The sequence below is a fragment of the Gopherus evgoodei genome, chromosome 9 (assembly GCF_007399415.2).
Source record: "Gopherus evgoodei ecotype Sinaloan lineage chromosome 9, rGopEvg1_v1.p, whole genome shotgun sequence".
In the NCBI taxonomy this organism is placed as follows: Eukaryota; Metazoa; Chordata; order Testudines; family Testudinidae; genus Gopherus; species Gopherus evgoodei.
The window spans coordinates 103,929,389-104,073,567 of NC_044330.1; the positions used below are offsets into that span (position 1 = coordinate 103,929,389).

General features: G+C 43.4%; 2 protein-coding genes and 2 non-coding genes across 4 annotated transcripts; 3 read left to right on the top strand and 1 right to left on the bottom strand.

Moving 5' to 3' along the window:
• Positions 1 to 9,101: 9,101 nt before the first annotated feature.
• LOC115657582 (protein FAM122A-like) lies at positions 9,102 to 52,127 on the bottom strand. Its single transcript, XM_030575625.1, has 11 exons — positions 51,737 to 52,127; positions 34,836 to 34,914; positions 23,979 to 24,035; positions 19,488 to 19,531; positions 19,351 to 19,405; positions 18,706 to 18,798; positions 17,945 to 18,033; positions 16,689 to 16,752; position 15,227; positions 12,873 to 12,969; positions 9,102 to 11,194 (listed from the first exon to the last, which is right to left on the bottom strand). Exons 1-11 carry the CDS (start codon positions 51,850 to 51,852, stop codon positions 11,035 to 11,037), a joined length of 855 nt encoding a protein of 284 aa, XP_030431485.1. The 5' UTR covers positions 51,853 to 52,127; the 3' UTR covers positions 9,102 to 11,034.
• Positions 52,128 to 55,041: 2,914 nt separating this feature from the next.
• LOC115657304 (protein FAM122B-like) lies at positions 55,042 to 70,758 on the top strand. The gene is made up of 10 exons (XM_030574969.1): positions 55,042 to 55,482; positions 56,849 to 56,927; positions 58,924 to 58,980; positions 59,412 to 59,455; positions 59,536 to 59,590; positions 59,804 to 59,905; positions 61,259 to 61,347; positions 62,098 to 62,162; positions 66,983 to 67,079; positions 68,328 to 70,758. Exons 1-10 carry the CDS (start codon positions 55,367 to 55,369, stop codon positions 68,476 to 68,478), a joined length of 855 nt encoding a protein of 284 aa, XP_030430829.1. The 5' UTR covers positions 55,042 to 55,366; the 3' UTR covers positions 68,479 to 70,758.
• Positions 65,203 to 65,333, top strand: LOC115658165. Its single transcript, XR_004002198.1, has one exon. It is a non-coding gene; the product is annotated as a small nucleolar RNA U109 (small nucleolar RNA).
• LOC115658164 lies at positions 68,064 to 68,208 on the top strand. The gene has a single exon (XR_004002197.1). It is a non-coding gene; the product is annotated as a small nucleolar RNA U109 (small nucleolar RNA).
• Positions 70,759 to 144,179: the final 73,421 nt, after the last annotated feature.

A 144,179-nucleotide genomic window follows, 5' to 3' on the forward strand; every position in this document is an offset into this window, starting at 1 on the left:
AAATATAACTCTCTCACACACTTGTAAGTGAACAATCCTACTGGGTACTAAGTGATGAAATACCTTTATCAATGTCATCATCACTTAAAACCTGACAGGATTGTTAATTTACCATTGGCTATAAGATCTGGGTTAGGTACTTGTGTTTAATCTGGATCAGTGCTCTGGATCAGGAAATGACTGCAAGCCCCCATTTTCTCTAAAAGTGAGTAATAAAATGCGTATGCCTGCAATAGAGAAAGTAGGGATACAGTCAGACTTGAGGGACGATTTGGCCTTCAGGTAACAAAGGTTCCACCCTCAGTAAATCAAAATTCCACAGTTTGCCTATGGAACACTTAGAACACAACTTGTGATACTGGATCAGATTCCTGGGCCATCTCTAGAAATAGCTCATCCCTTGTGTTTCAGGAAAAAAACTCCCCACTTCCTCCATATACCAACCCCATGAATCTGTTTATTCAGTAAGAACATTTATTATGTACAGTGAACTACATAATAATAATAATAATAAATAAAACAAAAAGCTACCAGAAATCCCAAGAACATCAAAATGATGCTATCTTGACATTAGTTGCTGGCACAAGTCAGTATATGATTGTAGATATTTAGTAACAGCTCTCCAGAAACAAATGCAATTAATCTGAGTTGGTGGGTGAGAAGGCACACATTTTATAACAGCTGTTCACAACACACACACACATGCACACCCCCTACAGGTTCATAAAAAAAAAAAATCAACAGTTCTAGTATAGTTCAACAGTTCTTATCCTTGACTGTGCATTTTGAAATTAATTAGGAGAAAATATAAAAAAATGGAAGAGATGTACCCAAAACGCCAACTACTAACCATGCTGCATTGCCCATGTTAATGGCTTTCTACCTCCCAGTCACCCCGCCATTCAGGATGGTAACTGCTTAGTTTAGAACAGGGATCGGCAACCTTTGGCACGCAGGTCGCCAGGGTAAGCACCCATGCAGGCTAGGTCAGTTTGTTTACCTGCCGCGTCCACAGGTTCGGCCGATCGTGGCTCCCACTGGCCGTGGTTCGATGCTCTAGGCCACTGGGGGCTGCAGGAAGTGGCGAGGGCCAAGGGATGTGCTGGCCGCTGCTTCCCGCTGCCCCCATTGGCCTGAACCAGTGAACCAGTGGGAGCTGCAGTCAGTCAAACCTGCGGACATGGCAGGTAAACAAACTGGCCTGGCACCCCAGAGTGCTTACCTTGGTGTGCCACGTGCCAAGGTTGCCAATCCCTGGTTTAGAATTTGGTAACAGAAGTTTTGACATACCTAAAAAAGCTTTGAAATAATTGACTTACTTCCAGAAGTCCTCTCTTTCTAGGTTCCCAGCCATAACATCAGCTGCCTGGTATTCAGCAACAGGTAACAGCCATACACTAACCGTGCAAACACCAGCACATCATTCTTTGAAAAGTTATCACAGAACAGGTCCCAGGGAAAATGGCCTTCGCATGTAACATGTGTGAGCATCCTTCTGAAGGGAAAAACAAAGCCATCTCTTGCTCAGAAAGGTACTTAAAGGTCATATTTGTTTCCTTAACTAATCAAGAGTTAGTCTAGGGTGCAGTCTACTTTCTTCAGCTTGGTTTGTTTACCTATGCTTCAGTGCCCAGCTTTCTAACGAGGAATGCAGAGTGGCATCATTGTGAAGGCTGCAGTAGTTTTAAGCTGTAGTTTTATCTCTTTCATGCCAATTCCCTCCCCCTACTTTGAACCCTCTCCAGAAATACAGGCTTTAAAGAAGAACATCTATATATGGCCTTAATAATAAAACTTATCCACAAACAAAAACTGCTTAGTTGAAAGCATGTCTGGTGTCCAGCTAACACTCCACCACCACCACAAGCAGCAGCCCAGAAAACCCACATACCACACTGGCACAATCTAAAGACAAAAATGTAACAAGTCTGGAGATGAACGATTAAAGAATGCAGCCAGTTCTCCACTGTCATCTAAATGATCCTTTACCATTCACCAAGTTCACACCACGTATGCAACTGGGCCTTTGCTTTGTTTTGTAATGGAAGTGTGCTGCTGAGGTATACTGCTGACCTGAATATATTGCTTAGTAAGTGCACAGTAGACATTTAAAAGGAGCACAGTTTCCAGGGGGCATGGAAGGTATGTCAGTGTTCTGTATGTTCTAGTGTGAAATGTGGAATCAAGTATTTGTATGACTAGAAATGGGACAAATGATCTATCTGGGGTTATAAAATGTGTTGAGTATATGGTGGTGTAAGGCATGTGGCACTAGGCTTTCTGTGTATGTATTTAATGATACTTGTACACATGTTGTAACGTTAGGGTATGACATGGCTCCCTGGAATAGGAATGCCTGTATCATCTCCAAGGCTGCACACTCAGCGTCTCCAGGAAGCATGTTTGTTTGGTTCTCCAGAGTGAGCTGTTCAGACCCCATTAACTGAACTGAGCATCTGAACCACCGACCCAGTGTATAAAAGACCTCTTGTCCCAATCCAAGACAAATCAGCTGTACCACAAGGGAGAAAGGTTACGTTCTTAGGGTTTTTATGATGCATCATAAACAATGGAATTGCTGAACAGACATGGAGTTGAGGCATGTGGTAGAGAAGTCTGTGCCAAATGTGACTGTAGACAACACTGGCAGTGGATGCTGCACACTCTTTGGGGATTAGTAAAGAAAGCTTTTCTAGTTCTATATACAAACACATACAATGGGGGCACAGAGAAAATCCATCAGCAAGTCACAAGGATAGAAGATAGGACATGAACATGGATGCTGAAGTTGCGAATAGGTTAGCACTTGTGATGGAATAACTTTGGTCGAGAAGGGAAAGTATCAAGGGAATTGCATAGGAATTACTAGTCTGCCTTTTCTAAACGATTATACCCATTTCCTGAACAGAGCCCCTTGCTGCAAACTCAATATAAGAAACCGTAGTTAATGAAAACCATGACTTTAGAAGCACTATCGGGTACTGATGACCTCTTTCATATGGAAGGGAAAAGGTTAACCAAATAGCAGGACTGCTTTGCTATGCTACGATAATGGACCATAAATACAGAAATAGAAGTGACTGTCATTACTGAGTCACACTGCTCTTATGCTGAAGGAGGAAGGAGATAGAGGCAGAAGCACACAAGACCAGTGTTTCAGAATGCTGTTGCAGAAGAAATGTAATCAAAGAACAAGGCATCTTAAATGGTCAGTGTTTCCAGTTTTACACACAAGACTAGATAAAGAAGCAACAGAGAATTAACATACGTGGGTGCACTTTTCCACTCAGGGAGCTATAGATACAACCAGAGGCTTATCAGGCAAATTAAGACATCAGCAATGGGTGTCATTCAAGAAACAAGTAAACGCATCCTTTGGGAAGCCAAATTCTGCAGTGGAGTACTAGAATCTCAGATTCCATTCTCCCCAAACAAATTAACTCCTTCACCTCAGGAACTTGCCAATGGTCCACAGCACAACCTCCACTGCTGGCACTTGGAACCGTTCAGATGAAAGGATTCTCGTCTTAAAATAAATTACAATGGAAACTGCAGTGATGACAGTGTGTTAGAGCCTGGATGGGCTCAGTTGCCCATACTGGTGCATGGTTCAGGATACTATTTATCATGCAAAAAAGGCACACAGGCACTGGTATTGCCCAAGTATAGATGCTATGTGAGCAGTGCTTATGTAAAGTTACACCCAGGTGACAATTTCAGGATTAGTGTAATATTTTTCAAGTACCATAATGACACATTTCACTAACTTAAGCACTGAAAATTCAGACCGGTTCAGAGATCATAGATCAAAATATACATAGTTTTCATAATATGAGAGGCTGATTTATGTATATTGTGTGAAAAGACATCAAATCCACAAGGAGAGAGAGTAATAATTAATCAGGGCCTACATTACACAAATGGATTTTTTTTCAGCAAACTAAGTTTTGATTTAACAGCCTTAAGAGAGAGAAGCTTATATGACATCAACCAGGAAAATACTCAGCAACGTTTTATAGTACTATGAATCTTAAGACGTAAATGTTAGTTAATGAATCCTCATAACCTGGTTATGAGGCAGTTAAATATTATCCACATTTTATGGAGGCACAGAAGGGGATGCTAACTCAGGTGTGCCAGGCTCAAATCTCAGGAATTCCATGCTGCACAGAAGCAGGTGAGTCTAATAGGCCCCTTGATAGGCACAGGTGATTACTGTGGAGGTGGGATTTTTTTTAAGTGTACACAAAACATCAAGCACAATCAATCAATAATCCCCACATCACCTAGCTCGCAATTCATGCACAAAGTCATCCTCCTTAACCTTCCCATATTCTCTGATTCATTTACCACAAATACCTGTGGCCACAGAAAGCATAAGCCCCTCCCATCCTCACAAACTTTCCAATCATGGGTCTGCCTCTTCTGGTACTGGAGGTATTTGAGCTTATTTGCCTCATGATGTGAAATGGTGGCGGGGAAACTCACATGCGTTGGGGGCTACCTACCTGACCCAAAAATAATCTTGGCTGCCTGCAATTGTAACCCTGTCCTGTTGATGATTTTGCTGCCAGGGTATCTGTGTTCACCCACACACAAGCCTGTGCGTGGGCCCAATTCAATCAGGATTGGAGTAGGACAATGCTGCCATTCTCACCTCCATAGTCAGCATAAGGGGTTCTTGTAAATCAGATCTGCCTCTTGAGCACTCATTAGGCTTCAAGCTCAGTTACTGCATATCCAAAGCCATGAAATGATCTTTTCAGTTAGAGTAAATAGGAAAAAAATGCACTAACCTAGAAATTCATGCTGCCACCTGGTGACCAGAAAGGGATCTTCTGAAAACAGGACACGTTAAGGTAATTATGATTCCACTAGTGGATGCAGGGATACAAAACCAAGGAGCACGAAAAGCACATTTCAGGAATGACCACAGACAGAGTGTGAAGACAGAGTTGTAACAGAATAGGGGGCAGCTTCTGCCCTCATTTAAGTCAAGAGTAACTGACTTCATGGCAGCTGGTTTAGACTCAAATGCAGAGTTCATTTTTCAGAAATGTTGCAAACAATTACAAATCAAAGTACTGCATCATTCCAACAGTGATGCATCTATAGTTAAAGATATGGATGGAGGTAAGCAACAAAGGAGCACCTGCACAGTTGTTGAGTTGATCTTTTCACGAGTCTGGGGATCTCCTCACTTGTACAGAAACCATCATTTGTCCAAGGTGCATCTGGAAGCTGTGGAGGCACAGCTTTGCATGATCAGTCACAAAGGTGCAAGCTGATGTGTGTTCCAGGAACTGAAGACAGTTCCTTATTATGGTCCAAGAGCTCCCCTGAGTTACCCACACTGCACTTGACTAAGTTAGGAATCTGTCTAAGGGAAAGTGGGCCCTGGCTGTCAACAAGTCCGAAGACATGCCTATAAACTGTATCTTCTGTACAGGGGTAACGTGGATTTTTGACCCAACTTCTGGAACAGAGCAAGAGCTATCTGGATGGAAGATAGTGCTGCTTCATAGGAATGCCTTGGAGTACCAGTCATTGAGGTATGGGAAAACTAGAATTGCTTCTTGTCAGCGATAAGTAGCCACTACTGCCAGGATCTTTGAGAACACCCTTGGGGCCAATGAAAGACAGAAAGGAGGAACTCAGTATTGGAAATTATCTTGGCCTATAGTAAAGCATACAATATTTCCTGTGCAACGGATATATCATTATACAGAATAAGCATCTTGTAGGTTGAGGGCCAACAAAAAAAAAACTTTCTCCTTGATGTCCTGCGCATAACCACCACTGTGACAGTGTCCCCAGCAGTAGTGTCTGCAGCATCCAAGGACATTTGAAGAGCAGAGTTCTGGCCAATAATTGGCACTCAGAAGAGGGACTGGAACTGCTCTCTACGTTCCTGCACCAGATGTTTAATCAATATAGTAAATCTAACATGGTTTGTAAAACCATATTTGGCATGAAGGCTTGATAGTTCACAATCCTGAATTGTAAGATTGCTGACTAGTAGGACTTCCATCCAAAGAGATCCATCTTTTTTGGTCTTGTCATACTGAGTACACTTGCCACACAGTCTTAGCTGGATTCAGGAGCACCCTGTTAATGGGTAATGCCACCCTGGAGGGTGTCGCTGTCTGCAGAATATCCAACATTTTATGCTGCGAGTCCTTGACTTCTTCAAGTGCAATTTGAAGAGTGTCAGCTACCCTCTTTCTGAGGTCTTGAAATTGCCAAAAATGGTTAGCCATGGATGGTGGCAGAGGCATAATTAACTTGTCTGGAGACAAGGATAATATAGGTGTTTGAGGGGTGCCCTGGCCTCCTGTTTCTCAGATGTCTCTCATGTGAAGGGAGAGGGGGAGGCGGCTGGTTGGAGAAAATAGAACTGTTCAACTCTAGGCTCCCTATGATATGGTGCCATTGGGCTAGCGAATTGATAGGTGGCGCAGAGGTCCCAGTATGGCCACTGAGGAGAGGGGGGCATATGGGAAGTGAGGATAACAAGTAGGGTTGGTTCCACCACCCTTGTTCATGAGCATATCTTCCCTATGACTGTCAAAGAATGCATTCCTGAAAGGATATGTTGGGAGAATCCCGAACCTAATCAGAAGAGACCAACTGGAAGTCCTCATTCATCCTCCTCATATCATCCATTGCAGAAGCACTTGCCGAAAAGGGGGCGAGTCCTGTGGTACTGGAGGAAGTTGGCAATCTGAAGATCAGAGTCTCAATAACAAGAAATGCTTGGATACCCAGGAGGAGTTGGGAGGCTGGTTCGTCCATTACAGACAGATCCTTGGTGTAGCAGAATTCTTGTGGCACTGTGTAGGGGATCAGTACTGATGTGGGAGCCAAGGATGCAGCAGACGAAGCTAATATTACTGTAATGGGGGGCATACAGATGCAGGCACCAATGGTGTCTGGTACTGTTGTGTGCTTAGTAGAGCCCTTCAAATCTGCAGATATCCACTTTATATCCACAGACCATTTTGTGGGTCACAGATCAGAGGCGGATACAAATTCTGTATGTATGTAGAGTTCTCGTGTTTATGCTTGCCATCTTTGTCCTTGGTAGAAGGTACTGAAGCTCTGTTGGAGCTGTTAGTTTTGGAACTTTCTGCCCTGCCAGTACTGGAGAAGGAGTCATTTGACTCAACAGTACTGAGCCAAGAGGTTGAGGCTTCAGAGACCATAACTATCACAGGGGAGCGGAGCTTTTTCGGTGCTAGCTCCTTAGGGTGACTCTACATGCTCCTCTTTTTGGAGGCCTTCCCTTTCCTAGAGGAAGCCTGCTCCCAGGTTGAAGAGGTGCTGTATATGTTGATCTACGGGGGTCCTCCTGACCTGACTCAGAAGCTGGTCAAAGGAAGAATTCCATCATCAATAGTCATGAGTTTCATATTCCGGTTTTTCCTTGCTCTGGATTTGAGAGCCAGGCAGAAGTGGCACTTTTGGGAGACATGGTTCTCCCCCAAAGCAACTGACACACTTGGAGTGCCATTGCTAACAAGTATAACATCTAGGCAGGAGAAGGGCAGTGTTTAAACCTGGTGAGCCAGGCATGCCTGGCCAGGAAAATAAAGCTTGTGAGAGAACAAAAACAATCCTCTTACTACTTACCTCTAACTATAACTATCACTAAAACTATCACTAACAACTTACTACTTAATCCTAATGAACTATAGAAATGCAGAATAAAAGATAGCTGAGGCACACTCAAGGCGGACATATTAAGGCTCCATCTCAGGCAGAGGCTGAGAAGGAATTGAGGGCCGTTTGCCCACACTCTTATATAGTCTTGGTGTCCAATATGAGGAGACATAGGGAACATATGCAGGACAAACGGACACTAAAGAAAAATCTCTGATCAAGGCCTTAAGTAGTGCATGTGCACCTGAAGTAGGAGCACCCATAGGGACACGACTCAAAGAAGCAGCATATTGCTAAAACCAAAATTATTTTGTTGAAAGAACAGTGTCTAATTACAGTTTATCACTGGTCACAGACTCCCGAAAGTTGGAACTCCAGTGTCCGAATTCAGTTGGACCTGCAGAATACTGTAGTGCTGGGCCCAGATTATGAGTGGGAGAATTACGCTCTAGGATAAGTAAAGGCATGAGGCCTGACACCTGAGGGAGTGCATTCAGAGACCAGAAATAGGAGAGAGGTGAAGCTAGCCATATAATGATGACATTAGTCAACTCAAGCTTTAAAATTCACAACATTCATCAGTTTTGTTATTTACATGGATAATTAGTAAAAGGCAACTAACACTATACGGGTTAACATGACTATTAACCACTGACTGAAGCAGTGTATGTAAACACAATTATGTGGCCAATGCAAATCAGCACATGATCTGCTTATTCTCTGATTCTGCAGCCTAGTTGCATTCCAGATTTTAATCCTTCATTTAAAAGGGGGAAAATTCTCCTCTCAATGTTTCCAAGGTGTGTGCAGTTATCTGATAGCATGGACAATGAAGAATCCAAGCACCTCTTTCCTCACAACTGGAAGTGATTTCTCCTTTTGTACAAAGTGGGATGGAGGGGAGCACACAGAGAAGGGGAGATTTCTCTTTTCCTCAGTACCAAAAGTATTAACTGCTTTCTGAATGCCAAATCACAAAGACTTCCCCACTCCTTCCTGGGAGCCAAAAGCCCTAGTATCTTTTACCCAGCTGTTGAAACTTCTAGAATAAGCGATGCATTTTCAGGACAAACATCTCCAGCACACTGAACACGGATAATTCTGGGACAGCATCACATGCATTTTACTTAATATCTAAATAAGTACAAGGACGAGACTGTGCTTTTTTCATCTCTTCAAATCACTAGAATCTAGTTTGTTTTTAAATATACTTAATTCTGTCAAGAACTCCAGTCTGCTATGTGGGAACGTTGCAGACACTAGGATAAAGTGTTGCAGAATTTAGGTCCAGCTTGCCAAGAAAAGGATGAAACACTGATTGAAATAAGCACCTTCAGTTGAAGGCAACAAAAACTCATGCTCCCCTGCTGAAAGTAATAAAATATGGTTAAAATCCTGGACTAGTTAGTGCATGTTCCAGAAGAAAACAACAGCTGTACTTATTTTTTCAGTTCTCTTTATTGCACTTATTTGGAAAACCAGCATAAATATTTAATAGAGAAGAGACATGTTGACCCCCACACAATACAACTAACTGTATTACCTTTCTGTTCATAGCATCTTTTAAAAGGGTTGGCAATCAGATATTGAGGCCCATTCATGAAAATGAGATAAGCAAGATAAAAATTTATAATTTGCCCGTATCACAAAAGAATGCACAGTAAGTCTTTGGCATATGGCTGAGATTATAAAGTAAAGCATGCTGTATTAAAGCAAGCAAGCAGAGGTTATACACAATTTTCTCTGTCTGTCATTGGAAAGGGAAGCACAAGTCTCAGAACTTGATGAAAACTGATCTGTGGAGTAAGGAAGCTCAGCTGACAGCTGCAATAATGTAGATAAACAGGAGAATCAACAATAAGCCATGTTCACAGTGTTTGAGCTAAGCGTGAGACCACTACATAGATCCTATATCTCCATATTATACAGGAGAAATAAGTCCTTAGTCCTCACTCATCCCAGGATCTTCACGTTTTCTGTTTCCCTTGTATGCTGCTGCCCTGTCAAAGTTCTGCCTCTGTGAAACAGCATATGATAAGGTAGAGAACTACTACCATATCTCGTTTAGAAAAGGCTCACTACATTCAGTGCCCACCTTTAGCCCTGCATTAGTTTTACTGTTTGGGAAGGAAAAGTTTTGCTTTCACTATTAAGCTCTTGGAGACTGGCAGACGCTTGCTTCTGTCTTGGGAGGTCTTCAAGGTTTGCTATCATGGTGCTTCTGGACATACTAGCTTCTTTCAAATCCATTATAGGAATTCTCCAACATCTCTAAATTGATCGATTCCACACTTGTGATCAGTAATTTTTAACTTATGAACATCAGAAATCTCTTTACGCTATGATACTGAGGAAGTGGAGGCTGCTTCTACTGGGTTACTATTACTGTACAGAAGAGGTTAAAACATGGTATGCGGTCACGTAGCAGAGTTAAATGTTCAGTTGGATTATCACTTCAGTCTGGTACATAGTCACTCAAGGTCCCTCCCTTAAGGCTTACTTCCTCTCCAACTAAAAACAATTGTTAAGGCTCTACAGCCTCTAATTTTCTTATCTGAAGCATTTAATTAGGGAGGTTGCATTCATGCACTGTCCCAACACACTATTAAAGGTCCTTCTGTGGAAAAACAGTGCTAGGAGAATGCCTATCACTCTAGATAGTCACATAGGGGATACAAAGGAAGCTGGTGATTTTGGAAGCATTTTTCCCCAGGTTAAGTCTGTATTTAGTCACACCAGCAATTATGATTACAAATAAAATTGTAAACATATGGACAATTCATCCATTCTTGTTCTTTTCACCATCAGAACATAACATTGACTAACAGCCAAACAATTAGGACTTAGGCACCAATTATATTTTGATACCCACATTATCATTTTAAAAAACAGCAAATGAAATACCCAAAGCTTGTGGAGTAAAATTAATATTAAATAAACTGATCCGTTGATTAGCTTGTAAAAAAATGACAGAATCCGATAAAGGCCTATCTGTTACCTTGATCAGCACCATTACAAACTAATGACAACTGAAAAGATGTAGTTTTAAATGCCTTGTTTCCCCTTGTAGATAATATATGTATTTGCAATTTATTATGCCAATCAAGATCTATTGTAAGTCAAAACATGTATGCAGATATTCGCATATTAAAGAGAACGTTTGGAGTTTAAACACTAACTGTAGTAAATGTCATACAAATCACTATAAACTTCCTCAAGGAACTATTATGGAAGTTTTCTAGAAATAAAGACATTTCTGGAAGTTCCTATGAGGAACAGGATCAGATAAGAAACTCAGTCACACATTGTAGAATGTTGTCTTGTTGCTCTCCAGCTTGGCTGTTTACCCTTCAGCAGAGGAGTAATAAAGTCTCAATTTGTGGGTAATTTAGCTGAAAAATCTATGGGCTTAAATTGAGATCTGGAATTGGAAAGTGAGGCTGGAGAATCTCTGGTGGTGACAACTTCAGCTGGTGAACCACAGGAAGAGCCAGCACTGCTTTGATTGCCATCAAGAGTACCTGAAGTCAGACTGAAAAAAAGGAGAATGTAACAGAAGGATATGGAAAATACAAGAGCAACATTTTTTGGGCAAATGCATTAATTTAAATAAGCTTATTATTCACATCTTTACATATAGATGTGAAACAATAAGCTTTAAACACACACTTAACTGTCTTTTAAAGTGACCTAACTATAAACTCTAATTGAACCTGATTGCCACTAAATAGGGTTTCATGGGACTTACTGCAGCTTGAATTCCAGGAAGGAATTTTACATTTTAAATGACATTAAACAGGTCCTATGGAAAAATAACTGAAATACTGATTGCTTTAAGATATTAGGAACAGGTATATTGCTAATGCAAAGCAGTTTAATTTCCTCAAAGCAATCATCTGCATTTTAATTAACCAACATGAGATATTCTAATTCTTACTAAATTTCAGATGTTTAAAATTCTGGTTTTGATTAGCTATTAAGTCACTTTAAAAGCAAATATTAGTCATCTTCAAACAGTGTTATATAAAAATACAAAGAAGTCTATAATAATTTTGCTCTCCAGCCAAACCATAATATTTTATCAAGTAGTTAATTCATTCAGCTGACTCAAAGAATTGCTTATACATTAGAAATGGTCAGGCAGTGGAACATACATAAATAAAGAAATGACAAAGTTTGCAATGAATCATTCAGGAAACTCTATCATCATTTTTATCTTCTATTACAGGAATTCTCAAACTGGGTGCCCTGACAACACCACAACTGCCAGCAGGCTCCGTGGCAATGGCAACTTATACCTCACAATATGTGGTATTAGTAAGGCCCTACTTAACTTGCAATATTGCGGAAATTGCAGATTCCACTCTATAGGCTTCTACCGCAATTTTGACAGCTGGAACTCAGTCCCAGGCAGTCGACAGGGAGTCCCCTGGTGGCTGACAGCAAAAAATCATGGAAAAGTAATAATGGACTTTATTATTGTAAATAATATGGTCCATATTATTTTCTACAGCTTGTTCACAACTCAGCCACAATTTTTTGACAATCATCCCAAAATTCAAATAGGTGCTTAGGTATTAGGAAAAAAATGCATTACAACATATCTACTGATTACTTTTTTACAGTATATATCATAGCAAAATTATAACTATGTAGGGTTATTACTATTATTTCTTCTCTAAAAGAACATTCAAAACAAAAATCCTTCACTCTTTCCTTTAAACCAGATGTTCAGTATAATTTGCTGCATAGTTCATTTTCTGTACCTTAGTACAGTCACAGTTCATATGCAGAGAGATCAGACTAGCATTCACCATACGTAACTAAGAGCAAAAGTATAAAAAAAGTGACAATTTGCATTAATATGCAGAATTAAAAGGCAAATCTTAAGATCTGAAGCTATTTGCTCCAAAATAGCCATTATTGGGGGTCTAGTCTCAAAACCTGCTTAACTCCCATAAATGATAAGCATATCAATATGAGAACAGAAGTCATTTATCTGTTTTTGATGTTCTTAGATTATAGGCACTGGTACCCAAATATCCAGTTTGTTTGCAATACTTATCTGGATATACTGCAAAAATCCAAGGCTTATTATATATAACACTATTTGACTTCAAGCATGCTCACCCATGCCTGATGTCTAGAAAAAGAGACCGAAAACATTTGAGCAGTTTCTAATGAAAGTTACAAGGCACAGTAATGCTTACCATGCACCAAGATCTGTCAGATGTGAAACTTCAGGAGAAAGCATGTTAGTAGTTCCTTGAAAAAATCTCTTTGGCTCATCTTCAGTATCCATTTCACCTTTAACAAAACCATGCAATCAGATTCATATTATGCACTAACAGTTAAAATACAACTCTGTCCTGATTCAAAGGGATCATTAGCATAGCCACTTTAGATAAACTTCTATCTTGGATCCGATGCAAACGAACATATAGATTATGACACATTTATACACATTCTTAACATTCAGATGTTTTCCCCCTTCTCTAAAATACATATTAATTTGAATTTTCCAAATACACCTCAAGAATGGGTGGGACACAAGTGCTTTACTATGCCACAGAAAAGACAGGGGATCCGGAGAACTACAGGCCAGTCATCCTCACCTCAGTCCCTGGAAAAATCATGGAGCAGGTCCTCAGGGAATCAATTCTGATGCACTTGGAGGAGAGGAAAGTGATCAGGAATAGTCAGCATGGATTTATCGAGGGCAAGTCATGCCTGACTAACCTAATTGCCTTCTATGATGATATAACTGGCTCTGTGGATGAGGGGGAAAACGGTGACGTGTTATTCCTTGACTTCAGCAAAGCTTCTGATACGGTCCTCCCCACAGTATTCTTGCCAGCAGTTAAAGAAGTATGGGCTGGATGAATGGACTATAAGGTGGATAGAAAGTTGGCTAGATCATCGGGCTCAAGGGGTAGTGATCAATGGCTCCATGTCTACTTGGCAGCCGGTATTGAGTGGAGTGCCCCAAGGGTCGGTCCTGGGCCGGATTTGTTCAATATCTTTATTAATGATCTGGAGGATGGCGTGGACTGCACCATCAGCAAGTTTGCAGATGACACTAAACTGGAGGAGTGGTAGATACGCTGTAGGGCAGGGATAGCATACAGAGGGACCTAGACAAATTAGAGGATTGGGCCAAAAGAAATCTGATGAGATTCAAAAGGACAAGTGCTGTCCTAAGTGTAGAACTCTGAAGAATCCAATGCACTGCTACAGACTATGGACCAAATGTCTAGGCAGCAGTTCTGCAGAGAAGGACCTAGGGGTTACAGTGGACAGGAAGCTGGATATGAGTCGACAGTGTGCCCTTGTTGCCAAAAAGGCTAATGGCATTTTGGGCTGTATAAGTAGGGGCATTGCCAGCAGATCAAGGGACGGGATCATTTCCCTCTATTGACATTGGTGAGGTCTCATCTGGAATACTGTGTCCAGTTTTGGGTCCCACACTACAAGCAAGCTGTGGAAAAATTGGGAAGAGTCCAGCAGAGGACAACAAAATGTTTAAGGAGATGAAGCACATGACTTATGAGGAGGAGGTTGAGGGAACTGGGATTGTTCAGTCTGGAAAAGAACAAGGGGGGATTTGATAGCTGCTTTCAACTACCTGAAAGGGGGTTCCAAAGAGGATGGATCTAGACCAGGGGTAGGCAACCTATGGCACAAGTGCCGAAGGCAGCACACGAGCTGATTTTCAGTGGCACTCACGCTGCCCGGGTCCTGGCCACTGGTCCAGGGCGCTCTGCATTTTAATTAATTTTAAATGAAGCTTCTTAAACATTTTAAACACCTTATTTACTTTACACACAACAATAGTTAAGTTATATATGATAGACTTATAGAAAGAGCCCTTCTAAAAACATTAAAATGTATTATTGGCAGGCAAAACCTTAAATTAGAGGGAATAAATGAAGACTTGGCACAGCACTTCTGAAAGGTTGCCGACCCCTGATCTAGACTGTTCTCAGTGGTACCAGCAGGACTGACGCGAAGGGTTTGAGCGCCTTAGGTGCACGGCAATTTCGCCGCCCGGTGCGCTGGTCCTGCGGCTCCGGTGGAGCTGCCGCAGTCATGCCTGCGGGCAGTCCACCGGAGCCACGCGAGGAGCCGACTGTCCGCAGGCACGACTGCAGCAGCTCCACCGGAGCCGCGGAGCACCGGACTCTCTGCAGGCACCACTGCGGCAGCTCCACTGGAGCCTGCCTGCCGCCCCCTCCAGCAAAACAGCGCTCACCAATTATTCTGCCGCCCTAGGCGATTGCCTAGGTTGCCTAAATGGTAGCGCCGGCCCTGGGTACAATAACAGAACAAGGAGTAATGATCTCAAGTTGCAGTGAGGTAGATTAGGTGTATATTAGGAAAAACTTTTTCAGTAGGGGGGTTGTGAAGCTCTGGAATAGGTTACCTAGGCAGGTGGTGGAAACTCCTTCCTTAGAGGTTTTTAAGGTCAGGTTTGACAAAAGCCCTGGAGGGGATGATTTAGTTGAGGATTGGTTTGCTTTGAGCAGGGAGCTGGATTAGATGACCTCCTGAGGTCCCTTCCAACCCTGCTATTCTATGATATTAACTTAAATATAATGAAACACTATTTCAAAGAATATTAGTAAAGAGACACAGACAATGACAATTTGAAATGCTCAGTGGATTAAAAGTGTCCAACCCCATTAACAATTATTAATTTGAACATTTACCTACTACAGATACCGATATTAAAATATTTACCTACTTCTTAGTTTCATTAATTGAGTTAGCAAGCACTTTGAAAGTCAGTGAAAAAGCATCCTCCATTCAAACAGTCTTTAAGTTATTGTATTGAGATCCTCTCAACACCCCCAAAGTAATTTGTAAAACTCCCTCAATAACAATAATTTATTTTCTCATTGAAATCCATTTTGAAATATGCACAGTTCAAAGGGGCTGGGATAAATGAGAAGGGAACTTCTGCCAGCAGCAACTTTCAATTCACAGATTCTCTCAGAGAGAGAGAGAGAGAGATGCAGCTCAAGACTGTTTCAACAACAACCTGGCCCACCTTCCTTCCTTCTATGCAACAATACAGCTTGCTTATCAGTACTTTAAACATGACTTAACGTGCCAAAATGTTACTGTTATGGAAGTGAAGGGTGAGAAAGCTTTTAAAAACAGATACAATACGACTGTTGAAATGGAGGCTAAGAGAAGCAGGTGCAGGTGTACAGATTGAGCCACATCTTCCAAAACTTAAACAACTTCTAAATAAAACTACAAGATGAGGTGGCTATTGCTTTTTCTGGGCATCTGGATGTTGAATTTTGGAGGCCTGTATTGAACTAGAATGCAAAGGTTTGTATACCTATAAAAGGGCTCAAAAAAGAACTAGTAAGTTAATGAAGGAATAGATCCATCAACGGTTATTAGCCAGCATGTGCAGGGATGCAAAACCATGCTCTAAAGTTTCCCTAGGCCTCTGTCTGCCAGAAGTTGGGATATGGGGCGACAGGGAATGGATCACTTGATGATTACCTGTTCTGTTCATTCCCTCTGAAACACCTGGCACTGGTCACTGGCAGAAGACAGGATACTGGGCTAGATGGATCTTTGGTCTGACCCAGTCTGGCCATTCTTATGTTCAACCCCTGTATGGTTACCAAGAAAACTGTATGCTTGTGATCTTAACTCTACAGCATCTCTGTGCTTCAATTAGCTGGGACCTTTCTATAAATGAATGGAAGTGTACCAAGAATTCCTTAATTCCTTTATATTAGAGGTTCCATTGGTGCTTTACCAAATGTGTAATCTTGCATCAGTGGATAGGTAGTAGGACAGAGTGACCACTTTAAATTATAGATTTATTGAATAGTTAATTTTTCAACTATTGTACTTCAACAGCCCAAATGCCCAGCCATTCCTTTATAGCATACCTTTTGCTAAAACTCAATCGTTCCTAGCAAGTGTCAGTCCAAAAACAGGACTATCAAGAAAGCTATATGAACTATTTAAAAAGTTAAAATTAGAAACACATGCTGTACCTTTTCTTTCATTGACCCAAGAACACTTGGGCGAATGCAGTGAATAGGACTCTGACTTCTCCTGCTAAAAGAGTATAAACAATATATTGGTAAATTATAACTGGCATAAATAGCATAGAAAACAACTACAAGTGAGGAACAAGCACATTCAGGGCAAGTTGCTCTGTTTTAAGCGCAAAGTGCAACATAAAGGGAAGTAGACAATAAGACTGGATAGCCCTAACAAAAAATCTTTTTAAAAACAAACACACATACGACATGACTGACCTTAAAAATGTAACCGCACAACACTATACCAGAAAGCCGGGTTCACATACTGAAGTCTTCAAAAAGCATTCCCAACATTTCCTCTAATACAATCATCTATTATGATCACGCAAGTTTCTCTACAATGGTGCTGTCCTTTGTGAGGCTGAAGATTAGTAACAAGACTAGTTAGATTCACCATCTGTTTGCATTATGTTGCTGGAAAGAACACTGAGGGCCAAAATATTGTTCTGCATGGACTGGTGAAGACTGTGAATGACCCAGGAGTTTCAGGACAGAGAGAGCACCCTGGCCACTGGTCAAGTAACATTAAAAATGCCTAAGGTCCCTGCAGTAACAGTCATTTCTGTCAGAATACAAGGTCACTTAAAGCAACAGATTTGGCAATTAAGTCCCTTTTCACCTGCCCTCAGAACCACACCCTCCGCAGCCCAAACAGTGTCTTTCAGCACCTAGCCACCCACAAAAGTTATCCTATTTCTGGCAACATTACATTAAATTAAAGTGGAGAAAGAAGGTAATAATAAGCCTCTCTGACAGGCAACCTGTAACATCATGAGGCCACGATCTCTAATGGGTCCTATAGATGCTATTATAATTTAAAAACTTAATGTTTCCTCTTAATACGTTTTTGCTAATCTACACAGGCTGGTATTGTCCCAGTTTCAAACCTGGGAATTAATTCACCATCTTCTGATAGAAATTCATTCTACCCTGTATGTGATTATGTGCTAAACAAAAACCTATTGAAAAAATCGGATACAGGCTGCATTGTAACCCAGCTTCCTGATGTCGAGTATATATATTTTGGTACTTTATAAACTCTAGAATTTAAGTTGTATGGATTTACTATGTGAGTTGGAGATCTGAGTCACCAAAAACATAGTTTAGATTTACTATGTTTAAGTTAAGTCCTGATATTTCAGATGCCTCAAGTGAACAATCCCTATTAACAGTATGCAGAGTCAGTTTTACAGACTTGTACGTACTTTAAGAATCGTCTTGTTGGACTGGGGCTAGCGCTTGGAGGTAATCCACTGCTACTCACCAAACTTTGCAAAGACGGTGAGAAACATTGCTGAAATCAAAATATATTGCAATATTTAAATATAAACATCATACACAAATATCAGCATTCCTACTGCAAAAAACTAATAAAAATTCTCGACATACAAAGAACTAGAGAGACTTGAGGAACACAACTAGGGCTTTAAGAGAATTTTACCATATTAAAACAAGCACCTCATCATTCATCTAAAATGACTACCTGATCTATTTGACTAGGAAGGTATCGCTTTTGGCTAAGTCTTGAAGAAACTTCTAGAACAATTTAGAGTGATTTCTTATGTATATACAGAGTGCATGCAAGTTGATAGTATTATATTTATCAGAATATGTATGTATCGCTTTACCTTGGAACAAACCAACTGAGTTAGCTTCTAAAAAAACTCCCTTTCCCCCAAAGAAAGGCAGACAAAGAATATGGCTTTTATTTATCACCAATATACCAACAATTTATCAATCAATATACCTACTTAGTATTGACATTTATGAGATATTCTGTAGATAAATTCATGAGTTGTACAGCTATTAGCTTGCCTTTTTAATATTTTAGTTCCCTGTCTGCAGTGAATGCCCATGCAGAAGTCAGGGATATGGGAAGTTTCATCCCTTGCTAATGTTAGTGCTAAACAAAAATCTAACTATCAGTACTCACGAAGGAAAGCTTCTATCACTTCATTTTTCTTACCTTCCCTATTCCTCTGGTGGGTGAAGGAGCTGGAGAAACTGGGACAAAGTCTATTTGCTTGGGAGAGGATGATTTCTCAAAATCATTGTCACTCTATAAGTATAACAGATCATGTAATTACAGCCAATTGCTTTAATGCAATATTTCATGGGCCAGGCTATATAATATTATACAAAGCATTACTTTGTTGTGGAATGGAACCACATGATGCAAGTCACCCTCACAAATGGCTACATGTAAGAATTTGTTACTATGACTATGTAGGAGACAAATTTCATACCTTTGAGGAAAAAAATATTAAACATTATGTGCTGATATTAAAGGATCTATAAAACAGAAAGATATAGACATGACTAGAACTACCTTTTGACACATCAGGAAAAAAAACTATGTCCCAATAGCTTTAGTGACAGCCATGTGTCATTGAGCCACTGGTGATTTCATACCTTATTAGTACAAAACTTGTTATAAGGCACCAATAAAAGTGTATTACTAGACAGAAACAATTTGATGTTAAACAGGAAGCCTAATCTGTTTGATTTTCCTCTAAAAGAAATTTAAGATACCATAGACAACAAAATGCAGCAATATGGGATGTTAGAACACTGAAGATAGAAACTCAAATCTAAAGCATAAACACATTACCAGGCTCAAGCTCTCCTCCCATGACTGGCTGATCTGCATTGCTGTTTGCACTTCCCTATAAAGAAGAAAAAAAATTAATCATCACTGGCCCAGAGACACAAGAGTTTAGGTATTCTCACTTGCACACTAACACTCACCGTTCATGTACTGCTTCTCTGTTCATCAAATCCATTCCTTCTTCCTAAAAAATAATAATATAATACAGAAACAGTTAAGAGTTGGTTTATAGAGCTTTCTTTTGCTAAAATGAGTCAGACAAACTCTTCCTCTTCAGGTCACAATTTGGATGGAGTCTCACCTCATTCCATACACCATTAGCATACTCAGTGAGTGTGCAACTTGTGCAGAACAGAGCATTTTACTGATGGTTAGTAAACGGTTCCACATTATTTAATTTTTTATTGTTTCTTCTACAAAACTAAGAAATTCTACAAAAAAAACTTGTTAAAATGTATTAAGATAGAAAAACAAAGCATTTTTTTTAAAGAAAAAGAAATTCCACACACAAAACTTATTCACTCCCTGTATGTATACATTACAATACTGTTTTTAAATACACAAGCATGTATCATTCCTCAGAATGCATTCAATGCATAGATTGGATGGTGTGCAGTATAGGGTGACCAGATGTGCCAATTTCAAAGGGACAGTCCCAATTTTTGGGTCTTTTCTTATATAGGCTCCTATCACCCCTCACCCCGTTCCAATTTTTCACATTTGCTGTCAGGTCACCCTAGTGCAGTGAAACATGGTAGGGATCCACTTATTGAACAGAGGAGGAATAAATATAGGTTAGATGATTCATCCACTGCTCACTGGCATCCCAGGCATTGAATGATGCAGTCTATGTAATTGAAGGCTATGAAGAAGCTTTTTGTTTTTTTTAAAAGGCATAAACGGACGCTAAGCATCTAATACCCATTAATGCCTTTGTCAATCTCCTCCTATAGTAACATGTTTTCAGGGAGTGCAGCTTTAACTCTGACATATCCTGATTTAACTTTTAACCTATTTTTAATGGAGTATTTATATGGATAATTATTATGACTATGCAACAATATAGGCCTCAAATTCCCAAAAATCAGAAAGCTAGCAAACAGTTACTATACTACCTTCTAGCGTGAAGTTTTAATAGAAATACAGTGTCAAATATGAAGTAACATATATTGTGCCTTCCCTGCACCTCCCTTCCATCCCATCTGTATGTACATATTAACATTAGTCCTTTACTATATTAAGAATCAAAGGAACTTTCCGATGACTTCTTGTCCTTGTTAAAGCTAGTAAATGAATACATTACACAATAAAAATGAAACAGGCTGTGCATTTCTTCAGAATTATTATGTGCCTCAAGTGTTTGAGGAGGCAGGAAGCTGGAGATCAAGTACCTTCAATCACTTGCAACATGTACCCTGGAAATATAATGCCTGGAGAGCTAAATTGCTTTTACAAAATAAGAAAAACAAAAGTCACAAGATTTACAAGCATTTGGAAATGTGTTTTCCAAAGTGAGACTTTAAAAGGCAGGCTATCATATGGGACAGCTTTAACTAAACATTTATTTTAACAGCTTAAATCCCTATAATAGAGTTTATACTATTAGAGGTTTCCTTCTGGGAATTTGCATTTTATGATTCTTCCTCTTCTTCCAAAAGAAAACCAAGATAACTGTTTTTTGTATTAAATCTAACTGTACTTTGAAACAGGCTTGTATTCAGAACAGAAGTGCATTCTTACTTCACCATTTTAATGAACTTACTGCATTAATAGATTTGGGGAAGGTATAGTAACCAGGGTTGGGTTTTTTGTTTTTGTTTGTTTTTTTAAACAAAAGTGGACAACTCAGCACCACCCATGTTTCACAAGAAGAAAGATTAGGTGGTACAGAAAGTGTGAAGGTGTGGGACTGTATACCATTATCCTGATATCCCTCAACTTCACATTAGTTTGTCAGCTTTGAGAGTCTCCAAGCTTAACATGCAGCAATCAGCAGCAACCTTCTTACCTTGTTGGATGCTGCACCCAACTGCTTCAGTGCTGAACATTGGTATATCTCCTGTCAGTTTCTCTGACCGATTAAATACAGCATGCCATGCTATACTACACTAAACTTTTAGGTTTGCCCGATCACGGAGACTGAGATTTGAACACCACAAACTCCACTGAACATCATTTTATGGTCATGCACAATTCAATTGGGAGGAAGGCAGGCGGTTTATCTGAGCCCCAGAAAAATGCCACTGACTCTAAGTTCTAGATTGCAAATGAGGCTGCAAGAGATAGAAAGCTGGTGGGCCCTATGTGGGGAGAAAGATGTCTGATGGCTAACCACTTTTATAAATGGGACAAAATCCTGATTTCAGTATAATATTTTAGGACACATTTTATATTTTCTGTAAATTTTTGTATCTCTGGAAACTGATTCAACCTGTGACTATTAAATGCACCTTGAAGTGACAGATTTTTGCTAAACACTCTTTACAGATCAGCTATTACTTCTGAGTGAAGATATCAATGATGATGAGTAGGATACACCAGCTCGTGTAAAGCCAATAAAGCAAGCTTTCTATGGGTATGTCTATACTATGGGATTATTCCGATTTTACATAAACCGGTTTTGTAAAACAGATTGTATAAAGTCGAGTGCACACGGCCACACTAAGCACACTAATTCGGTGGTGTGCGTCCATGTACCGAGGCTAGCATCGATTTCTGGAGCGTTGCACTGTGGGTAGCTTTCCTGTAGCTATCCCATAGTTTCCGCAGTCTCCCCAGCTCATTGGAATTCTGGGTTGAGATCCCAATGCATGATGGTGCAAAAACAGTGTCGCAGGTGATTCTGGGTAAATGTTGTCACTCAGTCCTTTTACAATCATTTCGTGCCCTTTTTCCCTGGATTGCCCTGGCAGATGCCATAGCATGGCAACCATGGATCCTTTTTTACCTTTTGTCACTGTCACCGTACGTGTACTGGATGCCGCTGAGAGAGGCGGTACTGCAGTGCTTACACAGGAGCATTCATTTGCCTTTGCAAGGTAGCAGAGATGGTTACCCTCCCTATTCCACTGTCTGCCATTGTAAATTGGCGATGAGATGACGGTTATCAATCATTTTGTACCGTTTGCAATTGGAAAGTGGCGATGACGGTTATCAATCATTTTGTACCGTCTGCTGCTGTCGTGGGTGCTCCTGGCTGACCTCGCTGAGGTCGGCCAGGGGCGCATGGACAAAAATGGGAATGACTCCCCGGGTCATTCCCTTCTTTATGTTTTGTCTAAAAATAGAGTCAGTCCTGCCTAGAACATGGGGCAAGTGTACTAGAGAGCCAGAGAGCACAGCCACTCCAGCTCACAGCCTCAGAGATCCTGCAGAAATGATGAGCTGCATGCCATTCTAGAGGGTGTCCCTGCAACAACCCCACCCATTGCTTCCCTCCTCCCACACCCCTCCTGGGCTACCGTGGCAGTGTCCCTCCATTTGTGTGATGAAGTAATAAAGAATGCAGGAATAAGAAACACTGACTTTTTAGCGAGATAAAATGAGGGGGCAGCAGCCTCCAGCTGCTATGATAGTCCTGGGAGTACAGATAACCAGCATTTTGCACCATCTGCCAGGAATGACAGGGATTCATTCCCATTTTTACCGAGGCCAGCCAGGAGCACTCAAGGGATGATGACGTGACAGTGACAGTCCCAATGGTTTTCCACCATTTTGTACCAGAAAGGAAAGGGAGGGGATGCTGCTGTTCAGCGCCGCAGCACCGCGTCTATCAGCAGCATGCAGTAGACATACGGTGACACTGAAAAATGGCAAGAAACGATTTTTTTCCCTTTTCTTTCAGAGTGGGCAAGGGGTGGTAAATTGATGAGATATATCCTGAACTACCCAGGACAATGTTTTTGACCCTACAGGCATTGGGAGCTCAGCCAAGAATGCAAATGCTTTTCAGAGACTGTGGGACAGCTGGAGTCCTCAGTCTCCTCTCCCCCCCTCCATGAGCATCCATTTGATTCTTTGGCTTTCCGTTACGCTTGTCACGCAGCACTGTGCTGAGTCCCTGCTGTGGCCTGTCTATCATAGCCTGGAGATTTTTTCAAATGCTTTGTTATTTCGTCTTCTGTAAGGGAGCTCTGATAGAACAGATTTGTCTCCTCATACAGCGATCAGATCCAGTATCTCCCGTGCGGTCCATGCTGGAGCTCTTTTTGGATTTGGGACTGCATCGCCACCCGTGCTGATCAGAGCTCCACGCTGGGCAAACAGGAAATAAAATTCAAAAGTTTGCGGGGCTTTTCCTGTCTACCTGGCCAGTGTATCCGAGTTCAGATTGCTTTCCAGAGAGGTCACAATGGTGCACTGTGGGATACCGCCCGGAGGCCAATACCGTCAATTTGCGGCCACACTAACCCTAATCCGACATGGCAATACCGATTTCAGCTCTACTCCTCTCGTCGGGGAGGAGTACAGAAACCGGTTTAAAGAGCCCTTTATATCGATATAAAGGGCCTTGTTGTGTGGACAGGTGCAGGGTTAAATCGGTTTAACGCTGCTAAATTCGGTATAAACGCGTAGTGCAGACCAGGCCAGAGTCTTGTTATTTACAAAACAGAACTAGAATCATCTCTTACCTGTTTGATTTGATGAAGGCGGCTGCTAGGAATACGTACAGGAGATGACGGAACCAACTGGAAAACAAACACGTTATAGCTGAAACATTTTTTAAAACTGCAAAATCAGGAAGTTTAGACACTACCTTTTTTCTAATATATTATTTCATTCTCAAAAAGATAAACAGCCACTTCAATATTACCAAAATAGCATCTAACACACTTTGCATATGTTAAATGCAATACATTTTGCATACAATTATAAATGTATATTAGTTTTATAAGTGAGAGCACTAGACTATTTCATTATGAAATTTCTCTGTATGCTTAGAAATGACTCCTAATTATTGTGTGCCAACTTCCATCCCACTTCAGTCTCACACTACTTAATACTCTCACCTTTCATGAACTGTACTGGCAATACCGGCCACCCGTTGTGGTTGCAACAACACAATAGGTAAGGAATAATAAGCACTTCCATCTTAAAGCTGTTGTAAGTTGCTCATAATGCTAAAAAGAAAAATCGATTGAGCAGGAGTTTTCCAGGGCTGGTCTCTGCCTGCAGATTAATATTTTTGACATGATAAAGATTCAGACATTAAAGTGTAAGGAGAGTAAAAACATTTCTCAAGCTCTTCTGCCCTCAATAGCTATACAGCTTAAAATGACAGAAAGTTAAAATACGGTAGTGAAATGGCCTCACTGAGTAGGAGTGCCTTTGAGCACACTGTTTCAGCATTTTCTCCCTTGCTGTTGCACAGAACACATAAAAGCAAATCCCATAAAATGATATCTATTAACAAGGAAAAATCTGAAGGATCAAATAAAAGCCAATCTGGCAGAGATATAAGCCACACTCCGGGGACTCTAACTAGATTCTTTAGTTTTATACTTAACTTGACTGCTAGTTTGATAAAAATGATAATTTATGAACTCCTAGGCATTGAACCAACAACTTACTGTAGTTCATCAAAGAAAGCAAAACTTTCATAATGATTCTCAGTATAGCCCATTCTCAAGTTGTGGGACAGGTCTTATTAAATCATTTTAGTGGAATTTCTTAATAGACCACTACATACTGCAATTAGTTACAAGCAAATTTACTTTGAATCAATTATTGAGTCCTTCTCTTTTTTCCCTTACCATTAACACAATTGAATAATTTGTGGTGCTCATGACCATCAGGGACCAGAAGCCTTAGGCATGAACCACACAGTTCTGCAAAGGACCTATTTTTCTTAAATAAAGATCAACCTTGCCAAGTTGTGTTGGGGCTTTGTAATGAGGATGAGTGTTACAGGGGTGAGAGCCTCATTCTTTAACTAGGCCTGGTCTACACTACGTGTTTATACCGATTTTAGCAGCGTTAAACCGATTTAACCCTGCACCCGTCCACACAACGAGGCCCTTTATATCGATATAAAAGGCTCCTTAAACCAGTTTCTGTACTCCTCCCCAATGACAGGAGTAGCGCTGAAATCAGTATTACCATATCAGATTAGGGTTAGTGTGGTCGCAAATTGACGGTATTGGCCTCCGGGCGGTATCCCACAGTGCACCACTGTGACCGCTCTGGAAAGCAATCTGAACTCGGATGCACTGGCCAGGTAGACAGGAAAAGCCCCGAGAAATTTTGAATTTCATTTCCTGTTTGCCCAGCATGGAGCTCTGATCAGCACGGGTGGCGATGTGGTCCCAAATCCAAAAAGAGCTCCAGCATGGACCGTACGGGAGATACTGGATCTGATCGCTGTATGGGGAGACAAATCTGTTCTATAAGAGCTCCGTTACAGAAGACGAAATGACAAAGCATTTGAAAAAAATCTCCAGGCTATGATACGGAGTCCACAGCACAGTGCTGTGTGACAAGCATAACGGAAAGCCAAAGAATCAAATGGACGCGCATGGAGGAAGGGAGGTGGGACTGAGGACTCCAGCTATCCCACAGTCCCTGCAGTCTCCGAAAAGCATTTGCATTCTTGGCTGAGTTCCTGATGCCTGTAGGTCAAACACATTGTCCAGGGTGGTTCAGGGTATATCTCGTCAATTTACTCCCCCTCCCCCTGCCGTGAAAGAAAAGGGAAAAAAATCGTTTCTTGCCATTTTTCAATGTCACTGTATGTCTACTGCATGCTGCTGGTAGACACGGTGCTGGGGCAATGAACAGCAGCACCTTCTCCCCTCCCTTCCCCGGTGGCAGACAGTACAGTGCAGTAAGACTGGTAGCCGTCCTCGTCATCAGCCTGTGAGTGCTCCTGGCTGGCCTCAGGTGAGGTCGGCCGGGGGTGCCTGGGTAAAAACAGGAATGGCTCCCGGTTATTCCCGGCAGATGCAACAGAACAGCTGGTAACCGTCCTCATCATAGCAACTGGGGGCTGAACTCCATGAGCCCCCCTCCTTTCATGTCTAAAGAAAAGATTCTGTACTGCCTATACTATCATAGCAGCTGAAGGCTGCCTCCCCATCATTTTATCTCACTAAAAAGTCAGTGTTTCTTATTCCTGCATTCTTTATTACTTCATCACACAAATGGGGGACCCTGCAACGGTAGCCCAGAAGGGTTGGGGGAGGAGGGAAGCAACAGGTGGGGTTGTTGCAGGGACACCCCCTAGAATGGCATGCAGCTCATCATTTTTGAGGGATCTGACATGGAGCGGCTGTGCTCTCTGGTTCTCTGATACACTGGTTCTCTAGTACACTTGCCCCATATTCTGGGCAGGACTGACTCTATTTTTAGACACAACATAGAGGAGGGAATGACCCGAGGAGTCATTCCCATTTTCGTCTTTGCACACCCGGCCAACCTCAGCGAAGGTCAGCCAGGAGCACCCATGACAGCAGCAGATGGTACAGAACGACTGATAACCGCCTCTGCTACCTTGCAAAGGCAAATGAATGCTGCTGTGTAGCACTGCAGTACCGCCTCTGTCAGCGGCATCCAGTACACAAACAGTGACAGTGACAAAAGGCAAAACGGGCTCCATGGTTGCCATGCTATGGCATCTGCCAGTGCAATCCAGGGAAAAAGGGCACGAAATGATTGTCTGCCGTTGCTTTCATGGAGGAAGGAATGAGTGACGACATTTACCCAGAATCACCCGCGACACTGTTTTTGCACCATCATGCACTGGGATCTCAACTCAGAATTCCAATGGGCGGGGGCGACTGTGGGAACTATGGGATAGCTACCCACAGTGCAACACTCCAGAAATCGAGGCTAGCCTCGGTACATGGACGCACACCACCAAATTATTGTGCTTTGTGTCGTTGGGTGCACTTGACTTTATACAATCTGTTTTACAAAACCGATTTATGTAAAATCGGAATAATCCTGTACTGTAGACGTACCCTAAGTATCTGTCATTCTTTCAGACTGCATGGAATCTGCCAGGTGAAAAGTAAAGGGAATCACATAGCATAAATTACATGCACTTTCTAGTCATTAAACTACACCCTGCAGATAGTAGGCTTCCTCAGTTTCACACGAAACATGCCCTAAGTTTTCTACAAGTCCAAAGCTACAGGATGCGGATCAGCATTCAATCACCAGCCAGCTGCATCTTACTTCCATTAGTGCCATGGAGAATGCAAATTGATCCTCTCAGAAAGACAAGGTAAGTGAGGTAATATCTTTTATTAGATCAACCTCTGTTGGTTGGACAGATGGGCTTTTGAGCCAGACACAACTCTTCTTCAGAGAGCCTCCTATTTTCCTTAGAGGTGGAAAAGTCACACAGACAATAGAACTTTTATGGTTTGTTTTATAAACTTGGACTGCCTACATGTGCTACTTGCTTGGGGAATGAGCATATTTAAGAGATGGTCTCTCAGGACAATAAGCTGAACACAAGACAAACAAAACAGCCTGCTTACAACTAGTCCTGGAAGCAGGATTCAATCAACAAAGAATTAAAGGAAGGTAGCATAATAAATGCCAATGAACATTTCCACAAATGCATTAATGATAATCTGGGTACAACTTGCAACTCGAAGCTCCTGGCTGGTGAAAGATGCAAAATCCTGCTACTCACCTAGAGCTTAGAACCACTGCTCAGTGCAACTGACTTCACAAATTATTGCCCAGCATCTAATTTTCATTTTCAAGTTAGCTGGTTAGAGAGTTCACAGAGAACAGTCTCCAGCTTCAACTGTCAACTCAAGACTCTGAACCACTGACTCTCAATCATATTTTAGTCCAGAGAACAGACCAGTGAGTTATGAGGAACTCCAAGGTGAGGTCTCCAGAGGTGGAGGAATCAGTTTCCCATTACAATCCTTTGGGTGAGTCTGAGAGGAATTAATAGATTCATGTCAGGCTGTCCTATTCACCCTGTGACCTTTTGATGTTCAGACAGCAGTAGAATCAAACACTAAAGCTGAATTCAAACACTGTGTAAACATCTTGGTCTTCTCTTTTCTGATGTATAGTGTTGGTTTACTTGTTTTATACATTGGCACTTAGAATTTATTTGGTTTGTTTTAAGAAAAAACTATTGGAAGAGTTTAATAATAAATAAGAGCTCTTTTTGGACTTCAGCACTACTGGATTTTCAAACAGCTACAACAGTGAAAGATTTTGTTCCATCTGCAGAGAGCCACAAGACAACAGCTCATCTATCAGACTTGGACCTTGATAAGTGAAATATATTTTTGTGACCTACCAACTTGAAACTCCATGTAGAAATGTAACTACTTACCCTTAAAAAGTTCCAACTGGTACAGAATACAGAAGACCATCTGCTGAGCAACATCGGATGCCACAAGCATATCGGTTCAGTGCTCTATTTCACTGTCTCCCTATTGACCACCCCACACTGCATTAAGAACTTGCAATTTATTATTTACAGTTAAAAATTATGAACAAACTCTGGTCCTAATAATCTGGACGAGCCTACTGAACATAACTCAGGGCTGTCGATGTAGTCATGGTTAGTATCTGGGAACTGCAGCCCAATGCCTGGTTCAAGAGTATGTTTCACCCCAAGAGAAACGATAGCTGGAGGTCTGAGAGCTGGAGGTGGGTACATGCAAAGAGATTAGGAGAAGTCACAGCGAGATGTAGTTATCACAGGTAGGAGGCTATCTCCACACCCACAGAGGTGGGGCTGGAATTTTGTATGGGAGCACCATTAAAGCATGAGAAACATTGATTATAATTCTAGACATAATCCAAACTTTTTCCTTAACGGCAGACTAATACAAACTAGGCAGACAGTGTTACTGACGGCACCTCAATCAGAAGGAACTTAAATCTTCTTAATATGCTAAAAGTGTTAATAGAGTATTAAAAACATGTTGCCTACATGATAAAAATTAAAATACAGTCACATTCTCAGACCCACTTTTCCCTCACGCAGTATCATAGCCAATGAGGTTAATCTGAGGCATTATTGCTAGTTAAACTAAAATTTAATTTGTATGAAAACTTGGATGAACTTTTCTGAATTCCAAAGGTTAATTTTATGAAAGGAAGAAGGTACTTTTTAAAAAATCATTAAACACTCCATTAAAGTTAATCCTCTTTAGTACTTTTTTAAAAAACATTTCCCCACACAATCTAAGACTATACCTACATCATCTACTATACTCAACCACTGCAATAAGCCACCATATGATGCAAGTTTCTACATTACTGGTTCTGCCATCAGAAAAGTGCATTAGTAGTCCTTTAATGCACACCCTGACTGGTTTATTAAACGAATATAGCTCCTTCATGTTACACTTCTTTTTCAAATCTTTTCAAAAACACAAGTTTTAAGGTTTTATGCAATGTCTACCGAAAAAGATTACTCCATAACAGAACAGTAAGACTGGTAGAAAAAAGGATGAGCACTATTCTTAATAACTTGCTTCTTTTCCTTTAAAGTATTCTGGATTAGTTGAGTCCCATCTTTATATACTTGAGATCCAATGACATTTCAGTAGCAACACTGATTAGCTACTGATCTGATTTTTGTCCTAGAAAAGGAGAGTTTAATCAGCAGTTTCTGGCCACCTACTGTCACCTGGGATCCTCTAGTAGGGACAGTTTAAAACTGCAATTGCCCCCTACTCCCTCCTTTTCATCTCCCATCTCTTTCTTTGCCAGCAATGATGCTTCTCTTGGGAGCTTTAAAATGTTAATTTTACTTAAAAACCAAACTGGTAGCCCTAAACCATATGCCAATTCAGCCTACTTCATATCAAAACAGCCTGACCCACTTAATCAGAGCTGTGTACCTTCAAAGCCACACTGTTTCTAAGAGCATGTCTACACTACAAACTTAAGTTGACAAAAGGTCCACATGCAGCCACTACACTAATTACTGTGTTTTTTCAGTTCAGTACTACCCTCCTTCTGTCAGTAGTACACATCCTCACCAGAAGTGCTTGCACCAACTAAAGAGGGGCACCATTAAGGTCTGAGAGCTGGGAGCTTGGCTGCCCAAGGTGATAGCCTGAGCTGTAAGCTGCAGCCTTTTTTGACAATTTCACTGCTGCCTCAGGCTCAGAGAGAGGGGTTCACAGCTGAAGCTCACAAGAAAGGCTGGTAGGCTCCTGCTGTGAAATTGAGCCCACCACTGGCCTCACAGCTAGGGCTGTCACCCCCAGCTGTCGGATGGGGACTCCAGCTGTGAGCTCCAGCCCCAACTGACAGCTGTGAGGGGCCAGCTGTGAGCCTGGTACTGGGCTCAATTTAAAAGCAGGGAGCAGCCTTTCTTGTCAGTTTCACAGCTCCAACTGTGCGCCCCAGGCTGCAGAACAGAGCTGTGAAATTGTCAAGAATGACAGCCAACAGCACACTGGTTGCCCGAATTACACTGACATAAGCACTATGCTTCTCGTGGAGATGGAGTTATTATGCTGATGTAGTAGGGCACTTATATCAGTGTGTGCAAGGCTGTAGTATAGACACTGACATACTTAGGTCAAGCTGCCTTACATTGAACTAACTCTGTAGCATAGACCAGGCCTAAGACGACGTCTACACAAGAAAAAAACTGGGAATAGCTATTCTGCACTGGTTTCTTAGGGCAGAAACACGTCTGGTGAAGACACTCTATGCCGACGGCAGAGCACTCTCCTGTCAGCATAATTACTCCACCTCTGCGAGAGGCGAAAGCTATGTCGGCAGGAGAGCATATCCTGCCAACATAGTGCTGATACGGATTGCGCTTAGGTCACTGTAACTTGCATTATTCAGGGGGGTGTCTTTCTCACACTCCAAGCGATGTAAATTACATCGATTCAAGCGGTAGTGTAGACCTGCCCTCAGTGCAAAATAAGAGTGTCGACATGGTAAAATGGTGCAGAATAGCTGTTTTCTCTAAATTCACACCTTAGCTAATTCCCTGAATAGACAAGTCCTAAAGTGAACAAGGAGTTGTTTTAGGGTTCCCAACTCGACCTTTTAAGTAAGATTAACACTTAGTCTATAAGGTGCCACAGAACTCTTTGCCGCTTTTACAGATCCAGACTAACACAGCTACCCCTCTGATACTTTAAGGTATCAGTTACTGACAAAAGGCAGGTTGAAGGAAAGAGGAAACTTTAGCGAATGGGATTTATAGATTTTAGATGCCCTTTAAACTAATATCTTTAAAATAAAGGGTAATATTAAAGATATATCTCCGCTGAAACAAATTAAACACTGGTAGTATGGATTGTTTTTCTTCTGATGAGCAGAATCAGCTGTACATTACTGACAGCTGCTGAATTGCCCTATACAGCCCAGTTAGCTGATCTGATGGGACTTGGAAAGAGCATATAATGTCATACTGTACACTCAAGTGTGCTCCACCATAAACTACAGAGACTGCATACATCTTAGCCAACTCCCACCATTTCTGAGCTAGATTCCACCCAATTCCTACTGTGCATGGCCAGACTAGTAGAGCATAATGAATGGGGGTGAGGCACTCCTAGTGTATGACACTCTGAAGGCATAAGGAAGGAAGTGAGATCCCCAGCAATACCAGATGTGCATGACTGGAGAGAGGACTCTTCAGCAGAGTTGGTGACCTGCTTTAGACCTCTTCTCTGGGTCATGAAGTAGCGCTATTGGCCTTAATAAGGAGTATGTTCTACCCTTTTTCTGCAAGGCCACATTGCTCCCAGCCAGGGAAATGGCCTCCCAAGCCAAAAAACAATTATGTATTTCCTTGCCTTTAGCAGTTCTTTCTGGCATCTTGCATATACTCTCAATTATCATCTCTCCCTTTTCTGGGAAATATCTGTCTATTGCTAAGTAAGCAGATACCTCATTCTCTGGAATATTTTTACTACTGCTGTTGGTATAGTGGTCCATTGCTATCAGTTACTTTTCTTCGCTCCCCAACCTTGTGTATATTGCCTGCTTCATCTTCATGTTTTGGGTCACTTGTGAGATCATCAGTACCCTTTTCTAAACTATTGCAGATCTTATTAAAAAAAAAAAGTAACAAAATAAAAAAGGTAACTTCTATGAAGTACATAAAATATCTTGAGTTCAGTTAATCTTCAGGACAGACTAGGGAACTAGATCACCCCACTTGCTCCTCTTTGGCTTTGTATCCAGGTCAACTGAAAAAGAACCTTAGTGTTTCAAAACTGTTTTTCTTAAAGGGCAACCTGCCCTCCTTGCTGACCACTGTTTAAGTGAATCTCTTCAATACCAAAGGAAACCCAAGTGAACTGCTGGAGAGGAAAGCAACTTATTTTTGGTCTGAAAGCAAGGATAGAAATTTCAGGCTTAAATTTAACTTCAAACAAATGCCCAAATAGAAGGACTTCTGACTAAATGTTTCCTCAACCATAATTAGAGTGCTACTGGCACTATATGATGTTTTGTTTCTTAAGCAGCAGGCACATTGCTTTTATGTTACACTCATCTGTTGAGGCCTTTAAATAAAGGATCTCAAAACTACTACAAAAACAAATGCCCTCCAAACCAGTTGTCTGGCCTAGTTCTGAAATGGAATTTTAACTTTTTGGGGGGTGAAGAGGCTGTATGGAAGGGGTGGACAGGAATTAAAAGCTATCTCTACTCAAAGTAACCCAAATAGCAACAAACAATCATCAAGTTAGCATATGTCTAAGCATCTTGTATACTGTATGTAAGGGTATGGCTACACTTACAGATGTACAGCGCTGGGAGTTACAGCTGTCTTCGTACAGCTGTGTAGGGAAAGCGCTGCAGTGTGGCCACATTTGCAGCATTTGCAGCGCTGTTGCGAGTGGTACATTGTGGGCAGCTATCCCAGCGTGCAAGTGGCTGCAACATGCTTTTCAAAAGAGGGGGGTGAGGTGGAGTGTGACAGGGAGCGTGGGGGAGACAGAGAGAGTGGATTTTTGGAGCTGACACTGTTGTCAGCTCCCTGCCTTGCAAGTTCTAAGGACTGGAAGATACACAGCACCTACCTTCAATCATTTTAAAAGTTTCGACCCCTTCCCCCACCCCTCTCTTATTCACTAAATGCAAATTATGCACTCCTAAATAGCCTTCAGACCACATAAGCAGCTACTCAACACAGACTCCCCCCTCCCCCTCCGCCGTGTGGCTTCTCTCCTCAAGCAAACAGCTGTGAACATTCCAAAGCAATTCCCCTGCCTGCCTCCGCTCGCTCGAGCAAACAGGAGCTGTGTTTGTTTTTTAGACAAGCAGCTCCGGGGTGCCCAGAGTTCAGCCACTCTCCCGGTTTGTTGTGAACAGGCATTCTGGGATACCTCCTAATACCCTGGAGGCCAATTACAGCGCTTTTGGTGGCCACACTTGACGAGCAGCACTGCATCACCAGCGCCGCACTCGTTATACCCCAAGCAGACCAGGTGTACAGCCAGCGCTGCAGCCCGGGAGTTGCAGCGCTGGATGTGCCTTGCAGGTGTGGACAGTTACTAAGTTGCAGTGCTGTAAACCCACCACCAGTGCTGCAACATGGCCTTAGAAAAAGATAAATTGACATTAACACAAGATACTCCATCCGTCCAGTATATTAGTTGTGTATTGTATACAATCAACATGTTACTGCACTTATGCCAGTTTCTTAAAGTTAGAAAACATTTTAAGAAAAATGTAACAGTTTTCGGTTAAATTTTATATTTTTTAAATCTAGGCAAAAATTCCTCTTGGTTAAAAAAAAATGAGAACTGTTTTTCCACCCTAGGCCCCCCAGAAATGCATCAATTTATGTATCTGTGGTTCTTTCAATATGATCAAGAAATCCTTTCTAAATATGCCTGCACTAACTCCATATTACTACTGGATCAGTCTAAACTACCTTTTGACCATAAATCAGACTACAATAATTTACTTAAAAGAAACAATATTTTAAAATAGAAGCTGCATCTTCTCTGGGTTCATAAATAAGTACTGCGCTAAATTTTGAGGCAGACATTTACTAACAAAGTCATTTAAGTTTACAAAAAATTGTTATAATGGAAATTTTTAAATTAAGATTGGATGATTTTCTAAGATATATGCTCTAGTTCAAACAGGCATTAATTCAGCGAAGTCCTATGGCCTATGTTTTACTGGAGTTCAGCTAAATTATCAAAACAGTTCTTTTTGGCTTATAATCTACGATGCAGTATAAATGTAAAGTCAGTGGATATTTAAAAACAAACATTCAAAACAGAGATTATTGAGACCTAGAAATAACTGACTGGTACTTCTGAATATACCAATTCTCTTTCTAAATTGGTCTTCTTATCCAATCTTAGATCATCTGCTTAAATAAGTTATGAACTAGGTTGCCTTCAGAATGACACAAATGTGTGTTCTAAAGCCAAATGATCTTTAAAAAGAATTTCACTACAGTTACAAAATATGTAGTGTTAATTTTCAATTTACACCCTTATCTTGAATCCTGTTTAGACTCAAATAACAAGTAGGCAACATGTTTGCACTAAACATTTTCTTACCAGACTATGACGATTCATCACTGTTGTACTGTTTCTGCGGGTTCGCAAAATGTTGGCCTGAAACACCTGTGAATTATCACTGTGAAAAGAAAGAGTGGTCAAATTCAAGAGCCATTTCCCTCCTTCACCTCCTACAAAAAATGCCTCAATATAAGCTATGTGTGTGCTTTCATCCTCTCTTAACCCAAAGTCAAAAACTCAAGTCTCTCTCCCCGAAACAAGTTCCAGCTACCCCACTTAATGACATTAATCATGCTTAGTCCTCACTAAAGTGGCTGCAAACTTTTTATGGAGATGTCTCTTCTATGGAAATGTATGAGTTTAGAGTGCAGCTCTCTATATGCAGTCCTCAGCACCAAACACAATTCATTCACTAGAATTTGAGAGTAAGCATAATCAACAGATGGACTGATGCAAGCCTCAATTCCAGTGGTATCAAAGACAAACCACACTGCAGGTCAGAAGTTTGTCACTGGGAGCACCTTATAAGTTACAACCCCTCTTCACCAAGGTGTTGATACAGCACTCAAAATGTTAAATTAAGCACCCAGAATATCCATTTAGAAAGTCCTAATTATTTTTTGAAGTGGTACCTTGGTAAAGATGAAGAGGAGGTTACTTACCTGTAACTGGAGGTTCTTTGATATGTGTGGTCCCCACCTGTATTTCATTGTGGGTTGTGTCTGCGCACCATGGGCCCAGAGCCAGACAATCTGAATGTAGTGTCCACTGGTCCACAAACGTGCCCTGGATCACATCATGCCTAAGGGGATAAAGAGAGGGGGAACTCTCCAGTTCCTTCCCTATTGTGAATCATAGGCAATCCAAAGCAGAGGAGAAGGAGGGCGAGTAGTGGAATACAGATAGGGATCTCATATCTCAAAGAACATCCAGTTACATATAAGAAACCTCTTCTTCTTCAAGTGATGGTCCCTACTGTTTTCCACTGTGGGTGATTAACAAGCAGTAAAGCCTTGTCTACACCACAAAGTTGCAGCGCTGGTGAGGGGGTTACAGCGCTGCAACTTAGGAGGTGTACACACCTGCAGGGCATTACCAGCGCTGCAACTCCCTATTTGCAGCGCTGGCCGTACACCCGGTCGAACCTCGGGTGTAGAGGATCCAGCGCTGGATCACCAGCGCTGGTCATCAGGTGTAGACACTCACCAGCGTTTTTGTTGACCTCCATGGAATAAGCAGGTATCCCAGCCTCTCTGGTAATCAAGCAAACTCCACTGCCCTGTGCTCACCTGACCCCTCCTTTAAATGGCCCAGGAAATTTAAAAATCCCCTTCCTGTTTGCTCAGCCAGGTGTGGAGTGCAATTAATCTATCAATCACTCAGCGACCATGCCTCCACGCACCAAACGAGCCCCAGCATGGACCAATGCAGAGCTGCAGGACCTCATTAGTGTGTGGGGAGAAGAGGCTGTGCAAACACAGCTGCGCTCCAGAAGGAGAAATTATGATATGTATGGTCAGATATCGCAGTCCTTGATGAGAAGGGGCCATGAACGGGACGCCTTGCAGTGCAGAGTAAAAATTAAGGAGCTGAGGAGTGCGTACTGCAAAGCCCGTGAGGGAAATCGCTGCTGAGGAGCTGCCCCCACAACCTGCAGGTTTTACAAGGAGCTGGATGCCATACTTGGGTGTGACCCCACCGCGAATCCTAGGAGCATGATGGAGAGTTCAGAGCAGGGAGAAGTGGGGGATGGTGTAGAGGACGGAGACAGTGAGGCTACTCGCGTGGAGGGAGACACCCCGGAGTCCCAGGACACATGCAGCCAGGATCTCTTCTCCAGCCCGGAGGAGGCTAGCCAGTCGCAGCAGCTGGAAGCTGACGGTGAGGAGGAAGCTGAGGATCGTGCTCGTGGTAAGTAGATTTCAATGTTTTGGGAGAGGAGGATTTTGGTTATGGCTGTCTGCATGCATGCCTAAACGTGGAATAGCCCATTGATTTGATCTATTCTTCCCCGTGGTTTGCTCTGGTGTCCCCCGAACTCCCTCTCCAAGCAGGTATCCTTCCCCGCGGTTTGCTCTGGTGTTCCCGACCCCCCCTCCAAGCAGGCATCCAGCCCCGCGGTGTGCTGCCGTGTTCCCGACCCCCCCTCCAAGCAGGCATCCAGCCCCGCGGTGTGCTGCCGTGTTCCCCACCCCCCCTCCAAGCAGGCATCCAGCCCCGCGGTGTGCTGCCATGTTCCCCAGCCACCCTCCAAGCAGGTATCCAGCCCCGCGGTTTGCTCTGGTGTTCCCCGAACCCCCCTCCAAGCAAGTATCCTTCCCCGCGGTTTGCTCTGGTGTCCCGTCCCCCCCCCAAGCAGGCATCCAGCCCCGCGGTGTGCTGCCGTGTTCCCCAGCCACCCTCCCAGCACGGAGGCAGCCACGCGGTGTGCAGGCATCCAGCACCGCATTTGCACCACCACCACCCCCCCCCAGTATCAGGACGGGTTGAAAGCGGACCAAAAAAAAGCCCCAACCCCCCAAGCACCTAGCTCACCACCTTCCTGTTCACTACTGTCCCTTCTTCAGGACACCAGCTACCCCCTGTAAACCATTGCTGATAAACCCCAGCGACCCAGTGGTCAATTCCCACTCCCAAGGGGTAATTTTTGCTAAAAACACTCACCCCATTGCTCGCCATGACTTAGCTTGCTTGCCCTCTCTGTGTTATGTGAGGTATGTGAGAAGGATGCTACCTAAAGTCTCAAAAGTCCTTCAAAATTTGATAATAAACAATGATGCCTCTCTGTATTACATGTTTCTATCTCTCTGTTTTCTAGGGACCTTGACTACTGCAGCTGTATCACCACCCTCACGGAGGTTGCAGAACTTGAGACGCAATCCTAGGAAATCAAAAGAGGAATTGATCAAGTCTGTTCTGAGCCACTACAACAGGGAAAGTAGGAAGACAGAGGAATGGAGAAGCAGTGTACAGGAGTGGAGAAAGACTGTACATGAATGGAGGCAAACAGAAAGCAGGAGAAAGGAATTGTGTAGGCAAACAGAAAGCAGGAGAAAGGAATTGTCTGCCAAAAAAACAACAAAGCAGATGATAAGCCTCCTGTCTCGCCAAACTGAGTCTTTCTCTTGTAGCCATGCAGACAAATATGTACCGTGCTAACCCACAGCCCTCCCAAAGCCCTCTTCCTTGTCACCCTGTATATTCACAAAACAACTTTCTCCAGCAGCCAGTTCCTTATTATCCCTAGCTGTCCCCAACACCTATAAGATCACCTACTAGCCCTGATAACTATAATTCTTACCCTGTTCACTCCACCCCCATCATTCTGCAGCATAGTAATGCTGAAGTGCAACAGACAGTGAATATTGATCAAAATAGGACATAGTAAAACCTGTAAATGTACTGTCAACCACCCCTACCCCCTTGCATGTTTTGTACTGTATGTTGAATAAAGTTTTTTTTTTCTATTTCTTTCACTACGTTTTATTGCTGCTGGAAGTGGTAAATAATACACAATGAGGTAGAGCAAAGCACATCAAATGCATCAAACATTACTGCTGGCTCTCAGCATCAAATTGCTCCCTTAAAGCATCCCTAATCCTTGAAGCCCTTTCCTGGGCCTCCCTATTAGCCCTGCTCTCTGGCTGAGCAAACTCATTCTCCAGGCGTCTAACCTCGGAGGTCCATTCCTCACTGAATCTTTCACCCTTCCCTTCACAAATATTATGGAGGGTGCAGCACGCGGACATAACAGTGGTGATGCTGCTTTCCATCAAATCTAGCTTCCCATAAAGATACCTCCAGCGAGCTTTCAAACGGCCAAAAGCACACTCCACAATCATTCTGCACCGGCTCAGCCTGTTGTTGAACCGGTCCTTGCTCCTGTCAAGCTTCCCTGTATATGGTTTCATGAGCCATGGCATTAAGGGGTAGCGGGGTCTCCAAGGATCACAGTGGGCATTTCCACGTCCCCTACTGTGATCTTGCGGTCTGGGAAAAAAGTCCCGGCCCTCAGCCTCCTGAACAGGGCACTGTTCCGAAATATGCGTGCATCGTGCACCTTTCCAGGCCATCCTGAGTAAATGTCAGTGAAACGTCCACGGTGATCCACAAGCGCTTGCAGAACCACGGAGAAATAACCCTTGCGATTAACATACTCTGATGCCAGGTGGGGTGGTGACAGAATAGGAATATGAGTCCCATCTATTGCCCCTCCACAGTTAGGGAACCCCATTTCTGCAAAGCCATCTACAATGTCCTGCACATTCCCAAGACACACGGTTCTTCTTAGCAGGGTGCGATTAATGGCCCTGCAAACTTGCATCAGCACCATTCCAACGGTAGACTTCCCCACTCCAAACTGGTTCGCCACCGATCTGAAGCAGTCTGGAGTTGCCAGCTTCCAGATTGCAATAGCCACCCATTTCTCCACTGGCAGGGCAGCTCTAAATCTCGTGTCCCTGCGCCGCAGGGTAGGGGTGAGCTCAGCACACAGTGCCATGAAAGTGCTTTTCTCATCCGAAAGTTCTGCAGCCACTGCTCGTCATCCCAGGATTGCAGGACGATTTGATCCCACCACTGAGTGCTGGTTTCCCAAGCCCAAACGCGCCGGTCCAGGGAGCTGAGCACGTCTGTTACTGCCACAAGCAATGTACTGTCTTCACAGTGAGGCAATTCAGCATCATCGTCTGATTCACTGTCACTCTCACTATCACTCACTTTTTGCAGCTGAAGGAATAGCTCCACTGCCAAGCGCGATGTGCTGGCAACATTCATCAATAAGGTTGTCAGTTGCTGAGGATCCATTTTTTAAAAAATTCGCAGAAAAAGCGCTGTACAGTCACAATGCTGCCACACTGCTCCGCATGTGTAACAAAGCACCGCTGGGCGTTGGAAAAGGAACAGGAAGCGGAAAGACAATCACACTTCCTTCCCCTTCCCACAAGCCACAGCGCTGATATGGGACGAGGTGCTCTGTGGGATAGCCGCCCACAATGCACCACTCCCAACAGCGCTGCAGCATGGCCACATCTAACATCACTTGCAGCGCTGGTTGCTGTAAGTGTGGCCACTCTGCAGCACTGGCCCTATACAGCTGTACTAACACAGCTGTAACAACCAGCGCTGCAAAATTGCAGATGCAGACATACCCTAAATAAGAAGGAGAAGGGTGCAAGGATGTAGACCACGGGTTCTCAAATATTTTTTTGCTGGACCCCCCTCCCCCCCCACTTTGAAAATATTGCAGTCAAAGGCATTGAAGCCTTTCAAAAACCGTAAAGTAGGGTGACCATATTTCAAGTTCTCAAATAGAGGACACTGCTGGAGGGAGGCAGAACTGGAGGAGGGGGGGAAACAGCAATATCATACTCCGCCATCCTTACTTCTACGCTGCTGCTGTGGTGGTGCTGCCTTTGGAGCTGGGCGCCCGGCCAGCAGTCACTACTCTCTGGCCACCCAGCTCTGAAGGCAGTGCCTCTGCCAGCAGCTGTGCAGAAGTAAAGGTGACAACACCATACCATCTCGTGACCCCTCCACAATAGCCTGGAGACCCCTTTTTGGGTCAGGAACCCCAGTTTGAGAAACACTGATGTAGACATTAGGGCTGAGCAAAGGAGTCATCAGCAGAGGAGTCCTGGACTAAGACCACAGTATGTCTCACAAAGGTGGTGAATGGAGCCCCATCTGGCTGCTTTACAAAAAGGGATACCTCCAGAAGCAATGCCATAGTTGCTGCTTGTGCTCTCATGGAATGAACTCTTATTCCATGGGGAGTGGGGAAGGTTCAATAGTTGATAACAGAATAGAATGTAGATAGAGATCCATTTGGACATCCTCTGAGTGGAGATTGCTTGTCCCGATTCTTTCGGTTATAGTGATGAATAGTTTCTGGGACTTCCGGATTGGGCTTGTTTTGTGTTTGTAAAAGGTCAAGGCCCACTAGACATCAAGGGCATGGAGTCTCTGTTCCTTTAAGGAAGCATGCAGTTTAGGGAAGAACACAGGTACGTGGATTGATAGGTTCAATGAAATTCAAAAACAATTCTGGGTTGAATGTGGTGTATAAATATAATAAAACCTTATCTTTATGGAACACAGTGTCAACAGGATCCACCATCATCATTCCAAGCTCATCAATCCTTCTGGCTAAGGTGATGCTGTCATAAACAGATAGCTAAGGGTTAATGTCTCTTTCACCTGAAGCACCTGACCAATCAGGAAACCGGATTTTTTCAACTTTGGGTGGAGGGAATTTTGTGTCTGAGGTCTTTGTCTGTCTGCCTGCTTTCTCTGAGCTTTGGAGAAGTAGTTTCTGCTTTCTAATCTTCTGTTTCTAAGTGTAAGGCCAAAGAGATCAGATAGTAAGTTATATGGTTTCTTTTCTTTGGTATTTGCATGAATATAAGTGCTGGAGTGCTTTGATTTGTATTCTTTTTGAATAAGGCTGTTTATTCATATTTCTTTTAAGCAATTAACCCTGTATTTGTCACCTTAATACAGAGAGACCATTTTTATGTATTTTTCTTTCTTTTTAAAACCTGTTAAAGTTTTCTTTACTGGGAAATTTCAGGGAAATTGAGTCTGTACTCACCAGGGAATTGGTGGGAGGAAGAAATCAGGGGGAGATCTGTGTGTGTTGGATTTGCTAGCCTGATTTTGCATTCCCTCTGGGTGAAGAGGAAAGTGCTATTGTTTCCAGGACTGGGAACGGAGAGGGGGAGTCACTCTGTTTGGATTCACAGAGCTTGTGTCTGTGTATCTCTTCAGGAGCACCTGGAGGGGGGAAGGGAAAAAGGATTATTTCCCTTTGTTATGAGACTCAAGGGATTTGGGTCTTGGGGTCCCCAGGGAAGGTTTTTTCAGGGGGACCACAGTGCCCCAAAACACTCTAATTTTTTTGGTGGTGGCAGCAAGTACCAGGTCCAAGCTGGTAACTAAGCTTGGAGGTTTTCATGCTAACCCCCATATTTTGGACGCTAAGGTCCAAATCTGGGATTAGAGTTATGATAGATGGCTACAAGGAATGCAACCTTCATGAAGAGAAGGGACATGGAGCAGGAAGATAGGGGCTCAAAAGTGTGGCCTTGTGAGTCCTGAGCAAACAAGATTCAAGTCCCACTGAGGAATAGGCTTCTGAACAGATGAAAAGGTTCTGATGACGCCTTTCCAAAATCTGGTGGTCAGAGGGTGAGTGAAGACAGAGTAACCTTGCGAAGGAAGATGATATATATTAATCACTGCCAGGAGGACTCAGGAGGAGCTAATCAATAGGCCCGATGCCCTTAGAGAAAGCATACAGACTAAAATGAGAGGAATATCTGCATTTTCTGGAAGAACATTCCTTTGATGTGCCCAAGAAGAAAAACATTTCCATTAAGGCCAGGTCTACACTAGAGACCTATATCGGTATAACCATATCGCTCAGGGGCGTGAAAAATTCACACCACAATGATGTAGTTATACCTACCTAACCCCCCCTTGTGTAAACAGCCCTATATTGACAAGAGAGCTTCTCTCACTGACATAATCTACCTCCCCAAGAGGCAGTAGCAAACTACGTCAAGAGGAGAAGCTCTCCAGTTGGCATAGAAGTATCTGCACTAAAGTGCTGTATGCAAAGACAAACCAAGTAAAACTGCCTACTGGACTCCTTCCTACTATTAGAAAGTATGTCTCATACAGCTGTGAAACATGAGCATTCTAAGGAGGATCATCCAAAAAACAAGCCCTGAGGTAAAGTGAACATGAATTGGTGTGCTTGATCTTGCCATTCTTCTGGGTCAGAAGCTCGGGAAATGTTGGGAGATGATCAGTGCTCAGAATGACATGCGCAGGAGATTCGGCAAAATAAACTTCCTGGGCCAGTAGAGGGAAATCAGGATAACCCATGCCCTGTCCTGATGGTGGGTGCAGTAATGGAGGGAACGCATAGTTCAGGTGATCTGACCAAGGAAAAAGTAGAGTGTTGCCTTGAGAGTGGTGATCTAGGGCTCGTCTGGAGCACTATTCGATGTATTTTCTGTTTGTTATGAAGGTGAACAAACCCCTGGATGGCATTCCCCATAGATCAAAGCTATTGTGCAGTACCGAGTTGTAGAGTTCCCACTCATGGTCGACAGCAAAATGTCTGCTGAGAGAGTCTGTGAGCATAATTTCATTTTCTGGGAAGGACGCTGCTGATAGGGTGATTTAGTTGCCGACACAACAGTTCCACAAACTGACCACTTGGGCACACAGGGAGACAGTAAAAGGACACGGTGAATGCAGGTGAACGGAAGAAAAGCCTTGCATGCCTTCTGGACTGCTTATAATTAAGGATGTTTACATGCCCTGTGTTGAGTGGCTGTCCATGGGGGCTCCCCAACAGAACAGGGATGGGTCTGTGGTAATGGTCCTGTCTGGAGAGGAGGGAAGAAATACCTGTTGAGGATTTGTCCGCTACAGTCCAGAAGAAATCACCTTGGCAGCAATTGTTACTATGAATTGTTACTAGGGTGGTGGTTTGGAGTGTACACCAACTGGAGCCATGCCTGGAGGCAACAAAGGTGGAATCTTGCGAACAGAGTGATATGAGGCATGAGGCCATATGACCTAAGAGAGATAGGCATGTCTTCACCAAGACTTGACTGCTGTTTGTGATGTGGACTATAATACTTGCATCCAACGAAGTGGATATTCACCCACGAAAGCTCATGCTCCAATACGTCTGTTAGTCTATATGGTGCCACAGAACTCTTTCCTGCTTTTACAAATCCAGACTAACACGGCTACCCCTCTGATACCTGATTATAATACTGTTCGTGATCTGCAACTGGTCCATGGGCAAGTATGCCCTTGCAGTGACTGTATCCTGGGTGGTCCCAATGAAGTCCAGAAACTGTGTGCAGCTCAGAGTAGATTGTTCAGTATTTATGCTGACCCCAGGGTAGAGAAGGGATGTAGCATCAGTAGATTCGACACATGGGCCTTCTGGCATGACCTGGCAACAAGGAGCCAGTCATAGAGGCAGGGAAAGACAATAAGACCAAAGCATCTGGTGTGATCTGTCACTACTGTGAATATTTTGGTGAAGACTCTGGGGTGGAGGTGGGGAGGGCTCTATGGTGAAAGAGAGCACTCTGTACTGAAAATGGTCAAAGCCCACCGACAAAAGCATCTGTGAATGGGATGAATATCTACCTGAAAGTAGACGTCTTTGATATCGAAAGTTGTAAACCACATGTCCTTTTCTAAGGATGGAATTACAGAGCCCTACATGACCAGACAAAATTTGAGTGAACTTGAATGAAGTGAATGAGGTAGCAGAGGTTGAGAAGTGGTCTCCATCCATCCATCCTTCTTTTTGGGTATAAGGAAAAAGTTGAGGAAAAGCTGCTCTTTTGGTATTGAGGAGGGACACGTTCTATCACTCCTTGCTCTAACAGAGAGCCCACTTCTTGCTTGAGAACAATTTCCTGAGAGTGCTCCTCGAAAGGTGGAGGAGGCAGGGATGCAAACTTGATCATATACCTAGAGAGGCTGAAGTTCAGTACCCACTGGTCTGTTACTGTACTCCAGATGTTGTGAAAGTGTGCTAGACGACCTTCAAATAGTGTGTAAAGGTGGGGCAATGTTGGGCTTAATGGCTCACAGCTCTTGAGATCCCATCAAAAATAGCGCTTCGAGACAGTTGCAGAAGGTGCAGGTTTGCAGGTCCTTCGAACACTCTGCCTTTTGTGTGGTGGTTCATAGGGCCTCCGATAAAAAACTTGTTGAACCATGGGTCTAGTTCTAGATGACTGTCGATGGAACTTCTTCATGGGGACAGGTGTATATAACCCCAGAGAGCGGAGGATAGCCCTGGAATCCTTCAAGATGACTCATCTGATTGAATAATTAATTTATGAAGGGGAGGTCCTCCAGGGTATTCTGGACCTCATGAGAGAACCGTGACACAGGGAGCCATGGCCCTCTGTCCAGAACAATGGCAGTAGCCATGGCTCTGGAGAATGTGTTAACAGCATCGACTGCAGATTGGAGAGAAGTCTTTGTTATTAGTTTGCTTTAGTCTATCAAAGCCTGGAAACAAGCTCTGTCCTGTTGTGGAGGTCTGTCAGTGAATTCTGTAAACTTGGAGTAGTTCAGAAAGTCAAACCTGGCCATTAGTGCTTCATAGTTGTCTATCCTGAACGGGAGGCCAGATAATGACAAGACCGTTCTGCCCAGTAGGTCTAGGCGCTTACCCTCTTTGTTCACAGTGGTAAACCAGGGGTGTTGCTGTCTAGCCCTTACGGAAGCTGCTTGAATGACCAAAGAATTGGCAGAGGGGTGAAAAAACAAGAATTTAGCCCCTTTGGCTGGCACACAAGAGTTTTTCTGCCCTTTTGGGGGTGGGAGCACAATGGCAGGGGTGTGCCATACCTTTCTGGCTCCATTATAGCTTTATTAACGAGGAGTGCTATTTTGTTGGATCCAGATGGGTGGAAGATGTCATGGAGCTTGTACTTGGATTCCTGAATCTCTTCAAGAGGAATCCATAGTTCCAGGATCATGTTTGTAGCATTGAAGGTGAACTGCCTGAATTCATCTGGGGGGAGGGAAAGAAGACATAGGGGTTACTGCTTTGTCTGGACACAAAGTTGGTAGTCTTGCTGGTTCCAGCAGAACTGCCAGATTCAGTGTGTATTGCTCTTCCTCCTCTGAAGGATCCTGGGGTGATCTGAGCACCTCCTTCAAAGAGAAACAAGGAGAGACTCCCTATCTACTGTGCAGGACCCAGGACCCCCAATATGGCCAGCAGGAAGTCTCGAAAGGGGGATATGGTGGCCCCTCCCCATTACATGGGGTACCAGCAACTCCAAGCTAAACGTGGAGTTTTGTCCCAAGCTGGTGTAAGTCTTTTGGGAGATGGAGGATATATAGGGTAAGGATCAGTCTCCTGATGAGGAGAAAGCTGAGTTCTGTTCCAGAGGTGATACCGTCGGTGCTACTGAAGGAAAGCTGTACCTTCGGGAAAGAACGGGTGATAAACTTCTCCGAGTGGTGTTATGCCATCTCTGGAAAGAAATGGACCCAATGGAAGGGATTCCAGATCCAGGGGAATGAAGATGTTCTGTGGAGCAACATGGGACCCAGGTCTCTCCAGTGTGAGAAGAGTTGTCTTTGCCCAGATCATTGTAGCTTGAGAGGGTGGTATCAAAGATGGTGCCATGGATAGGTAGTGAGCAGTCTTCGTCGGTGCCAACGGATCCCAAGGTTTGGGAGGTGCCACGAATGACAGTACCTACAGATCCCATTTTGGTACTGATGGAGCCCAATATTTATGGGCTTTCTTGTCAAGCCTCTGGGACTTAGGACATGCTAAGGATGGGATGAAATGCCAGGCTTGCTCAGAGCTGACTCCAACTTCTTCTAAATGGATTTTGAGGAAGACTTAATCTCGTGCAAATGAGAGTCCCTCCTGGGTTCCCGAGAAGATCTTGCCAGGGGTTCTGTAGAAGTAGATTATCTGGCACCAGTGTTGGAGGCTCACTCTTTGCCAAGTCAGGCCAATGCGTATGTGGGTCGGAGGCCACAGCCTAGGTCCGATTGAGACCTCAGGCCCTTTTCCATGAGGTGGTTTGGAATGGAGAGTCCCTGCCCTTCTCAAATATGGCTGGGGAATGGTTGGCAGATACTGCACCTCACTGCAATGTGCTTCCCCAGGGCAGTACAGTCCTGGTGGTCATCATTGACTGCGAAGGATGATGGGCAGGAAGCGCAGAGTTTGAAGCCAGAGTTCTGGGAACAGTCTAGTACCAGCATGAGGAAGTGTGAGGGGAAGGAGCATTCCCCCAACAATTAATCTAGCATAAAAACTATGAAAACACAAACTATAAACTGTACAAGATGCTAAAAACTATTTACAAATCTAAATTTTATCTTAAGGGATGAAGCCAAAGCTAAGAAAACAGAGAAGTTCCAACCTGGACCACACGGCAGTGAGAAAGAACTGGAGAGGCAGTCAGTCTGCCTCACCTTTTATCACCTCGGTCAGAGTCATGAGGCGAGCCAGGGCACATGCACAGACCAACAGACATTACTTTCAAATTCTCCAGCTCCAGGTGCATGGAACACATGCATAACCCACAGTGGAGTACAATAGGGCAGATTCATTTAAGATTAGTGGACTAGATTATTTCATGCAAAGTGCTCTATTTTTAGATATACTCCAGTAGCAAGTTTTTTCTGCCATTCCCTACATTCCTGATAGCCAAAACTTTGCACTTTATGAATAAGCAGACTGTAGGAACTGAACAAATTTTTACAATAATTAATACTATAGTTTAAAAACCAATCTGGTCAACATGCCCTACAATCTGGTCAACATGCCCACACACAGCCCCACGAACTTCTGAATGTGCCAACCTGATTGCGACATTTGTATCGAAAAGTCATCTACTTTATATTTTGCTATCTTAACTCTTTTCTGATCTCAAACAGATGGACACAACCACCACCTTATAAGAAGCTTTTTGTTGTTAAAAATACAAGCTGGACAGTGGCATTAGCTTGTTCTCCAAAGTGGGAACTGAGCTCTAGTTCAGTAAAGAAATTTTCAGAAGCTGAAACTCTGACAGTTCAAAATGCTTATTGTATCTGTTAGACAAAAAGAACTTTAGAATGTTTTTAGTTTGTTCAGTCATATGATCAGGTATCCTTTAAAAAGTCACAAACGTTTAAGATTTAAACAGGGATCATGCCATATTGATAAATTCAATAATCTAAATGTTAGATGACGACAACTATTCCAACTGTAGTAAACATACAAAACAAGAATTTTATGGCATTACAATGTATACACCCATTTGTTTTTCAATAACTCTCAATGGCATTATGTTGGAAATTAATACAAGATAAAGCTACTAAATAAGGCTTTACATTCTGCAGGAAAAAGCTAATATCAACTTGTTCACAGAAGCTATTTCACAAACTTTACATTCTTCATTAGGAGTTCAGTGCAGCCCTTTTCACCAAAATTATATCCCATCTCTATTTGCCAATCACAGTTCTTGAGGAAATCATGAAGAAAACCCTCTCACCTGTTCCTCTTGCAGGTGACAATTAGTTATCATCTAATATAGGAAGTGGGTCAGGGAGAAGTTGAAATGGGCTCTGACCCAAAATTTAGAGATGAGCTTTTTTGTCAGCTGAGATTAGTAGTGAAGAAATATCTATGGCATCTAATTTACAGGTAGACAGACAGCTGTCATAGACAATACATCCTAGATTTTTAGGAATGGAACCAAAACCCAGACAAAAACAGTTAAGGGGCCATGGAGGGCCTGAAGAGTGGCCACGGTTGCACAATTCTAACTATTTCTCTTTTACTGACTATTTCTTTAACATTTAAATGCTAATCAGAAGACTAGACACAAAGGCCCTGATCTGCAAACGGTTCTGCATATGCAGAAGCACTGGTCAAAACAGAATTTCCCTTTCATGGGAAACGTTTTGGAAACTAGTAAGAGTCAAGCTCTTACTAGATGATATTCATTTAACATTAATGACAACTGGGGATTAAAAAAAAAAAAGCACAAAATTCTCTACTGTTCTTTTTAAACCAGTAACTTTAGTCCTTAGAGTAGAAAGATTTACATCATTCACTGGGCTAGCCATCTACTAATAGTTTTCTTATAAATCTCATGTTTATAATCTACAAAATGAATTTAGAAAAAATACTAAAGATACATGTACAAGGCTACATTATAAGTAGGTAGTCTAATGTCTACAATATAGTTCCTGAATCTCTCACTAATAGTGTTCCATTTGCCAACACAAGCTACAATTGTCCAAAATAAAATTAACAGGCCTGTTACCACACACAACTGTCTTCATCTTTAATGCAGAAGTGAAACCCCTAGAGGCTAAAGGGTCCAGTAAGTAATGTTCCCTCATGATTTGACTAAACTCTTCACAGATAATTTATTATTCTAACTAAGGGTTTCTCAAACAGGGGTCACTGCTTGTGTAGGGAAAGCCCCTGGCGGGCCGGGCCAGTGTGTTTACGTGCCCCGTCTGCAGGTCCGGCCGATCGTGGCTCCCACTGGCCAGAGATCGCTGCTCTGGGCCAATGGGAGCTGCTGGAAGTGGCAGCCAGTAAGTCCCTCAGCCCACGCCGCTTCCAGCAGCTCCCATTGGCCCAGATCAGCGATCCGCAGCCAGTGGAAGCCACGATCGGCCGGACCTGCGGATGGGGCAGGTAAACACACCGGCCCGGCCAGCCAGGGGCTTTCCCTACACAAGCGGCGACCCTTGTTTGAAAAATGCTGTTCTAACGTTTGTATAGTGCCTTGCATCATGAAGGATCTTAAGAGTGTTTACAATCTTAAACTGAAACACAAATAATAGAGTGATTGCTATTTCATCCATCGCTGAAATGTCACCCCCACCTCCGCAGGTGAATGCAACAGCTGTTTTAACTCCACATAGCACCGCTACAAAATAGTTTAGAATAAAAAATACAGGGTCTAATTGAAACATCGGGAACATTTAGTCAGGCAAATTCTAATTAGCTACCTACATATTTCCAAAGATACAAGGGCAAAAATAGTGGACAAGGTCTCAGTTTTACATCTTACCCAAAAGAGAACAGAGCACCACATACCATTCTGAAGCATTAGTAGTATATCTACAGTTTCATATGGAAAAAACATACCAAATCATATTACCACTTTCTGAAGCATCAGCATCTCATCCAAATATTAAATAACTCTGCTTAGCTACTGAGATGCAACTGGATACAAAAATGCTTCTGTTTTAAATATGAGAAAGACTGTACTCCACTACATTTTATAGAAACTCAAGTTGCTGTTGCCTCCGAAGCAACAAAATTGTAATATGGCAGCGTGCAGATACCTTGACATAAGAGCCCAGTTACATCAGCTCAGGTGGAAAACTGCACATTAAATCCAGTCCAGGAATCCCCTGAGGATAGGTCAGCCAGTTGGCTCTTTCTATCTCTGGCTCTCACAGAAAAACTAATTTGGTGATGATGCAGTGAGCATATGCTCCTGATCCCTGGGGAATGGCTATGTATTTGACAACCTATGTATTAGTTAGAAGTACATTAAAACACATTCCAAGGAGAGGGAGTGTTTTAAACTTTCATCAGGAAAATCAAATACTGCATTTAACCTGAATTACTGTGATCAAATATCAAAAGTGAGCTTGCTCCCAACAGCCACTTTAGGGAGGCGAGATGGAGACTAGACTGGCACTTCCTCAGTTCATTAGCTCCTGGGGAAGGGACTGGAAAGCATGCTTGGACCAAAACCTATATCTCCTGCTCCACCATACAAAAAGGAGGCAAGAAATCTGTGTCCAGAGAATAGGTCTCTTTACTTCACCCTGGAATATGACAGGATGAGTCTGTGGATGAAGTGAGGAACTCTCATCACAGTCCAGGGCTGGGGGGTGTAGGGAGTATGAAGGGGGAGGGGCGCCAGGACTCGGTCTCACCTCAGCCTGTGGATGGGATGGGGGGTGGGGAGAGGCCCGGAACTCTCACCTAAGTCAGGGGATGAGATGGGGGTGAGGGGCAGGCCCGGGTCTCTCACCTCAGCCCGGGGATGGGATGAGATGGGGAGAGGGGACAGGCCCGGGTCTCTCACCTCAGCCCGGGGGTGGGATAGGGGGAGGGGACAGGCCCGGGTCTCTCACCTCAGCCCGGGGGTGGGATGGGGGGAGGGGATAGGCCCGGGTCTCTCATCTCAGCCCGGGGGTGGGATGGGGGGAGGGGACAGGCCCGGGTCTCTCACCTCAGCCGGTGGGTGGGATAAGGGGGAGGAGCAGGCCCAGGTCTCTCACCTCAGCCCGGGGGTGGGATGAGATGGGGGGAGGAGCAGGCCCAGGTCTCTCACCTCAGCCCGGGGGTGGGATGAGATGGGGGGAGGAGCAGGCCCAGGTCTCTCACCTCAGCCCGGGGGTGGGATGAGATGGGGGGAGGGGCAGGCCCAGGTCTCTCACCTCAGCCCCGGGGTGGGATGAGATGGGGGGAGGAGCAGGCCCAGGTCTCTCACCTCAGCCCGGGGGTGGGATGAGGGGGGAGGGGCAGGCCCGGGTCTCTCACCTCAGCCCGGGGGCGGGATGAGATGGGGGGGAGGGGCAGGCCCGGGTCTCTCACCTCGGCCCGGGGGTGGATGAGATGGGGGGAGGGGCAGGCCCGGGTCTCTCACCTCGGCCCGGGGGTGGGATGAGATGGGGGGAGGGGCAGGCCCGGGTCTCTCACCTCAGCCCGGGGGTGGGATGAGATGGGGAAAGGGGCAGGCCCGGGTCTCTCACCTCGGCCCGGGGGCGGGATGAGATGGGGGGAGGGGCAGGCCCGGGTCTCTCACCTCAGCCCGGGGGCGGGATGAGATGGGGGGGAGGGGCAGGCCCGGGTCTCTCACCTCGGCCCGGGGTGGGATGAGATGGGGGGAGGGGCAGGCCCGGGTCTCTCACCTCGGCCCGGGGGCGGGATGAGATGGGGGGGAGGGGCAGGCCCGGGTCTCTCACCTCGGCCCGGGGGTGGGATGAGATGGGGGGAGGGGCAGGCCCGGGTCTCTCACCTCGGCCCGGGGGTGGGATGAGATGGGGGGAGGGGCAGGCCCGGGTCTCTCACCTCAGCCCGGGGGTGGGATGAGATGGGGGGAGGGGCAGGCCCGGGTCTCTCACCTCAGCCCGGGGGTGGGATGAGATGGGGGGAGGGGCAGGCCCGGGTCTCTCACCTCGGCCCGGGGGCGGGATGAGATGGGGGGAGGGGCAGGCCCGGGTCTCTCACCTCAGCCCGGGGGCGGGATGAGATGGGGGGGAGGGGCAGGCCCGGGTCTCTCACCTCGGCCCGGGGGTGGGATGAGATGGGGGGAGGGGCAGGCCCGGGTCTCTCACCTCGGCCCGGGGGTGGGATGAGATGGGGGGAGGGGCAGGCCCGGGTCTCTCACCTCAGCCCGTGGATGAGGGGGGCACTGTTCGATCTCCTCAAGCTCCCCCCGTCGCTCGGGGCCGGCGCGCTCCCGGCCGGCAGCTCCAGGTCCAGCTCCATTTTCTCTTGAGCCATCGCGGCGGCTCCGGCTGCTCCCGCTCCGCCGCGAGGCCCATTCACTGGGGGCGGCCGCAGCGGCTCCTCATGCCGCCCCCTGCCCCGATGCGGCCCGGCCGCCCCTACAGGCCCCGCACAGGCCGCCGCAGGCAGAGTCCGGGGGCGCTGCGAGCCCGGCGAGCGGGGCGGCACCAGCAGCGCCCCATGCTGGGGAGACGAGAGGGGGCGGCCCCTTCCCCCAGCCGCCGCTTCCTCGGCTCCCCGCGCGCGGAGCCGGCCTTGCCGCCGCCGCCGCCTCAGGGGAACAAGCGACCGGGCCCGGAGTCCCGCGGAGAAGCAGTACGCATGCGCCATAGCGAACCTGAATGACAGACGCAACAGAGTCAAGAGATGTCAGCACATGCGCAGTGTAACCGTAGTAAGGCTCCTGAGTTGCAATTGCGCCTGCGCAGTACATCAAGGCCCCGAGAAAGTGGTTAAGAAGACAGGAATGGCCATTGTGGATCTTCTGATAGCGGCCAGTGCCAGAGGCTTCAGAGGGCACGAACAGCACACATATCAAGTGATCTACTGTGTGTGCATCTCCTCCTCCCCCTTACTGATGGGCTGTGCTTGACCCATGCAGTTCCAGTGAGCGCCTGCTCCCTACCTCTTAACGTCTGAAAGTTGGATCCTTGGGGGCTTTGTTATAGATTGTTAACTGGGAGCCCGTGGGCTGGTGGCAGGAACTCAGTGGTCTGGAAGCTGCTATCTCACAAATGCAATATATAATTAAACTGTGGAATTTACCTGATGGGCACGAAACATCCCAGGGCACTTTTCATAAGAATCAACTGATAACCCCAAGTATCGTGGCCATGTTCCCGCTCATCTATCTATCCATCTATCTACTTTCATACTACATACCTATATATCAGCCTCTGAGTTCTTAGTGTTTAGGGGTCATATTTGCAAGCTTTTTCCACAACCGTGAAAACAATCTTTCCCAGAGGATATTGTGAATGCCAAGATGCTAACAGGGTTCAAAAAAAGAACTAGATAAATTCATGGAGGATAGGTCCATCAGTGGCTTTTAGCCAACGTGAGCAGGAATGATGTCCCTAGCCTCTGCTTGCCAGAAGCTGGAAATGGGCAACAGCGGATCGATCACTTGATGATTACCTGTTCTGTTAATTCCCTCCGAAACACCTGGCATTGGTCACTGGCGGAAGACAGGATACTGGGCTAGATGGACCTTTGGTCTGACCCAGTTTGGCTGTTTTTATGTTCTTATAACAAATACCTTTTTTAAAAAATCAACCATAAGCACATCACTTCAGGAGCTGGAGCTATAAAAAAAATATCAATCAGCATGGGACTCTTAATGAAATGTTGAGAGTTGACAATAGTGCAAGCATGTAAAAGCTGGAGACAAAGCATTCTGAGCTGTGAAGCTATCTTCCAGAGATTAGACAAATCCTGATTCTTTTATTAAATGCTCAAAACGTTTCTGTTTGTTAAACCTCTTCCAGCATAAAAAAAATAACACTCACACCAACCACCTACCTACCCTTAATACAGCTATCTAAATAGATCTTCCTAAAATTTGATAAGGAAAAAGAAGTAGAGACTCCATTAAGTCCGTTAGGGACTTCATTACTGATAATCTATTTCATATGGACAATACTCAGACACTACAATGATGTTTAGTAGTACAAACCTCTAAAATATTTATTTATACCAAACTTATTTCTCTATATATTGTTATACTTATTCCTGTATCTATATTTACCTATCATCTTATATATTGTTATAGCTATTATCTGCTGATTACCATAAATATATACTCATCCATGTATCTATCGTCATACATAACCGTTTATATATCTATTTATGAATCCTCATATGACACATACTTCTTTTTGTATATAGCTATTGTTATGGATACTTATCTGGGAACTGCGGCCAATGGGAGCTGTGGGGGCACGTGGAGCACTCCCAGAGTTTGCACCCCACACACCCCCTGCCCCAGGCTCAGCCAGGAGCCCCCTCCCATACTCTGAACCCCTTGGCCCCAGCCAAGAGCCGCACCCCAACTCCGTGCCCCAGCCTGGTAAAAGTGAGTGAATAGGGTTGCCAATTTTGGTTGGATGTATCCCTGGAGACATCATCACATGACATAATCTGCCATTAAAGATTAATCTTTAATTGGGCTCCAGGCCAATCCTGGAGGGTTGGCAAGCCTAAGTGAGCATCTGGGAGAGCGTGCAACACAGGGCAGGAGGATGGAGTGAGCGGGCTGAGGCCTGGGAGAAGGGAAGAGAGTAGGGCAAAGGTATTTGAGTTTGTGTGATTAGTCAGTTGGCAGCTCTATCAGAACAATTGTTCCAGGCTTCCTGCAGATTCAGAAAAAGAAACAAAAACTGAGATTCTGGAGAAAAAGACAGCATCTTCATAAAGGTGCTGGAAAATTATACTGTGACGTTCCTCATGTTACAGGGAAGGCAGGCAAAGATAGAAATGAAATCAAGTTGAGTGTTTGACCTTGCTTTGCTTGGCCAACAAAGGATAAGATCACATACAGCCAAAAACTACATGAGAAATCTTGCAGGAATCATACTGAACACATTTTGGCAATTTTTTGTAGCAAACTCCTGAAGATAAGGGCTAAATTGTGCACCAATGGTGCCCCAAATCCCTGATGATTTCTGTCATTTTTGGCAATCATTTAAACACCTACCAGATTGGATGGATACACCAGATTATGTGATGTGGCTATGGTCATATTCTAATCTAGTAGAGCAAATCACAGGAAAGCTGCTATGAGGTGTTGCCATAATAGATAATATAGTAAAACTATTGCACAAGCAGAACCCCTAATTAACACGTTCCAAGAAAATTCCACAAGGCACTAGTGATAATAGTGGGACTCGAACCCAAACTCCATGCATCCAAAATTCAAAAACTCAGGCTCCAACCATTCCACAACGTCACAGTTCTTACTGCCTATTGGGCCATTTCAAATACACGCTCTCCCTGTTCAGCCAATCAGCGCACCCGCCCTTCCCAGGCGCATGGGCTTCTCCTTGAAATCAAAGCTGGCCGGACGAGGTTCTTCTACGCATGCGTACTGGTGTGATGCGGCTACAAGGCGCATGCGCAGTTACAACACACTAGCTTTTGGCTCCCAAGTCGGCAGCGTGTGGCGCATGCGCAGTGCTCCAGTGGCGGTGCGGTCTGTGTGGCGGTTCTCTAGGCCGGGTCGCTTGTTCCCCTGAGGCGGCGGCGGCAAGGCCGGCTCCGCGCGCGGGGAGCCGAGGAAGCGGCGGCTGGGGGAAGGGGCCGCCCCCTCTCGTCTCCCCAGCATGGGGCGCTGCTGGTGCCGCCCCGCTCGCCGGGCTCGCAGCGCCCCCGGACTCTGCCTGCGGCGGCCTGTGCGGGGCCTGTAGGGGCGGCCGGGCCGCATCGGGGCAGGGGGCGGCATGAGGAGCCGCTGCGGCCGCCCCCAGTGAATGGGCCTCGCGGCGGAGCGGGAGCAGCCGGAGCCGCCGCGATGGCTCAAGAGAAAATGGAGCTGGACCTGGAGCTGCCGGCCGGGAGCGCGCCGGCCCCGAGCGACGGGGGGAGCTTGAGGAGATCGAACAGTGCCCCCCTCATCCACGGGCTGAGGTGAGAGACCCGGGCCTGCCCCTCCCCCCATCTCATCCCACCCCCGGGCTGAGGTGAGAGACCCGGGCCTGCCCCTCCCCCCATCTCATCCCACCCCCGGGCCGAGGTGAGAGACCCGGGCCTGCCCCTCCCCCCCATCTCATCCCGCCCCCGGGCTGAGGTGAGAGACCCGGGCCTGCCCCTCCCCCCATCTCATCCCGCCCCCGGGCCGAGGTGAGAGACCCGGGCCTGCCCCTCCCCCCATCTCATCCCGCCCCCGGGCCGAGGTGAGAGACCCGGGCCTGCCCCTCCCCCCCATCTCATCCCGCCCCCGGGCTGAGGTGAGAGACCCGGGCCTGTCCCCTCCCCCCATCCCACCCCATCCCCGGGCTGAGGTGAGAGAGCCGGGCCTGCCCCTCCCCCCCATCTCATCCCGCCCCCGGGCTGAGGTGAGAGACCCGGGCCTGCCCCTCCCCCCATCTCATCCCGCCCCCGGGCTGAGGTGAGAGACCCGGGCCTGCCCCCTCCCCCTCCCCCCAGCCCGTCCCCGGGGCTGAGGTGAGAGACCCGGGCCTGCCCCCTCCCCCCATCCCACCCCGTCCCCGGGGCTGAGGTGCGAGACCCGGGCCTGCCCCCTCCCCCCATCCCACCCCGTCCCCGGGGCTGAGGTGCGAGACCCGGGCCTGCCCCCTCCCCCCATCCCACCCCGTCCCCGGGGCTGAGGTGCGAGACCCGGGCCTGCCCCCCCCCCCCCTCCCACCCCGTCCCCGGGGCTGAGGTGCGAGACCCGGGCCTGCCCCCTCCCCCCATCCCACCCCGTCCCCGGGGCTGAGGTGGGAGACCCGGGCCTGCCCCCTCCCCCCATCCCACCCCGTCCCCGGGGCTGAGGTGCGAGACCCGGGCCTGCCCCCTCCCCCCATCCCACCCCGTCCCCGGGCTGAGATGCGAGACCCGGGCCTGCCCCTCCCCCCATCTCATCCCGTCCCCGGGCTGAGATGCGAGACCCGGGCCTGTCCCCTCCCCCCATCCCACCCCGTCCCCGGGCTGAGGTGAGAGACCCGGGCCTGTCCCCTCCCCCCATCCCACCCCGTCCCCGGGGCTGAGGTGAGAGACCCATGCCTGCCCCTCCCCCCATCTCATCCTGTCCCCCGGGCTGAGGTGAGAGACCCGGGCCTGCCCCCTCCCCCCATCCCACCCCGTCCCCGGGGCTGAGGTGAGAGACCCGGGCCTGCCCCCTCCCCCCATCCCACCCCGTCCCCGGGCTGAGGTGAGAGACCCGGGCCTGCCCTCCCCCCCCCCAATCCCATCCCTGGGCTCAGGTGAGAGACCCGGGCCTGTATCACTGATGTGTGCCTTAAGTTAAAGTAACTATTGTAATCTCTTTCAGTGATAATTCGCAGGTTTTTCAGCCTTATGTGTTGCGAACCCGCAGGAACAGTACAACGGTTATGAACCGTCACAGTATGGTAAGTAATCTTAAACACAGTGTTCATACCTCAACAATGTGTAATTGAGTGTGGGGAAACAGAAAGCTTAAACTTAAAGCTGTACTGAAATATTCTTACGGACCTCCTGGCTGGAAAATGGATTTCTTTTAATGCACATTTCCTCTGAACAATCAAGAAATTTTGTAGATGTAAGCATAATACCTCACAAAGCATATTACTGATTGATACCCTGTCCTTTTGTTTTGGTTAAAATTGTCCTGTAGTTGGGATACCATAACAGAGTGGAACTCAGCGTCTCTTCTGGTTTCAAAGCTCAGTGCATTGAATTTGCCTGTGGGAAAGAGTAATTGCAGTCTCATTTTAAAATAACCTTGCACAGTTGAACTGTGTCTAAAAAACAACCCCCCAAAACCTTCCATTTACTTGACTCTCTGGTAGGATGACTAGAGCTAGAGGTAGACAGCTGGCTTCACAGGATCAGATTAAGAGAAGGTAATTTTAAAGTAATTCATATTTTAAAGTAATTCATATGCTGAACATTATTCTACTCATTACCGTTTAGGGCTTTCAGCATACAATCCTGTAATTATTTCACTTTTCAAAGATGTTTGTAGGTCACTCTTACGTGTTTCCCAATCAGTTGTTAACTTGGACAAATCATGGGAAATAGCATTACTTTTTTTTCAGCTAAAATCATTTTCTTCTTCCTGTTTTTATAGGAAGTAAACAGGGCTTTGGAGCTGTGCTCCTGCTCCCCTCCAGGCAAAAACCTGCAGCTCCACTGCTCCAGAGCTGCTCCACTCCAAAGCCCTGGAAGTAAAGATTAGGTCTTGGTTCTTTAGAGAAGTTATGGGACTCAAAAGGTCCTAAAAATCTATAAAATACCTATGGCCTCTGTCTTACATTCAGCCTAGCAAGAGAGTGACAGAATTCGATTCTAAGCTTTTTGTTATGGAGCTGTTACTTCACTGTCTGCCCTATGCCTAATATTGTTAGTAGTCATAGTAAACGCTTATTTTATAGTAGTGCCCAAAGCCCTCAATTAGCTCTGTGTGCTGTACAGACCTAGCTACAAGACAGTCTTTGCCTCAAAAGGGCTAAATTTACTGCAAAGTGCTATTTCCAATATTTAAATTCCCTACAACTTTTCCCACTGGCACTTCTGAAAATTTATGTGATACCATTTGATTTGACTTCATCTCTAGATTATCTGAGATAAATTATGGGTTTAAGGCTTGTGAACAAAATCTTTCCAGTGTTCTTAAGTACGTAGTTAATTTTGTAATGTTCTAATTTAGTAGCTCTCAACCTTTTCAGACTACTGTACCCTTTTCAGAAGTCTGATTGGTCTTGTGTACCCCCAAGTTTGTCTTGCGTACTCACTTAAAAACTACTTGCTTACAAAATCAGATGTAAAAATATAAATGTCACAACACGCTATTACTGAAAAATTGCTTACTTTCTCATTTTTGCCATATTACAGAATAAATCAATTGGAATATAAATAATATTCTTATATTTCAGTGTATAATCCATAGTGCTGTATAAATAAGTCATTGTCTGTATGAAACTTTTTAGTTTGTACTGACTTGGCTAGTGCTTTTTATGTAGTCTGTTGTAAAACTAGGCAAATACCTAGATGAGTTGATGTACCCCTGAAAGACATCTGTGTACCCCCAGGAATAGGTGAACCCCTGGTTGAGAATCACTGTTCTAACTTATGCTCACATTCTTATTACAGTACCTTGCCTTTCTTAACTGTTTATATTATTGCTACTACATTTGAGGGCAGTTGCCTGTGGCATCCATTGATTAACCGAATGAACTTGGTAAGAAGAGAGCACTAGCTATACTAAGGCCAACTATCATTTTACTACTATGTGGTCTAGGTTCTGAGCACTTATTGACACTTGGCTATCTTAATTCTAATTTAAAGAGAACATAGGTGACTGAGAATAGTCTGTATGCAGACTACTGATTTATGATTGAGAAGTGGATGTTTACTCTTTTCTAGTTGCTGTCATCATCTCCAATTCGAATTCCTAGCAGCAGACTTCATCAAATCAGAAGGGTAAATTGCATTATTCTACTTCATATGTGATATTTCATCAAAACATTTAACTTTCCTTCTCTTCATGCAGTATTTGATATGGAAATGACACTGCTGGTGTTTCTTCTCCATTAGATCAGTTTAGCTCTGTTTCATCCTCTAAGCTCCAGTGTCACGTACAGTCTGGCGTCATGTCCTCACAGGGCTTGTTGTTTTTTCATATTGAAGTGCTTCAGAACTTATAAAGCTATTGTTATGATCTAGATATGGGGCTCGGGGATGAACAGGGAGAAGTGGTTAGTTGGGATGGATGACAGGCCTTTCCTTCTGGAGTGTTACTCCTGCTGGTTTAAATTCTAAAGGCCGATGACTGAACTAGGAAGAGTTCATTCAGCTTTGAGTACCATGATGAACTAAATATTGTGAAAGCTTATAGTGCTTATCTCCTGTAGGAGGAAGGAGTGGATTTAATGAACAGAGAAACAGCACATGAAAGGTGAGTGTGACTGAAACAAAATAAGAAAGTAGCCAGACTTGTCATCTTTGTAGCCACTGATGGGATTTTTTGTGTTTTAGGGAAGTGCAAACAGCAATGCAGATAAGCCAGTCATGGGAGGAAAGCTTGAGTCTGGTAATCTCTTTTTACAGATGTTTAAATTTTTAATTCTACTTCTACACTTAACCATTGGATTTAAGGAAAAAGTGGAAATAACTTGAGAAATAATTTTAGAAAATATAAGTTTGTTCTTCTAGTTGCTCCACTGATTTGGCCAGTGAAATGTTGTGGCTCAGGTGGTAAGGCAATGTACTATGTCAGTTTAAGGATGACATTTTGTACTTACAGAGTGACAATGACTTGGACAAGTCCGAGAAATCTTCCTCTCCAAAGAGAATAGACTTCATCCCAGTTTCCCCAGCACCTTCACCTACCCGAGGAATAGGGAAGGTAGGAGAAACCAAGAACAAGAAAGAAAACACACATTTCAGATTAAAAAAAATCCTTTGCAGTTCATCTTAAACTCCTCGAACTAATTAACTGATTTTAAAGAAAAAAAGATTTAACAATGGTAATAGACAACTACTGTTGACTTTTCTCAATATCTAAAACTTACTACCTAAGCCTTTAAAATCTGACCTGCTGACTTCCTGGTTCCTTCACTATGCTGAGTGACTTCAGCAGCTGCATTTTTTGTGCTTTGGGGAGGGAAGATGCTAGGGAGGTGGCTGTGGTAATCAAGTGGAAGGCCTGGATGAGATATTAAGTTGTCTAAACAGAAAGAAAAAGATGGATCTTAGAAATATTATGGAGGAAGCAGCAAGATTTGGATATAAGCTGTATGTGTGTGGAGGAGAGAGAGGGAGGAGTCCAAGACCCCAGTTCACAGATCTTTCATTTTAGTCTGCGTGCTCCCGAATCTCTTGATTGCCGACTCGGGAAGGGTGGAGTGGAGACAAAGACCCTCCCCCTAGCACCATTTTTTTGCCTCCAATGAGAATCCGATAGAGATTGAAGTGGAAATCAGCAACCATGTTTACTTCTTGGCCTTGTCTTTACTGAAGTTATCGCATTCTTCCATGGTTACTGTATCATGGAAGCTCAGCCAATGTTAGCACTCCCTATTGCCAGTGCAGAACAGCCACAGTATTTTTACCACTGTCAGGGAAACCGGCTCTAAGCAGTGCTGGTGTATGATGGTAAGATGCTGGCTGTTTGTCTGGATAGTAGTGTTTGTACTGGGAGGATTACAACTGTCTCAAAGCAGACTTGACTGAGTTTCACGGACATCAGTATGCATGCAGCTCCTTGGGCTGAGTTCAGCTGCAGGAGCACAGAATGGATGTGAAGAGTCAGACACTGTTGCCAAATTCATATTACAATTTTTTTCAACAGGAGACAAATATATGGAGTATTTTAAATAAGCATGGGTTGTTTTTGAGAAGAGTGGTATAAAGATTAATGTAGTCCTCTGTACTGATCCGTTTAGAAGTAAGGGCGGAACAGGGACCAAATCCTATTTGGATAACATGGTTCATTCTCTATCTTAACTTTTGATTTCAGAGTTTTTATTTTCAAGCATTTTGACTGTTAATTTGAATGAAGTGATGCTTTTAGAATATTTTATAAAATCAATTTTACAGACCTCTTAGATTTGGTTTTAATTTTCTATTCAAGCTTCCAGTAGGTTATTGTATTGTTGGCCTTGTTACTTTCAATAGGGGTTTTGGTTGGGGTGGGAAAAAGTATTGATTATTTAAAAGGAAGTTGCAGAAGTATTTTACTGTGTAATTCTTTCCCCAGCAATGTTTTTCTCCATCCTTACAAATGTTTGTGAGTAGTAATGGATTACCTCCAAGTCCTATTCCTAGTCCAACAAGGCGATTCTCAAAGTAAGTCAAATTGTCTCAAAGTAACAAATACCTAGTTTCAATAGTAGTCTGGCAGTTTAAGACAGTTCAGTGTTAACATTCAGGCCTGGAAATTGGTTTGAAGCAATTTTTATTTGTAATTTCAACTGGAATCCATTAATAAAGTGACTTCTGGATGGTTCTAGTTTTGTCCTGCTTTAAAAGATGGCTGTGTGTTCCCTTTCAATATTTTGTCAACAAGTCATCTTTAGAGCTGCTTTTTTTTTTTTTAAACTGCACTGATGTTGAAATTAGAGACTCCACCATTGCCCCACACACCCAAAAATTTTTCAACGTTAAACTTTGCAAGAGGAAGCTGAACGCCAGCGTTCTTTGAATTCTCTTCAAATTTAGATTAGACTGGGTCCTTCATAGAGAATCTCAGAGCACTTACCAGACAGACTTTTTAAACTCCCCAGATATAATACTGCTTGTATACATCTGATTTACAAATTAATAAAATGAGGCTGACTTTCCATAAGTAAACAGAAATTAAATGACCTACCAAAGATCGTATGGTAAATATCCTTCTCTGAGGAGACACAACACCTTTCAAAAGCTAACTTTTCTGTTTAACTACAGTATCAGACTCTCAATTGCCTAAGTGATTGAACTGTTTTAAAACAGGAATTCACTTTTTAAAATGTGATTGTATATTGGTTTAGTATACAAAACATTTCGTTCAAGCTTAAATTTTTTAGAATTTATTGATACCAGTCTTGGCTCTTTTAGCAGGAGGAGTCAGAGTCCAATCAACTGTATCAGGCCGAGTGTTCTTGGTCCCATTAAAAGGAAAGGTATGTTTAAATACTTCTGATATTTTAGAGATGTAGTTGTGAATTGTGGTCACTAGATAGCATTAGGATTTAAAGACAGGAAGTCTAAGCTAAGCAGTAGCCTTTCCTCAAAATATCGTGCACGCTCCTCCATGATGTATTGGTATTTACCAATCCAGACTTCCAGCTGTAAAATAAAACGAAAGGGCTTGCCTAAAATACTATAAATTAATTTATAAATCTGACTAGTCACTTGTATCTACTATTTAAAACTTGGAATGTTTTTCTCCTTTGACTATTAGTAAAAATGGGCTGGAGACTGGTAAGACTGACTTGCCAAAAATCAGATGTAAATCAAAATCTATGCTAGATGGGCAATCATTTTTAGCTGCAGGAAGCTGTAAATTAAGACTAATTCTAAGATAAATATGCTTCACCTTCTGGGAGGCTTTTTTAGATTCTGTGGCAGGGTGGATCAAAACATTTTTTAAAAAAATCAAAATTTAAATACAGGCTTATGTCTAAAATAAACCTATTTAAAATTAAACTTGAAAAAGACTATCCTGTGTTTTACTAGGCTACTTTATGCTCTAACATTTAAACTAAACATGGAAGTTATTAAGCAGTGCATGTTTGCTGCCACGTTTTGAAGACCGTTATACCACGAACTGGTAGAAGTCAGGTTAAGCATCTGGAGCCAGTGTCTAAGTATTTAAGCTAGGTTTGGACTGGCTCTTCTGAGGGTATAAAGAGAATATTTTCTTTTCTGCTTATTCATCCAGTTCAGTTACTACTTAATTCGAAGTTAAGAAACTAGTTGGGAGTTGAAAAAGCAGGAAAGCTTGTTTTTCTCTTCCACTCTATGAACAAAAAATATGAGAGAGAGAGAGCATGAGGTCTACTAGTTCTAAAATCTTGAAGGACATGGTGACCAAAACCAACCAACCCATCAATTCAATTCACTAACTACAGATAACTTACTTTGTTCTAATAAATCAGTTAGTGTTAAATACAAAACCATGTTTTTTGATTTTTCTCTTATATAGCCAACATTTTAAGGTAGTCTATTTAAAAAAAAATACTGGTTTTATGCATTTAATAAAATTTGAATTTCTAGCCAAATAGATCTTGACACAAACCACAAGTAAAGATTAAACTGCTAAACAAACCACAAGTAAAGAGTTAATCTGATAAATAGAAATTTATGAATTATGTATTTTAGCATAAAATGTAACCCAAATAATTTTTTTTTCAGCTATATAATTGCTTAAATATAGAGTATCCTTCTGGTTAGCAAAAAGAAACACCAAATTTAATATAAAATTATATTTAGTTGATATCCCCATGGTTCAGTGGATATCAACTAATGAGAATCAGCCTGTCCTTAAGAAAATAACAAGTACAAATTCAAAACATAATTTAAATCAAGATTTCTGGCTTGATGATTTAAATAGTTATTAAAATTGGTGTTGCCCTGTATTCTGTGGCTCCCTCTGTATTTAACCATCTTTGTTATACTAGAAATCTGTCTGGCTTCCATAAATGATGTTCTGAAGGAAATGCATTGTATAGTGGTACATTTCAAAAGTTTATTCTAATTATAGAAGTATTCCTTTTTATACGTTTACTGAATATGTTTGAAATTGTATATCCAATGTTTGTTCTATATTACGAAAGTTCAAATGATGAATATTTTGAGAATTTAGAGGGATGGAAGTAGCAGAGTACATGAGTGTTTTTCCCTTTGAAAATCTGTATTTCTTAACCAGAAATATGATGGTGTGATGGTGTTTGAAGTAAAACTTAAACAAAATTTCCATACTATTATTAATGGGACACTGCATTAAACTGAGGGATTAAGAAAACTAATTTATCAGTGCTTATGTGGCAAGTACTTCTCCACCTAATCCCATCCATTTCTGTTGATCTTTCCTTACTCAGCCATACCAGTGACACCCCCTTTTATTCTCCCCAAGTGTGTATTTATGAAATTGTGACATTGATTGTTTGCTTTAAAAAAAAAAAAGACAAAATAAACTGACCTACTTCTAATCTGTCAAATCAGGTCCAATTTATTTCAAATTTGTTTTTAAAAAAACAAAAAAAACCCTACCTTTGCTGCAGATGCTTATCTAGTTTTTGAGGGGGGAATGTGAAGCAGCTTTTAGTACCCATAGTGAAACTCGCAATGTAAGAAGCCAAAGTACTTTAGAGTGGACCACTTAAAGCAAAAGCACAGTACAAGTAAAGTCCAAACAGGAGCCTGCTTTCCCATTCCCCACTCCACTCTGGTGCTTTTTGGAAATGTGAGTTTGCTCTTCTACTGGATACACAAACCAGTTTTAATTATGAATAAGACTATGATTTGGTCATGGAAGTCACAGAATCCATGGACTTCCAGCGACCTCCGTGTCTTAAGCATGCGGTGGTTGGGAAGTGCAGGGTCCCCTGCAAGGGCAGGGAGCTGTTGGGTACCCCCGTGGCCTCTAGCAGCTGCTGTGGGGGACCCTAGCCACTGCCCAACTGCCTCACTTTAGGCAGTGTGGGGACCTGCAGATGTAGATCCCCATTTTGTCAAGGATATTTTTAGTAAAAGTCAGGGACAGGTCACAGCTTCTGTGAGGTTTTTGCCCATGGCCTGTCCCTGACTTTTACTAAAAATATCCATGACAGAATCTTAGCCTTAATTATGAATAGTACTTAATCATAAATGTCACTCTAAATACATCTAATTTCTTTATCCTTCTGAAATACATAATTCTTGTTTCTTTAAACTCTTAAATTGCTTAGTGGTTCTAAGTCTGCATTTATTACATGGCTATGACTATACATGTTACCATAAACTGAAACAATCCCTAATAGGAAAGACTCAGCATATCAGTGTTATATTGTAAAACAGTGAAATGCTAGCTGTTAAAATATCTTCTAGTGGTAAAAATGATACATGTTACTATGCAGCCTTCCTGTAGAATTTCACATTTCTTGAAAGAGTTGTCTGACCTTTTTCTTCAGTTTGTGTGAGGATCCCGAGTATTTTACATCTGTGTTCTTTAGCTTCAAGCTGCATGATGGAAGCCATCATTATTTCATCAAAGGAGAATGAACATATTCCTTGCATGCTACAGAAAATGAGTTTTCAGGGCTGCCAGTCTTGGAGTAAAGGCTGAGTGGTAGTGTATTTCTCCTACGTTATGTACACAAAGTTCATTTATAGTATGTTTTTAATGTGAAGCCTTTCAATTAGTTCCCCAAGCTGGCACTAGAACTGCTATAAGTTAAGTGGAAGCTGAAAAAGTAGTCCCCAAATTTCAAATATACTTTTGCTGGTAGACAGTGAATTAAACTACATCTGAAAAATCTCATGAACCTGGCAATAAAAAAGAAACTGAAAAAACTAAAGTATCAGATAACTGAACTTTATATAAGAAACTGATAAATGAACTGGGTATCATCCCACAGTATGAGGTAGTGGTGGGCAACCTGTGGCCCGTCAGAGTAATTCACTAGCGGGCCATCAGACCGTTCATTTACATTTGCACCCATGCCACTTCCTGCAGCTCTCATCGTCTGGGAATGGCAAACCGCGGCCACTGGGAGCTTCAGGCGGCCATGCAAATGTAAATGAATGGTCTGATGACCTGCCAGCAGATTACCCTGATGGGCTGCAGGTTGCCCACTACTGGCATAATATACTAAAGATACAGGACCCAATTCTGCGTTTTACACTTGCAATTCCAAAAAAGTCAATGGGTTTACATGGGGATGAGGATGTAATCTGTCCCGCAGTAAGGAAGGAGAAGTGATCAGGTGTTATGCCAAATTTGTTTTGTGTTAGGATTTGTGTGTGTGCTTTCATGCTTGTCAATATTGGTCTTAATATCTAGGAGGGCATTCTTGGGTCCAAAATGGACACATGCTGTTTAAAGTTCTCAAAGTTACTGATATTGTGACAATAGATTTTTTTTTTAAGTGAATAAAATGGGAGCAATTGCCTGCTCTTAAATATTTAATTTAAGAGAACGATATGTGGATGGCCAGAAGCTCCAAGTTCATATATTTCCATTTACTAAGGCAGGAAACTGGTCCATACAGCAGCCCAGTTTTAAACAAGTTATACAGCTGGCTGTAAAAATGAGTCCTTTTAAAATCACTTACATTTGACAACATATGTTGTAAAGCATATACAAGCTCTATAATTCTAAATATATAAACATTTAAGCTTAACAGCTCTGACAAATAACTTTCTAAAATATTGAGTATGAGACACTGCACAAGAAGCAAATTGCTATTAAACATTTCAACAAACACTGCAAAGTGCTCACTTCTGGATTGGAACCCAGCACCTATTTAATAGCACAGCGCAACACTACACATTACTTCAGGGCAGGGAATGAAGAATACAGTATGCAAATGAAACTGTAAAAGGAGTTGATAAAGGCAGGATGAAATCAGAGTTTGAATTTAGCAAGACACTGGTTCTAGATCCCAACTCTTATGAAACGTGCTGTGAGATCTTAAAGTGACCAGAACCTTTGTTCTGCACTTTCAGTGCAGCATTGTGTCCCTTAAACAATGTTGAAGCATTAGTTTAGTACAGACTCGAAAGGTTGGACTGAATAATCAAATCACTTCCTGTAGCTTTAGGAGTGTTAGGTCTCTTACCAAGCTCTGACCTGGTTGAACTGGAGATCTGACAAGATCACAGTGCAAGATGTTATGCATGTAATTACGTACTTATATGGGACACCCAAAACAGTCTTGAATAGAAAGAACTTTGAAGTTACTCTGCTGAAGATATTTCACAGAACCAAACAAGTTTGACTGTTAATTACTTTTCTCAGGTGAAATGGAAACTGAAAGCCAGCCAAAGAGACTTTTCCAAGGAACTACCAACATGCTTTCTCCTGATGTTACACATCTGACAGATTTCAGTTCATGGTAAAATATTGTATTATAAACACTGAAACACCAAAGCAGAGGTCATTTAGAAATCCTCAGCACCTTGGTTTTTCAGAGAAGTTTTAACTTGTGCTAAATTTCCATTTACAGACTAGTAGAAACTGTTCCCCAACTGTCTGGAATTAGTGTTTTCTTGCTTGCTGTTTGGCTGATCTGACAAGCTGCCCATAAGTGCTTCACTCTTTGTGGTAACATCTCACAAGAACCATTTTTGATACCTGGAATAGGCAGGAAATCCTTGCTGCTCACATGCCAGATGCTTCATAGTAAATTAATTATTGTTCTGTGGTGTCCTTACTTTCCCTCAAAGCAGAATCACTCAATATTGACTATAATTTGCTGTCTGTATCACCTGCTAGGTGCCCTGCTGTTCCAGAATGGTATAGTGAGCAGAAGGATTTTTGTGGAAGTATAGTACCACACATCTCCTGGGCATTCCCAGAGGCCAGTAGTTGACATGAAGCCAAATTCTTATTATGATATTCCACTGTTAAGATTATATTGATGTATCTCTGTCTAATGTCTGTTTCATAGAAACAGGAAGGTGACTTGTCTGGCTTGAGTCTTGTCTCTTTCCAAGGAGACATCAAATAATTTAAGTGGTTCTAAAATAACAAACTTATTCCCGAGTTTTTTAGAATTGGAAAGCCAACTAGAATTAGTGAGAACTGTGGCATTTTTCAACAGTTACAAAGTGCTGGTTTGCAAGTAATCTGGAATCATGATAGCCTTTAAAATCCAAATGTGGGAGAATTTTCTTAAGGAAAAAAAACTATTTTGCAAGATCCCGTTTTGAATGATGTATTTGAGAGCAAACTGGCTAATCAGTGGCATCAAAATAGCTGCATTACTAGAATCTTCATTAGAAAAAAAAATTATTTCCCTTGTAATTGTTAAAGGCGCTACTTCTATTAACTGACTTTTCTATTCTACAGCTGGTTGAAGTTTTGGTGACAACTTATAATGCATGTTTAAAAAAAAAAAAATCTGCTCCTCTTTCCCTTAAGGAGCATGAATGTATCCATAACATGCTAGAGGAAAATAAGAAGTCTTCAGGGCTGCCAGTCTTGCAGTAAAGGCTGAGTGGTAGTATGTCTCTCCTATATATATATATATATATATATATATATATATATATACATTTTTTTTTTTATTTAAAGTGCATTAACTTGGTATGCCAATCCATAGTTCACGTGTTCTTAAGTAACCATTTTCCTTTGTCTCCAGTTTGTCTTCAGATATTCTTGATAGGAGTAGCAGCAGTATTGGTTCTTCCTCTGATTCACTGGCTAAAGGTAGCATTACCACAGAATCTCCAGTAACATGTTCAAACTCATGCTCTTCATTCATTTTGATGGATGATCTCTCACCTAAGTGACTTAATCTGTTCTGACTCAGTGTTTTGCTGTGCTGTTTCCTTGCTGTACATTTCTACAGAGAAATGAAGAACTCCGATCCTTGATAATCTTTAACATGAGGATTAAAATACTAATGGAAAATTAATGTAATCTTATTTCTTGACAACTCTTCCCAATGGTTTTGATTTAGCCTTAATGGACACTTTAGACCTTATAAATGTCTGGTTTTGATTATTTTACAAACAAGATGTCTGTCCAGTTTATACTAACTCTTCTTTGTTTTAAAGAAAAAACCTTTTGATTCCGGAATAGGCATCTTTTTACAATATTAGTGTTATTGTTTCTAGGAAAATACTGTATGCTATTACTGTCATGGTCACTTTGTCTGGAGAAACACATGGTGGTTGCAGAGATGTTTGGAAATACTCATTTATCTTTTTAGTAGTAAATTAGATTTCTCTAGATTTCATAAACAATTTCTGGTTGGGGTAAATATCTAATTTCTCCCACTAACTCAAAGTAAAATTATTCCTCCCTCTCTGTAGTTGCAGCTATCCCCAGCCATTTCTCCCACAGAAGGGGAAGAAATGCTTGGCTGTCTCTCGTGCTACTAGTAATTGCTTCATTGCAGTTGAACACTATGGTTCTGGAAGTTGGTTGTATTTAAAACAACACACAGACACTTCTAGGGTGACTAGCATATTTATCAATAGGGGAAATACAAATAACCTGTATGAAACATGGTTAACATAACTGCATAGTTCTTTCCACACCCTTCATCCAGGATATTCTATGGAAGATGGTAAATACTCAAATATTTGGCCAAGGAGAAACAATCCCTGCCTTGATCGAAAATGCATGGTGCAAGTAACTAAGTTACTTAAACTACTGAGGAAAGAAGAATGTGCATGGCGTCATCGGTGTCTCCTGTGGCATTGAGGCCATAGGTATTTTTGTGCCTTAGGGGACATTGTTAAAATTAGAGAATGTAAAACTGGTGCGTGGGCAACAGACTTAGTTTGTAGAGTGCTTACCAGATGCTGTCTTCAGCGCTGCTTTCTCTTAGTGCTTGCTGTTTTTCAAGGTGTTTCTTCCATTGGGAGGTGCTATGGAGAGTCCCAAGTATTTTGTAAGATAGCAGTGTATGTGTTCCCGTCACAGCTGCTGTATAGCTTTGCCTTTGTCTGCCTTACAGAGGGCAGGCCACTAAATTAACTTTAATTTCTAGGGAAAGGCTTTAAGGTTGGATTGGATACTAGCTCTGCATACCATTTAAGGAGTTACATTTGAGTAGTAGTCTCGATACAGTACCTTGGTCAGTCTGAGGTAATACAATAGTATACTTTTTAAGACCACCTAACTGGGCTAAAATAAACCCATTTGTAGTCTACTGTTATTTATTATTTATAAAGTATGTAAAAAAAGTCTGTGGTGATGAATTATAGTATTTTTTTATGATTGAATAAGGTTCTTTATGTTCAGTAATTGCTGGTTGGTTTCTATTTAATATGCAACATTGTCTGCCAGAATCATAAGCTTCCAGTTTTGAATGTTTGTAAGGTAACACAAATGCTTTTTGTTATCTAAAAGTACAGCTTCGGATTTCTGAAAGAAAATAGCACTGAATTTAAAGTAAGTGTGCTTTAAAGACAAGCACAGTCTCTGGCAATACTGTATGGCTAAGAATGGGGTGGGAGCACCATATTTTTTCCACTCTAAAGAGGTTTAGTTTTCAATAGACTTGTCCTACATAGCATTTTACTTTTCAAGTGTTTGTTTTAAATTGTACTAAGTACCATAAATGGCCAATAGAGGCACTTATCTGTATTATCACTTCACCTGTGGAGCATGAGTTTCCCTGCCTCAAATAAATGTGCATATTGTAAAATATTGTCCAGTGGTGCTATTTTTAAATGAGCTCTACCGTACTCAATGTTAATATTATTTGTATATGCACAGTGCTATTTCTTGTATTTTGGCTTTAACTTAATTTTTATCCATGTTAATACTTTGCAAAATGTCAAAACAGCCTTGCAAAGTATTGATCAATAGTCTGTGAAAGTACAACTTATTATTGCCCTAGTTTCATTATACCACGTGTTTTATCAGTCGTGTGACTGACTTAGAAATCTGCACAAGGGGTAGCAAAACAATAAAGCTTCTGCATGCTTTCTTATAGCTGAGAACACAGCTATTGCTTTTGGGGGGGGGTAAGGGGGGCTGACTAATCTCTCTGTACAAGTGTGTATTCAAGATGTGTTAGTAGTGGGGACTGGCCTTTGTAGAATGTAATCTTCATAAAACAAATGCACAACCATTCAATTTTGTTACTTTTTTTTAAATGGTCTGACTCTTCTCCACTCTTTGGAGGTCTCTACTGTTCACTAAAACTGCGTTAAGATACTGTTCAGTTGTTTGATAATGCATGTCATCTTGTGGTCATGACAGACCTCATCTCACTCAAATTTGTTTCACACAACTAGCTGTATGTAAAACCACTTCCCTTTAAAACTAGACATGTCAATCTTTATTCTAAAGTGTATTTCAAAGAAATTGCATATGAGCGACTAGCATATACGTATCCAGTTATGAACCAATTTTGAATAATTTGTACTCTAAAGCTGTTAAGGAAAAGATACCCCAAACTGTTAGCCCAGCCCCAGCTATAGATAGGCAAAGGGTGTAAGGAAAACAAACAAATTCAGTGTACTACATATGTTGAGTACTTTATTTTCTGTATTATCATCCATACTACTTAGAATTGGCAGGGGTTAGCTATAGTTATTGAAAGAAAGTCCACTAGTCACAATACCTGCAGACGTCAGTATAGGTCTGATAAAGCAGCCTTCTGGATATTCTGTCTCAGAATATATAGTTACAGACCATAAGGCCACTCTGCCCTAAGAACTATCAAGTAGACTAAGCCCTACTCTAAGAAGTGGATCATCTTTATTCTGTTATCCCTTTTCTGATTTGGTGACGTGTCTGTACCTCGCTTTTTCTCATGCTAATGCTGAATTTTAAATGTGGGATCAACAACAAAATCCTGTGCTTAACTGTCTTTTCCTGTCTGCATTCTGTATGTTTAAACAAGCTTTCCTACAGTATTTGTATGTAAGAGAGCTGGATGTGAAAGTGTCAATAGCTGGTGCTACAGCCTTCAGTGGTGAATCTAGTCTTACCATGCAGAAGACAAATGAATCAATCCTCCTGCTGAGTAGTGTAGAAACTGAAGGGAGAAGAGTTGGTCATTGAGTAAACTGAAACGTGTCTAAGCCCTAACCAGCATAATTCACATTTACGTATTTTTCAGAAAGTCAGAGATTTCAATTCCACAGTGAGAGCTGTGTGGGCAGATTCCTTTGCCCTCAGAGCCTTAATTAAAGCTATAGGGCTCTGTGTAGGTTTACTTGAGCAAATCTCACTGCAGGATTAGGACAAAAGTTTTTCTGTGGTGTCTACAGATAGGGTGGAATCATCTGCTTCATGTTCACTAGTTTGCAGATGCAAATTGTTAACATTCTTGTAGAGCCAACCACCAATCCATTTATCATGCAAAGGTAAAGATGAGGGCTCCTCTTTATCATGAAGGAATATCATCCATATTCCTGGTAACTCCATAAAAAAGTAATTTTGTATTGAAGTTGCATACTTTTATGAAGTTACTATCTGAGTGGATAGTACAGCTAATTTTCTTCTCTTATCTAAGCTTTTGCAGCCTTTGATTACTTTGCCTTTAGAGGAAAAGCTAAAAAATACTGCCTTAGAGCTATTTGGTACGGTTATTGTAAGAAAAGCTTCTTGGTTTCCAGGACCATCATATAGCCAATGTCAATAGTAGTGTTACATTTTTCCTCATCTGTCTTAAACAAATATTCCATCTGTGTCTTGAGAAAGCCCTGTTAGACTGGGAGGACATTCACCTTATGCCACTTAATTTCTGGCAACCACCAAAAAAGCCTTTTTCTGTCAATAATAGCAGAGTACATACTCTTGGCCATTAACATTTTTCCAGCTTAATCTTTCAAGGAGACAGGGTGCCTTTGGCTTTAATTTTTGAAGTTCTCAGCTTGGAGTCTGTTACTCTAAAGAATGAGTTCAAATAGATCATTTTAACTCAATGTTAATAGCACATCTCAATTAGGGAGACTTTAAAACCCCCAAAGGTCACGGGCTCTCCCTCCAAACCAAATGGTAGGCCTGCAGCAAAATGGTGGTGATGACCTCAAGTGTGTAGTTCAGAAATAGCATGTGATGTCCTGCTCACTTGTAGGAGTTTGATATCTTCCCCACCCACACACCAAAAAAACACAAAACCCACACCACCAGAAACCTTGCACCATCTGAAATTGCCTTCTCCAAACCTAAATTTTTATCTGGTCAGTATTGGTGATGGTGGCAATACCTCTGAGTGGAGAATCTCTTCCCCAGGTTTTATTTTGCATAGGCCCTTTGGTTGCAGAGGAGTCCAATCTTGTTGAGCCGCAAACTCTTGGCCCGATGTTGCAGCAATCGTGGAATAACCTTTCCTTCTAACATCACCTGTATCACAGTCATCTGTCCTTCTTTCTTTTCTGGCATTTTTCTGTGACCAGGGCAAGGCAATTTTCCTCAAAAGTGGTCATTCCTTCTCTGACAAGTCTTTTCCAGTTAGCCGTGTCCTGGACTACTGTCTCCAAATGCATGGTAACGATGCCACATCTCTTGATGTATGTGTTGACGGTGTCTTTGAAGCATTTCTTTAGGCCTTCCTATTTCCCTTCTCCCTGAGTGAGTGGGTGTGGTAGGCAAGTCTTGTGGTAGGCATGCGCACACAGTGCCTGCTCTACCTTAGCTGGTGCAGGATAATCAGATGGGCTCACCAGGGAAAGTGCTGGCTTCTGATAACAGGAGGGTGATCCTCCAACTTTATGTTGAGGATCTTCTGGAGAAAGTGCTGGGGTTCCAGGTTTGCCAGGAATTTTCTGTAAGTCACCCAAGTCTTGCAGCTATTACCATCTCTCTGTAAATAGGATTATCTCCCAGAATTGGCCTCAATCTCTTGGCAGCTATTGAAAGCCATCCAGGAGATTTTAATAGGCCACTAAAAGTCCCAGCAGGGCCAAGGCAAGCTCCCTCTTGTCCTGGCTCCATCCGGCTCCTGGAAGTGATTGCTGCATCCCTCCAGCTCCTAGATGCAGGGGTAGCCACGGGGTCTCTGTGCACTGCCCCCAGCGCAAGTGCTGATTCCACAACTCCCATTGGCTGGGAATGCTGGCCAATGGGGATGGGGGGGTGCCTGCAGGCAGGGGCAGTGTACAGAGCCCCCCTAGGAGCTAGATATGCTGACTGCCTTGCAGGAGCCTACACCCCCTTGTGCATCCCAATCCCCTGCCTGAGCCTGCTCCCACACTCTGAACTTGTTGGTCCTAGGCCAGGGCCTGCACCCCTGCCCCAACCTGGTGAAAGGGAGGCAGGGAAAGCGAGGGGGGATGGAGTCGGGGTGGGGCCTCAGGAAAGGGACAGAGCAGGGGCAAGGTGTTGGTGTTTGTGCGATTAGACAGTTGGCAACTCTATTTGTAAATTAAAAGTCTAGTGTGTGTTGTGATGTTGTGGTTGTTGAACACCCACTGAGACACTTATCTTGTACACAGCACCTCAGATGCCACAAGGGAAGGAAATTGCCAACTGGACTGGCTTTCCTGATAAAGGACTCTTCAAGGCCAAGTGCAAAACTTGCAAGGTCCAGTACTATCCACTTCTGCAGGAAAGAGCTACAGGCCCTAATCCCAGGCTTCTCGTAATTTTGCAATTAATCTAGCAATCTCCTGTAAACATGCACAAAGGGACCCCTTTTTCAGAGGCCCTAAACCAGTGGTCCCCAAATGGGGTGTCACCTCCCTAGCAGTCCAGGCTTGCTCCCATAGGGGATGAGGAGGGAGTGCCATTGGCTGGGAACGGCAAACCATGGCTACTGGGAGCTGCGGGTGGCTGTTCAAATGTAAATAAATGGCGGATTATCCGGATGGGTCGCAGGTTGCCCTCCACTGCTCTAGAACAGCGTTTCTCAAATGGGTCGCCACTTGTGCAGGGAAAGCCCCTGGTGGGCCAGGCCAGAGTGTTTACCTGCCCCATCCACAGGTCCGGCTGATCACAGCTCCCACTGGCTGCATGTCGCTGCTCCAGGCCAATGGGGACTGTGGGAAGCGGCGTGAACCAAGGGATATGCTGGCCGCTGTTTCCAGCGGCTCCCATTGGCCCAGAGCAGCAATCCGTGGCTCCTGGGAGCCGCAATCGGCCAGACCTGCAGCTGGGGCAAGTAAACACACTGGCCTGGCCTGCCGGGGCTTTCCCTGCATAAGCGGCGACCCGTTTAAGAAACCCTGCTCTAGGAGAAAGGAAATTACGCACACTAGATGTAGCCAGGACTTTGCTTTATTATGTTAACAGAACTAAACCATTCAAACTGCTACTCCATCGCTTTGGCTAGAGTTTGGCCTTTTGAATGCCCTGATGTCACCACACACAATCTCAAAATGGATCACGCAGTACATCTTTGTACCTTCCCACCAAACATCAAGGCTCACCCCACCACACTGCAAGCAACTTCCACCTACTTCAATAGCCGCCAGTATCAGAGATCTGCAATATGATGAGTGGACTAATACACTTTGCCAAATGCTGTGTTTTGGACTTGGCTACAAAGCCAGATATCAAGTTTGGGTGGAGCAGTACTGCAGTCACATTTGGACTGTTGCAAATGAAACTCCTCATTCCCACAGTCCCAGAGGAGATGCTATCTGCCAGTCACCTACAATGGGACCCACGCTGACAGTCCTGAAAAAAGAATAGTTAACCCGTTACTGTAGGGTGGTTCTTTGAGATGATGTAGTCAGTGTGAGTCTCATAACCTACTCTCTATCCCTGCTTTTTGGAGTCTTCACCTGCCTTGGATTTCTAATTGCAAGGGAACTAAGGGAGGTTCATGGCTGCTCCACCCTCTATGCCCTTGGCCCTCACATGGTGCACAAAGAGGCACAGGCTGCATGTGTGGCTCCAACAACCAAGGTTATTAAAAAAAAAATCCAATCTCACTTACATGAAGCACATGCCCGCCTACAGTGAGAGCCACACTAACTACAACCTCTTGAACCACAGTTACAGTAGGGTAAGCAACTGCTTTAATCAATTGAGGGAGTTAGGATCCATTTTCATTACTGTGTTGCTCTTTGGAATAATCTTGCAAGGATGGAAGTAAAAGAGGTGGTGGGAAAAGACGACAAACATCTGCTTTTAGAAACCAAACTGGTTTATTGTTTGCTCAGGCTCCTATTTATCTAAGATGTAGGAAATAGTTTTTTGAATGCATTCTTAGCGTCCCAGGAACAACATCCATTATGATCCCTCCTTGTATAAAGGTAGCAGATAAGCACTTTTTGGGGGCAATACAGGGCCACAACAGTTTCATTTAGAACAAAAAAAGGATGTAGCCAATCTCAGGTCACTGAGTAATACTTTGAAGTAGCAATCCCCTATGAGTCAATAAGTCTGGTAATTATGCCAAGCGGTCTGACTTCCTCTCCTTGTGTTTTCTGTGGTTCTCTTGGACGCAATGGCTGGGCTTATAATACAAGAAAATAGTCTCATCTGTTTTCTCCTGGTGTTTAACACTTTAGCCCTCCTTCAAAGCTGTGTGGTTCTGATTTTGGGGAAAGGTGTTTTTCTGATTTTTAATATGAAATCTATCTATGGATTTTATACTGCTGCTCATCACTGTAGTATTGCGTTACCTTCCACATAAAACCAATAGCAAGGTCCCTAGTGAACTCCATGGATTCTGACACTTCTCCCTGTTGGAGTAGGGTTTTGGTATTGATTGTTTTTAAAGATAATATGATGGCTTTGCTCTAAAAGAAGGTTAAAAAAAGTCTCCACTGTGTACTACACAGTGTGAAGTTTAATTCTGTAAAGCATTTGGACATACAGCCTGTGCCGAATGCTATATGAAATCAAGGTGCGTTGTATTTATCAGACAATCTGAATTAATGAACCTTGGTGGCAATGACTTGACCTTTTTCTGCATCTGAATCTGGTGTTGAGTATGTTACCCTTTATGTTGCTCCCAAACCAGCCGTTCTGTAGTTTGCCACTGCCTCCATCACTGACTACTTTGCTCTAAACTAGGTGAATGAGAAGTGCCAGAGTACTATTGGAACTGCCATAATCTAGTGAGTTGGGACAAATGTATTTAAATAAGAATTAAGGATGTTCTGGGTGTGGTGTGTATCACATTTTTCATGTGAAAACACTGGGAAAGAAACAGCTTTGTGCAGGAGAAGCAACAGCAAAGAGCTAAAAGGAACTGGGATCATACTAAAAACGAGCTGCTTTTAAAAAGTGTTACTGCTGTTGGTCACTCATTTTACTGTATTCAAAAATACATACATTGTCCTCAGAGGCAGTAGGGCAATGATCCTGGCAGTGGGCCTTGGAAGAGAATAGCGGGACAGGTAGCCAGGGAAAAGCAGGTTGTCATTGTTACAAACAAACAGCAACCTAAGCATGCAATAACTAAGTTTACCTGCTTGTCAGGATTCCCCAGTTACTCTAGATGTCATGAGACATTTTCACGAAATGGTACTATGCTACTGCCTTCTTATTTCATTACAGTTTGTTCCTTTGACTGAAGCAAGTAGTTAACCATGTTATCTAGGTGACCACAGGGGGGCGTACCACAGTTTGCAAAGCACACAGTAGCATTTTAAAATAATGTCAATAGCAATGTCCAAAAAGTACAGCTAAGAGTTACGTTCATTTTACTGTTCTCGGATTGTCTTAGGCCAGTTTGATTCTCTCTCATTCAGAATTTTAGCTGCTTCTTTCTAGAAAGAACGACCATCTGAATAGCTAGGAATGGATTTACTTAAGTGAAGGGATTAAAACTGATCAAAATTAAAGGGTAGAAGTTCTCTGTACTAAAAATAACAGTTTGGTTCCAGTGGAGACTATGACCAAAATTGAATTAATTGGAAGGCTATTAATTAAAAGGCTATTCTGAGACCGTGAGCCTGGCTGTGAATCTGTTGTATAAACTTCTACCCCCATATAACACGGTCCTCAGGAGACAAAAAATCTTACCGCGTTATAGGTGAGACCATGTTATATCAAATTTGCTTTGCCCCCCCCGTTCCTTGTTCCCTGACCACCCCCTCCAGAGACTCCCATCCCTAATCACTCCTAGATCCCACCCCCTACCCAGGCCCCCTGTCCCCTGACTGTTACAACCCCTATCCACCCCTCCCTGTCCCCTGACAGGCACTCTATGGCAGCAGCAGGAAGTGGAGCAGCCTGGCCCCAGTCCACTCCACCCTGCCAGCACCCAGCCACTGCTAGGGTGACCAGACAGCAAGTGTGAAAAATTGGGATGGGGTGGTAGGTATAAGAACATATATAAGAAAAAGACCCCAAAATCGGGACTGTCCCTATAAAATCAGGACATCTGATCACGCTAGCCATGGCGCTCCGCTTTCCACCGTCAGTGAGTGTGGAGAGGTTGGGGAAAGGATGCAACCCCGCGCTCACCGGCGCGAAGCGGCGAGACATGGCCCCAGCCTGCTCCACTTTCCTTGCTCCGGACCCAGCCATGTCGCTGGGGGGCGGCTGGAGAAAGGTCCTGTATTCACCTGCGGCGGGAAGCAGAGCACCACGCCTGGGAGCTGGTGGAGTGGAGTTGGGTGGGGCAGGGCTGCTCCGCTTCCCACCACTGGTGAGTGCAGGGAGGTTGGGGAAAGGACACCCCCTGTACTCATCTGCAGCAGGAAGCAGAGCGAGGCAGCCGCAGCCCACTCCTTCTGCCAGCTCCCAGCCACAGCACTCACTGGCAGCGGGAAGCGGAGCGCTGGGAGCTGGCAGAGTGAAGTGGGCTGGAGCCAGGCTGCTCCGCTTCTGCTCCTGCTGGTGAGTGCGGGGGGGGGGGGAGAATCCCTTCCCCCAAACCCTCTCTGAACAGCAACAATGCCGAACAAACAATTACAATGTGAATCAATCTATTAACATCCCACATCTCTATATTTTGAGACCACTAGAGGGCTTGTTAGGACTTCCCCGCTTCTCCCCCCTCCCCCCCCCCGACATCACCATTTTAAGTATAAAGGCAGCGTGGCATGCACTAGTGTGTGTAAGGCTCTCTGTTCATAGGTTTAGAGTAGTTAGAGATGAGAAAGTTCCCATGCAGGCTGTCCCCCAATGGAGACTGTGAATTATTATATTTGCTCTTACACAAATGGCTAACAAGACAGGCTACAAGTCCTCCCATCTCTGTGATGCAATGCCCCTGTGTACACCACCCGAAAAAAATCACATGGTCAAAAGTCAGACTCATGTTGCATTTGCTGTATGCAAGTCTGTTTCAGAGCGAAAGGAGCACAGATGTGCATCGTGACCCAACTGTAAAGGGATAATCAGCCTTATTGCATTTCCATTTGTGAATAACTGCAAGTAGACCATCTACATGTGTAAAGGGGGACTGAATCACTATTACATGCTGTGATGGACTGGGTCACAGAGACCCCTTGGGACTGTCACCTGATGTGCTGAAATTACCACTGAGCCTGTTTTCCCTGCCAACTTGGGACTCCAGAACCCTGCCTTGTTGAGCCAGACACGCTAGCCTGCTGCAACACAGACCCAGGGTCTGGTCCACGCCCCCAAACAAACTTAACTGAAAACAGCTCAGTGAGTTACCTGTCTCCAGCACCCAGACACTCAATTCTCAATGGGATCCAAACTCCAAATACATCCATTTTAGTCTGTATATAGCTTATACATGGTAAATTCGGAAATTGTGCGCCCTCTATAACACTGATAGAGAGATTTGCACAACTGTTTGCTGCCCCAGGTATTAATCAATTACTCTGGGTTTATTAATAAACAAAAGTATAACAAGTAGGATTTAAGTGGTTTCAAGTAATAACAGACAGAACAAAGTAAGTCACCAGCAAAATAAAGGAAAAAACACACAAGTCTAAGCCTAATACATTAAGAAACTGATTACAGGTAATATCTCATCCTCAGAGATGGTCCAATAAGATTTGTTCACAGACTAGACTCCTTCCTTGTGTGGGCCCAATCCTTTCCTCGGTACAGTCCTTGTTAGATTCCGCAGACCTCTCAGGTGGTAAGCACAGGTTTTCTCATGAATGGCAGCCTCTTTTGTCCTGCTCCACCCCCTTTTATAGCTTTCGAACAAGGCGGGAATCTTTTGTCTCTCTAGGTCCCCACCCTACCTTCTAAATGGAAAAGTACCAGATTTAAGATGGATTTCATTATCAGGTGATATGGTCACATGTCACTGTAAGACCCCTAGTCTCCATTCCCCACGGGCTGACCCACAGATACACAGGAAGGCTTTCAAGTAACTAAGGCTATTTACAACTGATTGTTTCTGGAGCATCCTTAATGGCCGCCACTTAATATGTTTACATCAGTGATACAAGCTTATATTCTATTCTCCTCCTAACTCCAGATATAGAAATAATACATGCAAACAAATAGGATGAACATACTTAGTAGATTACAAGCTTTCTAATGACACCATACAAGGGTTATTTAGCGTAAAGCATATTCCAGTTATGTCATGTTCATAAGCATATTTCCATAAAGCATATGGAGTGCAACGTCATACATGCCGGCTCCTTTACACTGCTCCTGTCCTCTAAGGGGCATAGAAATGGCTCATGGAAAACAGCAAAGAGTTGCCACAATGGCTCCATACTACTCCCACCTTGCAGGCCCACATAGAGAACATCTCAAAAACATGGAGGCCTGGGGCATGGCTGGAGCAGTCTACACTCCGGCTATTCCGGGTTCATGGATGGCTATTGCAGCTAGAAGTTAAGTTAGAGCAGCCCTAGGATCTTGTCCTACGTGGCCATACCACCAACCCAAAACATTCAAAAATCCTGCACTCCCTAGAATCAGGAGATTGGCTTAAAACTCATGGGGATTTTAAACAAATTGGGGTTTAATTTTATCATCATTAATAATAATTATTATTTGTATTATTGTAGCACCAAGGAGACAGTCCTGGATCAGGACCACATTTCTTTGCCTGATGGTTTCTGAACTTTCAGAGTGCATTTGGGTCACATAGTCAAGCTTTTCTCTGCTACCATGACTAGAAACTTGATTTAAAAAAAAGAAAAAAAAAAAAAAGAAAAAAGCTGATATTTTCATGTAATTACTTGTTGGACTATAAGTAAAAACATCAAATATTGGAAGACACACGATAAAATCAAGAGAGTTGGCAAACTACAGAATGCTGTGCTTTCCTGCAACAGGCCAAATCCTGAGCCACTGAGTCAGTGGCAAAACTCCCAGTGACTTCAGTGCGATCAGGATTTGGCCTAATATAAAAACACACACCTGGGTCTATGTGTTAGCCAAACCCTGGCACTATCTCTTCAGGCATTTTCCTCTTTTCTGTCACGGTGCTAAAGCCAGCTTTACAGCAAAACAACTGAGGTGCACCTTAATGCGAAGAAAGCAATGCCAAGACTCCCTGGGCCTGCTCTCTCATCATTGTTAGTGCCTAGAGAGGATCATGGCAGTAGAGGAGTCAGAAAGGCCTCGTCCAGACTAGGGGAGGAAAATCGATCTTAGATACGCAACTTCAGCTACGTGAATAACGTAGCTGAAGTCGAATATCTAAGATCGAATTACTCACCCGTCCAGACGGCGCGGGATCGATGTCCGCAGCTCTCAGTGTCGATTCCGGAACTCCGTTCGGGTTGATGGAGTTCCGGAATCGATGTAAGCGCGCTCGGGGATCGATATATCGCGTCTATATCGATCGATATATCGCGATATATCGATCCCCGAGCAATCGATTTTAACTCGCTGATACGGCGGGGTAGTCTGAACGTGGGCTAAGTGTTCATCTAGGTGGGAGTCACAGTGGAAAGCCAGAAGGAATGTCCTGTGGCTGCAAACTCTGTAAGCTTAACAACAGCTACTGAATTAAGATCGCGTTCTGTGGGAGCCAAGCCACTGAAACTCTAACATACTGTATCAGATTGTGCATTATATTGTCTTGGACCAATTGCTTTTTAACCAGCTTTCAGATACACAGTGGGTTCAGGTCAGAGCCTAAAGAAGCTAAGGGAAGTTTTGCCATTAGATTCAATAGGAGGAGCAGCATGAAATGTAGGACATAAAACCAAAATTCAATTCTATCCTGTCAGCAAAGATGGAAATAAAGATGTATGAATGTGGAAAACCAATTCATAAGGGTTTCCTATATGCTAAAATACCTGTTCCATAATGTCTGCCATTTATTGTATGAACATATTGCATAACAGCATTGGCTGTATTTAATTTTTTATAAAGTATGTAAAATAATAGATTAACAAAAATAGGCACTGCATAATTAATCCTGACGCAAATAAAACACTCCTGGAGAATGGACTGAATCGTAGAAATGTTATTGCCAGTTGAGACAAGCATCAGTGATTTATGACAAGATGTGCAGTTTGCACATACAAATTTACTGATAATGTTAAAAAAAAAAAGAGGGTATTTGTCAAGCTCACGTTATGTCTGCAAACAGCACTGATAATTACCAATCCAAGGAACTATGTACTACAATAATTTCTGAGGCACTACTGTATCTGCTACTTAGACTTTTTCTTGGCTGATGATATCAAATAGCCTATATGGAATTATGGTTGGAAGGTTAACTTCTATAAAGACATTTTTGGTATTATAAAAGTACAGCAACAGCAATGATGTTTTTCCTCTATGACACCTTCCAGCCAAAGATCTCAATTTACCTTCACAATACCCCTGTGAGGGAGGTATTTATTACCTCTATTGTATAGATAGGAACTGAGGCAGAGAGAAGGTAAGTGACTTTTTCTAGGTTATGCAGTAAGTCTGACACAGCTGGAAAAAGAACCCAGGAGCTTTGGTTCCCACTCCTGGGCCCTAATCACTGCCTCCCTTTTAAATTAATATCAAACATCCTCCTCTGGGAAGCAATGCTTATAATGGTGATTTATAATACATTCTGCTGCTAACACTAGTGTGCAATGTATGTTGTATTTTCACCTTGGTGGAATTGAATTTGCTTCTCTCTTGTTAACAATCAAAGAGTATATTCTGCCATTCTGGAAATGCATGTGTTTGGGGGGAGTCATGTGGTATGGAGCCATTCTCTGCACTAGTGTGTTAGGAGAAGAGAGGTGAAATGGTGCCTGAAACTTATAAGCACGTACAAAAGAGGCAGTAAGTTCTTACACATCTGGAATGGCCAACTTTAGAGGGGGTGCACTTAGCTCATAAGGGTGCTGTGGAGAGGTCCTCAGAATGTTTGGATTTGGGGCGCGCATGTTGAATTGGGGATGTGCCATCTGCAGTTAGGAGTTAGTATTGCCTTTTGCCTGTCTACATCTTCTTGGCATTGTCTTTTTGATTTGCCTCCCTCAATAAATCTTTCAATTTTGCTTCTATTTGTGTGGTACTCTTGACTCCCTGGAGCCATTAACAGCCATTCATGGCTCTTAAATTCCTCATGCCCTGCACGATGAATTCCACAGAACAACACTGAGGTCCTGTAAAAAAAAACAACACCCACACCCACGCCCACTTCCTTCCTGTAGGACAAGAAAATATTTTAAAGGGTTGGGATGCATCTGTGCACTTATACTGGATCTGGTGCTTGTGTGTTTGTGCACACTGTGCCTTTCTGAGGAGGGACCATTTGTGAAAGAACCAGGACAAGGATTTCAGCTGTGCTTCAAAAGGAGTGCCCATACATCTCTCCTCCACCCACTACAAATAAATCTAGGATCACTGATTCAGAAAAGAGACTCAGTGTCACAGCAGAGACAGCTCCCAACAACATTGTCCTACCTGGGGCTACTCTTATAACCGAAAGGTCTTCACTGAAAAACACAGAGCTAGGCACTGTGACAGCAAATTTGATCAGTTATTAGCTGGAGAAAAAGGATGATCTTTTGGATTGGGACTCAGGAGACCGAGGTTCCATTCCCAGCTCTGCCACCAACTCCCTCTGTGATACTGGGCATGTCACTTACCCTCTCCATGCCTCAGTACCCCAGCCATTCAATGGGGATAATAATATTTCCACTCTCATGCCTTTACTGGCAGGTACTGTCTCTTACAGTGCCCAGCACAATGGGGCCATGATCTCAGCTGAAACTTCTTGGTGCTACAGTAATCCAAATAAATAAATACTATGTTAAAATATACTGATTATTGTGTGGCTGTCTAGAACCATCCTAGGATATGATAATATTTACTGAACATAAGATGGATCCCTTTTTTGAATTTGAAAGCTGATTTCAGCTTACTGCTGGCATTTTTTATTTTAATCTATATCTCGCCTTTACCACTGTCCAAACTTTAGTGCAATGGCTGACGACAGAAGAGGCAATGCCTTTGTGACTATGAAATGATGTAACTGAAAAGCATCTCCTCATTGCGATTATTTCTGTTCAAAACAAACTCCACAATGTCAATTAACTTTTTTTATTTTATTTTTTGAAGAAAAACAATCGGTGTTGAGCATAGAGCTGTGTAAGGAAAGCAAATGAACTTCTTCTACAGGAATCAGGAAACAGACACAAAAATGGGTGGAAATGCCCAAAGTGAGAAACTTACATAGATTTCCTCTTCCAGAAAGTGAACAAACAGGGAAAAAAAAAATTCTGGTGCATGATTTAAAGCTGCCCTTTGGCAGATTTAACTTCTGTGAATGGTTAGCCCTGAACTCACTTGTGTACACCAAAGGGTTCCCACCGGTAGCCTCCCCTATACTGCATGTGTGGCCATCAAAGGATATTTCCGAGTTATTCATCTTAACTACAAATGCAATGGCCGCAGAGAGGATTCATTCCAGGGCACCACACAGTGCCACTTAAATTAATAAAGTAAAAATGTAGTGGCTGACAATACTTATTTTGTCTGTTGCTAGGACATACCATTTCTGCAGACGGAAGGCTGCGCCCCACTGAAGCATGGCTAATGCAACTTTCAACTTCTGGCAAATGCCACGCTGCTGAAGGACAAAATATTTATCCCATGCGCGTTAACAGAAATCTGACCGTGTGTGCATTCCTTTGGTCTCAGTACGCTAGATATGTGGCCAGCTTTGGATCAGAGGAAGCTTCTTTATGCTGGCACCTGGTCACATGTTTCTAATCCTGATGCTGGAAAACTGATGCTTGCTCTTATTTCTAGCTTGTTCTCTGAACAATATTGGGAAAACTTTCAGTGTCTGGAGAGGAGCCCACTGGAAGTGCACGTACAGCATCAGACCAGCAGAAAGAAAGGGCATGGGGACAAGTGCTGGAGAATTCAAAACAACTCCGCAGAACAGTGACAATAGAATGTCTTCACCTCCCTGGTCTGGTTTGTTGCTGGCCATTTTATTGTTTGGTGTAGCTGGATAGGGGGAGCTTGGGCTCTGCTGTGCAGATTGTTACATGATATATCAAATGGCATATAAAGGCCAGGCTTGTCTACACAGGAAGTTTTACCAGTTATATCAGTATAATTAAACTGCATGAGTTAAACCAGTATAACTCCCTGTGTGGATGCTCTTCTTCTGGCATCAGAGTGGCTTTATTTGGTTTAGCTTAAACCCCTTCCAAAGTGACACACAAGAAACTGAAATAACCCACTCATTCCAGAATAAGTTTCTCCATAGTGGAGCTGATAACTGTATCAGTTTAAATTCACTGATACGGTAGATCATGTATCTTGTAGCTTATACTGGAAGAACATTCCCATGTGGACAAGCCCTCAAACTGACTGAAGTCTAGCTACAGCAGTTGCCTTTAAAAAGCCAGTTTATGCTAACATTTGCCCTGAGTGGTATCTGAGATACCACAGGTCTGCCTTATATTAAAACAGAAAGTCCTTGTGTGGGAACAGCTGTTAAATAGTGAACTTTTTAAAGGTGAGCCTCTGTATATTGAACTCTTTTACCTTAATGCAATGCAATATTGTCTGTTGTTACAATAACATTCTTCACCCCACTGTAGTGACAAGAGAGGCAATGACTGAATTTCTTTGTTACTTTCACCAGCACTCATCTTTCTGGTTGCATGCATGGGACCAGCAAAGTAAGACCACCTCCCCACTTGTGAATTAATCAGGGTTAAGAGTTCATTAAGGCCTGGTCAAAAGACAATGTAACTCAGAAGCCATGACGACACTCATGAGAAGAAACATCACAAAACACATAATAGCAGAGTTTCTTGATTTTACATATTGTGATTCTGCAAGCGTCTTTCAGAAACATAGGTGCTGGAACTAGGGTTGCTGGGGGTGCTGCCACACCCCCTGGTTTGAAGTGGTTTCCATCATATACAGGGTTTACAGTTTGGTTCAATGACTCTCAGCACCCCCACCGTACAAACTGTTCCAGCACTGCTGTTCAGAAATAAACTTTGATTTTTCAGACATGAAGATTGGAACCTTGGGTCCTGGTATCTTGTTCTGAATCATGACAACCCTAGTTTTTACTTTTTTTCACTGCATGCAGCGTCATATCTATTTAACAATACAGGACTATTAAAGATGGTGGGAAAGTTTTGCGAACTGTTCTTAGAGTAGACCCTACCCAATATCCCGTCTTTTCTATTTGTGCATCATATAAAGAGCACTAGAAACATAAAGATGATTTTTTACATTAAATATGAGCACCATATGTCTTGCTATAGCACTAATTCCACCTCTGACATCTATTCCATTCATCGCTTTAAAAACACACACATATGGGTATGTCTACATCTACAATTTTGCAGCGCTGGTTGTTACAGCTGTATTAGTACAGCTGTATAGGGCCAGCGCTGCAGAGTGGCCACACTTACAGCAACCAGCGCTGCAAGTGGTGTTAGATGTGGCCACACTGCAGCGCTGTTGGGCGGCTTCAAGGGGGGTTCGGGGAACGCGACAGCAAACCAGGGAAGGAGACCAGCTTCGCTGCGGTTTGCTCTCGCGTTCCCCGAACCCCCCTGCAAACCGCAGGGAAGGAGACCTGCTTGCTCGGGGATTCGGGGAACGCGAGAGCAAACCGGGGAAGGAGACCAGCTTCGCCGCGGTTTGCTCTCGCGTTCCCCGAACCCCCCTGCAAACCGCAGGGAAGGAGACCTGCTTGCTCGGGGATTCGGGGAATGCGAGAGCAAACCGAGGAAGGAGACCAGCTTCGCCGTGGTTTGCTCTCGCGTTCCCCGAACCCCCCTGCAAACCGCAGGGAAGGAGACCTGCTTGCTCGGGGATTCGGGGAACGCGAGAGCAAACCGGGGAAGGAGACCAGCTTCGCCGCGGTTTGCTCTCGCGTTCCCCGAACCCCCCTGCAAACCGCAGGGAAGGAGACCTGCTTGCTCAGGGATTCGGGGAACGCGAGAGCAAACCAGGGAGGGAGACCAGCTTCGCCGCGGTTTGCTCTCACGTTCCCCGAACCCCCCTGCAAACCGCAGGGAAGGAGACCTGCTTGCTCGGGGAACGCGAGAGCAAACCGGGGAAGGAGACCAGCCTTGCCGCGGTTTGCTCTCGCGTTCCCCGAACCACCCTGCAAACCGCAGGGAAGGAGACCTGCTTGCTCGGGGTTCGGGGAACGCGAGAGTAAACCGGGGAAGGAGACCAGCTTGATTACCAGAGGCTTCCTCAGGTATGCTGGGATACCTGCTTATTCCACGGAGGTCAAGAAAAGCGCTGGTAAGTGTCTACACTTGATTACCAGCGCTGGATCACCAGCGCTGGATCCTCTACACCCGAGACAAAACGGGAGTATGGCCAGCGCTGCAAACAGGGAGTTGCAGCGCTGGTGATGCCCTGCAGATGTGTACACCTCCTAAGTTGCAGCGCTGTAACCCCCTCACCAGCGCTGCAACTTTGTGATGTAGACAAGCCCATACAAACTGCATTTCATCAGGCTCACGTTTTAGCTGTCGCAAACAGTGCATCACCGCCCTAGCTCGTCTGCCAGTGTTTGAATGCAGGGGCTATTGTTCTAAATGCTAATCCTAGCAATTAGAGAAAGGCAAGTTTAAGAAAGGAAACAGCTGTGATTCCTTTGCTGAGTGCTCACTCATATTCATCCCTCAGCTGTATCCTAGTATAAATAACCTTTTCATATTGCCACACAACGTCTCTGTTAAGACTGGGGGGTTGTATAAACGTAATATTTGATCTGCATGTTTTCTTCTTCCTTCTGCACTGGTCACTATTTTACTGCTTAGGAGAGGAAAGGAAATCAGATGGCTGTTAATTAGAAAGCATTTATGATGGTGATGGCACAACAGATGTGAAAGTACATCAGATTTTCAACTTTCTGGCATTTACTAGCATGTTTTTAAGAACTGAAAGCCTTCTGTAATGAATTCCTGTTTACTGTGAACCACCCACAGCACCATGGGAGAGAAGCTTTCCTGTGATTTGTATCTCAAGAAAACAGAATAGACTCATGGTGCATTGTACAAAAGGGAATAACCAGGCATGTCAATGAATCATTCTTTACAGGAAGAAGTCCCAGAGAATTTAATAAAATGTGTGTTTTTTTTAAAAGGGTGGGCTGTTTTTTAGGACCATCCTATATAATTTGAAAGAATACAATACAATTCTATCAGATAGTTCAGAAAACCTACAGAAAAAATATTATTCTCTATCATATTCTATAGGACTATTCTATTTCTGTAGAATCCTATTTTGTATATTTTTATCTGACTAGCAGCTTTGGAGCCAAGAGGTACCACATATATTTAAATAAGGGAGAGATTCTGGCACCAAAGGATTATATTCCTTCAGTTGGTTCATTATAATTCAGACACTGAATGAAAGAAAATGTATTGTTAGAGGGCAACCAACCTTCCTCCTAGTTGTTCAGGTAAGGGTTACCCTTTGGTGAGGTTAGGGAGAGCTGCAAACATTGCAACTGAGGGGAAGATACCTCAGTGATGTGTCAGGTCCACAAAGTGCAATGGGAATTAACTTGAACCCATGAAGGGGAAAAATAGAGCAAGCAGTTTGAAATCAAGCAGGGGACTAGGTTATACGCAATTCTGGAAAAGCTCCTACACATAAAAAGCTTTTCACATATGGAATTAAACAGCCCAAAAGAACAACAGAAAAAAGTAGAATGAATCATTTCAAGAGCATTTATTGAGCTTGCCAGATTTCTGGAGGGGTTTTTCTAGGGCTTTTTTACGGACAGACCTGAATGAACTACCCAACCTTCGGATCTGTTTATCTCACACTGTCTCTTTCATATACATAAGTACAGAACACAACTAGGTTTAGCTTCCTGAGTTACACAGGGCATGATGTATGAAGATATGACAAATCACATTACACTGTGCCTGGAGTGCGGTGGATGAGTGCAAGTGCTGAGGACAAGTTGATGTAACTTGCACTGAAGGGACAAGAGCAGAGTTGTAACAGGAAGAGCATGAAGGTGTTAGAGTAGGAGAAAGAATGCTCCCACTGCTTTCATTGGTCTATTTACTTCTTACACCCTTCCATATCCCCAACCTTGAACTTACACTCACACTAACTTGCCGGCATAAGACTTACACCACTATTTATGTCACTTCTAAATTTGACTCAGTGTTTCAGCTTCTCTCTGAGGGAACAAATCAGTTACATTTCTGTACATCAGCCTAAGCCTAGTGATTTATAAATCCCAGGCAAACCAAAAGAGTTCATTTGTCACCTGTTCTCTTTCTGCCATGTCAACCAAAAGGAAGGTCCACGCAGCAATGATCCAGTCCAGCTTTCTTCACACAGCCACATAGGAAATTAGACAGTCGGGAGCTTGAAAAACAATCAGTGGGATTTGTGCTCCTAAATCTTTCAGGTGCTTTTTAAATCCCAGCCTTACTCTCTAAGAATTCTACCACCAATTATGGTAAATGCCAGAAAACCTGGAAAGGTTAATAGGAAACCCCAAGTTTGTTTTTTGGGTATATAGTACTACTCATTTTATCTTTGTAATGGCTTTCAATGTAGCCCTAGTAGTGACTGTGACAAGAAAATCTGCTGGGTTGCCTTTTAAAGGACTTAATTCAAAACAAAAGCTATTGCCATCATATCAACCCACATTTTTCTTATAAACCAGAGTCAGGGCTAAAGATCCTCTTCCCTCTAAGATGTTTGGCAGTGTATTTTGGAGGTTACAGTTTAGGCCTTTTCTTTGCTGGGGGATTTTGCACATCAGTGTAACTACACCAGTGCAAGCCCTCAATGTAGAGGTTATATTCATCCAACTCAGATGAAAGGAGAAGCAACAAAGCTGGTCCACCTTTCCATAGTGGCTACAGGTCCACTCGCCAGATGGAAGTTGACGCATACTCTGCTTCCTGGCTTGCCTGCGGGCCTCAGCCTGGGCTCTCTGATGGCTCTCCGCTGTGACAGCACCAGTCTTAACCTGGCTTTTCCCAGCTCAATGATTTTGGACAGAATTTTCCCAGTTCTCAATGGGAATGCTGAATTTTTTTGAGGCCCTGCTTGACCTTGTCGCTGTATCAGAGCTTTGGCCTTCCTCGGCACCACGGGTGGTTCTTAAGTTGCCCACAGAACACAGCCTTCGGCAGATGATCTGGAGGCATGCGCTCCACGTGTCCCAACCAGCGACATCCAGTGTAGTCTGCATAGACTGCAGGCCAATTCTCTCAAGGGTCTTGTTATTGGTGATCTGTTGATCCCAAGTAACTCCAAGCATTTTTCTAACACCATGGAGGTGGAAATGGTTCAATCTCTGCCCCTGCTTGGAGTATGTAACCCAGCTTTCACAATGACAAAGGAAGTACTAAGGACAGAAGTCTGAAGACAAAGGTCTCTATTTGTCAGGGTTAGCAACTTGTTCCAGACCCCTGAGGTAAGTTTGCCAAAGGGAACAGAAACTTTGCTGATTCTAACATCAGGTTCCCTATCAAGGTTAAGTGAACTGGTAAGAATTGAGCTGAGATAGCAGAAATGATCCATGTTGTCCAGAACTTCATAATTGACATAGATTTTAGGTGGAATGTTGGTACCTTGTGACATAACAACTGTTTGCTTGATACTGATTACTAGGCCAAACTTGGTGCATGCATCAGAGAACTTATTCAGCATGTTCTGCAGTTCATCAGGTGAGTTAGAGACGAATGCAGCATCATCTGTGAAAAGCAGATCCCGACTAGTAACCTGGGTGACATGCCTTCTGCTCTGGAATTGTCGGATGTTAAACAAGCTGCCATCCGTCCTCAATTCAATTAATATGCTAGATCGATCATTTCCAAAGGTGTACTTAAGGAGAACAGAGATGTCAAAGCCAGTATCAATAGTAAACTTGGATGATGTTCCATTTTCACAGTGGACGGTTGCCTTCATTCCCTCGTGGAACTCCTTGAATAGGGAGAGCACCTTTTGTGGACAGCCAATTTTCAACAGTATTTATAGATGCCATTCCTGCTAACCGTGTTGAAGTGTAGAGGTGCTGTACAGGGCAAATCTCATTGGTAAAGCTCTCTCTTGCATTGGTGCTGCATGCCTGCATTAGGGGTTTGCACTGGTGCAACATAGTCTATGTCAAGTGCAAATTTCTCTGTCTAGGCAGGCCCTGAGATTTTTCTCTTTCCCAATTATTGTTTCGAAGACTGAAGACAGCAACCACTTATGTATAAGGGAGAAAAAACGTCTGCAAAGGTATTTACAAGGCAAAGAAAACTGGACTAAATATCTGCCCTCATACGAAAGTGAAAGAATAGTGAATGGTTTTCAGAAACAACTCTGAAATTGACACAGTCCCAATCCACAAGCACTAACTTATCAGTACCACACAAAAGCTTATCTCCTTAGCACAGGAATTCGGTTAAGTGTTACACAACATATCACAACCCCTTTCTCTAGGAGCTGATAGTCTGCTACCCCTGTAGCTTTCCAGAGCCAAGACTCTTAACTCTCTTGGTTCGGACAACTAGGTCTTCTATCACTATATCCAGCTGATCAGTCTCATCCCTGGGTAACCCATATCCAGCCCCAAAATGACTTTACCAAGGGGAGAATCCCAACTATGAGACTCATTCCATGCCCTGTTGCCTGGTTGTCATGCCAAATCCACACGATCAAACAAAGAGTCCATTGCACCTGCCGGAGATTATATTTGTGATCAGAAGCTAGTGAGCCAGCATCATTAAATGCCAAACCGGACATGCCTCCTGGCTAAAAGGCACGGTCTTTTCTGCAAGAGGTTGTGGCTCATTGTTTTTGAAGGAAAGTGCTAGCTGCTCACCATGTTGTGCTTGGCCAGTGTATACTCAGCACACCTGTATGCTTTACATAAACTGCTTTTCCTCTACATTTAAAACACAGCACCTGATTCTCTTTTCCTGGTGCACTATTTTGCTTTTTAAATCTTCAGGTACAAGTCATTCAAGTGATGGTAAGCACTAGACAAGAGCCACAGCATTCAGAATGTTCGTGGTGGACTGAGACGGGCTGGAAGAAGTCACATGGCAAGGCAATGTTCATTTTGTAGCAGCTACAAACAGAGATTATTTTTAATGTGAATGTTATTGTCTCAGGCAGCCTCTGCCCCACCAGTGTGTAGGATTTCAGAATGCTTTAAAAAAGGTCTGGAGGCTAAACGTGTGTTAGTCATTGTCCACATTACTTGAGGGGGGGGGGCAGACGCTGCATTTATTGCTAGTATCCAGCAGCTGTTCTGTGTTTATAAAGATTTATTCAATGACAGGAGGCAGGTAAAGAACCATAGAGGAAGACAAACTAGACCAGAGCAGGGTTTTCCGAGCTCTGGCAACGATTGTTAAATCAAAAGTTACCTACCTTAAAAAGGGAATCTATAATACAAATAGGGTTTTAAACAATGCACAGTTCTCAAATGCTTGGCAGATAATATTATTCCATTTAAGGTAACTCAGAACTAATTGAAGTGTTACACCAGGGACCAGCAACCTTTGGCCCGTGGCCCGCCAGGCCGGGCCGGTTTGTTTACCTGCCGCATCCACAGGCTCGGCCGATCGTGGCTCCCACTGTCGGCACTTCGCCAGTCCAGGCCAATGAGGGCTGAGGGAAGTGGCGGCAAGCATGTCCCTTGGACTGTGCAGCTTCCTGCAGCCCCCATTGGCCTGGAGCGGCAAACCGCAGCCAGTGGGAGCCGCGATCGGTCGAACCTGTGGACGCGACAGGTAAACAAACCAGCCCGGTCCACCACGGGCTTTCCCTGGCAGGCTGTGGGCCAGAGGTTGCCGATCCCTGTGTTACACTTATTAAATGCCTATTTTAAAGATGCTAGGCCAATGCTATTCTTTAAAGAATGCCTGATGCCTCCTGGAAAACATTACAAAAACTGTGTGAGATCAGCACCACCAATTTTTCCCCGTGGGTGCTCCCCACAGAGTTGGCACCTAAGGGCACACGTGTGGCAGAAAATAGGCTGATTTCTGAAGATCCCCCTTCATAAGCCCCAGTGCAGAGAATGCACTGAGGCAGGGCAGTTGCTGCAGCCCACAATGCTGTGAAAACTCGGAGCGCTGCAGACCTTAGGGCACTCCAGTCGAGTGCTGTAATAGACTGGCCCCAGAGCTCTATAAATCATGCTGTGGCCTCGTCAGCCCCTAGAGTGGCCCTGGATTGTGACGCTGCAAAGCAGGTTTAAGTCTTTCCTCCTCCGGGCTATGAGTTCTGTGCTGCACCCTCAGGTTAGAAACAAGTGTAATCCGCTCTGTATTTCTTTTCTCATCTTATATATCATCAGGGTATCTGCATAAAAAGAGAAACCCTCATTTTTTAAGAGCTAGTTTGCTCTGGTGCTTGTACCCCTCCTGAATCTGTAATCTTCCGACATAAAGATGAGCAGCTCTGGAGATTATCATAATATTGCAAGGATCATATCCGTGAGAAAGAGCTGATGAATTCCCAAGGGACCTTTGCTTGGTTTTCCTCTAAATACTGAGAGTCATTAAAAAAAAATCCATAAAATATGACAACTTGGCAGAACTGATTGCCAAATAAATTCTCCATTGGTGCCTACATTGGTACAGAGATGGCTGTACAAATACCTCTGGCAGATAACTAATCCAGGAGTCCAGAGTCACATGAGCAAATCACATGTCCTTACATCGTCTGCTGAATCACAAGGGGTGGTCATTGGCTCCTCACTGTCTGAGGCATCCTCAGAAAGAGCTGTCTGGACAGGATGAGTTTCTTCAATGGCCCACTGTGAGAGCTGAGTGTCCTCAATGGGCCATGCACACGTAGCTGTCTAGCCCTCATGTATATCTATCTGGTGGATCAAACCCAGGAACAAAATGCATGTTGGAGATACCAACACATAGCCAATATTCATAACTTCAGATACAAAGATAACACATGGATTTAATCAGGAAGATCATACTTGATAAATTGTAACTTTTCCACTTTTCCACTAACACCTTACATTAGTGGTTCTCAGACTCAGGCTGCCACTTGTTCTGGGAAAGCTCCTGGTGGGCCGGCTATTTTCTTTCATCTGCCTTGTCCGCAGGTTCAGCTGATCGCAGCTCCCACTGGCCGCGGTTTGCCGCTCCAGGCCAATGGGGGCTGCAGGAAGGGCGGCCAGCACGTCCCTCGGCCTGCACCACTTCCCGCAGCCCGCATTGGCCTGGAGCAGCGAACTGCGGCCAGTGGGAGCTCCAATCAGCTGAATCTGCAGACGCAGCAGGTAAACAAACTGGCCCGGCCCGCCAGGAGCTTTCCCTGAACAAGCAGCGGCCCTAGTTTGAGAACCACCGCCTTACATGATATACAGTGCAAGATTTGTTGTAATAGTGTAACAATGGTAATATCAATGATATAAAATAGTCATCTTTAACCATACAACATCACACACTCAGATAGAGGCAGGTTTATACCCTAAAGCAGGAAGGTTTATCCTTTCCAGAACTCTTGGGTAGTGTTTTAAATCATTACTATTATTAAATGCAGGGTCTGACTTCAGTGGGAGTTACTAGTGCTCAGTAGCTGCTCACCTCCTCTCTGGACTAAGACCAGGTAAAGGAGAATGCAACAAAAATCCCAAGCAGAAATTCTGACTCAGGAAGTGCTGACCCACCACAACTGCACAATTGTCTATCCCACACATCTATCACGTTCTGCTGAAATGCAAGAGTGGTCACATGGAACAGGCTCCCTCCTTTTCATCTAATGATGGTGACAGAATAAGGCAAGGAGGGCTGAGGAAACTACCCTCCCAGCACTCCAAATACCAGGACCGTACATTCAGGAATAGTGTAATCCTTCACTATATCAAGACTCTTCTTTCTTGGCATGCCAAAAAATAAAATGGGCCAAATCCTCACATCTTTAATCAGTCTTTATCCAGGCAAAACTCCCATCGAGGGATTGAGTTAACGCTAACTGAGGACCTTCGACTTTGACCGTACATTTCAGTTGTACTAGGAGATCCTAAACTGCGTCTTTGGTTGAGTCCTGAGGATCTAGATTTCTGGAACAATTCCTTATCAAAAATGCCCTCTTGGCTGCAACTGTAGTACCCTGTAGGCCTGATTACAGGGAATGGAAACCCAAAGTTCTTCTCCACATGCGTCCTAAATTTCCCCCTACAGTATAAAACAGATGAGATATTCTGCCTTATTTCCTCTGTCCTCAGGACTCTTGCTGTTTAGTTTTCCTGCATACTGTTAATCAGGAGCCTAAGAGATGGCAGGTGAAGTAACACCTGTCTATAAAGAGACAGTCAGATTCACCAGCATTCTTCAGCTGCCAGTTAAGTTTGTGGTTACTTTGCATCACTGGCACACCACAACGCAGCCAGAGCACAGCGTGTCTCACTGTTTGGGAAGCACTCTAGAATCCTGCAGGACAAAAGGCTCTACGTTTATGGAATTACATAGAATCATTTTATTATTTAATTTGTTGTGTTTTCCAAATCTATCCCAGAATCAAGGGGATGACCCATCCACAGTCCAGCACCATCCGAAAGAAGAAATTTAGATAAATTCTGCTTTTGGGGCCAAGGTTTTAAATGTACATTTTAAACTATCAGACTTTGCCAGGCAACCAAAGTCTAAGGAGTCCACAGACAGCTTCTTCAAGGCTCTGTTACAGATGCAATGCAATTTTTAGCATGCCTGTAAATTCGAGTATGTGCAAAAATAAATGTATATATCACACAGTTCAAAGACCATTTTTCATAGTACTGTCTCCTGCCATATATGATGCTCAGGGCCAGTTCCAGGCACCAGCTCAGCAAGCAAGTGGTTGGGGCGGCCCAGGGGAAGGGGCAGCACTTTGGGCTCTTCGGCAGCAATTCAGCACCAGGTCCCTCGGTCCCTCTCAGAGGGAAGGACCAGCTGCTGAAATGCCGCTGAAGAAGAAAGTGGCGCGGTGGAGCTGCCACAGATTACAATCGCAGCTTTTTTTTTTCCTGCCGCTTGGGGCGGCAAAAACCCTGGAGCCAGTCCTGATCATGGTAGGTGGTGGTAACTGGAGATAGTTCTCATAGGCCTTATCTACTTCAGTAATTTGCTCCAATTCCAATAATCAATGGCCAGACACCAGTGTAGCTGAATGGGGCAAGTGCCCACTGTAGACAAGAAAATCCATGCTTTGCACTGGTGTAGTTTGCCAGCTCCACTGATACTTTTGCACCTTTGCTGTCCATACCAGTGATGCAGCTAAACTAACAGATTAAACTGGGACTAATTACCACTGCAGATGAGGCCTGAGAAGAATTTTTTTTAAGTATGAACAACTAGTTCAGAAGTTGGGAGAAGCTGAAAGACTCCAAGTGACGTGCATGAGTGCCATACTTACAGTGAAAGGAACAAGCAAACTCACAGTGTGGGACACTGTAAAGATCCTGCAGCTGCTGGAAGGCAGCCAGAAGTCCATGTCTGCTCAAGTCAGAAGAGTGTACCAGACCTAGATCCACCCACTTAGACAAGAACGGAGCTGTCTAGCCAGACGACATGCCTGGATTACTATCCAAGGTGGCCAAGTGCCAAAGAGGATTTTTAATCTCCAGATGCTTTTAAAATAAAAATAAAGACTGTGCAATAAACTGGCCTTGAATGGACAAGCCAAACAGCTGGCTGATATGGGCTAGATGGCTGGGCAATAAAATTTTTCATTTCAATCTGATTCATTGTGAACCCTGGCAAGCTCTCTTCTAACCAAGCGTATAGCTCACTGTTCAGAATGCAGTCATGCCCTCCTCTGCTGCGAGGCAGGCAAGGTCTGCTGAATCCTAGCCAAGAATGTCCTTTTTTCCATATCAAATTGTCTCACCATTTTTGTATGCTTTGGGCAAATGAGCTGGCAACTGCCCAGATGGAGTCAAAGGGTTTGGGGAGAAAATGTCATCTACATCACATTGACTATGCTTATAAATGCATTCCACTTTGATAAGGAGAATAAAGCACTGCACTTGGATCTGAATACTGTGCATTCAAAGTATATTCATTGTAATTACACTGTTAGATAAGATTTATTTCATTCAAATGCTTTGGAGATATCACACACTCCCAAATGCCAGGAATGTTTGGGGTCCACATTGTAGCAATGCCTACAGAGTTTGTCTTTCCCTCACCAAACACATCAGCCTTTGTGATAAAGGGGGGTGGCAGGTAGCTCCCTTTTATGGACACCCAGCCAGCCAATAGCTATAAAATCCCTCTTAGTAGCTGTTCTCTAGGTGCTCTGCCTGTAAAGGATTAAAAAAGTCTCACTGCTATGCATAGGTAAAAAGAAGTGAGTGGGCACCTGGTCAAAAGACCCAATGGGAAGGCTAGAACTTTTTAAAATTAAAGAAAGACTCCCCTTTTGTCTCTCTGTGTTTTTTCTCCTGGGGAGAGGCAGACAGGAAAGAGCTATGATGTAAACAGCTTTGGGCAGGTATGAAAAAATAATCAATATCATACCTAGAAACTACTCATTTAAAACCCCAGATATGTAAGTAGATCAGAAAATGTCTAGGAAGATGCCACTAGGTTTATCCCTTTGATTTCTTTATGGCTTGTGGATTCCTCTGTGCTAACCCCAGGTGCTTTTGTTTTGCTTGTAACGTTTAAGCTGGACTTCAAGAAAGCGATTCTTGGTGCTTACTCCTTGTAGTTGCTCGTTTAAAATCTAGTGATAGCCTGAGTTCCCAGATGTATTTTCTCTCTTTTTTTTTATTAATAACATTTTCCTTTTTAAAGAACAGAATTGGATTTTTGTGTCTTAAGAGGTTTGTGCACGTTGTTTAATTAGCTGGTAGCAACAGCTAAATTTCCTTTTTTTTTAATTTCTTTCTCAGCGCTTCCCTGGAGGGGGGTGAAAGGGCTTGAGGGTACCCCAGAGGAAGGAATTCCCAAGTGTGCCTTCCTGGGCTCTCAAAGGGGTTCTGCACTTGGGTGGTGGCAGCATCAACCAATCCAAAGTCAGAGAGAAGCTGTAACCGTGGAGTTTAATACAAGCCTGGAGTGGCCAGTATTAATTTTTAGAATATTTGCGGGCCTCACCTTCTGCACTCGAAGTGCCAGAGTGGGGAATTAGCCTTGACAGCCTTAAACACATTGATCCTATGAACATTTATTTCAAAATTAGGAAAGTTAGAGGTCTTTTTTCCTTTTCAAAGTTGTGCTGGTTTAACTACAGGTGTATTTCTAAATCAATGTGGTTAAGTAGTACTTAACCTAGTGTGGACTCTCTTCGTTCAATTTAAACCTAATTTATACCCATTAAACTTAATTCAGCTAGGAGTCAAATTAAGCTACAGAGAGTGTCCACACCAGGTTCTGCGCCACTTTAACCAAACTGATTTAAACACACATCTTTAGTTAAGCTGATGCATCTTTGAATAGAGATGAGGCCCCAGCCAATTCTCTGCCCTGTGTACCAGCTGTGAATTAGAGGGACCTGACTCTAACTTGTATTGTTGAGAAGTAGCAAGTTCGTTTTTCTAAACTGGCGTTTAAACTTGCATGCTCACAGTTCTGGTTGTGCAATTCATGGACCTCAAAACTCTGATGTGTGTATGTAAATCAGGTTCTTCATTTAACTTCCTGATCTGCCTATACAAATGCTGTTTGCACGAGCAAATCAGAGGTGTGGGGCAGCCAGAATATTTGGTTGCCCAACACTGCAAACCAAGGAACATTGTGCGCATTCAGATTTAGAGACCAGGCTGAGGTCACATAGGTAATATGGAACGTATTTTCAAAGCTGAGAGATAAAGTCTGTGAACAGAAGGGAGAAAGTCAGCTTCCCTAACTGAACCAACCCCTGTCCCACAACAGCAGGTGCTCTGAAATGAGGGAGGGAAAATGGACTCAAGCCCACCTGCACTGGTAAAAAATATCTGAGTTTATTACAGACAGAAACTGTCAGTACCTCTCTGCGAAGAAGATAGTTATTGGCAAAGAGTCCAATGTATCCTCAAAAGCCAACACTACTGGCCTTGTCCATGACAAAATAAAGATGCATGTAAATTTCACCCAGAAACTAGGAGGAGCGACCTTGGGAGCCGATGCAAAAAACCTACGAGTCTCTTCATTAGCCCTGTTTATTCTGTCACAGAGCATTGCTCTCTTGTCTGGACATATAGCTCCCACACATAGACTCATAGACTCATAGGTCAGAAGGGACCAATCTGATCATCTAGTCTGACCTCCTGCACAAGGCAGGCCACAGAACCCCACCCATCCAATTTTATAACAACCCCTATCCCAGGATCGAGTTATTGAAATCTTCAAAACTGGTTTGAAGACCTCAAGCTGCAGAGAAACCACCAGCAAGCGACCCGTGCCCCACGCTGCAGGGGAAGGCGAAAACCTTAACACCACCATACGGATCATTATCTGCAAAGAAAAATCAATGCCACAACTATGGCTTCCTGTACTAGCGCACATCTACCAATCCCAAATTCATTGTGACCTGAGACTCCTTTGGGAGTTCCATTGTATTCAAGGGAACAAATATTTCCCAATATATTAAGACCTAAATAATGTACCAAGATTCCATCTCAAATATAGAAAACTTTTTTGGCTTTCAGTGCAAGAGCTTGAAGACTCAGGGTCCATCCCACCTGCCCAAAGATCAATGACGAGCAAGTTGAAAGGATGACAACATCCCAAACAAATATCTCATCAACCAGAGAACCCAATGGCCTTTCCCCCCCCATGGAAAATATGGTGCACTTTGAACCTGCACATTACATGGCAGATGCACCTACCTCCTCCATAAATGGGGACTGAGACACAATCCTATTTGCGACTGCATAAATGGACTTCAACCTACAGAACATGTTGTCAATCAATGTTCCAAATAATCATATCCTGGTGGTTTCTTTGTCATCCACTCTGTGACACCTGAAGCAATCCAGCTTGAACATCTAATGTTCCTGGTTTTAAGCGATACGAAAGAAGTTGCCTTGCAAATTACTACCCACTCATTAACCTCCCTTTCTTTGATAAAGTAACAACAACAAAAGTGGTAGGAAATAGTGACTGAAGTCACTATCTGTTTTAGGGTGGTTTTTTCATATATAAAGACTTCACTCCAGCATTTCACTTCCCCAGTGAATTGATTACTTCATCTAAACTGATCTTAACTGCTTCATTCTCTGTAGAAATTATTGCCTCCTACTCACTCTTTTCTGGCTAGTTGTGTTTCTGCAGTAGATTTTGATTCTTTAGAAGGCATGGCGTAGCCTTCTTGGAAAGGTGACTGGGAAAAAACAGCCGCAGGCAAGCAGTTAAGTGGATCTGAACACTCCAGCTTTAGTTCACTGAGCCTTTGTTAAATGGATGTTTGCACCACTAGTAATTCTTCATGAGGGTGGGGGTGGCGGGTTGTAGTATATGTCATAACGTTTGCACATATGTTCCAATACATCGTCATGTAAAAACTCTAAGTTAGTTAGTTTCAAAGTATGGACTACCTGCTAAAGTTGAGGAGAGACTGTCACCAGGAACTCTAGGAACATTTCAGTTGTAATAAATGTGGCTCTGTAACCTTGTTGGTTCTTTTATGAAGTCAGCAAAATGTGGAATGGGTCTGAGTTGGGTGGGTGCTTTTTTTCTTTTCTTTCTGAGATGCTTTCAGGGTTAATGTTGAGACATGCAGGCAAGTAATGTCACTTCACTAAACTATTACTTGAATATTTGTTAATTTATAAAATTATTCCACATTGTGAGTAACATTTACTTCACACAGCACTCTCCCATCTCATCAACACCATTTCACATTTTGGTTTTCTGCATTTGAAAAGGAAGTAGAAAAACAAACCAAACTTTACACCTTATTTTGACTAGGAAAAGTGCTGCGTTTGGATCAGGATTAGGTAACAAACACCAGCTAAACCCAACCTGAACTCAGCCATTTCTAGTCTAAACAAGGCCTCAGAAGGCTGAGCTGAACAGAACTCAGATCAACAATTTGAGTTCAGTAGATGTTATGAGAAGTGTCATTACCTGATGGCTACTAAGATTCCAGTTAACAAAGGATTCAAATTCTAGGAACTACAGAGAGAGAGAAGGCTTTTGATCTAGTCTTGTGAGGTCATTTTCTCTGTACATGCAGAGGAACACACAATGCTAACCTGGATGCCAGGTGATGAGTGCATTAGGTATCCCTAAAATAGAAAGGCTGATTTACCTGCCTGTCAGGTTAGAGGAAGGAAAGTACAATCCTTCCTGACCTCAGAGACGTGGATTTCAGGGAGGCAGAAAAGAAGCTTTATCATGTGGTTTAGTCTTTAAAATCTAAAATTCCAGATGCCAGGCTAAGACAGGCAGGATAGGTTACTTCTATATCTCTTTTGAAACTAAGTTTTCTGCCAGATTACCAACATTTCAGTAGTTTTCAATCATGCATTTTTTTCTGTATTCACTTATTCAGCAAGTTCCCTGTATTGATTTTCACCCTGTATCTAGTGTGCCATACACTATTTGAGGAAACACACTCAGGTCCTTCTGTTGGGCAGTTTTCTTCCCCACTAGCCTAAGGAGTCCCAGTGTTTTACACACATTACAAACCAAGGAGTTTGCATTGCCGTATGATCTTGCACATCCATTAAAGGTTTCTGACTGCTGTGAAGCAGATGCATGATTGGGGGGACTGGGAGAGATGTTTGGAAGGGATTAATGACATTATTTTGTGCAGGCAAATTGTGAGGAAGTGCCGCATGACCTCCCCCATGCAGTTTGGCCTTAATTCTGTCTGGAAACATCCCTGCTATTTTAGCCCTAGGCCTCTCGCAAGCAGGAACTGCTAAAATCATGCAGAACTGCGTGGCTCCATGATGAGACCACACGGTTACTCTGATGAGCTCATCAGTCTCATTTCCACCTGTGACCTAAGAAAGGATTTGAACACAGGACTCCCCAGGTGGAAAGTCAAGTTCATTAACTCTCTGCAAAGAAAGTTATTTCCTTCTTGCCAACCTTGCCTTCCAATATCCTCCGTATATCATTGATCTGTATCGCTGACCTTGTAGGGGTTTCTAATCCATGTTTCTTTTTTAATTTCCTTCAGTTCCTTGGGGCATGTTAAAAAGAATGAATGGGCAGCATGCATAAAACCAAGCTAGGCCTACTTTGGGAAGACTAAGCTGACCTGACTCCACAGTCATCTGCCTGGGCAGAAGATACCACCTGTCTCTCACATGTGTCAAAGGATTTTAAAATGTCAGACAAGGGATTGCCTAAATCTTTTTCCTCCTGTTCAGAATTTCTGAAGCACTGAACACCCATCAGCACGGCTCTGGATTACTCATTTATTCCTGACCTGTCGGGTCTTCAGAGTCACTGGGTAAAACCACAATGAATTTTCCTTTTGTGTGTGTGTGTTTAGCTTGCTAATTACATGGCTAGTACCCGATACACCGGCCTCAATTAATCCATTTGTGATGCAGCTGAGACATATATACTGTAGCATTAGATAACAAATGAATGCTGTCAAACAGATTAATCCAACACAAAGCTGCCTGGTTTTGTGCCCTGTCCTACCTCACTGCAATCTCAGAAAGCAAGCCCAGCTTTCCTGAACAAAGAACGATTCCGACAAGTCTCTGTGTGTACTCTCTTTCCATAATTTCTTGGACCTTGCCCTGTTCCACCTGCTTAATAATGTTAAGCTTATCTATGGATAATTTATATGCAGCCCACTCTACAACTGCACTCTGGCAAGAGGTATTTCAGAACTTTGGGAACAACCTTCTTCTGCAGCTTTCTGCCCCCAGTTTGTAAGACCCCCTAATTGCAAATGCTTCATCAGCACTTCTTGACCCTGCATGAAACATCAACATGCAAAACAGTAAGCACTCTGTCTGTTCCTCACAGTTGTATTCCAGCCTGCCTCCACCTCCTAAAAAACCTTCTTTCCATTGAGGTGGATTAGAAACTTTGTGTTTGCCACAAATCTGTTTTGTTTGTTTGTTTTTGTTTGGAGGGGGTGGTAAATAAAATTGAAATGACAGACTGAGAGAAACACTTACCCTTCTAGCTCCTTCTTTATTAAAAGAGCAGAGTATTTCTGCAGTGCTTAGTACCAGGGGCCATGGAAGCTCTGGACAGAAGTGAACTATTACTGGAAAGCATTGTTCATTCCACTTGTTTGTTCTACATCTTCCTAGAAGCAGCAGCTAGCAAGAAAATTAAGAGCGGTGAGTGTAAAGGGAGATCTGTATGTGGCTCAGCTCGAAGCATTCCAGTTGGAGAAAAATACACTTATCTGTCATAATTCATTTTCTTGTGTATGTATAAGACATACACACAGAGTCCTGAAATGGCGTCGATAGACATACATACCTCGTGATACACTTTTCCGGTGTGTAACTGTGATACAAGATGTTACAGGTACTGAAGTTCATGGACCAGATCCTCAGAACCTGATTTAAATGATCTGTTGGGGATCCACAGTGGCTCCGACACCACCCCACCCCTGGGCCTTTTGTGACTAACAAAAGTAGGTGTCGCCAGAGTGCACATGTGTTCAGACACTCCCGGAAGAGCCGCGAAAGGTGACTGGCACCAGGATTGAAAAGCAATCCTGAGGAGCCCACAGAATTGCTCCAGGATTGCAGAGAGCTCAGATGAGGATCTGGACCTTTGGCTGTAAGTCAAAGGGCAGCTAACACAATCAGAGGACCAGAGGAGAAGGGTATGCAGAAAGAATGAATGATCTCAGTCTATGAAAGAGAGTGTGACAACGAACTTGCTACTACTGTGGAAAAGCCGTCGAGGAAATAATATCAGCGAATGGAGGGGGATTTTCACATTACTGGCAAATGGTTAAACAAGTTGCAATGGCCTTAAGCTCATAATGAAATCACTGAAGCTAGACACGAGGTAAGCATTGACACACGGCAGTGACATTCCACAGTCAATAGATGCACACCTGGTGGCAAGGAGAATCAAATCATGTTCCTTGTCCCACTACCTCCGCACAAGGCTTGTCCTTCCCAAGGTGGAGCCACGGTGGACTTGCTAATGGTTCACACTGGTGCAAGGGATGTGGTGCAAAAAGAGGCACAGACTGTGTCCTGGGTCACTGGTTTGTCCTTCTTTGTTTCCCGGAAGCAAACATAAAACAATACAAAACAGTTTAGTGACACTGCAAAAGCCAGTGCTTTACCAAGGTAGCTCAAAGAATCAACTGACACCAGCCAGACCGAACAGGGACTAGTTTACATAGTCCCAAAAGCGTATGCCCTCCCTGCTGTTGTGTTTGTCTCAATTAGTTTTATTTTAGACTGATGTGATAAATTCACAAGGCCTCTTGAGCGCCTGGTAAGCATGGGTCAGGGTGGAAGAGTCATATCTGTACAGTTAACACTCTGGGCTAGATCTCTGGTTGGTACTTCAGTGGAGCCAGGCTGACTTTGGCCCAGTATAATCCACCCACTGCACCACCAGAATGCTAAACACCCACATGGTGCTTCTAAAATTGCCTATGTCTCACAAATCTGGCTCCAGCTAGAAAAATTACTAATTCCCAGTCATTCAAGCCCTGCCGTTATGAACTGGGTTAAACCTTGTCATAGACTGAGTTAAAACCTCATTGAAACTTGTGTGAACACATCCTTCACTAAGGTAGAGCAAATCTCCAGCCCGGATTCACAGACTCGAGGTAACAGGACTTGTGCTGAAGCTTGGGTCTGAAGCCAAGGGAGAGGTGGTGAGCTTCAGAGCCTGACTTGCAACTTCCAAGGGCTGTTCACATAGCTATTTTAGAGCACTAGCCCGAGCCCTGCTAGCTTGAGTCTGTTGGGCTGGGAGGCTCACTCCAAAATGCTGTGTAGACATACCCAAAAAGTCTGCCCAGAAACTACCACCACTATGTGGGCGGAGGTTCAACGGGGCATTATTCTGCCCAGGTGGATGGTTCTGTCCACAGGTTGTCTACCTGGGCAGGCAGACAAGAAACAGAGAGGAACTGAGAGGAGAGACGCTAAGACACTCCTCCTTAAGCTTTTGGTTCCTCCTATATTCACAGAAGCAGGACGCTGCACATTCCTTGTAGATAAACAAGACTGTATTAAAAAAATACAAGATTCCATCATCAATTTGTATTCCCAGCTGGAACGTTCCCAGGGCCTTGAGCTTTGACTAACTGTCTGGGTCAAGAACGGGTGACATCTCCCATCCCTCCATCTCTCCCTTCACCTGCCAGGAATGTGCAGATTTATTCCCTGAAACAATGACTATCACATAGAGTAACATCCCCTCTGCCTATTCCATCACCTCCAGTCACCCCCACTTCTTCAGCCTCTCAACACACAAGAGGGAAGAATTAATGAAATCATGCTAGGGTTTGAATAAGCTTCTGATCGATATCCAGGCTTTTGGGTGCTTATCTAATTGAGCCCCAGACAGTCTGAATTTCACTCATCGCTATCAATACAGTTACAATTAGAGACGGGCTCAAGTCGAACAGTTTGTATCCAGAACCAGATCCAAGTTCAAACCTCCTCAAAGTTTAGGATGGGAATCCAGACTTGTTCTAGCTCAGCCCATTGCAGATACATGCACAGCTCACAACGGACAGTTCTGGACCTGGATCAAAACTTCCCCAAAGTTTTGGCCCATTTTTAGAGTCAAACCCTGAGAAGTGCATTTGGAAATTGCAAGCAATCTGCACTCCTCAGTATCTGCCCCCTCACTAACTATACTTGGAAAATTCAGTTCCACTAAAAATTACCAAATAATCTGACTGATTCCCCACATTTGGCAGGGTCTTCGTGGAGGGAGCTGCTAAATCTGGGGCAGATCCCTTCATATAGATGCACATGCACACAAACATTTGCATGCATAAATCAAGCAGCTAGACATCCAAAGCTCCTTAGGTTTTGCTCTCACCAGTCATGGGTTTTTTGCACTGGCAAATGGCAGCACCTGCACATTTTGAAGATTCACATGTGGAGCTTAATAGTCACCAGCACAGGAATAATCCAGAGAGGCCTGGCTCATATGCTGTCAAGGGCTCCAGAAATGTTGGAACACCAATAAGGAGAGGTTGTTGGTTTCTTATTACCAAATAGGGAACTAGGCCCAGCTCTGAGCTTTGCCACATACACAGAACAGGTGGTTGTCCAGAGCAGCAAAATGTTTCTGGCTGTTTGTTTCTGACCAGGGGGGCTGTAGGGAGCAGCCATTTTCCAGTTTGACGTGAGTAGTGAAAACCCTATTTCAAGCCAACAGTGATCATAACCCGGCCAGTGGAGCCAAAGGAAAAGAGTAAAGGGGTTTCTTTTGGCTTTTTCATTCAACTGCTGAGCAAGGCAAGAAACCTCTCTGTGCTTGTACTGTTCCTGCTAACTGTTGGCTCAGTCCGTGCCAGGCCTGAAGCTGAAAGACACTCTGCCAACTTGGCACCATACCACCATTCTCCAGACTGCCCATCACTTCTGCACTGACTTACAGGGCAAGTGCCAAACCTCTAACCCCTCAAATGAGTGACCAGCACGCCCACTTCCTCTTGTTCCCATAGCTCTGCTGGGCCTGCTGGCTACCTCCTAGGGACGCCCACTGCTCATACCTCCCATTTCCCTCTTTGGGGAGGGGAACGTATAGCCAGGCAGTTACGTTCCTCACTCTGAATACAATAGCACCACCAACCAGAAAGCACAGTGATCACCAGCTTGCCAAGCAGCCCAGCGAGAGGGCCCTGGTTACAAGCTCCTTTGCACTTAGGTTCAATCTTCAATCAACCCATCTGCCACTCTGATAAATCCGTGGAACTTGGCCACCCAGAAAGATCCAGAGCCTAAAGGTGTAACATCTGCTGCTCCAAACAGCAAAGGGGTACTAGGCAGCCCTGCCCCCACCTCCCCAGGTTCCAAACACTGAAGTGACACTATCGTAAACTGCTGGGTACTGAGATGCAGCAGTAGGGCTGGAAACAGTCCCTCCCTCTCTATCATCGGCTCTGCTCGCTGCTAGTGCAGTCTGGGCCCTCTCTTCCACAGAAACACTGTCCCCAGAGCAGGACTAAGCACTTAGACCTGATTATCAGTGATTTCAGCTGCAGTGGTCACTTAACAGAACAAAATACTGTCTATGGAGCCTAATCAGCTCTGTCTTTAAACAGTGGAGAGGGACAGGTCCCCACCCTCTCTTTTGATGCCCTCAATCAGCACAGGCTAAGTACAGTTCTACTGCCCTTTACTCATACAATAAGAACAGCAACATTTCATTCCCCCTCCACTCCCCGGCATTCAAGTGATTTGTAGCCCAACCCCACCCAAAATCTATCACTTGGGCAACACAACTCTGTTTGCTGGATAGCTAGGTAGATTAGGTGTGAATGTAAATACAATCTGGTCCTGAAGCCTTTCCCCCCAGCCCCCAGCTCATCACTAGCTGTCAGGGAGAGCTCAGTTAGACTTTGCTTACAAATCATCATTTGAAATTATTAGGTTGGCCAACATCACCGAAATAAATGCACTGACATTGTCATAAAAAACAGCAGCTGTATAAGGAAGCTAGTCTATGTTCATACTTTTCAAATCTATTATACTTTCTGATACACTTATTTTTTATCATATACTATATATGCTTTTAAAGTGTGTATTAATGTTTCAATTTCAATTCAAATGTCCAAACAGTCACTAAATTGGCATGTAACTAGTTCACAAAACTGGAGGGGGAGAACTCAGGGGGGGTGTAGGGAAATCATTGCTTGGATGGTTTAGATACAACAAATCCTGCATCTTGGCAGAGGGTTAGACCAGATGACCCTTCTCACCCTATGGTTCTATGATTCTGTGACCTCCCACCCCCTTCCTCCCCTACAGAGTTCCTGATCTTTTCTCCACATCTCCCTTCTTGAGATATCGGTTACTTGCAAACTCCCAGATCAAATCCAGATTCCTTTTACACCACCCGGAGTAATTTTTTTAGGTGGAGTGCTGTCTATTACAGAAGTGATAGAGGAACACAGTCAAAGGACACCATGTGTAGGTCACAATCTGCAAGCAGTATTGCTGGGAGAACAACAAAACTCCTATGGTACTGCAGAGTAAAAAATGTTAACATCTCTTGGCACATATAACAATGCATTGTACCAAAACCAGAACTCCCTACTGTAATATTATGAAAACATGTTCTGTATCTAAATCAAACTCTACGGGTCCAGACAGGCCAGCCTTCTATCACCTCTGTCATTATTGCAGTAAGTGCTTCTGTACATGGGCCTGTGGCAAATAGTTACATGACACCTATATAAAATCAGTTCTGGGAAAGGGTTGCTGGGACTTCTTGTGCCTAGTTACTGAAACACAGGATTTGCCATACCGGATTGTACCAATAATCCGTCAAGCCTGGGTCCATGACTCAGCTGCTAGACTATGGCAGAAGAAGGCAACCCACCTCCACTCTACAGAATGCACCTGGTCTACTGAGGCGTGTTACATGGGAGGGCAGGACCTTCCTGACCCCTCATCTATGGTATAATACAGACACTGAGAAGGGGGGAAGACCGAGTTCCATTTATTCCTGTGCCCCGGCAGAAACGCTGACTGTGAGGGGTCGGCTCATCTGACACTGGCTGACAATTCCAGCTCAATACTCCACAGAAAGGGTGGGGGGGGAGGGGGACCTCATGGGAGAAATTCCTTCCAGCCCCTAAATAAATGTAACCCTGCACACATGATCAGTAATCACCTTAAATCCTCTCTCTCTCTCATCCAGTTACACATTAGATCCATAGATCACATGAAGCAAGTATGTTTTTACATGTATGTACTTACATGGTTACTGCTGTATGTTTATGCGACAGTAAATGGTACCAAAAAGGTCAGAGGACAAAGCAGGAAAAAAAGATTAAAAGAGGAAGATTAAGAAAATAGTATACCTGGGAGAAAAATAAACACAAGAAAAGCTACAAAGCTCAGGCACTTCCCCAGATATTTAAACAACATTATTATTGATTAAAAATGTCTTATGTTTGTAGAAACATTTAAGAAATTAACTAGATTTTGCACGACAATATTAGAGAACCAAAAAAAAAAAAGGCACATAATTACTCTGTCTTTGGTTCCTGCAATAATAGCAGCTTAGTTATTATGTAGCATCTTCCACTGTAGCTCTCAAAGCATTTTTAAAAGGGACAATTATCCCCATCTGACAGATGGGAAAACTGAGCCACAGAGCAGTGAAATGATTTGCCTACGGTCTTATCTAACAGGTCGGTAGCAGAGCTGCGAATAGATCCTAGATCTCCCAGGGCCTAGTACATACCCTACGGTCTTCCTATCTGCACAGAGCTCTCTAGAGACCACTCTCCAGTGACTGGGAGCCAATACATACAAAGAAGGCTTTGGTTGTTCCAGATTTCCCTGTGTTTACCTTGCATTGGACCAATGCAAAGTGTCAGTGCTCATGGCCTCATTCCAGCTCCCACTGAAGCCATTTTGACTGAAAAGTGAGTAGGATCAATCCCAGAGCAACTGTTACAAGTGGGATTTTCAAAAGTGCTCAAGCCTTGGCCAAACTCCGTAAAACTCCTCAACTTCAACAGGAACAGAGACAGGCCGCTGCCAAGTGCTTTGGAAAATCCAACCCTTGGCACGACAGAGGCGACCTTATCGTTTGCAGAGGTGAAGCCAACTACTTAGGAGTATGAGGTTCAGCATATACATGAGCATTTGCAAAATTGGGGGGTTCAATGGTATTCATCTGCATCATTATGCTGCAGCACGTGTTGCCACGTTAAAATCATTAACCACAGGCTTTACATGTGCAAGGCTCTGTGCTATCTCACCTTAGACAGGTTCTGAAGTAGTCTCTTTCTACTGAACAAATTTCAAACCTCTAGCAGGAAATGTACTGTGTTTTGTGACTCAGATTACACCATGGATGAAGCCCTGTAGTGCAAAGGGAGTGCAGTGTCAGCTGGATTTAGTTATCTTTTGAAACTCTCACTCTTATGTCTTTTCAATTAGAGACATGAATAGGAAGTTAGAGGGGTTTCTTAAGGAATCAGAAAAGCATCTTGTTCCAAGTAATTACGGTCTGCCATGAATAAAATGGTTCCTTTCTCTCAAACACCACAAAGACTATTAAAAGTATTTCTGATAAAAGGCTAGAAGCTGGGGAAATGACTAGACTAGACTATTTTTAGCAGCAATGGCATCTGGACAGCATGAGAATTGCTTGTTACAAATTTAGCACAGCTGATGTTTGAAGAAAATGTTTGCTAGACAAACTTAAGTCAAAACAGAGCAATACCAGCTTAGCTCAAAATGCTGAGGAAACAACAAGAAAAACATGAAACTGGCTATTACCGAGTCCCATAAAAAACAACATTTTCTTTGTCAGATAAATATAAAAAAGCAATTATTTTTAGGACTTGGTAAGGAGCACTTTGAGTAACACTTCTTTATGACTATGCTCACCTTGAGAGCAGAAGGGATTTATAGGCTGCCAGGAACTAAAGTGAATGGAGGTTTTTCTGGGAACAGTACTAGGCAAACCATGTTATAGACAAAAGTAGGAAAGAAAGGACGGCTGCTCACATACTCCCCCTCTGCTGTTAGACTCTCTCTCTCTCTGCTATGTCAGCTGCAGTTTATGCCAAATGCCAGCTGCTTAACTTCAGGTCGATTAAGAGAGGAAATCTATTAAAAAGTCCAGTGTGTTTAAACCATGTCAATATTTTAAATACTGAAACTATTTAAAAACATGCAATTAATTTCTGACTTGAGATATTTTATCTGAGCACATGTTAAATAGATAAGTTATAAACCCTTAAAAAAGTAATTTCACAGTGTAAATGCTCACAAAACCTTTGCAAGAGTCAGAACAGCTACAAAAGGAGCTTTGTGCTAGTTGCAGAAAATATCCACTCCTGTCATTAGGCCAAACCCTGTCTTATTTATTGACATGAATAGCCACACTGAAAAGTGTGTGCGCGCGCGCGTGCTACCCCTACAGAATCCAAAGACTTCAGACATCCCCCCTTTCTCCCCCGCAAAAAAACCATACCATGCAAAAGAGTAACATAATGCTATAAACTGATTGTTGCCCTTTTCTACTTTTTGTTCAAGGCACTAACCTGCTTGGTAGAATGAAGATATTGGGGCAGTTACAAAATTAATTAACAAAAACGGTTTGGGCTCAGATTTAAAACAGCATAAAAGTGAAAGTGTTTCGCTCAAGAAAGGGTTGGGGTATGGTGCTGTGGGAAAGCCCCACCACCCGCTGTGACGTTGCAGTCTATATGGTTTATAAAAATATGCTAATGAATGGATATAATGTAACTGGAATATGCTTCATGCAGAAGGTTTCTTGTAAGGTATCATTACAAAGCTTATAATCTATTGAGTGTGGTCATCCTAGCTGTATAAATGTACCACTCTTGTATCTGAAACTAGAAATATGAAATATAACTCTGAGGGCCTATTGTAATTATGCAAAGCATGGGCCATTAATGGTGATTTGGAATCTTGATGACTCATTAACCAGGACAATTGTCTGCAGATGGGTGTGTTTTACCTGTAAGTCTTCCTGTACAGCTGTGCGCTGGCAAGTGGGCAATGAAGTCTTGCAGTGACATGTGCTCATGTCACCTGAGCTGGAATCTATCTTTAACCCGGTGTCTTTCCATTGAGAAGGAGGAGTGGGAACCCAGAGAGGGACAAAGGATTCCTGCCTTATGCAAAAGATATATACAAAGGGGTGAAACAGAAAAAAAAAGGGAGGAGAGGAGCCATCATGAAGAATCCCCTAGCTACCACCTGAGCTGGAACAAGAGCTGTACCAGGGGAAAGAATTGTGCCCAGGCCTGGAAGGTGTCCAGTCTGAGGAAAAAAAAAAAAACTTACTGAAGCATCTCTGAGGGTGAGATTATCTGTATTCAGTTTGATTAGACATAGATTTGCGCATTTTATTTTGCTTGGTGACTTACTTTATTCTGTCTGTTACTACTTGGAACCACTTAAATCCTACTTTCTATATTTAATAAAATCACTTTTTACTTATTAATTAACTCAGAGTATGTATTAATACCGGGGGAGCAAAGAACTGTGCATCTCTCTATCAGTGTTATAGAGGGCGAACAATTTATGAGTTTACTCTGTATAAGCTTTATACAGGGTAAAACAGATTTATTTGGGTTTAGACCCCATTGGGAGTTGGGCATCTGAGTGTTAAAGACAGGAACACTTCTGTGAGCTGCTTTCAGGTAAACCTGCAGCTTTGGGCCAAGTAATTCAGATCCTGGGTCTGTGTTGGAGCAGATGGGAGTGTCTGGCTCAGCAAGACAGGGTGCTGGGGTCCCGAGCTGGCAGGGAAGGCAGTGATAGAAGTAGTCTTGGCACATCGGGTGGCAGCTCCCAAGGGGGGTTCTGTGATCTAACCCGTCACACCCACCAATTTCTGTAGCTTCAAATGAAACTGACACTCCTCCTCTTGCTCCTTCCCCAGAATGACTTATTTCTACACCACAGCAATTCTGTCTGTCCTGGGACTGAAAGCTTTGAGTCATAATAGAAATCAGCCCACTTGGTGCAAGCTGCACTTTTTAAATAGGCAAGCACCATTTTTGTGCAACATATTCAAGAAATGACATTGGATCAAAAGCATTTCTCAGCTACGAAAGTGAGAAAGGGAAAGTTAGCCACTCAGTAAAGAGATGCAATAGATTTAAATCAAGTCCACAGCAGCCATTTAAATGGCCAAGAGAAAGAAGGCATAAATCAGGAATATATTCCTCCCCCCCACCAATTCTTATAGATTCTCTCACATACACTAATGCTTTTGATTTGAAATTAGCTCTTGGATGAAGAGAACCAGTCTTAAATTGAGATCAGGCAAGACCAAAGCAATGCTGGTCAGAAAACCTTCTTTCACCTCCAGCTTGCTAGAAAACATCACCCCTTCCTCCCAGGTGAGAACCTGGCCACAGGGACATGCATATGTCCCCTGCAGGCTGGATCACTGCAGCTCATGGTACTGGAAGCTGAATGTGAAGATGATGCACAGGATCCAGGTGGCCACCAGGCCTGTACTCCAGTCCCTCTGCTGGCTCACGGTCAGCTCCTAGTACTTGGTCCTAACATTCAAAGCAATTAATAGATCAAGCCCCAGCCACATAGAATCATAGAATCTCAGGGTTGGAAGGGACCTCAGGAGGTCATGTAGTCCAACCCCCTGCTCAGAGCAGGACCAATTCCCAACTAAATCATCCCAGCCAGGGCTTTGTCAAGCCTGACCTTAAAAATCATAGACTGAATTTTGATTTATGACCCTGTGATAGCTGTGCTTCTCTGGGCTACCACAGATGGGGAAAGGGATAGCTCAGTGGTTTTGAGCACTGGCCTGCTAAACCCAGGGTTGCGAGTTCAATCCTTGACAGGGGCCACTTAGGGATCTGGGGCAAAAAGCAGTACTTGGTCCTGCTAGTGAAGGCAGGGGGCTGAACCTGACAACCTTCAGAGGTCCCTTCCAGTTCTAGGAGATAATATAATAGTCAGAGATATACCTATTTTTACTTTTTTTTAATCACAAAGCCCCAGCCTAGACAAAGCCTGTGAGTGCAGGGGACAAAACATGCCCTGTGGAGGGGATCTGGCGATAGAACAATCTTCCAGAGGAGATCAGGCCAACCCAGAGACTATCCAGGAAACACTGCAAAAACTTCCTCTTTGAAAAGAGCTTTCTACCAGAATGACACAACACTGAGCTTCTCTCCCTAAAGACACACCAACAAAAAAGGGGGAAAAAACCTCCTCACAAGAGGGAGAAGTGCCGGAGTCTCCATGAAGTCACCCTGGCTATTGATTTCATGTGGCAGGCACCCAGATAGTATGAGCAGAAGCAGCAGTGTGAAACCATTGAGCTATATTGATTGATAGATTTGTCCATTATTGATTATTACTATATCTAAGGTTATTAGCTGGGAAATCAGCATTGCACTCCAAAGGGAAGGGAGGGGGAACAGCTAGGCCCAGAAACCCTCACCCAGGAAGCTGTACAGTCTGCTAAGACTGAAAGGGTCCCAGGCAGAGGTGTCACGGTACCAGAGCAGTCCTGGGCATCGCCCTGGCACCTGAAATCTAGGACTTTGTGAGGAGGGGCAAGGGCAAAGCCAAGGGGGCAGATGTGAGAGGGAGAATTGAGGGGGGAGGGGAAGGGCTCTGGTACTGTAAAATTTAGCACTAAATCATTGGTCCCAAGGCATGTCTGTGATTTCCGGTGCAGGCAGCCCTCCCCAAGCTAGTTCCAATTGAAGTAGAGTGCTAACGATAGAAGTGTAGTCATGGCAACGCAAGCAGCAGGATTTTGGAGTGGGGTTTGACCATCCCACATACGATCTTGTTCAAGAGCCTAGGTACATGGAAGGCATCGTTTCCGCTAACTCCACCATGGCTATACCCAAAGCAACTCCTCAGACAGCCTCCGTAATGCCCCTGTTACGAGCATGAGCTATGTCTGTATGGAGGTAAACAGTCAACCGAGAAAGGGTCAGCAGCAGCTCAAGGATACATGTTGGCTTTGTTGGTCCAATATAAGTTGTGCCCTGCAAATGGCTTCCTCTGGCAGCTCTTTGCAGCAGTTCTCAACAGGCTGGGTGCTTGTCTCTGCACAGAGCTCTTCCCAGCCTGCCTTTGCCCTGAACTCCCTTTAGATCAGCCTTCTCTGCCTGCCCCCCAGGTCACCCAATAATGGGGTAGAGTCCCCAGGGTGGTGAAGGGCCCAGTTGTCTCCTCCACCGTCACTAGCTTCCTCTTCCCATATAAAGTTTCCTGGACTCTTCCACTCGCCAGAGCACAGCTGCTGGTTTGCCAGGCAGCACTTCCAGTAAACTGCTGCCCCCAGTCAGCCAGTCTGGCCCAGTCCCTTCCATTTGCACTTTCCCTTTCAACAAAACACTCCATGTAACACATTGCTAGCACGAGACTGTCCCTCAACTCCACCTAACAGACACCAGTACCAAAAACCTGGCCTCATTCTTCCGTGGCCCTGTACCAGCTATGTGCTCAGCGCTGTACAGAAAACAAGATTCATGCACGTATAATCTATGCTTGATAAATAGGCTGCGATTCCGAGTTCAGTCACTAGGTGGCACTGAGTATGAGATGAAGGTGAAAGGGAGCTGGGACAGCTCTAGTTAGAGTAAGTGCAGTAGAGAAGCTTGTAATGGCTGCACTGCAATAAAAAAAAATAAGTGCTAGAATGAAACCACTGCCATCTGTCTTTGTTTTGCTAACCCATTTCTCTGGTCTGCGTTGGCAGTTTGATACTATGTTGGCTACAGGCTCTTTTCCTAAGTTTGCTGAAGGCAGCATGAGCTGGCTTGATATTGCTGAGGCCTTCCAAGTCTATTATTTCTCACTGGAAAAAAGTTTTGCCCAAGTACTGTACATGTCATTCGGAAATGGGCAAAACCACCCTGCTCTGCAACACTGAAATGAAACCGGGGGCGGTTTGGATCTGGATCTCATTTTATTTGAAGCCCCAGCATTTCAAAATTGGAGTGATAGGAACACGCAGGACCATAGTGACAGCCTCTCAGGCGAGTGGTCAAAGAATGAATGAGCAGGAGTCCTCAGTGACGGGACGATAAGTACCTGACACCACACAGAAACCTGTCAAATAGGCCCTGAAGATGTGAAGCACAGAGGTTAGAAAAGGAAATGACTTATCGGGGTGAAATCCGGACCCCTCTGAAGTCAATGACAAAGCCCCTATTGACTTCAGTGGGTCCAGAACTCCATCCTGCCAATGCAGGATTTTTCCCTAATGAAGATTTTTCTTGTCCTTTTTGTCTTTTTATTGTTATTTGCTTTAACAGTTATAACGCAGAAGTGCCTAGAAGTCAGCTGGGTCAGGCTTCCATTGTGCTAGGGGCTGTACAAATGGTTAGTAAATATATGTCTCTGCTATCACAGTTTCAGGGTAACTGCACTTGTATTTCCCCTTCACAGTCCTTTGACAGAACCTACTTTAGGTCTCAGGACTCCAGCTGTCACTTCCCTTGGGTGGAGACCTGCATCCCTCTCCATCTTGAGAGGGATTTTAAGGTTGCACAGCCTCCTGCCACACACTGTGATATCCCCAGCAAGCCAGCGTGTGTAACAGCCAATGCATGGGCTGCGATTTCTCTCAGAGAACAATGCACAGCGTGTGCCAGCAGTAAAAAATTACCATACAGCTCTTTCTTAGCAGACAACATTTATTGTGAGGATAAAAGCATCACAGAGAAAACAAAAAACAATAAAAATTCCTACACACCTACTAACTCCACCAGAAACTGCTCATCTTCCACCTGGAGAGTCTGGTAGGCTAATGTCCCATCAGCAAGGGCTGGGGTCCCCTTGGGACCAAAGCTCCTGTCTGTTTGCTGAATCAAAAGGAAGACCCTGCATCTGTTTCAGATCAGCCTTTCTATATCCCAAGTTCTTTCTTCATCTCTTGGTCTCTGGAAAACCCAGTTTGAACCAATACATACAAACCATCTGAGGAGGTGGCACCTCCTTGGAATTGTTTATAATCTCCACAACTCGCCTCAATCATCCTCCACTGTTTTTAGTTCCTGGAGAAGCTGTGGTAGCCCTCCCCGCATAGAGTAAGACAGTCATACATAAATCACTCATAAATTGAATACAATGGTCCCCAAAGATACTGCATGGGGTTGCAATATCTGCCACAACTACCTTAGAGAGCTTGCAATCCTGTCTAGATTTAAACGTCACAAGTGATACATCGTCTATCTATTCCCTAGCCTATTGTTCAATGGCACAAAGGGGGAGAGCACTGAATCTGACCTCCAAGTTCAGTTTGCTGTGGTCTATGGAGTCATGTTATTCATTATTTGTGATTATATGGACATACTGCTAGGTACTGGTGCAAATATTTAGGAATCCCGCAAGTCTCATACATTTCAACACCAATCATTATTCATCCAAAAATTCACACCAGAACATGTTATTTGTTATTCTCCTGTTTAAAATGTTTCAGTCACCCAATCAGGGAGCAGAAACAGTATCATGTGACTTCAAAGCCCAGACAACACAAAAAACAAATCATCCAAGCAAAGTTTGCAAAAACCCACAATCTGAAATTTTTTTGTCTGACATATTAGTTGAATACGTACATATAATTAAGATGTTTGGAGAAAATCAGGCTCAGCTCACAAACAATCCACTACCCAGAAAAAGGGGCTAAATCCATTACAAATATTTATAACAAATAGCTCTGCCGGCTAGCCAGAATTAGCCTTTGAAGATCTGTTCTCGGCAAAATGGGATATCTGGTCACCTTGATCTAGGGGCCTGTGCATTTTATTCCATTTCTTTTTGCTGGATGCCCATCTAAATTTATATGCAGCTAAAACAAAACAAATTAAGCACATACTGGGCCAAATTTGCCCCAGGCACCACTCTCAGTAGATCTCAGCAGGGATGATTTTTGCCCATTCTTTTTAAAATGAATTCAAACAGGAGATTCTGCTTCTACTGCCCACATCACCACCCTCATTGTAATAATTAAAAGGAAATGGAGCCCCACCCCTCCCTGCTGCATGGAAGTGACCACTATTGGATTCCAGGCACAACCATGAGGAGGGCAGCCCCTCCACACTTTGAAAATCCAAGAGCAGGGGGGTTTGAATGACTTTGTCTTGCTGAACTGGCACAAGCTGATGGAAAAAGAACACTGGCAGACATTCATTTTTACTGTATTGAGCCTACAGTGGAAATGTACTTTCTTACCACCAATGGGTGTTACACAGTATAAGCAGCTCACTTTGAGGGGAACAAATGTAAGAAAGATGTAACCAACTTCTCTCTCTTGTCTTCATTGCAGATGAACAGCTTTCGCTGTTTAACTTTTTATATACCATTTTCTAAAGATTTAATAAGAGTGCACCCTAAGTATAACTTCATTATACTGCCTCAGGCTTGGTAAGAGAAATACACGTGCCTACCCGCAGCATTGTCAGAGTCCATTCCAGGGGACATAAAAAGCATGTAACTGTCTCAAGTGAAAAGTGTTAGCTAATGAATTATCCCAAGTAAATACAGAGACTGAAGACTGCTCTGTCTATCTGATATTAGTGCAGACTTTTATTGGGTAACAGTTCTCAAGTGGTACAGCCTGTTATAAAGCTAATTCCCAAGGTGGATTACACTGAACTAACAACATTCCTGGGTCCTGTGGTCCCATGTGTTAGGTATATAGTTAATAAGGGTATTGGGGTTATAACTCACTCACCTTCTCCTGAAGAATGGTTACCTTTTTGCAGTTTGCACGTGAGTAACATATTAGAGTTGGTTAGCGGTGAATGACTTAACTGAGCATAGTTGGCTTGGGGTCTGAAACCACCATCCCTGCTGAGTGATGGCATCATCTTTCTTGCTAACTGGCACCTGTCCACACCTTCTGTTCTTGCACTACTGCACACAGACTAATACTGTTAGAGTGAGATAGAGAGAGCCAATGCTCAACAGGATTTATCAAGATGCATCTGAGGGTATTTGCTGTGTTTGTACTGACATTCACCTGCACTGATTCTGAAAGGGCTCTCTGATTCAAGAGGAAACATGCATTTTAGTAACCTTAAGTTAGTTACACAAACTCAGAAGAACAAGGACAGTTAAAGCAGAGGATCAAACAAACTACATACTTAATGCACTTAGTTTAGCCTACATATTGTCATACCATAGGTATGTCCATTTTCACTGCTCAGTGTATAGTACTGCCACAAAACTGGTATAAACCATGATGTTGCTACTTCAAAATAAAACGTTTCACACAGAAACGCATAAAATATCTCTGCATTCATTAGGGAAATACACAATGACTAAAAGCACAGGACCAAACTGATATTTTGCATCATACAATGATTTGTTTGGCTATGTTGATACAGCCTGTAGGCACAGCTACCTTTAAAAAGTGATTCAATCAAGAAAGACAGACAGACTATGGCAGAACAGGCTTCAAGAGGTGATATGCTGACGTTCTGAAAAGAACTGCCTCTCACCAGACAAAATGAGCATTTTCTCAAGAATCCAGCCCTATGCATCTGTACAAACAGAACTTACAACCATATCAGTATCACCAGCACCTGGTGACTTATAAACCATTACAAATGGAACAAAGTCCACAAAATGCTTTGTTAACCTAAATAAATATGTACCCAATCCTGGAAGAGCTGGTTGTTTCTAGAACTCCCATTGCTGTCCATGGACTGCACTATGAGCACAAAAGGTAAAATTCCTCCCTGTGTGGAGGACCAGCACAAACTCAGTGTATAACATAAACGTTCAATTGGCCTCAGGCTAACCCTTTACACAGGGGTGAATTTCAACCAAAATAAATGAGGCCATAACCTTTCCCCCCGACCCATCCCCCTTGACAAATGGGGATGCCCTTTAATAACTGTTGTGACTGTATCTTGGCCTGTTATGGGCCATGGCGTTTCATGTATCTCACCCAGGAAAGCAGGAGGAAACCCTCTCTAATAGTCCCCTTACAATTTACACCTAAGGTTTGTTAAGAGACAATACCAAAGAAGCAAGTAGTTTCTGGCTCTGGCCACAGGGTAGCCCTGAAGCCAGGTTGAATAAAGGCAGACAGAGTCATGCAGGAGCCTCTGGCCTTGTTGGGAGAATGTAAGTTAGCTCTGTTACTCTAGACAGGACAAGGCGGCAGGCATCACTGTGTTCATCTTTTCTGCAAATATCAAAAGGAAGAGAGGTGCCTCAGGTCAGACCACTTCATTTGAATTCATTCATCTGACAGTAGAAACCAGAGCCAAAGCTAATAGATTTTATGATCATTTACAGACCCCCACAGAGAATTCAACATGTATATCACAGGTTCTCAAACTGGGTGTCGGGATCCCTTAGGGGGTTGCGAACGGTCAGCCTCCCCCCACACCCTGCTTTTCATCCAGCATTTATAATAGGGTTACATATATTTTTAAATGTGTTTTTAATTTATAAAGGGGGTCTCACTCAGAGGCTTACTATGCGAAAGGAGTCAAACGTTTGAGAACTACTGATGTACATTAACAAGGCAATAGATGCAAAAGCCCCAAAGCTAGTCTCCTCATTTGCCTCCCTAGGATTTTCACAGGTCAACTCTGGTCCAAGTCACACAGCCAGGCACACCCTAGACCTGATAGTTGGCCTAGATGTTAAGAGAGAGGAAATGACAACCCAGCCACTCTCTTGGACAGACCATCATCTCATTAGGGAAATAGTCAGAGACCGTCTATTGCCCAAGCAACAAGACAGACCGCTGATCTTGATTCAACCATGATGACTCAGACTCCAACAAATTCAAGGGATAACAGCACACTGCCTGCAGAACGAGCAGTCGAGGCCCTAGTGAATCATTATCTTTCTACACTAACCTCAACCATTAACACGCTGCCCCCCAAAAACAGCCTCTTCCTCCCCATTGCCCACACAAGTCTCCTTGACTTTCTGACACCCTGCACCAGATGAAAAGAGAGGGGTGGAAACCTGAGCCTGATGGCAGAAAACAAAGGCTGATTCAGACAGGATGACGCATAATGAATTCCTCAAAGCAGATGCTGAAGCTATACTATAGGCCAAGAGAACCTTCCTATCAGCCTCCACTAGGCTGCCAAATCCTGCCCCAAGGAGCTACCGGGGGCAAACCACTTCAGCAATCCTGAATGCCTACAGACTGCATCAGAGCTGAGCATCAAGCACTGCAAAGAACTAGCATCTGATTGCACTGAAAAGATCACATATCTGAGAGGTTTCAGAGTAGCAGCCGTGTTTAGTCTGTATGGGCAAAAAGAACAGGAGTACTTGTGGCACCTTAGAGACTAACAAATTTATTTCAGCATAAGCTTTTGTGGGCTACCGCCCACTTCATTGGATGCATAGAATGGAACATATAGTAAGGAGATATATATACACATAAGAGAACATGAAAAGGTGGGAGTTGCCCTACCAACTCTAAGAGGTTAATTAAATTAAGATGAGCTATTATCAGCAGGAGAAAAAAAAAACTTTTGTAGTGATAATCAAGATGGCCCATTACAGACAGTTTGACAAGAAGGTGTGAGGACACTTAACATGGGGAAATAGATTCAATGTGTATACATTCCCAGTCTCTACTGAAGCCTAAATTGATGGCCCATTTCAGATATTGCAAACTAGATACCATCTTGATTATCACGACAAAAGTTTTTTTTTCTCCTGCTGATAATAGCTCATCTTAATTAATTAGCCTCTTAGAGTTGGTAGGGCAACTCCCACCTTTTCATGTTCTATGTATGTGTTTATATATATCCTTGCTATATGTTCCATTCTATGCATCCGATGAAGTGGGCTGTAGCCCACGAAAGCTTATGCTCAAATAAAGTTGTTAGTCTCTCAGGTGCCACAAGTACTCCTGTTCTTTTTACCTCTGAGAAGCTCTCTCCAACAGCTTGGATCCGCTCCACCTACATCGACTAACCCACAGCGCACCTGCATTGCCAGAGCTCAGAACATTCATTCATCAAGAAGTTCCAGATACTCTAAAGGCGACTCAACCCCAGACTTGTGAATCCAGTCTATGCACTTCCTGACTTGTGAAAGAGTTGTGAACAACTGGTACCATTCCTGACCGAAACAGCCAATGCCTCATTCAGAGAAGGAATTTTCCCTTCCTGCTTCAAACACGCAATAGTCTGAGTAACTCTTAAGAAGGCCCCTGGATACTTCTGTCCCCGCCCCATGTCAAACTGTCCAATCCTGACCAAGCTCATGGGGAAGCTATTGAAAGGTCAACTACAAGGTCACCTAACTGAAGCTTGCATTCTGGAGCTAATGCAATCTGGATTAAGGCTAGCACAGAGAACCAAAACTGCTTAAGTGGCACTGATGGATGATCTTCTGATAGAGGGCAGACATCCATTCTCATCCTCCTGGACCCTTCTGATGCATTCAGCAATACTGACTATGAGATTCTGTCTCACCGAAAAGAGGTGGACACTGTCCAGGGTAATGCACTAAAATGGTTTGAGCCGTTCCTGGAAGCACACTCCCAACAAATAGTGACGCCCTGCACCTCCACCACTAGCAGGGCCAGTGCTACCATTAAGGCGAAACAGATGGTTGCCTAGGGTGCCAAGATTTGAGGGCGCCAAAAAGCGGTGCCCCCAATTTATTTTAGTGTGGTTCCTCCCCAAGCACGCGGTCGCTGCTCCACTTCTCCCGCCTCCCAGGCTTGCAGCGCCAATCAGCTGTTTGGCGCCATAAGCCTGGAAGGGGAGGAGAATTAGAGTGGGCGCGGCATGCTCAGGGAGGACGCAGAGCAGAGGTGAGCTAGAGTGGGGAGGTGCTGTACGGCTCGCTGGGGGGGAGGAGCTGCCGGGGGGGTGCCTCAGAGTGGAGGGGGGGCGTGGAGTTGCCGCAGAGCTGGGGGGGGTGCAAGGTGGAAGTTTCACCTAGGGCACGAAACTTCCTTGCACTGGCCCTGACCACTAGACTACATATGGGCGTACATATTTGTTGTTCAAAACCCCCTTATCATTAATTGGCTTGTTCCAACTGCTAAATGAAATACTTAGTTTAAAAAAGGCCATTGGTCACTATATCACTGGTCACAGATTCCCACAGGGAGGACACGCAGGTGCCCGAAACCCATTTAGATTTGTAGGGTGGCATGTGGTTGTAACATAGGGAAGTAACCACAGTTTCTGGTTTAAGTGGAAGAATTATAAGAGTCCACCATGAGATAGGTCCTTTTCTGAGGAGGTGCACATGGAAACCAGAAAGGCAATGGGGCAGTCAGCCCTGTAACCATGCCAGGCACCATCAGAGTCAGGCTGCCTGGCTAAATTTGGTGGAGAACCTAACATCACATTTATATGTGGAACATTAGAAAGCCTGACACAAAATCAGTAGCTGCTGTCAATATTTCAGTAAAAATTAAAAATGTGACTTAGGCTACTACTTTAGAGTCCCCTGGAGGCTGGAAAGGGGGTTTGAAACATTCATAAACACAGGATGTTCCAGTAAAGCACAACAGAACTATAACTCAAGAGCTTTCTATAGGACGACTAGTGCGTTGGCATTGAACTGAGATAAACAAGGAAAACAGATGTTAGTGTGTTCTGAGTTATAATCACTGCTTCATGTGTTATCAGATAAAACCCAAGTTAAGGGTGTTCTGAAGGATCCTTTAAGATGATAGATACGGATTTGCCACCTGTCTCTGTAGTTTACCTAATTGCTGTCATCGGTATGGATTGTTTAGAGTTTATTTAAATAAACTAACATCCTGCTCTCTCATAGCAGTTCTGATTGCTATCAAACGCCCAGAGATAGATTCTGTGAACACCTTTAGGCTACAATCGGTGGGAGCAATAATTCATACTAAATGTTAATCAAAAAAATAGATTGTTGTCTGGATAAAAGTATTCTGTAGTTAGCTTTGGATACTGCATGGTTCTCAGAAAGTCCCCAGCGCTCAAGGCCCTTCTCTCTCATGGTTGTTCACTTTTTTCCTCAAAGACACCGTGGAAGATTAACCAGTAAACTAATGTGTTAAATGCCTTATGAAATATGGTTCAGATACTCTATAAGAATTAAGCCTGCCACTGATATATTCTAGAATAAGTGAGATGCTTGGACAGAGCTGCCACAAAATCAAAAGGCAGGAGAGGGGAAAAGAGAATGTAAATGAAATGAAAAGAAGACACGGAAGAGAGAGAAGGGTTAGGAACATAACATAAGAATGGCCATAGTGGGTCAGACCAAAGGTCCATCCATCCCAGTATCCTGTCTGCCGACAGTAGCCAATGCCCCAGAGGAAGTGAACCTAACAGAAAATGATCAAGTGATCTCTCTCCTGCCATCCATCTCCACCCTCTGACAGACAGAGGCTAGGGACACCATTCCTTACCCATCCTGGCTAATAGCCATTAATGGACTTTACCTCCATGAATTTATCTAGTTCTCTTTTAAACCCTGTTATAGTCCTAGCCTTCACAACCTCCTCAGGTAAGGAGTTCCACAAGTTGACTGCGTGCCGTGTGAAGAACTTCCTTTTATTTGTTTTAAACCTGCAGCCCATCAATTTCACCTTTATAGAAACAGTGAGTCAAGTTTACATCATGGATGAGTAGAACACTGTGTGTAGATTCACACAGAGTAGCAGAAAGCAAACCAACCAAAGCCGGTACTTTCAGGTACGTACTCGTAACAAACTCTGACTGCAATCACACAAACACCATGATCACTGATAGGAATCGAACTCCAGACACTCAAACAGAAAAAAAATCACACTTGAGCTAACAGTGAACAGCTTTCCCCATGAATAGCTGCTGGGATCTGCCACTAGAGGGAGACATGATCACATGTGCTAGGCCTGCATAGTCCCATTTGTGCAGCTCTTTGAATAGGGAAAGTGCTAAATAAATGCTGTTTTGATGATTTGTGGATCCTGGGCTGCTGCTGTGCAGGATGAGGTGACAGCAGCACCCCTCACTAAACACCCTAAGACTAGCAGAAATTACTTTTCTAAACCTTGGAATCACAGTGAACATACCAAATGGTCTTTACCATACAAAAATATCAAACAAACATTTGAAGCCATGCTGATGTGGCGTTTCAAGACAAAATACTTTATTTTAGTGAGATAATTGTTTCTAGCACATTTTAATTATTTTCTATAAGAAGATGCTCTGCATCTGTGGTTAGCAGCATCTACACAATATAACATAGGCTTCAAGCAGACCCTAACAACCTGCTACACCGCACCCACTGCAGGGCAGAGTTGCTTTGCAAGTCTATTCACTGACCTCTGTTTCAATCGCTTAACAACTAGGCCCTGCACCAGGGATTATTGACTCACCCTGATGATGTTTATTATCTTCAAACCTACTAGATACATTTTAAAAGGGGAAACAGATCCTTAAAACCACACCAGGAAAGAGAATCAACCTAAGCCTTACTGTAAACGAGCCAGAAGTGCAACCCTGATCTCAATTGTTAAAAGGACATGAGCAGTTTCCTGCTTTCTGTGGAAGCTAGTAATGACCTAGAGTAACCCCACACCTGTAGAATGGGTTTTGGTCTTTCCAATAGCGAGCAAGATCACACACTGTCACGGCAGTGTTTCATAACCAGCGATATGGATGATTAAAATTACCATGCAGGTGCTCCACATAAATTATTGACTGTTTTGGGTGAGCTGTATTTTTCAAATGCCATGCCCGTGGCCACATACACACCACCGTTGCTGGTTTGACAGCACTTCCTCAAATGCTCTGCTGTTAGCAACTGACAAGGGCAAACAATACGTCTCTCTGGGTTATGTTTATCTACAGTCACAAGTTAACCAATACACTCTCAACAAGAGGCATCTGCCCAGACCATAGGCAAATGGCTCTGCCTTGTGTAAATTGTGATGATGATGATGAAGATTTTTAATATCAGGATTCTCTAGAGGCCACCACACATCCCCAAAGCTGGCAAGGATGGGTAGTAAGTAATATGCTCTTGGAAGAAGTTATTGGTGGAAGTAGGAGACAAGTTCTCTTGCTCGTGGGTCAGTTCTCTGGGTAGGTGGGTAGGTAGCAGAAAACCTGTTTTCCTCAGCCCTTAAGCTGCTAAACTTTCACCAGTTCACATGGTCTTCAAGGTCCTATGATAGTGGATCATTCTCCCTCCTTCCAGCAGCAAGACAAGTTATGAAATGGAATTTGAAAAAGTGCCATTAAACAAATGGCAAAGCTAGTTGCATAGGATGGAAAGGCTCAGAGGGCCTCCACTTCGTTAGGTAAGAGCACAAAACCCTGGCCACACCTGCTCTGTACTCCTGAAACAGGTAACTATGCCTATACCTACAGAGAAACCTAAAATGGGAACTTTTTGTTTTCAGGGAGCTCTGGATCTGAGTTTTGCTTATTTCTGCTAATGACCAAGAGCTGTGTTAGAGCTCAGTCTGTGCATTCATTCTCTAGCCAATATAGAAAGGAAGAAACACACTGCTTTTTTACTTCAAAGATTCCTCTCCTTATAAAATGGAGGGTGCTCTACAGACTATAACTTAACAGCTTATGTGACAGTAGGCGCTGGACACAGCAGTGCAGTTACACAATCTTTTTCATGGGAAACTCTGAGAGAATGTCTCTTTGCAAAGGACTCTCCTAACCATATTCTGCAGGAAATACCAGCCATCTTGGTATAGCTCAGTTTTCTGCATAAACACACCAATGGTGAAATCCTGCTCTTGCTGAAGGCAATTGCAAAACTCCCATTGATTTCCCTGGGGCTAGGATCTCACTCCAGTTATCCTTAGAATGAAGGTAGGCATAATCCATTGTTCTTGAAGAAGTAAAATCTACCTTAATCTTCCACAGTACTGCCAGGGACAGTGCACTGAGGAACCACATAGCACCAGCATGAATTTCCATAATAAATTGCCTAAATGTTATTAAATCAAATAAAAGTTTGCAGAACAGCAGTAACTATCAAAACAGCAGTCTAATCCACACACAAGGCGGACAACCTCTACTATCAGCTCTTAGCCACTCTTCTGTGCAGTCAAGTCCAGGCTCACCAAACACAGCTGCAGACTAGAACATCAGGTGCAACGCCATGTCCTTGTGTCCACTCCTCCATGCTCCAGCATTTCTAGTCAATAAAAACAAAGCAGGCACCTATTGCTCCAATAAAACAACATGCAACAGAAGCCGATAATTAACTCTTTAGTTGCTGGAATAACATCTCAGAGAATGCACAAAACCTAGCAATGGACATAGATGGACGATCATCATGGCAAAAAAAAAAAAATTGTAATTAAAATGTAGTATTGATAATTGCTGGAATGGAAATACAGGAGCAGGCAGAGAATTAACTAAATGCTACTTACAAGATGTTAAGGGCTACATTCTATTCTATGCTGATTTACAGTGCACTTGCGTCACCTTTGTAGCCTTAGCACTAGGGAGTGAATTCTGCCAACAAACAGAAATAAAAGTTGTTATGACACACTAGAGAATAGCTTTCAGTGTTGGTTAAGTGGTGCTCATTTCTGCAGTGCTGAAGCTAGTGTTGTAAGCATTTGGAAAGGAATGTACTTTCTCCAAGGGCTAAAGTGGCAGCCGTGTGTGTGTGTGTGACTGTCTAGTAGGGTGACCAGATGTCCCAATTTTATAGGGACAGTCCCAATGGTTGGGTCTTTTACTTATATAGGCTATTACCCCCCCCATCCCCTGTCCCGATTTTTCATACTTGCTGTCAGGTCACTCTAGTATCTAGTGATTTAATAACCTGATTTATTTTGGGGAAAAGGTTTGGATTTTTTGCCACGAACCATGAATTAACACAAAATGTATGGGAGAAAGTTCAAACTCTCAAGGGACAGGTACGCTTAGAAAGAGACTGGTAACAAAATGTTACTTTGTCGGACTACCTAGATTGCCAAATCTGTGTAGCTGAGCTACTGTATCTTACCAGTTCCAGGCAAAGGCTGGCAGCTGTCCATAGACTGAATGTCTGATAAGAAGGCTCAGCCAAAGGAGAAATCAGAGTAATTCCTTCTGCTGAATGCCACATCCAGACCTGAAGGCAGTTTGGCAGAGTTTCACCTAAATTAGGTTTATTTTATGGAGATACTTACATGAATATTTGCATTGATGCAAATTAAAGGCTTGTCAGCTCTGGCAAGTAAAATTGTAGCAGACTGGATGCCGTTACTGGCAGTCTCTGCAAACGGTGCAAGGCTGTACTGACTACATTTGTATTTTTCTTTAGAGACTACATTCCGTAATACCAATAAAGAATTGTTTTTTTATAGCTTGAAAATGCTTGTAATGTGACTGAATCATTTCCAGGATTATTTAAAAGGGTGTGCATGCATGTGAGAGAGAGAGAGAGAAAGAGAGCATGGAAGTAATAAAATAGTTCGTAATAGTAACCAAATCAAGCTAAGTCCATAGCAGCCACGTTTAAATCAATTTAAGAGTGTCCACGCAAAGGTCTGTACCAGTTTAACTAAGCTGATTTACAAAAAAATCTTTAGTTCAACTGGTGCTACATTTACATATAGACAAGGAGAAAGTGACCATACAGGACACTCCTGATTTTTCACATGCTCTCCTATTTTCGCAGTATTTGGGACACTTTAAATGTCCTGGTTTTTCATTTAATCAATCAAAACTTTTTTTTAAAATATATAAATATATGAACAAAAGATCTGTCCAGACCCTATTGTGATTGTGGGTGACATTTGCTCAGTGCTTATTAACAAGCAAACAATGCAGCGGGATTAGTGTTCAATGCAGTGAACTGTGTCTGGAGTGAAGGGAGAAGTCTAATTAGCACAGGCACTATCAGAGCTGTTCTTTTGTGCAGTGAATTAATCACATTTGTTCGGTGTTCCATGATAAACTCAGACAGACACATTGTATACTAGAAAATTTATTTATTTATTTTGCAGCAGTGCCTAGAAGTAATGGGGCTCTGTTGTTCTAGGCACTGTATAAACACAGCAAGAGACAGTCTCTACCCTGAAGAATTTACAATCCAAATAGAGGGAGAAATTAATTATTATTGTCTCCATTTTACAGATGGGAAACTAAGGCACAAAGAGGTGGCTAAGATTGTCAAGAGTGACTGCTGATTTTGTCTGCCTTAATTGTGATGGCCCACTTTGGTGAGAATGGGCACTCAGCACCTTTTGCAAATGAGGAGTCTTCAAGGTATTACAAGCTGGGCATCCAAAATCACAAGTCATGCTGAAAATCTTGGCCTAAATGTCTTCCCCACAACAGTGACAGGGATGAGAACTGAACTGAGATTGTCTGAATCTAGGGTGACCAGAGGTTAAGGGGAAAATATCGGGACTGCCACAGAGGGGGCGTTTTTGTTTGTTTGGTTTTTTTTTATTTTTTTATTTTATTTTTTATTTTACACTCACCCATCCAGAAGTTCGGTGGCAATTCGGCAGAGAGCCCTTCAGTCGTGGACGATCTTTGGCGGTGGGTAATAAATCTTGCCGCCAAAGACAGAAGCACCGGCCGCCGAAATACTGCCGAAGACCATCCGCGACTGAAGGACTCTCCACTGAATTGCCGCCGAAGACTAGGAAACAAAATATCAGGACAAATGGCGTCCTGACTGTACTCTGGTCGGGACACAGGACAAACTCCTCAATTTGGTACGTCTGATCACCTTACCTGAATCCCAGACTGGTAGGCTAACCACAAAGCCAGCCCTCCTTCGCCACTGAGAAATCTGCACATGTGGCTGTTGACTCAGAAGCTGATAGTAGTGACTCCAGATCACATTTAAGAGTGTCCTTTTGTTTCTTGCACAATTACTTTGAGACTTTAAAAAAAAAAATTGCCTCAAAACAATCCTGTTTTGTTCTTTTGAAAATATGGTCACCTTTCCCATTAAAAGGAGTTTTATTATTTGGAAAATAAAACCAAATGTTTTGGTGAATTGGAAATCCATCCTCTGGGATCATTTACTCTGATACTTTTCTGAAACGTGCACAGGCGCCAAGGTGTTTGCTTTTGCAAGGCACTGAAGTGCACTAGACCCTCAGGAAGGCCTTCGGGAATGGATGAGTGACAGAAAGCCAGGAAAGCTATTAAGCAAAGCAACTGAAACTTTTGCAGCTGAAAATAAGTGTCTTTACTGGCAGAATGCCCAGGGCTCCTTATGTAGGCAGGTCTTTACACAACCCAACACCATGCTGCAATTATAATGGCCAAAATTAAAGAGGTGCACACTCATTTTCAACTGACAGTTCCACTATTATGGCAACAGCTATAGTAGATGGTTTTGCACCTTTAGAGTTCACATTTTCAAAGCTTTTTTTTTTTTTTTACACTTATGAGGGATGAAAACTTACTTTTTTATTTTTTAAATGAGAACAGAGTCTCATAACCCACATGACAGCAGGAGCTGGGGCTTTTCAGGAAACATCAACTCTCATGAGACTAACAATAAAATCCATGAAAATAGATAACAATGCTGTTACTTCACATAGCAATTCTCCTGGATAAAATGTGAAAAGGTCTTCAGAGCAGTGCTTAGCAAGGGGAGTTGTTGCACACAAATTTTCCTAACTAGGGATTCCATCCTACTGAATGTGCTGGCCCTGACCCATGCTATAATAACATAAGCAAGCATACTATGCTTTTATTAGATGAAAACCGTACAGCTAGGAAATAATGCAGGATAAGTATCCAGGGTGAGATCCTATCCCCACTGAAGTGAACTGGAGTTTCAATACTGACTTCAACAGAGATAGATAGAATTTCACCCCACTGTATTTATTATCAGGAGTCAAGGAGTTTAGGACCACACTTGTCATATATATGTTTAAATACCAAAGCTTTATATGGACGGAAATATTTCTGTGAACTTTAAAAAGAGTCAGTGAAAGCAGTTTTTTGTTTGTATTTAAACATTGCCCTAGAGTACTAGTGACGGTCATGCTCACCATCGTTCTAGTGCATGAGAACAAGAAACAGACACTGACTGGGGGATCGCCACACAGGAAACTGTTACCAGTTATACCAGTATAACCCCCACACAGGCACTCTTATTCTGGTAGAACCATTGCTTTTTTTAGTTCATCTGAAACCCCCTCCTGAGTCACATAAGCTAAGCTGAAAAAAAGCAACACTTATACTGAAATAAGAGTGTCCATATGGGGGGGTTATACCAGTGTAAATTCACACCTAACCATTACCAATATCATTTTCCCATATAGACAAACCCTGGGTTGTTTTAATTGTCCAAATGGACTGAAATGGGAAAAAAGACAAACAGCACAGATGGATAAAAAGGGAGGTTGATTTTTAAGTTTACCACTGTAATAATCTATTATTTAGCAACGTGGGTAAAGGACAAGTATATTACTTTTAACCTGTCAGTATCCCTTTTAAATAGCTCATGTCAATATACCAATGTTATATAGTGTACCAATATATTTTACATTTTTGTGTATATCTACACAATGTGCGCGCAGGTAGCAATGCCTATAGTTAAGATTGCCTAACACAGGGGTGGCCAACCTGAGCCTGAGAAGGAGCCAGAATTTACCAATGTACATTGCCAAAGAGCCACAGTAATATGTCAGCAGCCCCCCCTTGCTCCCAGTGCCTCCCACCAACCAGCACCTCCCCATCAGCTGTTTCCTGGCATGCAGTGGCTTGGGGGGGGGGTAGAAAGAGCGAGGGCATGGCAGGCTCCGGGGAGGGGGCGGGAAGGGGTGGACTGGGGGCAGGGCCTGTGGCAGAGCCAGGGGTTGAGCAGTGAGCACCCCCCAGCACATTGGAAAGTTGGTGCCTGTAGCTCCAGCCCCAGAGTCCATGCCTATACAAGGAGCCTAATATTAACTTCTGAAGAGCCACAGGTTGGCCACCCCTAGCCTAACACTGTCTGATCATGTAATTAAAGATGGTATCATCATGTATATGCACAAGGAACCTTAAGTCAGGTGTTTTCTACTTTTCTGAGTGCTTGACTTTGCAACCTTAACATTCTTAAATGCAGACTAGTTTTATTCTCTCTCTATATATATTTGTAATTTTAGGACCACTTGTATTCAAGCCTACTGTTTCAGAAGAACTGTGTCGTACTGTCACAAAGTATTATTGCTGGTAGAAAAACAGTTTGTTATTTACTCAAGAAAAATAAATCCTTGACCCTACTCAAGACCTGTTCAGTAGTGGCGCCATTCACTCCTTGTGAAAGTGAGTGGGTGGAAAAACAGTCTACTATGACTTTTATTCTGGCTATGTGAACTGTGCAAAGCATACAGCCTTTCAGTAGATGGTTGATAAAGCTCAGCTACTCCTCTACTTGCAGTTTGCAAGCCCCTAAAGAAGCACCAGTTGCAAACATGAAACCAGAGTCTCCCACTCACTGTTTGAGAAGGACATACCCTTTCACAGCCTCTATTTGCTTGGGGGAAAATGTGCTTATCTGTATTCATATGATTTATTTCTTTAGATTAATTCGTCAAATTGGCTTGCTACCAAGCTCACAGTAAAGTCTCTGTTTTCCTGGGACTATCCTAAACCACATGGAGTTTTGGTGCTTGTTTGTTTTCTGAAGCTGGATTTTTATCTAAATTGTAAACTAGAATTTGGCTTTACTTTGCAGATGTAAGGCAGCCCACACTGTTTTGATCTGCAAGCAAAATATAGCCTTCTTAGAGTTCAAGGTGGACTATTAAAATCAGGCCTTCTGAAGCTAGAGAAACAAAACCAGACTAGTCAGGAGAGTACATTAGGAAAGTTTCTATTCATCTATGCAGGCATGTAACCAAAGCAGGAGAGACAAGGTAATAATAATCAACAACTTGAGGGGATTTGCTTTTACATGGCATTGGGGAATACAGGAGGGTCATATCATCGATCCAGTCTTTCCTTAACTATGAATATACAGTAATAACATTTAAATCAAGCTCCCTGAGATAATCAATGCAGAAGGTGGGTGAGAATTCAAGATTAGCCTCTCTCCATTCTGCTAGGACATGTCCCTCTCAAAAGAGTTCAATATGCCGCTTCAGCTACTTATTTAGGATTACACATATCAAAATGCTCTATTACTCACTAAAGCTGCATGAAGATCATAGTGATCTCGCCTCTCTCGATATTGCACAAAGGATACCCAAGCAATACATCTTTCCTACCATACTTGTCTCTACAGTTACATCAGATTCCTAGTGCTATCTATTTCAGAACTGCAACAATTTTTAACCTCATGATTGGTGCATTGCAACAGCACGACCATTTATTGAAACAAACAAGGTGGTGATGCTATTAGCAGAATACAGGTCTTTCACATCTTAGGTGCATTTAACATGCGCGATTTCAGCTTTACGCAGTTGGCAAAAACAAGAAAGAAAAAAAAAAAAACGAACAACAATTTAAATACTGTTTCTGTAGTGCGGGCGATTCCGCCCGCCATTACACTCAATGTAATTTGGACTATATGCGATTTTCGCTTTAGGCGCTGACTGCGGAATGTAACCCCAGTGTGAGATGAGACAGACCTGTAGTCAGAGTTACACTCAGTAATAAGGACTTGAATTCGTCAGGACAAGCTACCTCAATATGGAACATTAACTAACAATTATTAATGAAAGAAATTCATTAGTGTCTTCACCTAGAAAGAGTAACATGAAGAACATTTTTTAGGTCAAATAATAAAAGACAGTAGGGAATCCACAATAACTAACATGAGTGCTAGCTGAATAATTAATAACAAATGATTTATTAGACTAATTTCACCATTTTCCTGTTTGTCAATTGCCATAAGCAGATCTCTATATTCTCTAATTTGTTATTAGAAATTAAGATTCTGCTCATATTTCTTGACCTCCAGCTCACTTGTAAGAAGTGTGTTGAGAGTATTCAAGGCTGAAAATTTAAAATTCAGGCTGTTTCAACTGGACACATAAATCACACATTTTCTTTCCTGCTGAGGATACCTCGGGACTGTTTATGCACAGATTTTCACTGTTTTAGTTAAACAGGTGCAACCCCTGTATGGGCACGCCCATTTCAGTTTAAAGAGACTTATTTAGTTTTATCTTAACCAAGTTCCTAACCTATTTAAACCAACTAGAGGAAGCTTGGTTTAAACCATAACAAAAGCCTCCATACAGGCTTTTGCATCAGGTTAGAAAAAAAAAAAAATCACATCTTTAACTGAATCAGTGCAACTCTGCATGTAGGCACATCCTTAGGCTCAGGTGTCTGGTGCAAATACTTACATTTAAGAATCTAAAATTCACTTCCATTAGTAGTCTCCAATATTTGCTTAAAACTCCATGTTTTGGGCAAATGGTTCTGCAAAGTCATATGCTAGAAAATTTGTGGGAAAGGTGAAATTCTCTCTGCAGAGGGTTAGCACAGGTTCTATGCACTAGTTACACTCGATTTTGAGTAGAACTTAACTGGCCTTTTGCAGGGGTGAATTTCACCCAAAGCGAACACAGTAAGGATGTTTACAGAACATTGTTAAAAACTGCCTGTTTGAAAATTGGAACATGTCGTCTTTTCAGAACATTTTTTTCGGGTTCTGCTCAGTTCTAGCAATGGCATCTCCCCAACCCTGAGTCCCTGGACCTGCTCAGCCCCATGCCAAACCTAATGCAAACCCACGTCACTGATGTTCATGGGACAGAGAGAAAAAACAGTTGTTAGCTATATGCTGCTCCTGGCCTAGGGAAAGTGAGTAATGCCTTAACTTTCTTGAGTGCTGGCTTGTGTTGTAATATTACTGGAATTTCATGCTCATGTAAAGATCAGAGTTGGACAAATAGTGGAAAAATTTAATAATGAATTATTATGCAATGAAAAAAAAGCCAAAATGTGCAAAGAGCATCAATCACAACAAATTATACAACCAGCTCTAATCAAGGTTGGATTCTAGAGGCTTTTCTATTGAAATTCACACAATATTCCGTCTCTGTTCATTGCACAACATTAAGTAAGCCAAGATTTCTTTGCTGTATTGATTCCCCAGTGTCTTCGCAGACAGTCACTGCTCTAGTGTACCAGAGTAGCCCTTTCTCTAAATAAGGAGATTCACAGGAAATAAGAACACAGTTTGCATGTGTCAGCAATTTTATCTTTACTGTCAAATCCAAGCATGACTCATGCATATTCCTCACATGCCATTCTCTCCAAACACGGCTCTGTTAGTTCAGTCCTTTTCCTTCATGAGGAATTTTAAATTACCATGTGTGTACTGGTAAGACTGGAGTCAGAACCATTGTTGTTTAATTTGTGCTTACAATCAGTTACACTTTGTCTTCTTTTTTCATGCAATGCAAAGAGAGGAAGTGTCAGTGTGTATGAGCATTGAAAGACAATCTCAGTGTCCTAATAAGGATGAACTAGTCTTTAACCTGCACTGGAGAAACTGATAAGTATTTGCAGTGTGTATTATCTAGTGGAGGGCCCAAACCAATGCCCTAGATCTGCATACCCTCAAATTTTGGGGAAGCTTACATCTTGATTGCGTTCCCTGTCCTTAATCCCAGTTCTGAACACCCCTGAACTTTAGGGACATTAGGACTGGATCCAAACTTTGTGACTTAGACTCATCCATAATTTTATCTAAACTCTGTAAATAAAGAATGTTTTGGAGTGAAATCATCATATAGGAAATGTGAAGAAAGGGTTTGATGAGTACGCTGCATAGAACACATTGATTAGGAAGCTAGAAAGGCCTGCTGGGAAACTGGTAGCTGAGAGGAAGTCTCCATAACTGTAAATTGCATCTGAGTCACATGAGAATATGAAGAGCTGGTCCTGTAGTTAAGGCACAGGACTCAAGAGATCTGGTTCCAATTACTATGTTACTGTGAGCAAGCCACAACCTCTCTGCACTTCAATTTCTCGCCTGTTAAATGGGGACAATATTTTCTAACTACGTCTGTCTTTGTTTAGTTTGTATTTTGTTCAGGGCAGGGACTCTCCCTTCCTATGTGCCTAGCATAGCAATCTCAGTTGACTAGTTAATCATCAGTGTGACAGTGCTAGAAGGAGTCAGGCTAACTTCTTGATATAATTTAATTCCTGTTCTGGGATGAATAACACCCTGTTATGCCAGTTTCACTGCAACAGACTCTAGTTATCTTTCCATGGAAATATGAGTCAAACTGTGCAGTGGTTCTGAAAGAAAGATAACTGGAACTAGGATGAAGCCATCAAGCACATATTTTACTTTTGACTTGCACTAGAATTTTAAACTCCCCAAAGGTTGAAGGACAAAGCTAACTGTGTGCAGGTCTGTTTGTGTAAGCACTACTCAACTTGAGCAAGGGAGTAGCTAAAAACGCTCTCAGAGTACCTTTTTTTTTTTTTTAAGACAATTCTGCAAATCATTAGTTAGAATTATTTGCATATTTTGTTTGTTCAATATTTAGGAAAGTTGGTTTTAATTGCTCAGTCACTTTAAGATCTGTACAAACTAGGAACCCAAATCACCTTACTCATGCAGGTAGCCTCAAGTGAGAAATGACTGCAAGATCAGGCCCTACACAGGGATCACATTACAAAAGGAGAACTACAAACCTTAGTTAATAGAAACGCAGCACCACTGCAGTCTACATGCAAGAACAGTTTTCCTCAGTGTGAATAACCCAATGGAAACCAGAATGTATGGAATCTTTGGTTCTTGGAAAACAAGCACGGTATCAGAGAAGGAAGCTGCTGATTTCTCTTGTCTATGACATACCACAGAAAATGACTACACTCTTTTTGTACAATTTGATGGCTTGTCTGCTTCCATTCAAATATATTATATATTAAACACTTCATGATGACACATCTGCAGACTGCGCCGCCAATGAAAGCTGTTTTCCCATGAGTGGATACTGAAACCCTCTCTGCATGGTGTAGGTGGGCTACACTGGAAGCACATCATTTCTGATCAGCAGCGCAACGAGCCTGATTTGCAACCTCTTTCACTTCAAGTTCAAAGGCATAGACTGGAATTGTGTTAGGAAAGGGTTATTTGTTCAGGCCAACAGGGCCTTTGGCACTGCATAGAACAAGGAGAGACAGGCCCTGTTCTCAAGAAGATGACAACCAATCCAAAGACCCAGCCAACATCACTCCAGTTTGACACTGACGTAACTCCCCTGAAATGTTTTACAACCAGAGAAGTACAACAAATTCACTAAAACATATAGATCATTCTCTTAACACACACACGGTACAGACAATGTTATTGACTCCTTTGCAAAGTACTTTGAGATCTGTGGATGAAAACCGCTATATAAAAGCTCTCATTATTATTAGTGCATATAACATAGGATGAGTAGGGTAGAAAAGGCTTTATTTGCACTCATTTTGGGTGACCTGCATCACTTTCTCATGGCTTATGAATAAGTAGTCATGATAAATGTGTGCCAGTAAAACAGTTATATACTACATCCTCTTATATTCCATTTAATAAACACCCCTGCCTCACTCAGACATTAACAAATCACAAACAAACAGCTGACTCACTGTGGGTCTGAACTGCAGGTCTTAAGCAGGCAAAAGTCCCGTTGAAGTACATGGGGCATTAGCCAGCATATGGACTGTAGGATTGGGTCCCATATTTAGAAGTAGCTTCTCTTGTTGGCTGTTTTGTGCTCTCTTGCTCCCTCCTGTGCTCTCATGGTTTATTACCACACTGCAGCCAGCCATCATGGATCTCAGAAGGCTGTATATTTCTGCTGAACTCATCTGTGATGCAATTGCACTCACAAATGAGTAGTCAAAAAACGAGAAGTTAATTTCAGAGCTATTTGAGAATGCAGGAGAAAATATTAATATCTGCCAAACAGAAAAAGACAGAGGGGCATATCCTGGCTTCAGTGGGTGTTTCACCTAACAACTGCAGAATTAGGCCCCTAATCAACAGGAAGGGTTTCTATTTCCAATCTTTCTAGAAGGTCTAAAAAGTGAACAAACAAAATTAAAATTATTATTTTAAATCTACCCGATGGCGACGGCCCAGGGAGAAGCATAAGTATGAAAATTAAACAAACCTCAAAATACTGGCTGGAGAATATTTGCATAAAATTAAATAGCCTAGGGACACAGATTAATTATTGACTAGTAACATTTCAAGCCCAAATGTGCACTGCCTCACACCTTGTATTGTCACCGATACGTATGCAAAATGGATGTAACATGCTGCTGTGTTAGAATGGAAGTGCTTTGCACAGCTATAAGGGACACTATAAAGGCATTCGAGTGGAGAATCAGGCCCTTTGTAAGTAAAAGTAACAAAGGCACAAATTTTGTTCAAAACCCCCAGTGAAGTCAATAGGAGCTGACAGAATTTGGGCCCAAGATTTTGAATACAAGATCTAATTTGAAGGAGCACAGATTGTGCTCCCTCTTTGCACCTTTTCATTTTGTCCATGCTGATGAAGTCACTTGCTGATCAAGTCCTGCTGCTTTTTGTTTTGAATTAAATATTTCCCAGTTTTAGCTATAAGTCTTTAAAAAAAAGAGCTGCTTCGCTGCAGACACGGTTAACTGGTGACCGGCCTCTGGGGAGTTCCACTCTCCATTCAGCAACAGACAGCTGCCAAGATGCCTCCTCGAATGACCAAGGTAAAGTGCTTTTATTGCCGGAGTTCCCTTGCCTCAGCCAAGCAGTCGGGGAGCGGCGAGTTGGAAATGGAGATTGATCTCGCAGTGAATTCTCCCAGGCTAATGTGCTTTTGAAAAATGCTTCTGTTCATTTTCCATTGTGCTGTCAGGGTCTGACTCTCCAGCTCCTCCGGGTGCTGTCATTCAGATGTCCTAGTGGTCCCAAAGCAGACACTCGAAGACTGCTTGACAGGACTGACTGGCTGACAACACACCCACCATTAGCAAGACGGTAAAAGTAATACCTGTGTCCCCCCCCCCCCCGCACACACATGCACACTCATTCTTCCCCCAAACCTGCACAAGCCCTAACTAGGAGACTGGCTGACGCAGAATGCTGTTGCTCTGAACTCATCTGTTGCTAGCTTATGCTCTGAGCCCAGCCCCATAGTAACGAGGAGGTGCAGAGGTACCAAGAGGCAGGTGGTGGTGGGGGAATAATTTATTAGACCCATTTTACAGTATGCTCCCGATTTGGCATGGCCAGGCACGGCTGCTTCCTCTCTCCCCTCCCTTCCCAGACACATGGAGCATCCTGGGCCCAGACCCAGCACTCCCCCAAACACTAGTGGCTGTAAGTATGGCTGCTCCCTATGCAGGTTACACAAAGTGGAGGGCAGTCTGCATCCTCCTATGCTGCTGCAGAAGGGCAGGCCACCATCCAGCCACTACAGAGACAGAAACATTTACTTCCATAAGGCACTGGAGCAGGGCCCCCCTCCAGCTGGGATATGTCAGCGTGGGGCTGTGGAAGCCGGCAGACCTAGGTTAATTTATGCCAGGGAGCCCCAGGGGGCCCATGTCACCATAAGTACCTGTAAATACACATTTCCCCTCATTCTGGCAGTATTCCCACTTGTCGAGAAAAGGTTTTACATTCTCCCACCCCAAGAAAATAAAGCCTCCATCGTGACCTCTCAAACGCTCAATGAAAACCACACGAGAAATGGTTTCAGATTTTCTTTAAAAACAAGGGTCAAGAAAGAACCTGATCCCACAAATTCCCCCGCAAATGAGTAGCCCTGACTTTGGTGAGGAGTTCCAGAGAAACCAATGTACACCATCAATTAGCTACCCAAGGGCCTGAGCTAAGGGAGTATGGACTATGTGGGTTTGCAGCACTGGGCCCAACAAGATTACTGCTTCTCACTGTTAGCCTAATCATGTGTGCATTGAAATTAACAGGAGTCCTGACACTGACCGCTTGGTGTAGGGTCTGGCCCTAAGATACCAAGACAGAGATTTCCAATTTGCAACATTTCTGAGTAGCAGCACTGGCCTGAGCAGTTGCTCTTAATGGTAGATGCACATGCTAGTGCTTAAGGATTCATCCTTCTACCCATATGCATTCCATTTTCAAGCTGTTTTTCAGAGCATACGGTTTATCTTTCAAACAAGTGTGGCGTGCTCCGAAAATAACTAAATTCAATGGTTCAACTGCACAACAAAGCCCGCTCTTCCTGTGCACTCATGGCTACCTGCCCACTGCACTCCCAGGGGTAGAGAGGCAGAGGCTGCCAAAAAGGAGGTGAGTAACTCTAGTTTGTCAACTGCAAGTGCTGGAACAAGAAAAATAGGATGCTTTTGAGAAGTTACAAACTCAGCTGACGTCTCTGCAGACGTGGGCTTTTTATTACATTTCCCAAGACAAGCCCCATTAGAATGAAGGCGTGTAAAACACTGACTTCTAACTCCTCCCTATCCCAAAACAGAGACAGAAAGTGATCTATATGGCTTGATAGCCATGTTAGTCTGTATGAGCAAAAACAATGAGTCCTTGTGGCACCTTGGAGACTAACACATTTATCTGGGCATAAGCTTTCATGGGCTATAACCCTATTTAGGCATAAGCTTTTGTGGGCTATGGGTTATAGCCCACAAAAGCTTATGCCCAAATAAATGTGTTAGTCTCTAAGGTACCACAAGGACTCCTCGTTTTTTTATTAATTTCATGGTAGCATTTGAAGGCCTCAAGCAGGACCTCTTTGTGCTGGGTGCTGCAGAAAGCCAGATAAAAGACAATCCCTGTTCCCAAGGTCTTACAGTCTAAATGACTGAAAACAGAGCCCGAGTGGGGGATGAGCTAGAACACAAAAGCAAATGCAAAGGGAAGCAGAACTGGCATAGCTTGGAGAATTACGTAGTGTGTTATTGGTGTCTGAGTTTTTAATAGGGGTTAGGGGTAAAGTGGTGGAAGGCAGGTATAGGGGAGTTAGAAACAAAGAAGGGAAGGGGGTAGCCACAGCTCACCACCTGCCTAGCTCTGGGCAGCAGGCAGCGTTTTGTAGGCGTGGTGACAAAGATGGGCCTTAAGGAGGGATCCGGAGGCTCAGTGTTGCCTTCCCCAAGCGTTCCAGAATGGAGCCAGGACCCCCAAACTCACCAGTTTTTTAAATAATAAAATGTTTGGCTCATTTGATTTGCCTCCTGCTTTGTGCCCCTTTAGGGTGCATGTGGGTGATGTGTTCAAGCTTTTCTCCTCAACCGTGACAGCCGGAACCCTTTTTTAAAAGGAAAGCTGAGATTCTCATCTATTCAGGGGCTGGGGCTTTATTTAAAAAAATAAAATAGCCAAATATCGGCAGGCCTGTGATAAAATTGAAAAAAATGGCAACACTGCTTTTCTAATTTTACCAGGAATTTTTCCCATACACAAGGGAAGGCAAAAGACACAGCAGGGAGGCGTTTATAGGTGAAGCTAACAGGTGAGGGGGTACAGGCTGGTGGAGCAAAGTCAGGGTTGATGTTGTGTTCAGTTCCTGGAACACCTAGGTAGGGCAGGGCTAACTTCCATGGAGGGCCTTAAAGGTACAGCCAAGAAGCTTGTGTGTGATGCAGAGATGAAAGGGGAGCCGTTCCAGGGACTCGGAGAGGGGGCTGATGTGGTCAGAAAAGCAAGCCAGGAATATGAGCTTTGCAGCAACATTTGGAAAAGATGTGAGGGGGCCAGGTTGCAATAGTCAATGTCAGAAAGGAGGAGATGGCAGTAGTCGAGATGTAAAACAGTGAGCGCCTGGAAGAGAGTTTTCACTATGTGGCCAGAGAGGAAAGGCCAGGCCTCAGAGATGTCGCACTAGAAAAAAAAACAGCTGCCTGGGTGTCTGGACCTAGAAATGTCACTTAGGTTCTAGGCCTGAGTGACTGGGAGGATGGTTGTGTTGTCCACAGTGACAGAGAAAATGGGGCAGAGGGGAGGGCGTTGGGGGGGGGCAAAGGTCCAAAGCACAGTTTGGGGCATGTTAAATTTGAGATGATTCCTGGACATTCACAATGAGGTGTCAGAAAGACAGGCTGAGATGATGGGTTGCCTGGAGGAAGGCAGCTCATGAGGAGTTAATGGAAATAAATCTGCCAAACTGGGTATTTAAAGTTGGTGATGTTTTTAAATGATCTGATCCAGAAATAGATTTTGAGGTTAAGTTCCCTTCTCCAGCCCCATTCCTGGGGAATAGGCACATCTACTAGAAGAATGTATTTCGGGATCTGTGACTGACAAGCGAGAGTGAGAAATCAATGATAGTAGTAAAGAGGCGAGATAAGGGCTGGCTGCCACTCAGTTACCCAGTTATCTGCCACAGAACTACAGCTCACTCTAATTGTTGCCACTACCATGAAAGATTAGCTCAGATCAGTCACAGTAGAAATTCAGGGTGTATTAACATTTCAGCAATAGATCTTCAAATCCAGTGAGGCAGAAAAGATATTTAGCAGCTAAGGGAAAATCAACGGCCGTTTCTGAGCATGAGTCCTTAAGCTTTCTTTTCTTAAAGATGAAAAAATACTAAAATGTAAGAATACAGGTTAAGGCCTTAAAAAAAACAACACTCACACTTTTTGAGGCAGGGATGGTCTCTCTCTGTTTATACAGCACCTGGCATAATGGGACTCCAAACTCAGTTAGGGTTTCTAGATGCTATTGTAACACAAGCGACAACCACAACTGAAAATAAAGACCTTGGCACTGACTATGCAGTGGCTGCTTCCGATTAACTCCCTTCGGTTGGAGTTGCTGATATATAGCCCCCTACCACACCACTGCCCTGGCCAGCCCAGCAGCTTGTCATTTACAGCCATGCAAAATGGGCCAGATCATGTTGTTCACACCATGGGGGCTGTTATTTAATTAGAGCTAGACTAAACTCATCAAGGCTCATGCAAAACTTCTTTGGTTTCCACTCACATGGATTCCTATCTCAGTTCACGCTGTGGAATTTTTACAGATGGTTTGGGGTTCACATCATGTGAGTGTGCCCTGCACAGACTCCCAGTGAAGTCAACAATGAAGATTGCACATGCAGAGAATTTGGAGAATCAGGCCCTTTTTAAAACTATACTGAATAAGAGCAGGGAGGCACAGAAATGCAAATTAAGAAAGGTTCCTTTGCCGTGACTGGACAGCTGGGCTGTCAGTATCATGTGAGATAAATGGTACAGGGAAACAGTACAGGTGTGAGTTCATGTCAACCAGCCTCTTTGTTAAAACTAGAAAGTTCAAAGTTCTTCCCTTTGAAACTGTAGTTGGTTTCTCTGCACCATAATCCAGTTGCCATTAAAATAATGTCATTTGCATTCTAAGTCTTCAAGAACTGTATTTATTTTGGCTCAAATTTTGGTTGATGATGTCTGGTCTTGTGCTCATTAGCACATGCGACTACATTTCTTTTGGCAACCAAGACTGAAGTTGCATCTGTCCTGAAAGGGATCCTGGTTCTCATGTATTTGGCTAATTATTGTTTGTCTAGAAAAGGGGTAGGCACGCGACCTGATTTTCAGCGGCACTCACACTGCCCAGGTCCTGGCCACCAGTCCGGGGGACTCTGCCTTTTAATTTAATTTTAAATGAAGCTTCTTAAACATTTTAAAAACCTTATTTACTTTACATACAACAATAGTTCAGTTACATATTATAGACATAGAAAGAGGCCTTCTAAAAACATTAAAATGTATTACTGTCACCCAAAACCTTAAATCAGAGTGAATAAATTAAGACTCGGCACAGCACTTCTGAAAGGTTGCCGACCCCTGGTCTAGAAGATGAAATGTGACATCTGAACTATGTTGAAGGGGGTCTTTACCAATTACAAAAGCCAGGCCAGCAACTAACAAAAAAAGTGATGTTTCAATAGATTTCAGATTCGGGTTAGAAATGTAAAACTAGTTTTATAAAACCTAGACAAAAAAGTTATTTTCTTAAGAAGATTGTTTGAGCCTGTTTTTCAGGGCTGGACCCTTGAGTTCTCTGGCATTATTTTGCAGCTGTAAATACATATTTAAACAAAAATAGTTTAGTTTTCTCCTAAATTGTCTTCTTTCAGCATCAGTCATCAATAGCACAATAGCAATGCACTGCTTTCACTTTTCCGTTTTTTTAAATGAGGACTTCAGATAGTGTAAGAAACCACAACGGCTGAAATAACTGAAAGTGTAAAAGAAACAGGGCACTGATGGTAAAAGTTTTCCAGTTAAAGGCTTATAAACTGAAACAACATATGCTTTTCACATAATTTAAAATAGCCCCATTATCTCTTAGGGAGATACACCTCAGCTTCATTCCTCCAAGAAGCAAATGCAGAAGTAAGTACTTATCCCTAAATCAGCAATCAGACAGCTATACTTTCTTTTGTTTATATGTTCTTTGGACCTACATTTTCCTGTTGCTTTTTGTGGTAAGATCACAGGGAAAAAAATATTATATATATGACAATATTGCTATATATAGGTCTGTCAGATCTTAGGCGCATTTAACATGCGCAATTTCAGCTTTACGTGGTTAGCAAAAACAAAAGAGAGAAAAATAATAATTTAAATACTGTTTCTGTTGTGCGAGCGATTCCGCCCGCTGTTACACTCAATGTAATTTTGACTATACGCGGTTTTCGCTTTAGGCACTGACTGCGGAACGTAACCCCAGCGTAAGATGAGACAGACCCGTATTGAGTTGAGAGAAATAAACAAATAAAACTTTTGGGGGGGATTCTGCAATTAATTTCTTTCTCCAAATCTTTCCAAAACCAGATGTGGAAATGCGTAGCTACCCCTTCTTTCTCTCCCTCACTCCATCTCCATCTCCCAGTCCTATGCAGAGTGGGTCTCTAAGTGGATCAGAGAAGAGGGAGAGGTA

What these genes read in the sequence shown, in the direction of transcription:
- LOC115657582 (XM_030575625.1), bottom strand. Translation starts at nt 51,852, where the DNA reads ATGGCTCAAGAGAAAATGGAGCTGGACCTGGAGCTGCCGGCCGGGAGC. An exon ending in CCCCTCATCCACGGGCTGAG is followed by an intron (nt 34,915 to 51,736) that starts GTGAGAGACCCG and finishes TTCTTTTCACAG; the next exon opens with TGATAATTCACAGGTGTTTC. An exon ending in AGAGAAGCAGTACATGAACG is followed by an intron (nt 19,406 to 19,487) that starts GTGAGTGTTAGT and finishes TCTTCTTTATAG; the next exon opens with GGAAGTGCAAACAGCAATGC.
- LOC115657304 (XM_030574969.1), top strand. Translation starts at nt 55,367, where the DNA reads ATGGCTCAAGAGAAAATGGAGCTGGACCTGGAGCTGCCGGCCGGGAGC. An exon ending in CCCCTCATCCACGGGCTGAG is followed by an intron (nt 55,483 to 56,848) that starts GTGAGAGACCCG and finishes AATCTCTTTCAG; the next exon opens with TGATAATTCGCAGGTTTTTC. An exon ending in CCAACAAGGCGATTCTCAAA is followed by an intron (nt 61,348 to 62,097) that starts GTAAGTCAAATT and finishes TGGCTCTTTTAG; the next exon opens with CAGGAGGAGTCAGAGTCCAA.